Below are 136,134 nucleotides of genomic sequence, written 5' to 3' on the forward strand. Positions count from 1 at the left end.
CTGATCACAATGTTGACCACCCACTCCCACAGCATGATCATAGCCTGTGCAGGCAGCCTACCTGTGTCAGCTCTACTGTGGACGCAGAATAAGATTGAGTGAAACAGTGGCTGATGTTGTCATGGATACTGCTTTGTGAGGTCATTTCAATTGGGACATTAGACACAGAAAAAGCATGAAACAAGTATCTGTCTGTTTCTCTGACACACACACACACACACACACACACACACACACACACCCACACACACACACACGCACTACTCAAAGTGCTTTGAGTGCCCCAAAAAAGCACAATACAAATGCTATTGTAATAATTTTGATTAAGAACCAAATGCGACAATAAGATGTGTAGGCACACAGACCTCATGGGGGGTCTGTGATGCAGTAAGCTGGACCACAGCAGGAGGACACAAACGGGCGCTCTACAGTGAGTGCGGTATTGCTCAGCAGATATGAAGGATGTCGTGCAGCCATGATGTAACAGATGTAGGACTTCTATGTGTGCTGAAGTGTTTGCTCAGAGTAAAACCTCTACAAGGCCAGCGTTTCTTGTATAGGAATGAAAAAGAGGAAAATGCAATCATCCTATCCAGCCATGGTATTGGGGGAGTGGTATTCTAATCACGTCTCACTTCTCAGCTTACACTGCTTGCACTATTAATGACTTCCTTTCAAGAGATTTCATCTAACAGTTTACATGATGGTTGGTTTTCTCAACCTTAGAATCTTGTATATTTAACTCAGTAAATTATCCTTTCCTCTAAAACCCCCAAAAACGTAAGGTCACATTGTGACCAGCTTATATTGATGATGCTTCTTAATGCCATGCCATTTGTCTCCCGTGTTTGTTTTGTTTCTACCTTATAGCATGTGTATACTGAACACAATGAGTGTCACCAACACGCAACAGCTCCCTCTCTCTACCTAAAGAAAGAGTTATCCAAGAGCAGGCTAAGGGCAGTGGGAACCGTTTCTCAGCCTATACACCCTATGGGATCAATTTGTTGATCCCAAACCAGTAGCATAAATATTGGCATCGCTGAGTTCTAGAATAATCTAAGAAGAAATAGGACAGATATATACTTTTGTATATCTGTCTACATGCCTACTCAAATTTTTTATCTGTTTGTGTATGGTTTTTGTGTATTATTTTTACTTTTTTGATCAAAATCTATTCCCAAATGTATTTTGTTGTATGATGAATAATAGATGAACTGATATGAATCATAAAAAAATATTTCCTATAAAAAAAGTCTGGGCCAATTCAAATCGATCCAATATTTGTTTAAAGGACTCAGATAAAAGTGTCCAATGCAGTGAATAATCATCTTATCCTCGAACAAAACAAGAGAAGAAAAACATACAAAGAAGCTTTTCGTATTATGCAACCAAAGTATCTGTTGTGAGATTAACCTGTGGCGCTGGTAGTGCTCACAAAGGTCACACCTTATGTAACCTAATGGGTGGACGGGATCACATGGGCAGCAGCTCACTCTGCAGACACTTCAGTAGGTCCGTGTAGAATAACAGGCCCTGCTGAGGCCCTGCTGAACCATCTAATCATTTATTCATACCCAGCGTTGTTGCACCCCTCCCCCACCATGTAGGAAGTAGTATTAGCATTGTAGTATTTGCATTGTTTGGGGTGTTTTGGTACCATGGAAGCTATTGAGAAAAAAGCCATTTTCCATAGGAAATAATGGGATTCTTTAAAAGATCAAATAAAATTGTAGGTGCAACAAATGATATCCTGTGTGTGTGTCTAGTAGCACGTAGCATAACAGTTCTGCAATGGTTTGGGGTGTTTTGGTGCCATACCATGGAAGCTATTGAGCAAAAAGCGTAGTAATTTATTGATGATCCCTATTTGAAAGGCAAGCAGTCAGGAGCAAGTGTGTGTCCCTTGGTTGTCCCCCAAAACTGATTGAAAGCACGGCAGAAACCGCTGATGAACCTGAAATGAATATGCGAATATCTGTCGAATATCCAACAACAAACTAACTTCCCAACAGTTAAATTAACTAAGAGCTATTGTCATGTAACCAACCCCCGATTACCATCTGGTGGGCAGTGTTAACATAACTCATTAAATGCAATAACCTTCATCGTTCCATTTATGGACACTGAAAAACAAACTCCAGCCTCCACAAGCTTCCTCCATAAGGTCAAAAGGTATGTTGCATATTCTGTTCCAAAATATGCATCATTTTCGCAAAATGAGGCAGTTTCTGTAAGTGGTTCGGCTTTTACGCTGGTGTGTGTTAATGGCTAATGTCCCGCCTCCTACATCTCATACACTGGCTCTCTGCAACACACAACATCCAACACCCCAAACATTCATCAAGTGGACCGGGTCATCAAGAAAACTTACGTAAACATGTTTTCCATATTGATGCATTTATAAAAGTAATGATTATTCCAAGTTTAAAAAGGCTGAATATTTCATGAAAGCAGTGGCGTAGCCAGAAATATTCAAATAGGTGGGCACAGAGAAAAACGGATGGGCAAAGCCAAGTTGATTAAACATAAGATAGGCCTAGATTAGATGCACCATACAAAATGTAATCAAAGGCACGTTATATTTATGACATAAAAGTGGAATTTATTAAAGATTGCATAGTGTACAACATACACTACACTATAGAATAACACAATGCATTTTTGAGAGTGAGAAAAAAAAAAGGATTTGACTGATTCTTGAGCTCTCAGTGGAGTGCTGGCTTGCGCGCCTTTTTTGATGGTGAACGTAAACGAAGAAAGCCCTCTGATCGGACGGGCAAGACTGACAATGAAACCCTATTTCACTTGTGTCTCTCGCCCCACTGAAAGGTGCATCAGAAAATAATGGTAATGGTTATGAAATCAGTCGAACACCTACAGTTCTCTCAACATGCTGGCAGCGTTCTATATTGTTTAAGTTAGCTTAAGCAAATATATAAGACTATTTGGAAAAGTAAAATGCATTCAACTTAAAAAAGTAAAATGTGTAAATGTACCCCAGATGGCTCAACTTAACCCTACGTATGGGGCAAGTTGAGCCACAACACTACTTTCTTCTGAGAAGTCATATTTTTACAGACCTATGTCATAGATGCATTGTAATAATTTATATTGACAGGGGACATCCTCAGATAAAGCTAGATGTTTTCATTTTACTTCTTTCTTATTGTTCCTTGCCTACATTTATATTTGTTTTTAAGAAGGTTGTCTCATATCTGGCTGTAGGTGAGTCTTGAAACTAAGAACTTTAGTGTTTAGCATTGCAATTGGTTGTACTAACTTTAACCCTATTGCTGCTGTGTTGGTTTTCGCTGCTGTCGTTTTTAGTAAGAGGTCGTTGAGGCTAGTTTCAGTCACAAGGTGACAACAATAGGCTTGATTGATGGGCGGAGCTACGGCTGCCTGAACTACCATGTGCATTTAAAGGCTAGCTATTATTAGCGTCAGGACCCTGCAAACGAAGACCCGGGAAACCCAAGACTAAGGGAGTCTCTCTGTAGGAGACCCGGGAAACAAAGGCTAAGGGAGTCTCTCAGTGGGAGTCCCTCGAGGAAGACCAGGGAAGCCACCCAATTGTAGCTATGTGTCGTACTTACCTCATCGTCAGGATTTCCACTCATAGACGACGCCAGATAGATCATCTGCTCGGCGCAGGAACCCATCCAATTTGTGCCATCCACCGACCCTTGCCTACACTGACCTTGAAGTGATGGGAGGACTCTGGAACTGCCAATCAGCGGTCAAGAAGACAGACTCCATTTCGGCCTATGCGTCCCTCATGACCCTCCACTTCCTGGCCCTGACAGAGACTTGGATCACTCCAGAGAACTCTGCTACTCCTGCTGCCCTCTCCACCGTCTACTCATTCTCACACACCCCAAGACCATCAGGGCGAGGAGGAGGGACCGGACTCCTCATCTCGCCAATGTGGTCCTACCAGGTCGTTTCACTAGAACACTTGGCCAGATCTGCATTTGAACTCCACGCTGTCACTGTCATCCTTCCTATCAAGCTCTTCATTGTGGTGATCTACCGACCTCCAGGTCCCCTTTGTGACTTCTACGACGAGATGGATGGCCTTCTCAGCTGCTTTCCTGAAAATGGCGCACCACTCATTATCCTTGGCGACTTCAACATCCTGCCAGAGAAGTTGCACTCACCTAAATTAACCAACTTTTTCGCCACCTTTGACTTAACACTATCCCCTTCTCCTCCCACACACAGGGCCGGGAACCAACTTGACCTGATATTCACAAGGTCCTGTGGCACCTCTGCTCTCTCTGTTACCCCGGTCCCCGTGTCTGACCATCACTTTGTCGCTTTTTCTCTCCCCTTGAAGTCCTCTCCCCCCCTCCTCTCTAGTCCCCACATTGTCACCACCCGCCGTAACCTCAAATCTCTCTCCCTCTACGTTTGCCTCAACTGTTCTGTATTCACTACGTTCTGTCGAACGATTCTCTCAACTATCCACCGAGGAATCCTCTGACACTCTGCTATCCTCCCTCTCCTCCTCTTTGGACTCCCTCTGTCCCTTCCACTCCAGACCTGCGCGATCCTCACCCCCTCCCCCACCTCCTTGGCTGTCCGAATCTCTGCAGACTTATAGAGCAGAGTTGCGGGCAGCTGAGAGGAAATGGAAGAGATCACTGTCCTAATGATCTATCGCACTCTTTTCCTTCTCTCTGATTTCACCTCCACTGTGCCAAATCTGCCTTCTACCGCACCAAAATCAACTCCTCCGCGTCAAACCCCAGGAAACTGCCCTCCACCTCCTTCCTGCCTCACTGCTGATGACTTTGTTACCTACTTTACCCAGAAGGTAAAGGACATTAGCTCCTCTTTTATCCCTGCCTTCATCCTCCCTCCTCCCATCCCCACCTCTGTCTTTACCCAATTTATCCCTCTCACCTCTGACGGGGTCAACAGAATAATAACATCTAACCATGACACCACCTGTCCCCTTGACACTATCCCTTCCTCTCTCCTCCAGGCTGTCTCAAGCGACATCCTGCCATTTCTCACCACACTTTTCAACTCCTCCCTCACTTCAGGCATTGTTCCAACGCCTTTCAAGACTGCCAGAATAAAGCCTCTCCTCAAAAAACCGACCCTTGATACCACAGACATACAGGACTACAGACTGGTATCTCTTCTTTCATTCCTCTCTAAAACACTGGAAAAGTGCCATTGCTAACCAACCACACCTCCTATCTCTCATCTAACAACCTGCTTGACCCTCACCAGTCAGGCTTCAAGAAGGCACACTCCACTGAGACGGCTCTCCTCGCGGTGAGTCCCTCCGTGCTGCCAGAGCCTCGTCCATCTCATTGGTTCTCATTCTCCTCGACCTGCCGCAGCATTTGACACGGTGAACCACCAGATCCTCCTTGCCGCTCTCGCTGAACTTGGCATTGCTGAATCTGACAAATAATTATGAAGGAAAGATGTTGATGAAGATGTTCCACTTAATGCAATACTGTGCTTCGGCTTTCAGGTGAGCTGCAAAGCAATGGCCGAATGTCATGTTCAGCTTGTTCATAATGCTATAATCGTTATCCTACTGAGACACTGATAAACCTGAACTGACGCTTTGTAGCCAAGAACACTAACGGAAGAAATATAAATATGACAGTTAATTATGAAGGAAAAATGGTTAACGAAGCAGTTCCCCTAATGCCATTCTGTGTCTTGGCAGTCAGATTCTTGGAAACGAATGAGTCGGAATGTTGATCGCCTGATGAATTTCAGATGCTGTTCAATGTTGTGTTTCTTAAATGAGAGGTAATGACAGAATGTCATGTTCAGCTTGTTCATAATGCTCTAATCAGGATTCGAACTCTCAACGTAAGGATCACCAGTACAAGGCATTATCCTGTTGAGCAACTGACATTCCTGAACTGCATGAAGCCTCATTCACATGGTGAAAATGTCTATTGATAAGCAAACAACATCAAGAAAACTCCAAGCACACATTCACATTTCAGTATTAAGGGCTTTCTTAAACGAGCACAGATCTGAAAATTTGCACTGTTAATGGTATCCACCTAATAATAGCCGCATGGTAGTTATACAATAACAAAATGGTCATATAGGCAAAATGGGTTGAGACTGTGGACGTTTGGCTTTTCGATGAAATTGTGGGAAAAGAAATAAGCCTAATTTATGATTTTTTACAATAGCGCCACCTTTGGGTGCAGTACCACAAATTTGGGTTTATGGGTAGTGGGGGTTATTGGTAACCATACCTGAAAATTTCACGAATTTTCGATTTACGGTATAGGCTGCAGTATGATTAAAAAAAAAAAAACGTTACAGAAACAATAGGGGACCAAGCAGCCTCGCTGCTCGGACCCATCGCTGCTCGGTTCCATATATCTGGATATAGATTTTTTTTTTTAACCAATATATGGAACCTATCCCCTAAGTTCCATATATATATATATATATATATATATATATATATATATATATTTTCTTTTTTTAAGTGATATATGGAACCTAACCCCCCAGGTTCCATATATCAACATATAGAAGAAAACCAATTCTAACAATATATATGGAACCTACCTCCCAAGGTTTAATTTATCTATAAGCCCATATAAATTAATTTATTTACAAAATATAAATACATCTATATAGCATATCGATATTTGGTACCTGGGGAGTATATATTTATATGGAAAATGGTGTTGCGTAGGGGATGCTAATTTGTTGATATTTCCATATAGTTTTGTGCATGCTAGGGCTTGGCGATATACCTGCAGTAAGTGTTATACCTGTATTTCTTTGAATGAGTTAGTAATTGTGACAATATCATCATACCGGTATATTATATATTATTTTGATGCTGCCTTGCGGGGGTCTGCCCATTTCTCAGACAATCCATTTTTCCGACCTCTCAATAACCCGAACAATTTGCTCCGACATCCCATTGTTTCGACCATGTAGGCTTTTGTGGATCACTTGCATAATCTAAGATCCGAATCATCAATCTATGTCGATGTGTTTTTTTTTTAAAGCTATATATTGAATCTACAGCCCAAGGTTCCATATATCTATAGGCTATAAAGAATTTAATTCGTTTTTTCAGGCGATATATTGATATATTTTCCTCAAGCGATATATTGAACCTACCCCTCCAGGTTCCATGTATCTATATCGCACACAGGTTCAATATATCTATAGGCTATATAGATTTCTTTGTTTTCAAGCGATATATTGAACCTACCCCTGCAAGCTCCATCTATCTATATCCCCCTCCAGTTCCATATATCTATATGCTGTATCGTTTTTTTTCTTCCTTTAAGCGATATATTGACCCTACCCCTCGGGGTTCAATATATCGATAGGTTATATCAAAACAATTTCTTCAAGCAATATATTGAACCTACCCCCCCAGGTTCAGTATATTGATAGATATTTTTTTCTCAAGCAATATATTGAACCTACCCCCCCCCCCCCCCCCCCCCCCCCCGGGTTAAATATATTGGCTATATAATTGTTTGTTTTTTCAAGCAATATAGTGAACCTAACCCCCCAGGCTTAATATATCGACAGATTTTAATTTTTTTCAAGCGATATATTGAACCGACCCCCCCAGGTTCAATATATCGAAAGTCTATTCAGATTTGAATTTATTTTTTCAAGCGATTTATTGAACCTACCCCCCCCCCCCCAGTTTCAATATATCGATAGGGTATATCGATTTTTTTTTTTCTTCAAGCGATATATTGAACCTGCCCCCCCCAGGGTCAATATATCGACAGATTAAGAAAAAAATCAAGCGATATATTGAACCTGCCCCCCCAGGTTCAATATATCGATAGGGTATATTGTTTTTTTTTCCTTCAAGAGATATATTGACCTTTAATGCAAAATATCGGCAAAGAATCACCTTTAGTAAGTAACAGCCCACTATTGGCAACTACTACAGCAATTAGAATGAGAAAAAGTATTTTCATTAATTTTTGGAGAGATATCATTAAGAGATATCACCAAAGGGTTACCTGCAGTAAGTAGCATCCTACCATTGGCATGTAGCCTACTACAGCAATCAGAATAAGAAAATGATAAGGTCTATGCCAACAGTCTCGGGAGAGTAATTTGTAGAGAGTCCCTAAGACAGATAGCAGCCGGAATGTAGATTTAAGTGCTGTTCTCGCACAGATATCGATGGCAACCACTAATGTCGTTGTGATTTATGTTGATACGGTGTCCTAAACTGTCAACATACTACACCCGTAATGTAGTGACATTGTGTTGATGAATCCGATTGCGGGTTAACTGAAAACCGAATATCCGGCGAATATCTAACCTGCTTCTAACTTTTACCCGCTACAAAACGAGATAAATGTTAGTTTGTTTTTCAACATCATCTATATGGTTTTGGAAACAGACTGTAGTGATCTTACCCTGCTCTTCACCGTCTCTTAAAACAACAAAACCGTGCGCGTCTTGCAGGCAGGCAAATGTGAAAGGTCACGTTGATAGCCTATGACGTCACATACCGCCAGCTCAGATAGACGAGGCTACCAACTTTACTTCTATATTATTACTTTTAGACACTTTTTATTCTCGAATATATATATTTTTAAATGTTCATGTGTAATTTTACGAAGCATTGATAATTCAAATGGGCACTCAAAAGGGCCACTTTGTGTGAGGATACAATCTTATGATATATTGTTTCAATGTTGAATCAATACTAACAAAAGTTATTAGCACACCAAGTATGCAGAGTTATTATATAGTCTCTCCCACCCGGACTGGACTTCAGAAGTTGAAGGGATGGTGAGAGCATGCCCCCTAGTGGTAAATAATTAGAACAGCAGGGGTAACTGATCCGATTGAATAACATATCAAAGGACAGTTAGTTAGCTTGCATAAACACTGCAAAAAAACAATCAGATCCCAAAGGCCGTAAATAGATAATGCAGCTTAAAAAATATATAGATATATAAACACCACAAAGTGCATGATCTTTATTTTTGGACATGGTCTTTCTCCTTAGCTTGAAAATATTTTTTCAACAGAAACAACAAGGTGCTGGTCTGCAAATGAAGCCTCATAGTCAATGGCTGAAATAAAATGGCTTCCCCTCCTCCTCTGTAAACCTCTGTGTTTCCTAGGGTTAAGGTTAGCTCAGCCTTAAGAGCCGCCTAACAGTTAAAAGCCATCAGTGAAAGAAACCTAAGACTAGATCAGGAGAACTGACTACTTTAATGAATTAATGCCCTTACATAGGACTACTTTAATGCCATTGCATATGTTAAGTTCGTTTCCCTGGGTAAAGGGACATTAGCAACCCCTATCGCCTATTGACAATTTCTTCAGGGAGGACGTTCCTCCCTCAGCCTCCATTGACTCCCATTCATTTCCCCGAAAGTGTTGGTGGTCGGTGAATAACATGGGGTTCAATGGGAGAGAGGAGGAAAGTCTCCTCTGAGTGGGTGTGACTAGCTAAGGGATCTGGATCCCGCCTACGTTTATTCATGAAAAGGTGAAGCCCTGGTTGCGCTATGAACCAATAAGCAGGAGTCCTGGCTGTGGAGCAGCCCGGAGGGAGGGGTAATCCCCTCAAGTAGAGAAATAATGATTGTTGTTCTTTTAATTGTTTGTTACTCTGACCATTGTTTGATATTGTGGAAAGGATGTTAGTGAATGATTCAGAGCATGATGCATTTTAAATGGCATCACTTTAGGTATTGTGTCTTTATTTTTCTTAAAACGATTGTAGCTGACAATGAACATAGCCAAATTACAACCAACAGCTTCAGTCATTGAGGGCAAAAATAGGCCCAATGATAGGCCCAGATTTTTTTATTTAGTTTTACAAATCAAGAATAGGTCTGATTTGACTAATTGGCTTTCGATCCTTTCCTTCTGCCCTTGTAGTCCAAGACATGCTGCCCACCAGCTTTCAAAGTACAATGCTGCCACTGGTGGATTGGTATTCACATAATTATCCCATCCTGCCCTCTTGTAGTTCACCAAAACACCCTGAAACAACTTGAGTGTCACATACTTATGCCACAATAGGCTACTATCAGTGCAAGCAGGCCAATGGCAACCAAGCGCGCAGTCCTTCCTCCCTCACTTTAGAAACCACCAGCCGCCACTGACTCCCGGTGCACCTGAGCCCCCGCCTTGGAGTGTCTCTTGGCCTCCCTGAGGGTGAAGGCCTCCTGCTCCTCGCTCATCTCCTTCAGACGCTTCTCGTCCAGGAAGGCCACCAGGGAGTCCCTCATGTGCACCACCTCCATCCTCTGCTGCAGGATGCGCTCCTCCTCCGCCTGCTGCTCCGCCGTCTTCTCAGAGTCTGAGACACGCGCGCCATGCGCACACACCGACAAGCACACACAAAAAGACCAATGCACACGCACAATCACACACGCATACAAGCACATGCACACACACACACGATTAAGACAGGAAGATTACAGTTATTATCAACGTTATCTGTTGTACAATTACATTGCATTGGAACATATAATGTTCTAATTTAATAATAATGTTAACATTGCAGGCCCAAGTGGTCCGAATCATGTATTATTTTGTGAACAGCAGCAATCACAATAAATCTAATCAGTCTTTGAAAAGATTTTATCCATATTGCATAAGTTTCATATGCCTGCATCACAGCCGTCGCCCATAAACAATATAAATATGAATGACCTGTTTAGAACCAATCTACCCCAATTAAGCATGACATACCGCTAAGTTCCCTGTACTTCCTGAGCTCCAGTTCCAGTATGCCCTGTTGGTCTTCAAGCTCCAGCTGTCGAGACCTGCAAGAAAGCACCAAAACAGAAGGGCTTATTTACAGCTAAAGGGTTAGGGGCTAGGGTTAGCCTAGCTCTTATTTATTCAACCATCAGCATTCATATTCACACAAGAGAAACTAGCTGGATGATTATATTAGGAACCATATGCTTTTTATTTGAGATCTCCTTTAATGTGATAAGAAGTTTGATCACTGTTGTGATTTTCCAGCCCTACAGAACTAAATCTCTATTTTCAGGATACAAATGTTGCAGTGTTTACTGAAGGCGTCTCAAAGTGATGGGAAGGTGGTCTAACTTTTATTGTGGGCGGTGACCTTTAAATGGTGGCTCAATACTTGACTACCTTTGAAACATTTGTGCAGCAATCAACATTGACTCACAGGGTGCAGTGTGTGTTTGTGCGTGTGTGTGTGCGTGTTATTCATCCCCTCCAAGAGGAAACAGTGACCATGCTGTTGCCTATTTTCACCCTCAACACAGACAGTGTTGTGCTCACAGGGTGACTGCACAGTCACACACTGTTGACTTGCTGTATGTGTGTCCAGAGGGGGAACAGTTATTCATCTGGATTTATGTTGTTCATGCTTCTTAATAGTATCTCTCTTCTCATGCCTGGATTTAACGCTTTCACTTTATTATTATTTTATCTTTCTTTCGTTCTTTCCACGCCTACTTTTTATTTTGTGTTTTACCTTTTAAAAGTTTACAAACTAGTTTGTCCTTGATTATTTTATCTATATTTTCATGTAATCTATTTATCTTATGTACCCTGTTTATTAGCCATTTCACAACATCTGCTTAAAAAGATCATATGAATAAAGCTTACTATTAACATCGTCGTCATCATCATCATTATTATTGTTTGTATCATTGATATTCTACTTACGCCACCATGAGGTCGGACTCCTCAGAATCCACTGCGTTTTTCTCGTGGACCAGCTGTATCCACTGCTCGATCATCTCAGGAGAACCTGCACTTCCTTTGGAGAGGTTCAGAGGATGGTGTTAGCCATTAGCAAATATAGAGCCGTGTGTGTATGGGAATTAGTATGGTAAAGTACGGTATAAGATCAGGGTGTGCGTCGGTTAGATTGAGAAGAGAAACAGTCACACTATTGATACAAAGATTGTTACACAACAACATTGATGTTGTTATGGGCATACAACAAAAAATAACCAAAAGAGTGGCTCACGTTCGGTCCTCAAATTCATAAAAATGTTTAATTCGGTATTAATCTCCATGAAATGTATTCAGGCAAAGTTTTTCTAATCTATAGTAGATATTGTTTTCAACAATAATTTGTTGAAAAATGTCATGGGTACAACATTGTAAGGCAAGACAACATTAGCTAACTGGCGTAAAGAGACAGTAAATCCGTAAATTTGTTTTTAACAAATTAGATATCACTGGATGTGGAAGATTGAGGACAAACCTTCCTCCAGGATCATTTCAAGTAGATTCAGATTGTAATCAAAAGCTTTTTTATTCCCCCCCGTTTACTTCCCATATCTTTTTTAGTTTTTGTCCAGATGTGAGGTGGGTGTGACTTAGCCAGTCTATACATGAATTAACAGAAACCCTAAACCTCACAGGGACAATGTATTCCTGTCAGGGTTTGGGACAAAGTGAGAGGTTGTTGTGTGACTAACAGCTGCCTCACAAGCAGGATGTCAGTGGTCCTCATTCCCTGATCATGACTCCACACGCAGGACAACTCTGTGAGTTTGGTTGAGATGAGTAAGGCTTGTGTGGCTGCTCTCTCACCTGGCTCCCCTCTCAGAGCTCTTTCCAGCACCACGCCTTTTTCCTCCAGCTCTTTGAAGGTCACCTCGATCTCCTCCAGCCTCCTCTGGATGGACTGCCCAGGGTCAAAAGTCAAACCGTTAAGGCAAGGCAACTTTATTTATATAGCACTTTTCATACACGAGGCAGACTCAAAGTGCTTCACGTAGAAAAATGGTCATACAATAAAAATAAATAAAAGTTAAGTAAAAGAAAACAAATGCATAGTAAAAAAAATGCATTGTAGAGTAATATCATAAAAATAGATACGTAAGAGAAAAAAATGTTTTTAAGCTTGAGTAACCATAGGAACGGGAGTAAATGGGTATTGTTATTGGGGTAGGGTAAGAGATATAGCACAAACTTTTGTAGAGTAAAACACTTTCTGCAGCATAATATTCATATTAAGAGACAATTGGAATATGGTTGTTTACAATCTTGCAATCTTTAGCTGTGTCAATGAATTATGTTATTGCATTATTCAATTACGTTGTCAACCCCATAAGCTATAGTACAAGCCTGCTAAGGTAAAGCCCATTATTGGAATGGTATTCACATGTAGGTATTATTTGCAAAAGCATATGTAGGTATTATTTACAAAAGCAATACTACTGAATGCCCCTTATGAGCATTAAATAATTGCTGACCTGGGCATTACGGAAGCGCTGTAGTTCAGTCATCTTGGCTCTTCGCTCCAGTGTCCTCATCCTCCTCAGTTCCAACTTCTCTGCTTCAACAGGTTCAGAGGGCTGGGATGGAAAATGGAAAGGCAGTATATTTGTGTTTGTGTTCGTGCCAGTTTGAAATAGCAGTTTAAGTAGCAACTGTTAGCGCCAAATTGAACACGTTTGCTCCGATCCTAGCCTACCTTCTTGTCAGGGAATTCGATGTCGTCTCTCCCAAACATCATGTCTTCGTCATCGTCTTCATCATCGTCCTCCTCTTCATCAGCCCCATCTTCTGAAGTGCTGTGGCCATGTCTGAAAGTTGTCTCTGTGGACAAGAACAGGAAAAGATGAGAAAACGATGACCTGATGTGTGTGTGTAGTCCATTCTTTTTGGTCCATTTTAATACTGTAAATTTGCATGAATTCCATAGTCCGAAATAACATGTCACTCACATTCTACGAACTCTATTGGTTTGAGCCAATCAGAAAGGCCCTGGTATTTAGACAGCTACTGACCTACAAGACGACTAGTACACAATGTAAAGCGACTGACCTATCAGGCGACTGAAACACCACGCAAAGCTAACCTATCAGGCGACTAGGAAACAATGTAAATCTACTGACCTATCAGGCGACTAGGGCACAATGTAAATCTACTGACATATCAGGCGACTAGGACACAATGTAAATCTACTGACCTATCAGGCGACTAGGACACAATGTAAATCTACCGACCTATCAGGCGACTAGGACACAATGTAAATCTATTGACCTATCAGGCGACTAGGACACAATGTAAATCTACTGACCTATCAGGCGACTAGGACACAATGTAAATCTACCGACCTATCAGGCGACTAGGACACAATGTAAACCTACTGACATATCAGGCGAATGGTATACAACATATCATATATCAAATCTCGTATCATTATCTCATCAGTTTACCCTGTTGTGATAAACCTTAGATTGGGTTAGTCTAGTAATAAATGACAATCAACATTCCATTCTACAGCACAACTATTTCAATTAAATAATAGTGTTTTTGTGCCATTGACACATGTTTCGGTGTGACTTTTACGCCAATCTTTTGTCAAGGGTTTGTCAGCATCTCCTCCCAGTTTTCTCATCCATACTCCGTTCATATAAGTGTGTGCATGTAAGCGCGAGGCAAGAGAGGCTTTGGCCGACTGACAGTTAGCTCTTGTTAACCGCTTATGCTAAGCCCCAAAAAACGTTGCCTACTTTAACAGATAAAGGAGCTGGTTTAGAAGGGGGTTGGGGGGGGGGGTGGGCTGGCGTTACTCACCCACTCTGCCCGGGTGGGGGGTGAGGACGCCGAGCCGGGGGTCTCTGCTGAGCCGGGGCGATGAGAGGTTCCAAAAGGAGCCCGGCTCCTCGTTCCTGTGGATGCAGCGGCGGTACCCCTTCCTGCGCTGCAACGTGCTGCCGCTCCAGTAGCCCTCCTCCTCCTGCCCCGGGTCCTGGCCCTGGCCCTGGCCCTGTCCCTGCCCCGCCGGCTTGGGGGGGCTCGGGCACCCCGCCGTTGCCGCAGACGAGGAGGAGCAGCTGGAAGAGTCCGAGTCGGCGCTGAAGCTCTGGAGGTTCACCAGTTGGCACTTCTCCTCCTCCGACAGCTGCAGCTTTCGCAGCGACTGCGTAATGGGCCGGGACTCCTTCTGGCAGGGGGACCCCCGGTCCTGGTGCTCAGGGGACCCACCGGGGTCTTCGTTGTCGGCTAGGGGGGTGACCAGGTGGAGGGTTCGCGGCTTGGGGACCGGAGGCGGGGGCTGCGGGCTGGGGTGGTCCTGCTTGGAGTCGCGGGGCTTTGGGGTCGGAGGGGACATGGTGGGCATGGTGGTCTTCTCCTCCTCCTCCTCTTCCTCTTCCTCTTCAAAAGGTGCTACCATCCCGTTAGCTTGAGGGTCCCGGGGGGGCTCTGCAGGGGACTGGGGGTTTCCTATAGGTCCAGGGATGGTCTGGTGTTGATCTTCCTGAACTGGATGTGGCCGTTTGGGTCCAGAGTCTAGCGAGTCTTCGTGACCCTCGTCTGAGGGGGAGGGAACGTCTTCATCGCTAGAAGTGCTGTTCTCTTCATCTGTTGCACCGTCTCCTCCTGCACACACCTGGACCAATCCAAAACGACAAGGAAAAAACAACAACAGAGGGTAATGAGGAAAATACAATAACTGTGCTGTGTTCGTTTCTCGTCCATGCGCCGTTAGGAAGGCATTTGAGCCCATAATTCCCCCACCGGTACAAAATTGCTCTCTGTGAATGAATTGCATCCGCTCACTCGCTTTCCTCATATTTATTTGAGCTTTCCAGCGCTGACTCCACAGGGCTGCAGCAGCTGATGAGCATCATCATATCCCGCGGCAGGGCGCGCTCGTACTTATTGGCGCGTTTAATTCCGACTGTCGGCCGACGTTAAGTCATGTTAGTCTGGAGAGGCGGCGGTAATACTTTCCCTGGGGGGACCCACCTCATCAGAGGAGCCCTCGGATCCGTTCTCGGGGCCCAGGTGTACGGAGTGCAGCTCGCAGTAGAAGGTCCCTGTGTGAGCCAGACGGGAGAGGAGTGGAGTGAGGTGACACGAGGAACGCAGCCCTTTTCAACGGATATTACTTCATTATTCATCCAAACGATGTCCCAAATAATTCATGCGGATACATAAATGACACGGTGGTGTGTAATTATACCAGGAATAGTCTTCCACTGAGCACTTTAATACAACAGGTGGTACAGCTGTTAATGTTCCTCTTTTTTGGGCTTATGCATGAGGAACAATTCTGTGTTATTTTAGGTAAATGTAAAACTATTGAAAGACGAACATGACCAACGAATCCCAGAAGCAATCCCTCGAGTGGGCAGGCAATCCTTTTCACCACTTACAATGAAATGCTTGAAATGATCACAACACACCTTCCCAATCTGTGCGTGTCGAGCACAAATACAAACACCCTGAACCCCGCGATGTGTGATGGAGCAAATGGTGGCCCACCCACCTGTGGTCTGGTGGAAGGTGTAGCCGCCCAGCCTCAGCGGGTGTCCACACTTGTGGCAGGTGAAGCAGTCGCGGTGGAAGAACTTCCCCATGGCGTTGACGCGGGCCAGGAGGTACAGCCGCTGGCCACAGCTGTAGCAGTCCTCGCTGCTGCTGCCCAGTGCCGGGGCCGCGTCCGGATCGGGGACCCCCTTCACACCGGAGCCCTGGTTCCCCTCCGGGGCAACAGGGGGTGCTGCAGGCTGAGGGAGGCAAAAGAAGTTGGAAGTCAGAGAAAAACGCTTAATTTTCTTTTCTCCAGTTTAGTCATATGCGTTTTTCATCTATTTATTTTATTTATTTAAAGTTTATTTAGACATGGACACTGCACATTAAAGGATACTTCACCGGTGGAGATATGAAGGTTATGTGAAGTAAGTAATTCTATGTATTATAAATGTGCAAAGAAAATTGAAATCGGTTCATCCTAGCCTGAGAAAAGGCCTAAAGTGTCTCTCTGGCTCAAAAGTAAGAAATCCTCCAACTACCACAATGCATTGCGCTCGCTGCACCGCCCGTCTGTTTCCGTTTGGAGGGGGAAGGACCCATGGTCCTAGCGCGGGTGGTAGCGTTTTTTCAAACGCATCACTTGTATATTACTGTACAGCATAAAAACATTTGCTAATTACAGTAGCTCAGCATATCAAGTATTTCTACTCAACCTTTTCTCCCATGTTGAAATAAGTGTTTATCTTATACAGTAGGCCTACTTTAGCATAACAGCACTTGGGTTAGTAAACAAATCACAACAACCAACATGAATTTGAAGTTTTATTCATGAAAAAATATGTTGGTATGTATGTCTATTTACAAAAATAAAACGTGTAGAGTGCGTTTGCTAGAGTCAAAATAGTCACAGCTCATCTTGAGCATCTACTCTCTCCTGGTAGCCACGGTACTGCCCATCTTGTGCTGGGCAATTAGCTCTGATGGCCTGGACCAGAGATGTGAACTCGAGTCACATAACTTGGACTCGAGTCATGATTTTGATGACTTCAGACTCGACTTGACAAAATAACGCATGACTTGCGACTCGACTTAGACTTCACTGCTATTGACTTGAGACTTGACTCGGACTTTGCCTCTTTGACTTGTAATGACTCGACATGTCTTGAGTCAAAAACATTTATTGTTTTAGATATCTAACCTATTTCCCGCCTAGAGGGCTAGACACCCAAGACACATTCACTTCCATAAAGATTAAAAAAAAAACAGCCAGCGTAGACGAATCTGCACTTCAATAATATCAAAACGACATTTCGATATCGTTTATACTTTATTCAGAATAACAGTTTTAGTTTTATATCGGCTGCGTTTTGAGTTGGTCCCATTGAAGCCGTCTGGCCAGCCTCTGACGCCTTGGTCACACTACATGCGTCTGTCGACGGATGACGAGGGCGTGTCTGACGTATTAGTCTTTGTAGACCCATACTGCAGCCAATCAAATTGCTTCCCGCTACAAAGCCGATGTGTGGATATAAATACAAAAGATGTCACAAACAACAGGTGACTAAAAACAATCATCATTCCATTTCTTTAGAAAATGTTTAAAGAAATGTTATTTTTCCTTCTTCCTGCTTGTTGCAAAATGGATCCAGTAGACGCATGGAGTGTATTTGCATAACCGTGATCTGATTGGCCAACGGATCCGGCGGTGCCTGAAAAGTTAAACATTTCTCAACTTTTTGAAGACGGACGGAAGTAGTGTGAACAAGGTCTAAGGGCTCGTCCACACTACCTCCGTCCGTTGACGGATCTCATTGACTTTGCGTGGGGCGTTCGCGAAATGCATTGTGGGTCCGTCCGTCCATTTGGCTCCGTGGCCTGCGTCAAAAAGTTGAGAAATGTTCAACTTTTCAGGCAGCGTCGGATCCGTCGGCCAATCAGATCGCGGTTATGCAAATACACTCCACGCGTTTCCTGGATCCATTTTGCAATAACAAGCAGGAAAAATCCGGCCGTTATATATTCTTAAAGAAATGTGGAATAATAGGATTGTTTTTAGTCACCTGTTGTTTGTGTCCTCTTTTGTATTAATATCCACACATCTGCTTTGTAGAGGGATGCGTCTACAAAGACTAGTCCGCTATACCTCAGACACGCCCTCGGCCATCCGCCAACGGACGCATGTAGTGTGAACAAGGCGTAACACTTAAGACATCGTAACTAAATCATTGTTCAACCCTTTACCTTCGTTCAAAAAATGTAACAAATTTACACACTTGTATCTTCAATAATATATAAAAGGAATTTCGATACCATTTATGCTTTCTTCAGAATCACAGTTTAAGTTCTATAGCGGCTTCGTTTCAGTTGGTCTCATTGATATACGTTGACGTTGGAGGTGAGGACGTTCAGCAGTGTTGCCAGATTGGGCGTTTTTTACCGCTCTATTGGGCTACATTTTGAGGACGTTCAGGCAGTGTTGCCAGATTGGGTGGTTTTCCCACCCTATTGGTATAGACAGAAACAATGAACATATTAACTGTATTGATAAGAAATCACTGTACATTAGAGTGATATGTTGAAATTATGATCAATAGCCTAATAATGACATTAAGTAAAAATACATGGTGACTTGTTCAAGACTTGAAAAAGTTTGGGACTTGGACTCGACTTGGCTTTGGTGTGACTTTGACTTGGACTCGACTTGCCTTTCCCTGTCTTGACTTGGGACTTGACTCAGACTTGACTGCTAAGACTTGGGACTTACTTGGGACTTGCCAAACAGTGACTTTGTCCCATCTCTGGCCGGGACAACACAGGCAGGCGATACTGTCTAAGAAATATGTATCCAATACCCAACTTTTCAGATGAGGCGCAAAGCCTGGGTGAGAGGTTACACACATGGCCCTGCCTCGCCAGATTCAGCCAATTATTCTAGAAGAAACTGGCATTGCTGAAATTCGCTGCAGCACAGGGACTCTGTGTCAGTGTCTATAGGCGAACAGAGCAAACCGGCGCGCTCCAGCTCCTCGTCCTGGGCAACAGGCAAGGCTTGTTCAGCTGCTGCCGCGGCAGCCTCCACCTCTATTTGCGTCAATTCTTCCTGGCTGTATTCTGGCTCGTACAAATAGCCCTGAATGCCCGAATCCAACCATAGATTTTCAAAATCCACTTCCGCTGTTTAACATTGCAAATTTGTTTTCTAGCTAAGCGGTGAAGAAACATGGCGGACATTGTGTTTACATCTCGTACGCGAGCTCCCGCCCCGCCTCATTCCTTATTGCTGGGCTCGCAAATTTGCGGAACCAGTGGTTTGTAGTCCTCGGCCCTTCTAGCAGGCAAGCAAAGTTTTACTGAGATGATGTCAAATGCGTCATTTGATATCATCTCAGGAGAAAATTAGATCAGCAAAGCTGGGCCAAGGGAAGACTGGGTTAGACTGAGGGGAAAAAAACTTTTTTTTATATTACAATAGCGATTTTATAATGATAGAACGCCGGTTCTGAATCGTTGAAGTATCCCTTTAATAAACATGAAAATGTCAATGTGACAGAATTAGTAAAAATGGCTATTAACAAAATTATCTAACGTAAAAGATGATTCTCTGTCAATACTGATGGATGATGATAACGTCTGAATCTGAGCATAATTATCTTTTTTGAATTGTTGAACTGTTTGAGAGTTTGGTGAGATCCAAATCTACATACAATTTGGTGGTGACCACACAGCTAATATTATAATGACTTAAAACGTTTCCGCTAATATTAGGTAGGGTTAGGGTGTTCATATGATTTGGCTCATATTATGGATTCATATTATTCAGCGAAAATGATATTGTGTTCTATTATTTCAGCTTATATTATAAACAGTTCTTATGTTTCCGCCTCCTCTCTTACAAAGCCTGTGAGCAATTGGCCAGCACGCTGTGTCACTTTGTCCCACCGTACAATCATACCCTGAATAAGATTACTGCTACTTTATGTCACACTGTGAAAGTAAGATCATGGCCATTTCAGGTCTTTAAGACCGGAACAGAGAAGCACCGCTCTCGCTTGATACGTTTGCCATGCCAACCTTCTGCAGATTTATACAGGTCTCATCGCCCATGTTGGCCTTCTCCTGTCTCTTCTACATTAAGAGGATAAGCCATCCTCACCACACACAAGGGTCTTGATACAAACACCAGGAGCGAGACCTTAATCCTACCTCTGGTTGGCATATTGACAAGAACCCTTGATAGAGGGGTGATACCGTGTGCTGTGTAAACAGTGGGCTCACCTTGCGTCTCTGCAGCAAGTTGTGCTTCAGCTTGCTCAGGAAGTAGATGGCAGACTGCGCTTGCGACAGAGTCAGGGGCTTGGGTAGGCCCAGGACGTCTGCAGGCTCTGGTGGTCCGCAAAAGGAGAGGGATTCACACACACAAACACAATAAACACATGCGTATGCACAGACATGAGCCCTACTCACACTCCGCACGCTGCTACGTCAGTCTCCCTGCGGTGATGCACACAAAATCAATCAGTCTACTATCTGCAAAATAAGTAGCAGAATCCCGACAGTCTCTCTGTCCTGTCTAACCACACTTTCTTTTAATGTTTCTTGGACGGGATGTAACTTGTAATTTCGTGTACTTCTGACATGTGCAATGACAATAAAGTCTCTATCTTCTCATAAACCTTCTCCGTTTCATCAACCTGCATCTCTCTGGCAAGCAAGAATTAGAAATCATTGACACCAATCACCACCCATACTTACCCTTAATGTTACTACGGCAGCCTGATTCAGATGAACCAGTCAGGACCAATATAGAGCCTGCACACACACACACATCCCCCCCCCCCCCCCCCCCCCACCCCCCCACCCCCCCCCCCCCCCCCCCACCTCCCTCACACAGAGCTGCTCCCCAGCCCTCTCCCCTCAGCTCAGGTTGCAGGAGACAGCTCCCTGCTGCACATCTGTGAGCGTGTGCGACTGCACAGCATCACTGACGAGAGCCGACATGTCCCACCCACTACAGCTTACACAGTGGGCTCGCAATACTGGCCCTCCACTTTTGTAAGGACCCCTACCCACCTTATTACACAAACACATGTACACACACCCAAAGGGACTCATCAGAATACCACCTGAATAAATCAACGCAGCGCCGGCAATAAGATCCTCCTTCAAAGGCAGGAATACTATTAGCTCCCGTTGAGAGACGCGGTAGTCCCTCCCTGATCCCAGAGCAGCCTTGTTCTGCCGCTGCAGTTTGTTAGTGCACGGGAGCAGTGCAACCCTTTAGAAACTGGCTCTGAGCCAGAGACAGAGCCACTCAAAAACCCCAGTAAATTATGGGTAACTTGCTCTTAAAGTGACGGTGCGAAATTGAAATACTTCTCATCACCAAACGTGCTGAGAGTCGCAGGAGAACAGGGCCTGACCCTTTAAGAAATGTTTGATAATGTTGTGTACTTGAGATTAATTACTAATGCAAGATTTAATAGGGTTATATAAAGCACCCATCAATAAAGACAAACAAACAATTATATAGAATTTAGACAGCAATATGGCAGTTTAAACTGAAAAAAAACTATACAAAATGTCGAACAATCATTATCAATAATATGGGGTACGCAAATGATCATTTAATATTGTTTTAAAACATTTTCTTATTAAAAGAATAAGAATGCTATCATTTGAATTCTTTTTAAATTGTTATCGCGGCTGAGATCTTGTTAGGAGGGCCAGAGATCCATTTCTGAAGGCATACCTTTTTTGTTCCTTGTGAGGCCGTCGTGGAACTGGGTGAGGTACAGCACCATGGACAGCTTGTCTATCAGGCCACTGCTGGCCATGTCACTGGCGGCCATCACCGGGGAGATGCTCAGCTCCCGCTCCAGAAGATCCATGGCCAGTTGGTTGTTGTGAACCGCATTGGACTCATTCAGAGACGACATGTCACTGAGACCAGACGAGGATCACAACGGAAGAACCAAATGACAATTATTAATTACAATTTTAAAAATTATTAATTAATTCCTTATCTCCCCATTTATATCCAGGGTTCCAGCTGTGGGTTATCTCAAAATAAACAAACTAACAAATGAGGAACCAGATAAACAGATAAATGCACAGGGTCTCATCCCTTTAAAACAGTCCATCTAAAGGTTCTTACAGTAGCTGTGTTGTTTTTACAAGGAGATTATCCTAAGAGCTTCGAGCTAACTGGACTCACATGAGCTTGGGTCTGAAGCGGTGGATCAGGGCACACAGGGCTATGCCGGAGGTCCATGACTGGGTGAAGTCCTTCACTTCTACTCCGGCATAGCCCGCCGTGTTCTTCTGACACCACCTCAACAGATCCTCCACACCACCCGCCGAATCTGGGATCAGGACAGGGAGGACGTTTACACGAGGTGGATAAATCTTAAAGGTCCCATATTATACCACCAGTTGTGAGTGTGATTAGCCGTTACAAGCCGTTTTGAAACTCTACCTCTTCTGACATCACAAGTGGGCGTGTCCACCTAGATGTATGCTGGATAGATCAGTCCACCAACCTACTCAGTGGACTGTAGCAAACGTTGCTCATCTATCCAGCACAAGTCTAGATGGACACGCCCACTTTTGACAACAACAAGGGAAATAAATAAAACAAACAACAACCTTTTCGTAGGTGAGCGCCTATGTTCTCCTTGCTCGGAGGGATGTCGTTGACGTGGTACAGGTGCTGTACCTAAAAAATAACAGACACGCATCGAAACGGTGGACGGGTGAACCTCCTCAGAAGTAAAGACGGAGCTTTGATCAATGCATTGTGACAAACCTTTGTCACTACATTTGTAGTGGAATTGTAACCACACAGCAATTTGTGTCACTTCAATAAACACAAATCTGTTCACACTCTGTTCGGGGGGGGGGGGGGGGGGGGGGGGGCAGTCTGACCTGGTGCACCTGTATGGCAGACAGGTTGACGTGCCGGTACCGCGTGGTGGGGTCGATGCTGTAGGACGTGTAGTTCTTGTTGGTGTTCTCCGGGTCGGTTTGGGACAGGAGCTGGTAGACCCTCTCTCTGTGTGGGACAATGTGGGTCAGTGTGTGTCGTGAGTGGGAGTAAACCATAAAGGGGGAAGAGATATGATAAGATAGAGCTGGATAATCAAATGAAATGGTCTGCGATACGTAGACCAACGTCTTTCAAATAACGTCTAAAGTGTCTACACATTTACACATTCTGAACATTCATGATAAAGTAGGTCATTTTTGATTATGTAAACTACTAATCTTACATGTTGTACCTTTAATCATTTTAGAAATGTTTAGGATCCGAAATTGTTTATTTTTGGATTCCAGGTTCAAATGGATTGAATTGCTTTATTAATCCCAGATGGGAAGAGAGAGAGCGCTGACTCAAGTGCTGTCTCCTACCGCTCAGCCAGCACTTTAAGGGAGGGGATTCCCAGGCCCCAGCTTCTCACCATCCACGCTGTGTCAAAGGCAGCAAAGAAACCCCGGGCAATACCTGTTCCCAGGGGCCAGAAGGGCTGCACAACCAAAACACAAAGAGACCATTAGAATGTATGCCAAACATTCTGCCTATAGTTCTTTGCTTTGGAACACATGTCTGGCAGAAGTAACCGCACGCTGTACATTGAACCGGGGTGGGGCGTGTGTGATGTAGCAGGTGAACGGACGGACCCACCTCCACCAGGCTGTCCCCGACCAGGCCTATTAGCAGCTTCTTGCCGCGGCGCTCCCGCACCAGCGAGGCGTGCTCGGCGCGGTGCATGCAGGTGAAGTCGAACATGGCCACGTCGGGCCGCCCCGCGTGGTTGGTGGCGAACTCCAGGTCGGGCAGCTGGCGGTTGGTGGAGAAGTTGGCCGCCTCATAGGCGTAGCGCCACAGGGCGTCATGGTCCACGTTCTCCCGGGCCAGCAGCTGCTCGGCTTCGCTGTAGTCCTGGGGGGAGGGCGATACGGTACCATATGATACGATAGCACTTCTCAAATTCGACCTGCATCCCAGCAGCACCATTTACAAACATCACAGACAAGACAGGACATCAAAAACAGGACATCAAGACACGACCCAAAAATAAAATGTGATAAACTTTTAAGGCCCATCAGCGTGCATTTGATCTGGGATTAAGTGCCTTGTTCAGTTTGAGGATTGACTGGTGAACAAAAGAGTGTGGGGATAGGGGGGGCGAGGGATGATGACTTGATTGACAAGAACCTGTAAAACCTTTCTTTGGCCAGGGAAGAAAGCCGGAAAGAGTCAAGGGGCCCCTGGCAGGATAGCATTTAGAAAACTAGGGGTGAATAAAGTTTAAGGGTTTGCGTGTTTTACAACCAAAAGTTACTTCGTTCGCTGCCTGTGGTCTGCAGCTTACGTGTAGGATGCCCCCCTAATACTCATTGTAACATGCATCTATGTATATATATTATATATAAAAATAAGAATTCTATATAATGATATACATTAAATATATCATTAAGAGCATCAGTTAATCAGCTCCAAGCTGGAGGCTAGAGAGTAGAGAGAGAGGTCGTATAGGAGCCCAGAGTTAGTAGTAATGGCTTGGATCTCTCATCAATCAGGTTAATTTTAGTTTGTTCATTGTGTTCGTTTTATTGGTTTTGTACGTGTGTGTTACCTGCTTAATGACGCCCTTCTTCAACAGACTCTTCTTCTTGGCAGTCATCACAAAATAGTGGGTGTCGTCCTTATAGTAAACAATGTTTTCTAAATCAATACCTTTGGAGAGAGGCAGTGGGAGAGGAGACAGGGAGGAGAGAAAGGAAAATAAACGTTTCATCTTGATTAGCTTTAACACAAATTAAGTATATACAGATACAAGCAAAAATACATTAAGCAGGAAGCAGGAATCTGATTATAGGATAGGATAAAAAAAACCAAACCAATATTCTGGTAAAGCTTTATTAGGCATTATTAGCTTTTAACTGCTTACAGGGAAACTGTGGAACCTATTGTAGTTCTAGGGATTCCGTATTATTATTGTTTTTCGTTGGTGACGCCTGCAGCTCTGCTCTCAATCGCTCAGGAGTTTTCAAATTTGTCGAGAATGTAAATATTCCCGGTAAGCAGGTCTCCAATAACGTCTAGTACCACTTCACCCATGAAGTGAGAAGTTAAACCGTGCCCCTCCGCCTGATGGCAAGCACTGGCGGCGAAATGATTTCAGTGGTGGGGGGCCAACTGCGCGTGCATGTGTCGAACAGTGCGTAACACCTCATCAGCCTATGATCAATCAGTCTGTTTCCCAGGTCTAATTAATAGCCTACATGTGCACCTGTGGGCATAAAAATAATACTTTATTGAAGCATGCAATTGTGATGAAGAACAAAATAAAAAGAAAACATAAAGTGCTTGCATGATATTGAAGCCTACCGCGATCGTTTGGCAACGCAATTGCTGCCTGCTGTAGTACTCTCATTGGCTGAATCGTAGAGAACGTTTTAGACTCAAACAATATAAGGTCACGGGGAGACGAAACTCTGTTTGTTTGTATGTTTTATTTACGTGACCATATTTTTGTTACATGTAAAAAAAAAAAGAATCAGTTCCCGTGTTTTAGGAATCAGTTCTCGTCATTCACCTTCGGGATTCGTTCTTTCTGACCGAATCGTTCGCGACCGACCCATTACTGATGAACATGCATGCAAAGAAAACATTATGAGTTGTATTATATATGCAAGTATTTAGACTAGCTAAAGCTGCAGGCTTAGTATTGCTTAGTAAAAAAAAGAAAAGTGATGAAGATGGTGAGGACGAGGGGCAGTGACAATCATGCAGGAGGTAAGATTTTGGGTCTGACGGTCTGAGATGATCAGTGTGATACTTTGATGACGAGAGGGAATTCCCTGACGTAAGTGCCGTGGTGGTTCCAGCTGTGAGAATGTTTTGACCAATGAATGATTCCAGAGGTTTTGACTAGCCTACTAATCATCGGGGAAACCCCTCTTGCATTAGTGGTGCGTTCACATCGCTGGAAAATATGGGGAAAACCTTTTCGCGACGTCGGAAAGTTCGCGTGAACGACACTTCTTGACGCTGTTACGATTCTACTTCCGTTCGGCAACTCGGGCCAAATTTTGGTAACAGAGTTGCCCAGTTGGTGACGTATGGTTTATTAGTGACGCGCATGAACATGGCGGAACATGAACGTTTTACTCAATATAAAAGAATCAACCATCATATCACATACTTTACTATTGATTGAGGTTGTAACGTCTTTTGGCATGACTTTGCTCAGTTTTAAACGTTGTGTACTGGTAAACCAGATCTAGATAAGGGCAAGTGTTGCCTTCCATACAGTGGCAATACTGTATGTGCTTCTCATAAATAAAAGCAAAAGGATAATAGGTGATAGACATCAAGGAAATAAAGGCATGCAAACTTGAAACTGATACTACTAAGTTCTGTTTAGTTCTGACTAGTTTTTATCGGATAAAAAAAACCTGCTGTGTAACGTAGGATAAAGGGTAGACTATATGCACTTTATACGTTTTGAAATCTCCTATCTGAGCTGACAGCTGAAGCTGCGGTGGGTCGGAGTCTCCAACACATTTTTTAATTGAATTACCTGTAGTCCTATTCATCCCCAAATTGCAATGCGACATGCCTGCCGCCAGCTAGTCTGACCTAGATGGAATTCATTTTGCCATAAGAAATAATGCTTTACAATCAATTGTCAGTCATAGCTGTGTTTTGGGTGTAACATGCATTAAACCAACATCTCCCATCTCAACCTGGCGCAATGAACTTAACGAGTTGGTAGCCTATTTAAGGCTACGTCCTGCGGAGCAGTTAGGCTACATGGTGAAATGAATGTAGCACAAAGGACCCAGCCTCCCTCACTTTAGCTTTACCCAAATAATTTAACGTTTTGTAGCCTACAAAACTAAGGACATTTTCTTAGAAGGCTGGGCTATAGCCAGATGCTCATTTTTTGTTAATGCATGATGACAGCTCACCCACACCAGCTCTTATCAGTTCGGAAAGTTTACCCTTTTCTACGTGTGATTTAACTAGTGTTAAAATTTACTATTAAATTTTTTGTTCATCTTTTGTATGTGCTCCGAAGGTTTCTGCTAGTCTGTGGCCGAACTATTTTCTGATAAAACAACATTTTCCAGTCACAAACAGCCTTCCCGTCCACTCGTCTTCCGTTCCCTATAGTGCACTCGCTCACAAATGAGGGTAATATTCAGCAATAATAATCAATCACCCACTCTGTCACTTGTTTCACCAATACTACCCCCACTATACCACCTCCAGCAGGCAAGTAACAATATTAGGCCAAAACATTACTAAGAAACGAAATATTTCATCAATACAGGCAAAAAAAATAATTGCAGTGGAAGCTACCAATGTAATTATTATTTATTTTTTTTCCACGAAAAGTGGGGTGGCCATTGGCTTCACGGCCTCATGGGTTCTGACGCCCCCGATGGCAAGCACTTGTGAAACTGTGCTTTCACAACTGTTCCGCATGTCAAACTTATTTGACATGCAGAACATTTTTTACTGTTTGATTTTCTTTGCTGCGGTGAACATTTTGGTAACACGTCAAACATTGTCTGAATAACCAACTGTCAAAATGACACTGGATATGGTACACATGCTCTAAGGATGTGTCTGATTAGGAGTTATTCATAATTTACAAATCAATTATAATTGACTACAATGCAATATTCAATCAATCACCAATCAGATTGAGAATTACCCAGGGCCTTGAAACGATGTAGGCACATAGACACCCCCCTTAAGAAGTCGGCCAAGTGCCACAGTGAATACATTTTAAGCTCAAGCCTTAGGGTTAAGGCTCCACTGCCTTGAAACTTTACATAGCTGACATTCCCCTTGAAAAGTTTGCCAAGTTTGGTGTACATAGCTCAACAAATGACATCACAGGGTCAATTTCATTATGTGATCAGCCAAGCGCTAGACCCCACTTTGCCCACAGGGGGCGCAAATCACCCATAACCGTCATGACGTCAAACCATGGCTGGCGTTCACTTAAAAACGCCAGGGGACATTATCTTACCTCACGGCACTCACATTTGTATTGTTTACAATACAATAAAATATATTTTTTTACTGGTTGGGGGTTGATTGTGTCAGTTCTGCTCAGATTTTGTTGAGCAGAGTATATTGTTATACCATAGAATACTGGAATATACACACAGACACACACACACTAAGGCCAGTCACCTGTTTGAGTGAGCAGATCATGGAAGAACTTCTGGTTGTAGATGCGGGCCACTCCACTGATCTCTGCCACCTGGGCCTCAGCCGCAGTGTGTCTGTTGGTGAAGTTGGCTGTGATGCCGATGGCCAGCTTCCCCCTGAGCTCCTTGTGCTTGAAGCCTGCAGAGAGACCGTTATGGAAGTGATTTAACGTATGCCCCGCACAGCTCTGAAAAGGATCCCAGAAGCGTCCTATATGTCGGTGTAATGCATGTTTTAAGTGCAATATGTTAATCCCAAGTGGAATATGTAATCAATGTTCCTTACTGTGTGTGTGTGTGGGTGTGTGTGTGTGTGTGTGTGTGTGTGTGTGTGTCTGTGTGTGTGTGTGTGTGTGTGTGTGTGTGTGTGTCTGTGTGTGTGTGTGTGTGTGTGTGTGTGTGTGTGTGTGTGTGTGTGTCTGTGTCTGTGTGTGTGTGTCTCAAATACCATCAGGGAGAAAGCTCCCCCCTCCAGCAGAAATAAAGACATCAAATTCAAAGGCCAGCGTAGGATGGGGTTTAGGATGCAGTTTGGCCGTCCAACCTGACATGACAAAGCCATTTAAATAGAAGAAAAAAAACAGTTAAAACACAGTTGATATCATAGTTTCTATAAAACAAACACTTTGTGTATTTATGGTTTAAATGCAGCAGTCTTTCATGTTTCTGAATCTTTTTTCAGGTCAAATCCTGAATTTTTCTAACATGTCTAGATGGCTATGTTTGTATGAGGGTCACCTGCTAGTTTCCAAGGGAAGAAGTATCATGAGCATCACTCCATAAGCATATGTCATAAATTCTTAGCCTGTTAAGCCCTTTGAGACTGTAATGCTGATTAAGGGCTATACAAATACAATTGAATTGAATTGAAATTTAATTGAATTGAATATGCTACATGGCGGCAGAATGACGTTACTGATTTACACCTCAACGGTTTCTCGATAGCAACAATAAGCCAGTCTCATGTAAGGAGGCTAACAGGTAAGATTGTGGCACCTTTGTCCCCGGAGGGCTCCTCCAAACCCTGGAACTCCACCGCAGTCAACACCTCCACCCCCAGGACCAAAGCCACCTTCAGCAGGATGAGCTGCAGCTGGCGAATACCTGCACAGAGACACGGGATGTGGATCACATTATTATGATTAACATTATAATTATTATAACCATAAATATATATGATCATATAGATTATGATGATGATTATTATTATAATTTGAATAACTTTTATCATATACATTATTATGATACATATTATCATAGGAATAATATAATGGTTATCATATTATTCTAAATGATGATATAATGGTTATTATATTATTCTATTCAATACGATTATAGTATTAACAACAATATTGATAATATATCACGACTGGTATTGTATGTGAAAAACGTCGTAGCTCCTGGCTAGTTTCAAAAGTCTCAAGTAACTAAATATTTGACAACAGGTCTATGCACACAAGTGACTCCCAGCTCATAGTGACGCGTAATCTAGTTGCTCCTTTGTGGTAGACCACATTTGAGTCATCATCTCAAATGTGCCGAATCATTGACGATCACCTGGTAACGTGTCATGGTCACATGGTCCCATGTCACCCCACCATGTGACAGTGCCATAACAGAGAGCATGCTGAACGAGATGAGCCAGCTGTCAATCAAATACAGCGTTCCAACACACACACACACACACACACACACACACACACACACACACGCTCCCAGTTATTCCCAGTGTTTCCTCACTGATGTGGTCCAGGGTCCCGGTGCAGAATCGACCGTAGAGCTTCTTGGCTCCGAGCCCTCGGAGGTCGTAGATGGTGTAGGGCCACAGGTGCAACACGTTGTTCCTGGAGAAGGACGCCCTCTTCTCCACCACCAGCACCTGGGCCCCCAGCAGGGCCAGCTCCACGGCGGCCCTCAGCCCACATGGTCCGGCCCCCAACACCAGACACTGAGCAAGAAGAACGAGAGCATAATTCCTAACGGTAGAACTCCTACTGCTACTACTTGTAGTACTGTGTTCATAGTCACAGTGTGAACCTTTTAGTCTGGTGTTCACACTTCAAGTGTGTCAACGCACCTAGAGTGAGCGCCATATGAAAGCACGTCAGAGTGGACACCTCGCATTTCCCACACACATGCACGCACTTTCAGATCATCTGAGATTTTACCTGCAACCCACCAATTGCAAGACAACCTGTTCTGCTAGATATGCAAACACTGGTGGCCAAACGTTGTATACAAATCAATATAAAACAGAGTGAAATGTGTGTCTGTGATGTGTCTCTATATAGAGAAATTAAATCCAAAGTTGTTGCTTTAGTCATCGGTTGACCTGTTACCTTGTTTTCGGCACAGGCCTTCCTCTGCTGGTAGACCTTGTGTGACGCCCTCTTATCTATCTTCACCCACAGGGCTTTGGCCTTCCAGTAGTTCAGCCTTTCCTTCAGCTTGGAGTAAAAGACCCTGTAGTCCTTGGGATCCACTTGGAGCTGCTCGCACAGCGCCGAAAAGTGCTTCTGCACATCCCTGCAGGATTCGGCCGTGACAAAGAGGTCGAACAGAGCATGCGAGGGCTCGGTGGGCTCCGCGTTCGCCATGGAGACCCCAAGGCGTCTTCCCTTGGTTTGCTTTAGTTGCTTTGGTGGTCAGCTGTAGAAATTGAAAGAGAAAATCATAAAGGTTGGAATGATGTCGGGCAGGTCATCGGTGCCTACCCCGCTCCCCACAGTGGTTTCTGTGCATCTTTATGAGTAGCTCAAACGTGCACATACACACACAAACACACACACGATGACGTCTCATTCTCACACCAGGACTCAGCAGTCAGCAAGTCATTAGTTTGGCCAGGCGATAAACCTGGTCTGGGATGTGTTACAACATCAAAGATACACATGAAAACTAAACCCTTGTAAAAACACTCTGTTTTCCTCTCGCTGCTTATTATGGCAGCTTGCCTTGTGTGCATTTTTTTTTCTCATATCTAAAATATATATTTTTTCTACAGTACCGAAAGAGGAAGGGTGTGGTTAGGCATCAAAACACTCCCAGAGACCGGGCTCGGGGAAACCCCCCCCCCCCGCAAACACCCACACCCCTTCTTGGATGGCCAACGATCCCCCCATTCAATTATGGTCTGCTACTGCAGTGTACCGCTAGAGCACCACTCTAGCCACTCAATTCTTGCAGCCTGAGACCCATTCTCCCAGCCAAGCTCTTTGCAGTCGCGCAAGCTCTGATTTCCCTGGAACTGTTGGTAGCAGATTAAGATCGGTTTGGGAGACTTTTCCAAGTTTGGGAGACACCATCCAAGTTTCTCCAGCCAGAAAAAGTTTGTTTCTCCTGGATACAAGCTGGCAAGGATTAATCGAGATCCAAGCAACTCACCATGGCTGAACTTTGGAACAATTTGACACAGACGAGTTAGAGATAATTATTTGATGAGGCCACTGAACCAACAATCCCAGTGGTCATGTGGCTGGATTGGTCAAAGATTAAATCATTTAAACTTGGAGGCGAGTCAAGGAACACACCTTTACCCTTCCAATATAATATAATGTAATATATAATACAATAATAATATTATAATTATCCCATGTAATGATTAAGTATTGTCTACTTGTACCCACCTGGTAACAGATGTATAAATGTTCAGTTAGTACCCCCGTAATACCCTTATTTTCAAAAGTACATTCTGTGTGACAGAAATATGCTGCGTCTTTTGAGAAGTGGGCGTGGCGATTTGAAAATAATCTAGATTGCTTTAACAATGGCCCTACAGGGTAGCCTGGCTATTGTCAGACCAAGCTCAATCATAGATTGAGCTTGGTCTGGGGAGGCTGCTGTTATTTTCTTCAGCACAAGAGGCGTGATCAACGGTCCTAGTTCAAACGACTCTGTACGCAATTGGCTGCTCTCCATCACTTCCCTGTTGTCGTGATAAACCAGCCAATAGTGCGCCAGGGGGAAAAACAACTTGGTGATTGGCTCCCGCGAATACTTATCGGAAGCAGAAATAAATGTATTGCTCTTCTCCAGACCCTTCATGAAGAAAGGAAAAAAAGATAACCATCAGGCTGCACGAGAACTAAGTATTTCAAGTATTCTCTACGTGTTCAGGGCAATAAATCATTTTGACACATTCTAAAAGAAGACAACGAAATGAAAGCTCAAACTACAAAAAGCGACACACTGCCCAAGGCGTATGACCAGTGGGTTTCTCTGTGGTTTCCAAAGGGTTTACTTTAGCTCAACACTCGCCCCTCCCCTTCCTGGTGACAACATTTCCACAGCCCACCAAATGACACTGGTTCAACATTCTCAGCCCTAAACACCACACACACACACACACACACACACACACACACACACACACACACACACACACACACACACACACACACACACACACACACACAGACAATTTCTCACCTCGACAAGCAACGGCAGGTCATTCATTTTGTCATATAAAAAACGTTAAATTCAAACATCGCACCGACCGGCATATCAACACACAAGTGAGGTGATCTTAAAGAGAGCGTGTCCCTATAACACAACGAAAATATGTCAATAACACAGTATGGGGAATTATGTCTATAGAGTCCACCACAAGACTACACTTTTCTGCTCAAATGTAATATTACTCTCCTCCGCCTCCCGAAATGTCTTTACACTTTGTTGCTCAAACTTAATATTACTTTCCTCCTTGAGCCTCCCGAAATGTCTTGTGATATTGATATCCTTCAATATATCCCCTTGCCCGTGACGGCACGCCCCCCCTCCCCGTCAGACACACACTAATCCTAGTCTCTTATATAGTTAACATAAAGGCTTTGCTTGGATTGCTCTGTAAATTAAATTGAGAATATAACTGATGCATATGCATGCTATTTTAAATACGGCAGCCTTTGCCAGAGACGTGACGTGTTAGTCTTCCGCGATCTGATCGCATTTCTCGAGGCGGATTACACAGTGCCATGTCGCCAAACTATGACTGTGCGGCTGGAGAAAATGACCAGCGAAGCAGCAGCCTCCCTCCGTGAGATCCTGTCCTTAGCGGAGAAAGTTGCCTACACCACCGATGCTTGGAAAGCGTTGATTACTGAGTCGTGCGTGACCGTGACTTATTTTACCGACTGGGTTGTGTAGAGTGCGATCCTGCAGACCCGCTCAATACCAGAGAGGCACACTGCGGGAAACATGCATTTTCGTTTCCAAATATTTATTTAAAAACGAAAATATCTGTTTTATTGTGTGTATGTTCAATTAAATGATTTTATATCTTAAACAAATTCCATTGCAAAGAGGAGGCGCGCAGGATCAATATCCTAATTAAAAAGAGTTAGTCGCCCAACGCTGACACATTTTGCCGATTGTAAATTGACGTGAGGTATTGCAAACGTTCACAATCCTGCTCTGTGATATTTAATTTATCATAATTTCTATTAACTTGTGCGTGGCGCACACGCATGATGTGGTCATGCATAGTAACCGTTTTTTCCTCTCTGCTTGCTCCTCAGATGCGGCGAATTTCAATAGTGTCGGGCGTGGTTTGTTGGCCCGATGCTTTTCAGTGCGTCAACAGATCTCCGACACTTTCAAATGACGTTAAATCTTAATAAACAACATGCAATTCTTGGGATTTGTTCTGTAAATGAATGTATGCATATTAATACTTTATTTTAAACATGTTTTTATTTTTTTATGAGAGGTACTGGATCTGCCCAAATAAATACCGGAACACAGGGAGGCCAAAATTAAGAGGTGCCAGATCTTGTTCCGGCAGGATCCGGCTCTAATTAACCACTGTGTGTGACTGTAGGCTACTGCTGCCTGTCTTGGCCAGGACACTGGAAGAGATGTTTCTAAAAGATGCAAACAGCACTGGCATAGCCAAGGGGGACACCCCCCCTGAAATATAGAAATACAATAATGTAAAATATTATAAAACGTCAAATTTTATGTCGTTAAGTCAAATTAGGCCTTGAAAACTGACGTAACAGACCTTAATATAGGAAACGGGAACAACAGGATTATTTAGAAGTACTTATACTAAATGCATACTTCCCTTTCATGTATATTTCTAAAAATAAAATATTGACACAGAGTGGCTTTCATGGACAAGATGTTAGACCATTTGTAAAAGCATGTTGCAACTCTCAATTGTCACCTTTATGCAACATATAATGCTATTACGAAGGCTGATATTCACGCAAAAGACACAAACTTCTTTCGTAATGCTCAGATGTGGTTATCCCTTTCCGTAGATTTTGGGGTGGTAGTTGCTTTGCTGTATTTAGAAGTTAACTCACAGTGGAGACACAGAAAGAGGAGGAGATGAGGAAAGGAGAGTAAATGAGGAGTAGAGAGAAGACATGCAAATAAGAGGAGGGGAGTAGAGAGGACAGGAGTGGGGGAGAACAGACCAGCAGAACATTGATATGCCATGTCTAAATTGGGTCATTAACAAGATCAATGGGAAATAAAATCCATAATTTCTAGATATAACTAGGTTACAATTTATGCTTCTGAAACTTTATCATCTCCCACTGTACTTAATTCCTTGTTAAGCCACTGGCAGACACAAACCATTATTACACAGAAACACAACAAGTGTGAATAAGACTCACATTTCTGAATAGCCCGGCCATGTTGAGACAGTTACACACAGGCAGCATTTAAAATGTAATCTGATACAGGAAACAAGTTGCAAATTAAGGGAATTTGCTCACCTTATACTAGCACATCATTCATGGTAATTTGGTTTCTATCAAGTCTTGGCTCCACACTCCTCGGTGCTTCTACATTTGTCAGCTCCTTTTATTAGTTGTCTTTTCTAAGTTAGTTCCACTTTATATGGACCTTGATATCATAGCTGGGTTCCATGTACTAATAAAGATTCTGATAAGTATCTGCCTTTCAGCTGTTTATTGTTCTACCCTTGCTCTAACCTTTGCTCAGTGTCGGTGTTGAGGTGGGGCATTTTTGGGCCGTGCCCCCCCTAGCGGTCATTAATGCCCCTCCTGCCACAGGTCATGGCATGGCCAAAAGAAAATCTCTTTTAGTTATTCTTTTAATATTAAATGTGCAAACTGTAACTTAAATGAAATAAAATATATGAACGGGGAAATTGCATAATTTTGATGTCAATGCTTGGTTGCTGAGTAAACTTTCTTAGCCTTGAGACGCAAATGCACAAGCGAAAAAACCAGCTCCCTGGTTTAATGCAGAAATGCGCACCCTGAAGCGAAGCTGCAGAATCCTTCAACGCAAATGGAGCTCGACTAAACTTGAGGTCTTTCATCTTGCATGGCACAACAGTCTGCTCACCTATAAGGATGCGCTGACTACTGCCAGGAACGCCTACTTTTCCAGTATCATCAACTTGAATAGAAACAATCCCAAGTTTCTTTTTGACACGGTGAAGAGTCTGACTCAGAAACAGACTCAGACCATAGGCTCCTCCACCGTGGCAGGTGAATTAATGGATTTCTTTGAGAATAAGATTCAATCGATTAGAGAGGAAATTGAGGCTTGCCGTGCAACTTGTCCTACGCATCCTGCGGGGCAGGATGGGGTCCTGCCCAGCAGGATGGGGAACTCTGATGCAACTCTCATGGAGTTCAAGGCAATTCCTCTGGTTGAACTTGAAAGGGTAATAAAGGCATCGAAACCAACAACTTGTATGTTGGATCCTCTCCCTTCCAAGGTTCTCAAGGAACTTCTCCCCATGGTGGTGCCTGCAATCCTCTCGCTTATGAATCTCTTGCTTTCCACAGGAATTGTTCCCTCCAATTTCAAGGCTGCGGTGATAAAACCGCTACTCAAAAAGGCTGGCCTAGATCCTGAATTAGTCAGGAACTATCAGCCTATATCAAAACCTGCCCTTCCTGTCCAAGGTACAGGAAATGATCATAGCAAAGCAAATCATGGTTTGGCAACCTAACCTAAAGCAAACTGGCTGGCATGCACAAAACAGCAATGAAAACCGTAGGGAGGAAAGAATATGAGCCTATACAGAGCATCTATGAGCAGGCAGTTAGGAAAAAAGCAAAGAAAATAATTTCCATCCCCCAACACCCACTCTTCCCTGAATATGAAACCCTGCCATCAGGGAGAAGACTCTGTGTGCCGCTATGCAAATCTAACCTACCTAAATTATCATTTGTCCCAGCCTCCATTAAGCTGACGAACAATGTGCAATAGAATAATGTGCAATAAATAGGTTAGCAGTTTAGCACATAGCACTTTAGCACATAGCACTTTAGAACTAAGCAATTTAGCACATTGCACTCTATCCATAAGTTCCAGTGAAATAAACACTTGCACTTTATCACTATACTGTAGATTTCTATGTTATACAGCAAGGGGCAATTTAAGTCTATCAAGCTCCATGTTCTCGATGTTAAAATGTTGGTTTGTCTGGTTGTGTTTGTGTCTGTGGTTGTGTTTTTTTGTTCTGTTGTACTCTGTGTATGTTAAGAAAGCAATGATGCACTGTGCCCAAGACAAATTTCCCCACAGGGACAATAAAGTTGAACCTTGACCTTGAAATCGTTGATTATCTGATGAGGAACAATCTCTTCAAACCTTTCCAGTCGGGGTTCAGGAATTTCAACTCAACTGAAACTGCTGAGTTGTAAATGATACCCTTCTTGCTTTGGATACAAATACAAGCTCAATCCTTGTGCTGCTGGACCTGAGTGCTGTGTTCGACACGATCGACCACAGCACTCTTCTTCACCGTCTTGAGCACTATGTTGGTTTCGGGGGTACGGCTCTTGGCTGGCTTGAATCGTACCTCACAGATAGAACACAATTTGTGGTCCATGAGGGTTCAGAATCGAAGCACTGCAAACTACGCTTTGGCGTACCACAAGGGTCGGTCCTTGGTCCATTACTTTTTGCAATCTACATGCTTCCCTTGGGCGATGTTATCCGCAGCTTCTGAATTAGTTTCCATTGCTACGCGGGTGACACCCGGCTCTTCATTCCTGTAGATTCAGGGGACTCGGCCCAGATCCAGACAGTTGAGTCCTGTCTGGCTGCGGTGAAGAGCCGGATGTCACAGAACTTCCTAAAGCTTAACACTGGGAAGACAGAGCTGATAATTATCGGCTCAGAGCGGGACCAAAGAGAATTTGAGGATGTCTCACTGTGGTTGGATGGCTTCGCCATCCAGCACTCTTCTTCACCGTCTTGAGCACTATGTTGGTTTCGGGGGTACGGCTCTTGGCTGGCTTCGCCATCCAACCACAGAGTGCGTCTGTCAAAAATGTTGGTGTCCTGTTCGACCCTCAACTGTGCTTTGACCAACATGTTAGAAGTATAACTAGAATTGCCTTTTTCCATCTGAGAAACATTGCAAGAAACAGACCAATGTTATCTGCAGCGGATGCAGAGACACTGATTCATGCATTTGTTTCATCAAGACTGGATTATTGTAATGCACTGTTCTTGTACAGAATGCTGCAGCTAGTCTGCTGACCAGAACGAGAAGGTTTGATCACATCACACCTATTCTCACCTAGCCTCTTTGCACTGGCTAGCAATAACTTTCAGATCAGATTTTAAGGTGCTACTGCTAACCTATAAAGCCTTGCATGGATTATCTCTATCCTACCTGAAGGACCTGATCATTCCTTATAGCTGGCGTCTTTCACTGCCGAAGGTTGAAAAGATATCGGCTGGACAGAGAGTGTTTCCCTATCAAGCCCCCTTCCTATGGAATAGGCTGCCACCAGTGATCAGGGAAGCTGACTCTGAGGAGCTATTCAAAGGAAAGTTCAAAACGCACCTATACAATCTTGCATTTGGAACATAGGAGTGTGAAAACGACACAGATTCAATGTGAAGACCATTCTGTGTTTGTTTGTGCTTTTGTTTGTTTGTTTGTGAATGACTTGAATGGGCTTTCCCAAAGTTCTACTTTTCCAATGACAACTGAAAATATTAATGACCTCTGCCAAGGCAACAGATTTGTGTTTGAAATTCACGTCTAGGGAACTGTTGTTCAGATGCGTTGTAAAGAATGTTGGATTCAAGGATTCGAGTGCTTTTGGCGAACTTGACTCTCGGCAGAAGCCAAGCAAAACGGCAATACATGCATTTATTAACACCTTATGGGAAGTTCTTTGTTTTGGCAAGCAGCAGCGTCGGGGTCCGGTTCGCCCTGTTGGACGTATTTTTCCAAGAATGACCTGCGTTCCATCGTTAGACTTGTTGGCCCTGGCTCAAGATAAGACTTGTTGTCCCTGGCTCAATATTAGACTTGTTGCCCCTGGTTTAACATGACTTAGTTTTTTAACATTAGACTTGTCCCTGGTTTAACATTAGACTTGTTGTCCCTGGCTCAAGATAAGACTTGTTGTCCCTGGCTCAAGATTAGACTTGTTGTCTGGCTCATCATGAGACTTGTTGTTCCTAGCTCAATATTAGACTTGTTGCCCCTGGTTTAACATGACTTAGTGTCCCTGGTTTAACATTAGTCTTGTTGTCCCTGGCTCAAGATATGACTTGTTGTCCCCGGTTTAACATTAGACATCTTATCCCTGGCTCAAGATACAACTTGTTTGTTGTCCCTGGTAGCTTTGTGGGCGGTTCTATGGCAATGTCGCTATTTTACCGGCGCAAATAATGACTCTAACGCCCGGCGCAAATCTAAAAAGGGTTGGTCTGAACTAGCCTGATTACCCGTAGGTGTGGTTTGGGCGTAACGTGCAATAAACCAATGAGAGTGCAAGCTCCCATCCCCTTTAAGAGCCATGAGCGCATTTGAATCTGACGAGTTGATATTTTTACAGCGCGTCTGCAGTGTACGTACGATGAGACAGATGCACATGAATTTCAAACTTCAAATGGCTCAGTTTATGGCCAAATAATATGGCCTAATTCACACATGGAATAAGGTTTTCTTCCACAACTTCAGAAATACTGAGTCCTCAAATAAATTTCGGCAAAGAAAACTTATATGATATAACATATGATGTGCGGTAACTGTGGTTCTATTTAATGATATACGCAATACATTATAAACATAGTTTCTTATCAGTATTGTATGCATTATCGTTATCGACATGTGTTCCTAACATGCATGTGACCCCCCGTTAATAAACATTGCCATGGACTGTATTATGCGGTACGTGTTAAGTTTGCGTGTGTTTGAACAGATGGACGCACACACGGGCGCCCGCATTCATTAATTCTTTTACACATACACACACGCGCGCCCGCATTCATTCATTCTTTCTTTTTAACACTCACTCGCGGTAAAACAATGTTTTCTCACGATCAAATACTCATCAATCCTAAAAGTTCTGGGCATGTAGACGATGTCTGTTTCAAGAAAATATGTGTTTGCTGTATGGTGTTTGCAGATGCATTGATTTAAAACTACAACTTAGTACCGCTGTATCAGCTGTTGTTTCCCAAATACTTTACCAAGAATGTGTGGCTAGGTAGATGAGAGAAGCAAAGTGTATGCGCGACTTGTTGTCCCTGGCTCAAGATAAGAATTGTTGTCCCTGGCTCAAGATTAGACTTGTTGTCTGGCTCATCATAAGACTTGTTGTTCCTAGCTCAATATTAGACTTGTTACCCCAGGTTTAACATGACTTAGTGTCCCTGGTTTAACATAAGACTTGTTGTCCCTGGCTCAAGATATGACTTGTTGTCCCTGGTTTGACATTAGTCATCTTATCCGTGGCTCAAGATACAACTTGTTTGTTGTCCCTGGTTTAACATTAGACTTAGTATCTTGAGCCAGGGACTTCTTGTCCCTGGCTCAAGATCCAACTTGTTGTCCCTGGTTTAACATTAGACTTCTTGTCCCTGGCTCAAGATATGACTTGTTGTCCCTGTTTCGAAGATCCATTACATTAAATACAGTGTTATAGTATGACAAAATCCTAAATGTGCAATTAATAGGTCCAGGGGAGTCATAACTATCTGTACAGAAGCTATAGCCACCAGTGTACTGCCTGTGGAGATGATGTAAACATTGGCATTGTTTACGTGCGCTCAGGATGCTATTCTATAAGATTGTGCATTCTATGTACAGTATGTCTATGTGGTAGCAGAGGGCAGCATCTAGTGGCCATTCGAAGTATAGATGATGTGCGGTGAAATCCGGTGTAGTCCTTTTAACAATAGACCTTTGTGTCCCTGGCTCATCATTACACTTGTTGTCCCTGGCTCAACATTAGACTTGTTGGCCCTGGTTTAACATTTGACTTGTTGGCCCTGGTTTAACATTAGACTGGCTCAAGATTAGACTTGTTGGCCCTGGCATGACATGCAAACTCATCATTGGCTTTATGCCATGTTGGGTTAGGGTTATTGGAAAACTTGCATTATATATTTAAACCCTTTTTGAGTGTTTATTTGCATTGAAATGACTGTAAATTTAATGTGCTCTTTTGTTTCAGAAATGGAGGACATACTACACTTACTACACAATACTACACTTTCTCTTCTTCAAAAAAAAGGATAACGAAAAAGGCTACTACAAATTTAATTGCAAACGTTCCAGGAAGCCACTTCCTAAAAGCCACAAATCAGTGGGTTGCAATGCATATGTTTCATTTAAAGTAAAAAAACAATGGGAAAATGACACAGTCATCGTCCAGCATGTCTATGATGAACATATCAACCATGACCCCACTGAGCCTATTGATGCACACTCGCATTGCATTGACCCTCAGCAGACAAAGATAGCAGAACTGCTTGCCCTTGGAACTAAACCCAACATCATACTGACTGAGTGTCACAAATGGGCCAAAAGCCAAGGACACAGCAACATCCATGACGTCAATATTTTGTCACACCTCGTGACATAGAAAATGTGAGAAACACTATAACAAAAATTAAACACTTTCACTCTAATGACAGCCAAAGCGTTGATTGTTTGTTGAATGGACCTTTGCAAGAGAATGTTTTATTCTACCAGCCATACACATCATCTCTGGAGCTGATAATTATTTTACAATCCCAGAGGATGAAGTCAGCTTTGGAAAAATACGGCAAGCAACTAGTGTTTGTTGACACCACCCACTGTGTAAATCAGTACGACTTTCCTTTGCTAACACTTCTTGTAAGAGATGATCGTGGACATGGGGTTCCTGTGGCACATGACATTATTAGTAATGAACGTCAAAGCACTTTGGAAAAAGGTTTTTTTGAACTGAGGAAGCACTTTCCCTGTCCTCCAAGGTAATGTGAAAAGAGTGATTTATATGTAACTGAAAAATGTTGTGAAACTTGTTGTGGATTCTCACTTTCAGCAACACAAAGAGTTTTCAGGTTTTGTTGATGCTAGTGGCACCTACGGTATACAAAATTGGTAGTGTTTATCACTGCCTTTTCAATAAGAATATACTGTATATAGCTCCTTGGTTCTCAAACTGTGGCCCGGCCCCACTACTGGGGAACAGAGACCTGACAGGTGGGGCGCGGTAGGCATGAGGAAATGTTTTGCCTGTCTTATTAATGCCTTTCTTATTTGACAATGAACAGAATAGCCACATACAAAGAAAGAAATCATTAATAGGCCTACGTGTAGCATACTGATACAATACAATACAAAACAATTAGACTAGATTCAGGGGATTTGGAGCAAAATACAAAAGGGAATCATAGTGTGTAAATTGGGCACAGCTGGGGCTTGACAATTTCCAACTCACCAAGGTGGGGAATGACAATAAGTTTGAGAACCACTGATGGTCAAACTTCGGACGTTGCTTCAACCACATGGATTCGAAACAAACAATGTGATTGAACGGTATGAGAGTTATGTTTTGTAATTGGGTCAAACAACACATGAGTCGGTCATATTATATTCACTGCATATGTACATTATATGCATATACATTGTGTGCACAAACGTGGGTAAACCAAAAATGGAAACTTAAAACGCAAAAAAGTTTGACATGTAATTTCAGTCAATCATTTTTCCCCTTTGTTAGAAAGCCTTTTGACTTGCTAGTTTTCCCCATTTACGTAGTAAATTGCTGACAACTTACCATTGTACCCACAAGCTATCCAGTCAATGTGCAGACTTTATTGTAAAGCATTGCCAATAAACATGATAATAACCAACAGTTGTTGTTTTTCAGATTTTTCCACAAGCTCAAATGACCTCATAGAAGTACTCATGGACAAAGCGGAGGACTACTTCTCAGTCATCAAATCCTTGCAAGTTGCTCAACGCATCAAGAACACAAATAACTTGTTACACAATGGTTCTGAAAATACAGATGCTCCATGGTCAAGCACAGTGAGCCCCCCTATCCAAAATACAGAAGTTGTAGAAAATCAGTCAGAAATAGTGCATAGTAAAAGTATAGTGAGCTCAAATACGGAGAATGTCAACAAATTAATTAATATTCTGCACATTGTCAGACATAGGACATCTATTCCTGACCCTATTCAAGAAATGATATCCGCACTATACACCCATGTTGTACAGGCTGAGAAAAGACAAGGTGAAATTGAAGACCAATATCCTAAACTTGTTGACAATACACGTAAAATCAGGCCGTTATTTCCTAATCGTAAACGCAAGGCAATTGGTAACAATTTGCCTTCCACATCTGCAACCGAAGTTAAAAGCTTAGGGACAGATGGAACAAATGAGAAAGCTGTGGATTACCCACTCAAAAAGAAGAAAAGACGGATGAAAAATAAGTGATAAGTGATCACCCAGGTTCAATATATTGAAAGGCTATACTGATTTGTATTTATTTTTTCAAGCGATATATTGAACCTACCCCCTAGGGAATATTTTAAACTATTAATTGCATACTGATTTGCTATAGGCCTAATGCAAAATATCAGCAAAGAATCATTTAGTACCTAGCAGCCCACCATTGGTAATGGCAACTACTACAGGAATCAGAATGAGGAAATGTATTTTCATTGATTTTTGGTCAATATTTGAAACTATTAATTGCATCTTGTTTCATTATAATTACAGATATCAGCAAAGTGTTACATGTAGTAAGTAGCAGCCTACCTTTTACATGTAGCCTACTGCAGTATTCAGAATAAGAAAATGTATTTTAATTGTGGTGATTTCTTTCCTGAACTAATTACATGATAAGGTCTATGCCACCAGTCTCGGGGGTGTAATTTGTAGACGGTCCCTAAAACAGCCGGAATGTGGATTTGCGTGCTATTCTCGCACAGATATCGATGGCAACAGCCAATGTTCCTGTGATTTTTTGTCGATACGATCTCAACATACTACGCCCATAATGTAGTGAAATTGTGTTGATGAATCCAATTGCGGGTTAACTCAAAGCCGAATATCCGGCGAATATTTAACCTGCTGCTAACTTTTACCCTCTACAAAACGAGATAAATGTTAGTTTATATTTCAACATCAGCTATATGGTTTTGAAAACAGACTGTAGTGATCTTACCCTGCTTTTCTTAAAACAATACGATGCGCATCTTGCAGGTAGGCGAATGTGAAAGGTAACGTTGATAGCATATGACTTCACCAACCGGCAGCGCAGGTAGACAAGGCTACCAACTTGACTTCTATATTATTACTTTTAGACATATTTTAGTCTCGAATATATATATATTTTTTAAATGTTCGTGTGTAATTTTATGAAGCATTGATAATTTAAATGGGCACTCAAAAGGGCACTTTCAACATTCAGAGGCAAAGGGGCAGGTGCTCAGGCACCCAGTCTCTCCCCCCCGCACGTGCCTTGCTGACATTGCATCTTTTTACTTACATTTATTCATCTCATATTTTCAGAGTTTCTCAGGGAGCAGCAGTTGATTTCCCAAGGTATTTTGTGGTGTTTTCATGAATTCAGTTGTCTTTTATGAGGGATATGGTTGTTAAGTGTGGTCTAGCTTGGAGAATTACTATAAATTTCATTATAATGGATGTGCTTGATACTGAGTGGACCACTATGTGTGAGGATACAATCTTATGATCTATTGTTTCAATGTTGAAACACTAATAAAAGTTATTAGCACACAAGTATGCAGTTATTGTATGGTCTCTCCCATCCAGACTGGAGTTTAGAAGTTGAAGTGATGCTGAGAGCCTTCCCCCTAGTGGTAAATAATTAGAACAGCAGGGGTAACTGATCCGATTAAATAACATATCAAAGGACAGCTGAGTGACAGTTAGCTTGCAGAAACAATGCAATAAAACAACCAGATCCCAATGGCCGTAAATAGATAATGCAGCTCAAAGAAAAAATAAAATTTAAACACCACAAAGTGCATGATCTTTATTTTTATATATTTGTGAAGTGATTTTTGACAGAATGAATATTTAAGGCTTTTCATGAACATGACATGGTCTTTCTCCTTAGCTTGAAAATACTTTTTGTGCACCAGAAACAACAAAAAGCTTCTGGTCTGCAAATGAAGCCTCATAGTCAATGGCTGAAATAAAATGGCTTCCCCTTTCTCCTCTGTAAACCTTTGTGTTTCCTAGGGTTAGGGTTAGCTCAGCCGCCTAACAGTTAAAGGCCATCAGTGAAAGAAACCTAAGACTAGATCAGGGCTTCAGGACGAACTGAAGCCCTGAGAGCAGCTAGAAACATGCAATCTGAAAAAGCAAAGAAAGTGGAACCGCTACATCAATGACGATGAATATATAAAAAAGTATCTGTGAATTAAACGCTTTGTCACATCATCTGTTATATATATTTATAACATAATATATATTCTTTAAGACCAGGTCACCGCTAGAAGGACTTCTATGTAGTATAGAAAAAGAACAATAGTAGTTTTTGTGTTTAACACACCCCAGCGTTTAGAAGCACTGATTCTCGCAGTAATACATCAGATGCGATTATTTTTCATTATTTTTAGATTATTTTCCAAAACCACACAGGCTCTGACACTTCTAACATGAGGATCTCTATGGCATTCATTTTATATACAAATATCTTGGCATTTTTTCATTTCCTTATTTATTTCAATCCTACAGAATGTTGCTGTATCTCAAAGGGCCAAATCCGTGGGGATCTGGGTGTGCACACGCCACAACCTGGTTTGGGGGGGGGGGGGCGGGGGGGAACTCTCTCCATCTCACTCTCTCCCCCCCCCCCCCCCCCCCCGTGAGGACCATCTTTGGCTTTTTGTAGAAGCTTGTCATCACGTCAATGGCAAGAGGACCCCTTCCTTTCCCAAATGTGTTTATGTGATTCTGTGTGTGTGTGTGTGTGTGTGTGTGTGTGTGTGTGTGTGTGTGTGTGTGTGTGTGTGTGTGTGTGTGTGTGTGTGTGTGTGTCTCTCTCTCTCTATTTTGGTGCATCCCCCCCAGCCCCTTTACTCCCAGTGCACCTGAGCCCCCGCCTTGGAGTGTCTCTTGGCCTCCCTGAGGGTGAAGGCCTCCTGCTCCTCGCTCATCTCCTTCAGACGCTTCTCGTCCAGGAAGGCCACCAGGGAGTCCCTCATGTCCACCACCTCCATCCTCTGCTGCAGGATGCGCTCCTCCTCCGCCTGCTGCTCCACCGTCTTCTCAGAGTCTGAGACACGCCATGCGCCATGCGCACCGCACACACAAAAAGACCAATGCACACGCACGATCACACACGCACATGCACACACAATCACACACGCATACAAGCACATGCACACACACACGATTAAGACAGAAAGATTACAGTTATTATCAACGTTATCTGTTGTACCATTACATTGCATTAGAACACATAATGTTCTAATTTAATAATAATGTTAAAATTGCAGGCCCAAGTAATCTGAATCACGTGTTATTTTGTAAACAGCAGCAATCACAATAAATCCGATCAGTCTTATAAAGACTTTATCCATATTGCATAAGTTTCATATGTCAGATCCAAACAAGGGCATAAAGGACTGTATCCCAGCCTGTATCACAGCCGAAGCCAATAAACAATATAAATATGAATGACCTGTTAAGAACCAATCTACCCCAATTAAGCATGACATACCGCTAAGTTCCATGTACTTCCTGAGCTCCAGTTCCAGTATGCCCTGTTGGTCTTCAAGCTCCAGCTGTCGAGACCTGCAAGAAAGCACCAAAACAGACAGACTTATTTACAGCTAAAGGGTTAGGGGCTAGGGTTAGCCTAGCTCTTTTCCTATTCAACCATCAGTCTTCATATTCACGCAAGAGAAACTGCTAGCTGGAGGATTATATTAGGAACCGTAAGCTTTTTATATTTATATTATCTCCTTCAATGTGATAAGAAGTTTGATCACGGTTGTGATTTTCCAGCCTTACGGAAATAAATCTGTATTTTCAGGATACAAATGTGCCAGTGTTTACTGAAGGTGTCTCAAAGTGATGGGAAGGAGGTCTAACTTTTATTGTGGGCGGTGACCTTTAAATGGTGGCTCAATACTTGACTACCTTTGAAACATTTGTGCAGCAATCAACATTGACTCACAGGGTGCATTGTGTGTTTGTGCGTGTGTGCGTGTTATTCATCCCCTCCAAGAGGAAACAGTGACCATGCTGTTGCCTATTTTCACCCTCAACACAGACAGTGTTGTGCTCACAGGGTGACTGCACAGTCACACACTGTTGACTTGCTGTATGTGTGTCCAGAGGGGGAACAGTTATTCATCTGGATTTATGTTGTTCATGCTTCTTAATAGTATCTCTCTTCTCATGCCTGGATTTAACGCTTTCACTTTATTATTATTTTATCTTTCTTTCGTTCTTTTTTTCACCTCTTTTTTATTTTGTGTTTTACCTTTTAAATGTTTACTAACTAGTTTGTCCTTGACTATTTTATATATTTCCATGTCATCTATTTATTTTATGTGCCCTGTTTATTAGCCTTTTCTTAACATCTGCTTCAAATGATCATATGAATAAAGCTTACTATTATCATCGTCGTCATCATCATCATTATTATTGTTTGTATCATTGATATTCTACTTACGCCACCATGAGGTCGGACTCCTCAGAAACCACTGCGTTTTTCTCGTGGACCAGCTGTATCCACTGCTCGATCATCTCAGGAGAACCTCCACTTCCTGTGGAGAGGTTCAGAGGATGGTGTTAGCCATTTGCAAACATAGAGCCACGTGTGTGTAAGGGCATTAGTATGGTAGAGTACGGTATAAGATCAGGGTGTGCGTGGGTTAGATTGAGAAGATAAAAAGACACACTTTTGATACATTGACTATGTAACACACCAACATTTATGTTGTTATGGGCATACAACAGAAAATAACCAAAAGAGTGCCTCACGTTCGGATCTCAGAAACTGAAAAAGCTAACAAAGCTACATTCAAAAAAGTGTTGCATTTGATTTGAATCTCCATGAAATTTCTGGAGGCAAAGTTTATCTAATTTAAAGAAATGTGTAAGTGGATGAAAAAATGTCATGGGTACAAGATTGTAAGGCCGGTCAACCATAAGTTTTTGGCTACAGTTTTTTTTTTTTTTTACCAAATTAGATGTCACTTGATGTGGAAAATGACAAACCTTCCTCCACGATAATTTCATGGCGATTCAGATCAAAGATCAAATTCAGATCTCCCCCGTTTACTTCCCAAATCTTTTTTAGTTTTTGTCCAGATGTGACTGGGTGGGTGTGACTTAGCCAGTCTATACATGAATTAACAGAAACCCTAAACCTCACAGGGACAATGTATTCCTGTCAGGGTTTGGGACAAAGTGAGAGGTTGTTGGTGTGACTAACAGCTGCCTCACAAGCAGGATGTCAGTGGTCCTCGTTCCATGATCATGACTCCACACGCAGGACAACTCTGTGAGTTTGGTTGAGATGAGTAAGGCTTGTGTGGCTGCTCTCTCACCTGGCTCCCCTCTCAGAGCTCTTTCCAGCACCACGCCTTTTTCCTCCAGCTCTTTGAAGGTCACCTCGATCTCCTCCAGCCTCCTCTGGATGGACTGCCCAGGGTCAAAAGTCAAACCGTAAAGGCAAGGCAAGGCATGGCAAACTTTATTTATAAAGCACTTTTCATACACAAGGCGGACTCAAGTAATTCCCATAGAAAAATGGTCATGCAATAAAATAAAATAAAAGATAAGTAAAAGAAAACAAAGGCAAAGTAAAAAATGCATTGTAGAGTAATAAAATAAAACTAGATACGCAAGAGAAAATAAAGAGAAAGTAAAAAAAACTGTTTTTAATCTTAAGTAACCATAGGAACAGGACTTTATTGGGGGATCGAGTTAGCGGGTAGTGTTATTGAGGTAGGGTAAGCGATATTGGATAAACTTTTGCAGAGCAAAACATTATCTGCGGCATAGTATTCATATATATTAAGAGTCAATTGGAATATGGTTGTTTAAATTCTTGCAATGTTTAACTGTGTCAATGAATTATGTTATTGCATTATTCAATTACGTTATCAACCCCATAAGCTATAGTACGAGCCTGCTAAGGTAAAGCCCATTTTAGGAATGATATTCACGTATAGGTATTATTTGCAATAGTAGTAATTACAAAAGCAATAGTACTGAATGTCCCTTATGAGCATTTAATTATTGCTGACCTGGGCATTACGGAAGCGCTGTAGTTCAGTCATCTTGGCTCTTCGCTCCAGGGTCCTCATCTTCCTCAGTTCCAACTTCTCTGCTTCGACGGGGTCAGAGGGCTGGGCCGGGAAATGGAAAGGCAGTGTATTTATGTTTGTGCCAGTTTGAAATGGCAGTTGAAGTAGCAACTGTTGCTACTGTTTTTAAGCTTAAGAAACCATAGGAACCAGACTTTATTGGGGGATAGAGTTAGCGGGTAGTGTTATTGAGGTAGGGTAAGTGATATTGGACAAACTTTTGCAGAGAAAAACATTTTCTGCGGCATAGTATTCATTTACATTAAGAGACAATTGTAATATGGTTGTTTAAATTCTTCCAATGTTTAACTGCAGCTGTTGCTACTTCAACTTCAACTGCGCCAAATGTTTTCTCCAGGTCCTAGCCTACCTTCTCGTCAGGGAATTCGATGTCGTCTCTCCCAAACATCATGTCTTCTTCATCGTCTTCATCATCGTCCTCCTCTTCATCAGCCCCATCTTCTGAAGTGCTGTGGCCATGTCTGAAAGTTGTCTCTGTGGACAAGAACAGGAAAAGATGAGAAAACGATGATCTGATGTGTGTGTGTAGTCCATTATTTTTGCTCCATTTTAATACTGTAAATTCAAATCGCTTGAATTCCGTAGTCCGAAATGACATGTCACTCATATTCTATGAACTCTCTTGGTCTGAGCCAATCAGAAAGGTCCTAGTATAGTAAACAGCTACTGGCCTACAAGGCGACTAGTACACAACGTAAAGCTACTGACCAATCAGGCGACTGATACAAAACGTAAGGCTACTAACCTATCAGGCGACTAGGACACAATGTAAATCTACTGACCTATCAGGCGACTAGGACACAACATAAAGCTACTGACCTATCAGGCGACTAGGACACAACATAAAGCTACTGACCTATCAGGCGACTAGGACACAATGTAAATCTAAGGACATATCAGGCAACTATTTTCCAACGTAAAGCTATCGAGCTATCAGGTGAGTAGTACACAACATATCATACATTATATATATCAATTCTCGTATCATTATCTCATCAGTTTACCCTGTTGTGATAAACCTTAGATTGGGTTAGTCTAGTAATAAATGACAATCACCATTCCATTCTACAGCACAACTATTTCAATTAAATAATAGTGTTTTTGTGCCATTGACACATGTTTCGGTGTGACTTTTACGCCAATCTTTTGTCAAGGGTTTGTCAGCATCTCCTCCCAGTTTTCTCATCCATACTCCGTTCATATAAGTGTGTGCATGTAAGCACGAGGCAAGAGAGGCTTTGGCCGACTGACAGTTAGCTCTTGTTAACCGCTTATGCTAAGCCCCAAAAAACGTTGCCTACTTTAACAGATAAAGGAGCTGGTTTAGAAGGGGGTTGGGGGGGGGGGGGGGGGGGGGGGGGGTGGGCTGGCGTTACTCACCCACTCTGCCCGGGTGGGGGGTGAGGACGCTGAGCCGGGGGTCTCTGCTGAGCCGGGGCGACGAGAGGTTCCAGGGGGAGAACTTGGAGCGGACCCGTGTCTTGGCCTGGCCGCCCGGCTCCTCTTTCCTGCGGAAGCAGCGGCGGTTCCTCTTCTCGCGCTGCACCGTGCTGCCGCTCCAGTAGCCCTCCTCCTCCTGCCCTGGGTCCTGGCCCTGGCCCTGCCCCGCCGGCTTGGGGGGGCTCGGCCCTCCCGCCGTGGCCGCGGACGAAGAGGAGCAGCTGGAAGACCCCCCGGGTGTCTCAGAGTCCGAGTCGGCGCTGAAGCTCTGGAGGTTCACCAGTTGGCACTTCTCCTCCTCCGACAGCTGCAGCTTCCGCAGAGACTGCTTGGGCCGGGAGTCCTTCTGGCAGGGGGACCCCCGGTCCTGGTGCTCAGGGGACCCACCGGGGTCTTCGTCGTCGGCTAGGGGAGTGACCAGGTGGAGGGTTCGCGGCTTGGGGACCGGAGGCGAGGGCTGCGGGCTGGGGTGGTCCTGCTTGGAGACGCGGGGCTTTGGGGTCGGAGGGGACACGTTGGGCATGGTGGTCTCCTCCTCTTCCTCCTCCTCCTCTTCCTCTTCCTCTTCAATGGGCGCCACTATCCTGGTAGCATGACGGGGCTCTGCAGGGGACTGGGGGTTTCCTATAGGTCCAGGGATGGTCTGGTGTTGATCTTCCTGAACTGGATGTGGCCGTTTGGGTCCAGAGTTTAGCGTGTGTTCTTGATCCTCATCTGAGGGGGAGGGAACGTCTTCATCGCTAGAAGTGCTGTTCTCTTCATCCGTTGGACCGTCTCCTCCTGCACACGCCTGGACCAATCCAAAACGACAAGGAAAAAACAACAACAGAGGGTAATGAGGAAAAAACAATAACTGTGCTGCGTTCGTTTCTCTTCCATGCGCCGTTAGGAAGGCATTTGAGCCCATAATTCCCACACTGGTACAAAATTGCTCTCTGTGAATGAATTGCATCCGCTCACTCGCTTTCCTCATATTTATTTTAGCTTTCTAGCGCTGACTCCACAGGGCTGCAGCAGCTGATGAGCATCATCATATCCTGCGGCAGGGCGCCCTCGTACTTATCGGCGCGTTTAATTCCAACTGTCGGCCGACGTTAAGTCACGTTAGTCTGGAGAGGCGGCGGTAATACTTTCCCCGGGGGGACCCACCTCATCAGAGGAGCCCTCGGATCCGTTCTCGGGGCCCAGGTGTTCGGAGTGCAGCTCGCAGTAGAAGGTCCCTGTGTGAGCCAGACGGGAGAGGAGTGGAGTGAGGTGACACGAGGACCGCAGCCCTTTTCAACGGATATTACTTCATTATTCATCCAAACGATGTCCCAAATAATTCATGCGGATACATAAATGACACGGTGGTGTGTAATTATACCAAGAATAGACTTCCACTGAGCACTTTAATACCACAGGTGCTGCAGCTGTTAATGTTCCTCTTTTTTGGGCTTATGCATGAGGAACAATTCTGTGTTATTTTAGGTAAATGTAAAACTATTGAAAGACGAACATGACCAACGAGTCCCAGAAGCAATCCCTCGAGTGGGCAGGCAATCCTTTTCACCACTTACAATGAAATGTTTGAAATGATCACAACACACCTTCCCAATCTGTGCGTGTCGAGCACAAATACAAACACCCTGAACCCCGCGATGTGTGATGGATCAAATGGTGGCCCACCCACCTGTGGTCTGGTGGAAGGTGTAGCCGCCCAGCCTCAGCGGGTGTCCACACTTGTGGCAGGTGAAGCAGTCTCGGTGGAAGAACTTCCCCATGGAGTTGACGCGGGCCAGGAGGTACACCCGCTGGCCACAGCTGTAGCAGTCCTCGCTGCTGCTGCCCAGTGCCGGGGCCGCGTCCGGATCGGGGACCCCCTTCACACCGGAGCCCTGGTTCCCCTCCGGGGCAACAGGGGGTGCTGCAGGCTGAGGGAGGCAAAAGAAGTTGGAAGTCAGAGAAGAAAGGTCAATTTTATTTTGTTTAAGTCGTAAACAAAATAAAGCGTAAATGATAATTCATCAGTCAATACTGATGGATGATGGTGACGTCTGAATCTGAGCATAATTATCTTTGTTGAATTGTTGAGCTGTTTGAGAGTTTGGCAAGATCCAAATCTAAATAGAATTTGGTGGTGACGCACAGCTAACATTATAATGACTTAAAACGTTTTAGCTAATATTATGTGTTTATAAGTTTCAGCTAGGGTTAGGGTGTTCATATGATTGAGCTCATATTCTGGGTTCATATGATTCAGCAAAAATGATGTGCTCTAATATTTCAGCTTACATTATAAACAGTTCTTATCTTTACGCCTCCTCTCTTACAAAGCCTGTGAGCAATCGGCGAGTACGTTGAGTCACTTTGTCCCACCGTACAATCATACCCTGAATAAGATGCCTGCTACTTTATGCCACACTGTGAAAGTAAGATGATGGTAATTTGAGGTCTTAAAGATACGAACGGAGAAGCACTGCTCTCTGCTTGATTCGTTCGCCATGCCAACCTTCTGAAGACTTACGCAGGTTTCATCGCCCATGTTGGTCTTCTCCGGTATCTGTGAGGCCAGCTTCTCCTGTTGAAACAACCACAACTAACACTCTGATGGCAGATATAACAGTGTGACCATGACTAGATCAACCTTCTACATTAAGAGGATAAGCCATCCTTACCACACACAAGGGTCTTGATACAAACACCAGGAGCGAGACCTTAATCCTACCTCTGGTTGGCATATTGACAAGAACCCTTGATAGAGAGGTGATACCGTGTGCTGTGTAAACAGTGGGCTCACCTTGCGTCTCTGCAGCGAGTTGTGCTTCAGCTTGCTCAGGAAGTAGATGGCAGACTGCGCTCGCGACAGAGTCAGGGGCTTGGGCAGGTCCAAGACGTCTGCAGGCTCTGGTGGTCCGCAAAAGGAGAGGGATTCACACATGCACACACATGCACACACACACACACACACACACACACACACACACACACACAATAAACACATGCGTATGCACAGACATGAGCCCTACTCACACACCGCACGCTGCTACGTCAGTCTCCCTGCGGTGCTGCACACAAAATCAATCCGTCTACTATCGGTAAAATAAACCTCCATTTCATCATCCTGCATCTCTCCATCAAGCAAGAATTAGAAATCGTTGACACCACAGTCGCTGCCGATCTCGACCCATACTTACCTTTACTGCTATTACGGCAGCCTCATTCAGATAAACCAGTCAGGACCAATATAGAGCCCTGCACACACACACACACACACACACACACACCCCACCTCCCTCACACAGAGCTGCTCCCCAGCCCTCTCCCCTCAGCTCAGGTTGCAGGAGACAGCTCCCTGCTGCACATCTGTGAGCGTGTGCGACTGCACAGCATCACTGACGAGAGCCGACATGTCCCACCCATTACAGCTTACACAGTGGGCTCGCAATGCTGGACCCCCACTATCGCTAGGACCCCTACACACCTTATTACACAAACACATGTACACACACCCAAAGAGACTCATCAAAATACCTCCTGAATAAATCAACGCAGCGCCGGCAATAAGATCCTCCTTCAAAGGCAGGAATACTATTAGCTCCCGTTGAGAGAGGCGGTAGTCCCTCCCTGATCCCAGAGCAGCCTTGTTCTGCCGCTGCAGTTTGTTAGTGCACGGGAGCAGTGCAACCCTTTAGAGGCTGGCTCTGAGCCAGAGACGGAGCCACTCAAAAACCCCAGTGAATTGTGGGTAAATGTTCTTAAAGAGACGGTGCGAATTGAAATACTTATCATCACCAAACGTGCTGAGAGTCGCAGGAGAACGGGGCCTGACCCTTTAAGAAATGTTTGCTAATGTTGTGTACTTGAGATTAATTACTAATGCAAGATTTAACAGGGTTACATAAAGCACCCATCAATAAAGACAAACGAACAATTATATAGAATTTAGACAGCAATTTGGCAGTTTAACCTGAAAAGACCAGTACAAAATGTTGAAAATCATGACCAATGGTATGGGATATGCAAATTATCATTAAAAAAATATTGTAATAAAACATAATTAATAATAACAAAAGAATAATAAAATAAAAGAAATAAAAAATCAAAGAAATAAAAAATGCAAAAAATAATTGCACAAATAAAAGTAGATCATTTATTAAATTGTTATCGCCGCTGAGATCCTGTTTGGAGGGCAACAACAGCTCCATTTCTGAAGGCATACCTTTTTTGTTCTTGGCGAAGCCGTCGTGGACCTGGGTGAGGTACAGAACCATAGACAGCTTGTCTATCAGGACTCTGCTGGCCATGTCACTGGCGGCCATCACCGGGGAGATGCTCAGCTCCCGCTCCAGAAGATCCATGGCCAGTTGGTTGTTGTGAACCGCATTGGACTCATTCAGAGACGACATGTCACTGAGACCAGACGAGGATCACAACGGAAGAACCAAATGACAATTATTCAATTTCCAATTCTTTATCCCCCCCATTTATATCCAGGGTTCCAGCTGTGGGTTATCTCAAAATAAACAAACTAACAAATGAGGAACCAGATAAACAGATAAATGCACAGGGTCTCATCCCTTTAAAAGAGTCCATCTAAAGGTTCTTACGGTAGCTGTGTTGTTTCTACAAGGAGAATATCCTAAGAGCCACGCGCTAACTGGACTCACATGAGCTTGGGTCTGAAGTGGTGGATCAGGGCGCACAGGGCTAGGCCGGAGGTCCACGACTGGGTGAAGTCCTTCACTTCTACTCCGGCATAGCCCGCCGTGTTCATCTGACACCACCTCAACAGATCCTCCACACCACCCGCCGAATCTGGGATCAGGGCAGGGAGGACATTTACATGAGGTTGATGTTTGACATGAGCATGAGCTTAAGAACAGCAGTTAAAGCGGTGCATTAAAACAACGAGGGAAATAAATAAAAACAAACCGGGCGCTGACCTTGTCGTAAGTGAGCGTGTTTGTTCTTCTTGCTCGTAGGAAGGGACTTGTCGTTGACGTCGTACAGGTGCTGTACCTAAAAAAGGACAGACACGCATCGAAACGGCAGGCGGGTGAACCTCCTCATAAATAAAAACGGTGCTACGATCGATGCATGTGGCAAACATTTGTCAACAACTTGGTAGTGGAAGTGTAGCCACGCAGCAATTGTGTCACTTCAATAAACACAATTCTGGCCCTCGGGACGTTTACAGAATAATAATAATAATAATAATAATAATAATAATAATGTCCAGACACCCGAAGTGCTTACCAGCACTCAAAGCCCTTTACATGATATTACTTTCTCTAATATGCATTTTCACTGAGAGGTGTTGATGGAACGTAAACTCCTGTCCGTGGGAGTCTGTTCGGGGGGGGGGGGCAGTCTGACCTGGTGCACCTGTATGGCAGACAGGTTGACGTGCCGGTACCGCGTGGTGGGGTCAATGCTGTAGGACGTGTAGTTCTTGTTGGTGTTCTCCGGGGTGGTCTGGGAAAGGAGCTGGTAGACACTCTCTCTGTGTGGGACAATGTGGGTCAGTGTGTGTGTGTGTGTGTGTGTGTGTGTGTGTGTGTGTGTGTGTGTGTGTGTGTGTGTGTGTGTGTGTGTGTGTGTGTGTGTGTGTGTGTGTGTGTGTGTGAGTGTGTGTAAATCAAGAAAGGGGGAAGAGGTTTGAAAAGAAAGAGCTGGAGAATCAAATGAAATGGAACAGAAACAGGAAAGCTTTAGCGCACTAAGCACTATTTAAATGGGAGAAGCTTCACAGCTGTTTACTTTGAAGTCTAACAGAAACTTGGAGTTCAACATCAAACTTAATTTCTTAATTTCTCCTTTTCCAAGAGACGACTCCAGTGGTGGAAAGCAAGAGCGATGTTAACTCTCCTTTTACCTATATTTCTATAATTTATCTTTATTTTGAATGATTGACAAGAGGCCAGAATAGGCCCTCGGACAGCACCAATCTCCTCTCATGTTGGACTGAGGGCAGACTGGACGCGTCATTGGAAGGGCCCTCTTGAGGTACAATTACAAGAATGTAATGCTCACATTAGTAAATACCTCTGCAATACAATACGTAGATAACAAATAACGTCTTGAATGTCATATCTACACATTCTGACCATGCTTGATAAAGAAGTTATTTTTTTTATATTGTAAATTGCTAATCTTACATGTTGTACCTAAGAATCTTACATGTTGTACCTGTTTGGAGAGAGAGAGAGAGAGAGAGAGAGAGAGAGAGAGAGAGAGAGAGAGAGAGAGAGAGAGAGAGAGAGAGATTTTTGTCTGTAGTAGTCTGGGTGCTGATGACTCGAGTGCTGTCTCCTACCGCTCAGCCAGCACTTTGAGGTAGGGGATTCCCAGGCCCCAGCTTCTCACCATCCACGCCGTGTCAAAGGCAGCAAAGAAACCCCGGGCAATACCTGTTCCCAGGGGCCAGAAGGGCTGCACAACCAAAACACGAAGAGACTATTAAAATGTATGCCAAACCTTCTGCCTATAGTTCCCTCGACCATCAACAATAACCATTACAGTAAATGTTAATGTTGAGGAAAAGACCTGCCATTACCATTACAGTAATGGCTTATGATCTCAGGAGAAAACAACTGCAGAACATGTTATCAACAACAAGTCTTCCTAGATAATCAGACTCTAGATAATTAAAATAATAGACTATAATATGTACTATATTATTTCACATTTAATTTATTCATACAGCTTTATACAGCTATTATTGAAGCAGTTCTTTTGCATGTACAATATCGTACAATAGGATTAAGTCAAATCCAGTAAATGTTATCCGTTTAGCCCTTAATCAGTTACAGACTTTATAGGCCACTATCCGTAGGGTAAGGGACAACTCCCCTTATCATCAGGGGGAAACCTTGAGAAGGAAGGTACATGGAGGGCTCTGTCCTTCCACCTACGGTTAGCGGAGCAATAGGCGCCATCATGGGCTGACAGAAGGGTACCAAATGCTACCAAAAGGTGAACAACATGCAGGATTTTTTTACACTGTTACATTGCAATTAACCACCACCCCTGTAGCCTTAACGACTACATGACAGGATGTGCTTTGGAACACGTCTGGCAGAAGTAACCGCACGCTGTACATTGAACCGGGGTGGGGCGTGTGTGATGTAGCAGGTGAACGGACGGACCCACCTCCACCAGGCTGTCCCCGACCAGGCCCATGAGCAGCTTCTTGCCGCGGCGCTCCCGCACCAGCGAGGCGTGCTCGGCGCGGTGCATGCAGGTGAAGTCGAACATGGCCACGTCGGGCCGCCCCGCGTGGTTGGTGACGAACTCCAGGTCGGGCAGCTGGCGGTTGGTGGAGAAGTTGGCCGCCTCGTAGGCGTAGCGCCACAGGGCGTCATGGTCCACGTTCTCCCGGGCCAGCAGCTGCTCGGCGTCGCTGTAGTCCTGGGGGGAGGGCGATACGGTACCATATGATACGATAGCACTTTATTGTCAGAGCAAGTCTGAAACTTGTCTTGCGTCCCAGCAGCTCAATTTACAAACATCACAGACAAGACAAGACATCAGGATGTCTGAAACTAAATAAAAAATTCATCATCACACATTCATCATACCATTACAACACCAGACGACAACATTTAAGGCCCATCAGCGTGCATCTGGGATTAAGTGCCTTGTTCAGGTCGAGGATTGACTGGTGAACAAAAGAGTGCGGGGATAGGGGGGGCGAGGGATGATGACTTGATTGATTAGAACCTGTAAAACCTTTCTTTGGCCAGGGAAGAAGCCCACTGAGAGGGCCTAAAGACGGCCCGAAGGGGGCAAGAAAGGGGCCAGAAAGAGTCAACTTGGGGCCCCTGGCAGGATAGCGTTTAGAAAACTAGGGGCGAATAAAGTTTAAGGGTTTGCGTGTTTTACAACCAAAAGTTACTTTGTTCACTGCCTGCAGCTTACGTGTAGGATGCTCCCCCAATCCTCAATGTAACATGCATGCATGCATATATATATAAATAATAATTATATATAAATAATGATATATATTAAATATATCATTAAGAGCATCAGTTAGTTATCAGCTCCAAGCTGGAGACTAGAGAATAGACACAGAGAAGTGGGTATGAGCCCAGAGTAGCAATGGCTTGGTTCTCTCATCTGTCAGGTTAATTTTAGTTTGTTCATTGTGTTTGTTTTATTGGCTTGGTGCGTGTGTTCATTTGTGTGTGTGTTACCTGCTTAATGACCCCCTTCTTCAACAGACTCTTCTTCTTGGCAGTCATCACAAAATAGTGGGTGTCGTCCTTATAGTAAACAATGTTTTCTAAATCAATACCTTTGAAGAGAAGCAGGGGGAGAGGAGACAGGGAGAAGAGAAAATAAGGCTCTCGCAGGCAAAGGAAAAAACAGTTTAATCTTGATTATCTTTAACTTAAATTAAATGTATACAGACACAGGCAAAAATACATTAAGAGGAAGCAGGAATCGGATTATAGGACAGGAACAGATTCACACAGCCAGCAAAAACGCCAAACAAATATTCTGGTAAAGTTTTACTAGGCTTTATTGGGTTTTAACTGCTTTATTAGGTTTTACAGGGAAACTGTGAAACCTATTGTACTTCTAGGGATTCCGTAGTATTATTATTTTTCATTGGTGACGCCTGCCGATCTGCTCCCGAATCCCGGTAAGCAGTTCTCGTACCTACTACCACTTCGCCTATAAAGTGAGAAGTTAACTGTGCCCCTCCGCCTGATGGCAAACAGTCCTGAAACTGGTTTATATGCCTTATTTGACATGCAGAACTGTTTGCCTCTTTGTTTTTGTTTTTTCTACAGTGAAAATTTTGGGAAAACGTCCAACATTGTCTAAACAAGCAACTGTCCAAATGACAGCCAATTTGCTACACATGCTCGAAGGATGTGTCTGATTAGGAGTTATTCATGGATTACAAATAAATTATAATTGACTAAACTATGCAATATTCAATCAATCAAAAATCCAATTGAGAATTCCCCAGGGCCTTGAAACGATGTAGGCACATAGACACCACCCCCCTTAAGAAGTCGGCCAAATGCCACAGTGAATACATTTTAAGCTCCAGGGGGTTTAGGATTAAGGCTCCAGGGCCTTGAAACTTTACACAGCTGACATCCTCCTTGAGAAGTTTGCCAAGTTTGGCGTAGATAGCTCAACAAATTACATCACAGGGTCAATTTCATTATTAGTGAGGCTATTGCCAGACCAAGCTCAATCGTAGATTGCACGTTGGTCTGGGGAAGTCATTTTCTTCATCACAAAAGGCGTGATCAACGGGCCTAGTTCAACTGTCTCTGTACAAAATTGGCTGCTTGCCTTCGCTTCCCTGTCGTCATTGTGTTAAAACCAGCCAATAGCGCGAAAAGGGGAAAAGCCAGCTCGGTGATTGGCTCCCGCAAAAACGTATCGGAAGCAGAAAGAAATGTATTGCTCTTCTCCAGACCCTTGTGCAGGTTGAACTCAAACCGCCGATAGAATAGGGGGGCTACCCAGTCTATTTCATTATGTGATCAGCCAAGCACTAGGCACCACTTTGCCCACAGGGGGCGCAAATAACCCATATCCTTCATGAAGTCAAACCATGGTGGGTGGTCACTTAAAACGCCAGGGACACTTATCTTATCTCACAGCACACACCGGGGCATATAGGTATTCACAGTGTATCTGTGGAAAACTATTGTTATTTGAATTTGTATTTTTTACATCTATGTACAGATTTTGTTTTTCTTTTTTTTTTTACTGGTTGATGGTGGATATTGTGTCAGTTCTGGTCAGATATTGTTGATATACCATAGAATACTGGAATACACGCACAAACACACTAGGGCCCGTCACCTGTTTGAGTGAGCAGATCATGGAAGAACTTCTGGTTGTAGATGCGGGCCACTCCGCTGATCTCTGCCACCTGGGCCTCAGCCGCAGTGTGTCTGTTGGTGAAGTTGGCTGTGATGCCGATGGCCAGCTTCCCCCTGAGCTCCTTGTGCTTGAAGCCTGCAGAGAGACCGTTATGGAAGTGATTTAACATATGCCCCGCACAGCTCTGAAAAGGATCCCAGAAGGAAGCGTCCTGTATGTGAGTGTAATGCAATATGTTATTACACCATTGTATTTGATGTGGAATAGGTGACCTATGTTCCTTACTCTGTGTGTGTGTGTGTGTGTGTGTGTGTGTGTGTGTGTGTGTGTGTGTGTGTGTGTGTGTGTGTGTGTGTGTGTGTGTGTGTGTGTGTGTCTCACACACCATCAGGGAGAAAGCTCCCCCCTCCAGCAGAAATAAAGACATCAAATTCAAAGGCCAGCGTAGGATGGGGTTTAGGATGCAGTTTGGCCGTCCAACCTGACATGACAAAGCCATTTAAATAGAAGAAAGAAAACAGTTAAAACACAGTTTGTATCATAGGTTCTACAAAACAAACACTTTGTGCATCGATGGTTTAAATGTAGCAGTCATTCATGTTTCTGAAACTTTTTTCAGGTAAAATCCTGAATTTGTCTAGCAACAAGCCAACGATGGCTCTACGTCTGTATGAGGGCCACTTGCTAGTTTCGAAGAGAGGAAGCATCATGAGCATCATAAGCATATGTCATAAATACTCAATCAATTCTCAAAGGGCTGTTAAGCCCTTTGAGACTGTAGTGGTGATTAAAGATCCCGTGGCATGAGAATTTCACTTTCTGAGGATTTCTAACATTAATATGAGTTCCCCTAGCCTACCCATGCTCCCCCAGTAGCTAGAAATTTGGTTGGGTGTAAAACGAGCACTAGACATTCTGCTCCACCTTTGAAAAAACTAAGCTCAGACGCGCCGTTTTGGAATTTTCCCCGTATGCCGTCATAAGGGGAGATGCCACCTCCCCTTTCTCTGCCTTGCCAGCAAAGAGAATTTGGTCCGCCAATGAGACAATGAGCTACGACTGTGCGAGTGCCACGTGTGTGTGTGTGTGTGTGTGTGTGTGTGTGTGTGTGTGTGTGTGTAATTACCAGAGATGTGGACTCGAGTCACATGACTTGGACTCAAGTCAGACTCAAATCATGATTTTGATGACTTCAGACTCGACAACATTTATTGTTTTAGATAGCTAACATATTTCCCGCCTTGAGGGCTAGACACCCAAGACGCATTCACTTCCGTATTTGGCATTTGGCTTTCACTTCCAAAATGTAGCCCTATTGGGCAAAATGTAGCCCTATTGGGCTACATTTTGAGGACGTTCAGGCAGTGTTGCCAGATTTGGCGGTTTTTCCCACCCTATTGGGCTACTTTTAATCACGCGCCGGCTACGCTGTTCTCTTAAAGAGAATACCATTACTACCACTACCATTAGTACTACAAATTCAGCTACTATGACTACTACTTCATCTACTACTACTACTTGAGCTACTACTACTACTTCAGGTACTACTACTACTACATCAGCTACTACTACTACTACTTCAACTTCTACTACTGAAGACACAGGCGGGTGGTAAGGACAAGTTCCTTAAGGAAAGTTGTAGCAAACTGTAACTGACATCCACTCAAGCAGTCCTTTCAGACATCCATGCATAGCTCATATGCCACACTAGTCAAGGCACAGCTTTACCAACTTTAGGGTCACAGTGGTGCCTTCCGTAGTCTACTAATACAATTCAAACCCACCGTCCACTCTCACTTCTCCTCTGAGACATCATAAGATTTCGGCACATGCACATATCATAACACATTTGAAGACAGAAACAATGAACATATTAACTGTATTGATAAGAAATGACACTCTACATTAGAGTGATATGTTGAAATTATGATCAATTGCCTAATAATGACATTATTAAGTAAAAATACATGGTGACTTGTTCAGGACTTGAAAAAGTTTGGGACTTGGACTTGGACTCGACTTGGCTTTGGTGTGACTTTGACTTGGACTCGACTTGGCTTTGGTGTGACTTTGACTTGGACTCGACTTGGCTTTGGTGTGACTTTGACTTGGACTCGACTTGGCTTTGGTGTGACTTTGACTTGGACTCGACTTGGCTTTGGTGTGACTTTGACTTGGACTCGACTTGGCTTTGGTGTGACTTTGACTTGGACTCGACTTGCCTTTCCCTGTCTTGACTTGGGACTCGACTCGGACTTGACTGCTAAGACTTGGGACTTACTTGGGACTTGCCAAACAGTCACTTTGTCCCATCTCTGGTAATTACACACACTGTAACGCAAGTGTTGTACACTTCTTTGTTATTTTGATAACCATTCTGCTGTTGGTGTTATGGGGCATAACACGTTGGTTCTTTGACGTCTCTGGTATTTCCAAAACGAGACTGTAGTTGGAGTTATCTCAGCCATGGATGAGAAGGAATTGGGGGAAAGGAACTTTGGCTTTTACTCCCTGAAGTACATGAACTGCTATATGGAGGGGAAAAGGATTGTTGCCCGCGATTGTACCCCGCCGCCTGCTGCCGCGAGGCACCACCGCCACCCGCTGATGCGAGGCACCACCGCCGCGAAGCACCACCGCCCAGCAGCGGGCAGCGGGCAGCAGGCAGCAGGCAGCAGGCAGCCGGCAGCGCGCGGTTCAGTCTACTTCAGATTGATGTGGAAGTGGAAGAATCAGAGACGTCGGAGAACACTATGCAGAAATTCATAATATCGTCTGGAGGCGCACACAGCTTTTGGCCGTGATAATATATATTATATGATATCGATATCTATGTATAATGTGATATTATTTAGATATAGAGCTCCAGGCCACCCGCCGGAGCACCCGGGGTGTTCTAGAATATTTAAAGAACAAGGCCAAGGGCTGTGTGCACCTCGCCATTGCGATACATCCACTGTAAACAGAGCGCATGGTACCGTGGCCACAAGCTGGTCAGGGCCACACCCCCACCCTCCTCCTTGACCCCCTCTCTCCTCCTCATTTGCATTAAAGCTACAGACACCGAAACAGCGTGTTTGGGGAAAGCTCAATGTACGACTGGCTCGTAGTGGCTGTAACTCTGCACCAAGGCTGAATTTCAGGAATGTCTTCAAATACTGTGTTAGGGCCCCACTAATATCTATATTAAAGCATCCATAAAGTAGCATGCCATGGGACCTTTAAGGGCTATACAAATACAATTGAATTGAATTGAATATTCTACATGCCGGCAGAATGACGTTACTGATTTACACCTCAACGGTTTCTCGATAGCAACAATAAGCCAGTCTCATGTAAGGAGGCTAACAGGTAAGATTGTGGCACCTTTGTCCCCGGAGGGCTCCTCCAAACCCTGGAACTCCACCGCAGTCAACACCTCCACCCCCAGGACCAAAGCCACCTTCAGCAGGATGAGCTGCAGCTGGCGAATACCTGCACAGAGACACGGGATGTTACATCTAGTTATAAACAAATGATCATATACATTATTACGATAAAATTATAATTAGTATTATAACTATAATAATATATGTTAAGTAACAATTATTCTGAATAATTGTTTTAGTATATACTACAGGTGAGCACTCCAAAAATAAACAAGATAACACTTTTTGCCGGGACCTATGTGTTTTTATTAGCGTTATTGTTTTGTTAGCGGCACGCCCGCTACAAAATTTGTTTGAGTTTGAGATCTCAATCATGGGATATTGCCCAATATAACGAGATAGCGAACCAGTCAAATTGCGCCATCTTAGGAGGTTCAAATGTAGCATATACTAATATATACAATATCATGATGATTATGACAATAATTGAATAACATATTATCGTGGAACATTATTATGATAAATATTATCATTAGAATAATATAATTGTTATTATATTATTATAATCGTATTGATTAGAATAATATAATGGTTATTATATTATTCTAATCAATACGATTATAGTATCAACAACAATATTGATAATATAACACAACTGGTATTGTGTGTGAAAAACACCCTAGCCCATGGCTACAGTTTCAAAAGCCTCAGTAACTAAATATTTGACAACAGGTCTATGCAAACAAGTGACTCCCAGCTCATAGTGACGCGTAATCTATTTGCTTTTTTGTGGTAGACCACATTTGAGTCATCATCTACCGAATCATTGACGATCACCTGGTAACGTGTCATGGTCACATGGTCCCATGTCACCCCACCATGTGACAGTGCCATAACAGAGAGCATGCTGAACGAGATGAGCCAGCTGTCAATCAAATACAGCGTTCCAACGCACGCACGCACACACACACACACACACACACACACACACACACACACACACACACACACACACACACACACACACACACACACACACACACACACACACACACACACACACACACACACACACGCGCTCCCAGTTATTCCCGGTGTTTCCTCACTGATGTGGTCCAGGGTCCCGGTGCAGAATCGACCGTAGAGCTTCTTGGCTCCGAGCCCTCGGAGGTCGTAGATGGTGTAGGGCCACAGGTGCAACACGTTGTTCCTGGAGAAGGACGCCCTCTTCTCCACCACCAGCACCTGGGCCCCCAGCAGGGCCAGCTCCACGGCGGCCCTCAGCCCACATGGTCCGGCCCCCAGCACCAGACACTGAGCAAGAAGAACGAGAACATAATTCCTAACGGTAGAACTCCTACTGCTACTACTTGTATTACGGTGTTCATAGTCACAGTGTGATCATTTTTTTCTAGTGTGTTCACACTTCATAGAGTGTCAACGCACCAAGAGGTATCGCTTTAGCCTTTTAGAGTCAACGCCTCAGAATTTCCCACACACTAACACATTATACATTAACCTGCAACCCACCAGTTGCAGGACAACCTGTTCTGGTAGATATGCAGATACTGGTGGCCAAACGTTGTAAACAAATCAATATAAAATAGAGTGAAAATGTCCATCTCTGCTCTAAAGTCAAATGAAGTAAAGTCATCGAGCCATGTGTCTCTATATAGGGTAATGAAATCCAAAGTGGTTGCTTTAGTCATCGGTTGACCTGTTACCTTATTTTTGGCACAGGCCTTCCTCTGCTGGTAGTCGTTGTGTGACGCCCTCTTATCTATCTTCACCCACAGGGCTTTGGCCTTCCAGTAGTTCAGCCTTTCCTTCAGCTTGGAGTAAAAGACCCTGTAGTCCTTGGGATCCACTTGGAGCTGCTCGCACAGCGCCGAAAAGTGTTGCTGTACATCCCTGCAGGTTTTGGCTCCAACGAAGAGGTCGAACAGAGCATGCGAGGGGTCGGTGGGCTCCGGGTTCGCCATGGAGACCCCAAGGCGTCTTCCCTTGGTTTGCTTTAGTTGCTTTGGTGGTCAGCTATAGAAATGGAAAGAGAAAATCATAAAGGTTGGAATGATATCGGGCAGGAAGAGGGGGGAGGGAGCTTGGTGAGTAAGGATGCGATAGTGATAGAGACAGAGACAGAGTCACAGACTAGAGGAAGTCAGCTCATTTGAAGGGGACATGTGTTATGTGCTGGCATCTCTAGACTACCATGCCCAGCCCTTTAGTCTTGTTGTACAAGCCTCAATTGTAGTAGCGTAGCTTGTCTTCTGAGTCATCGGTGCCTACCCCCCTGCCCACAGTGGTTTCTCTGCATCTTTATGAGTAGCTCAAACGTGCACATACACACACAAACACACACGATGATGTCTCATTCTCACACCAGGACTCAGCAGTCAGCAATTCATTAGTTTGGCCAGGCGATAAACCTGGTCTGGGATGTGTTACAACATCAAAGATACACATGAAAACTAAAGCCTTGTAAAAACACTCTCTGTTCCCCTCTCTCTGCTTAGAATGGCAGCTTGCATTGTGTGCATTCTTTTTTTATCTCATGTTAAAAATAAAAACAAATTCTACAGTACCGAAAGAGGAAGGGCATGGTTAGGCATCAAAACACGCCCAGAGACCGGGCTTGTGGACACAACTAAATGCTAGACCAAAAGATAACAAACCAGGTGGGGCCATCAACACAGTGGGGCTAATCAAAAAGCCCCCCAGTCTGCTCCTGCAGTGTACGGCTAGAGCACCACTCTAGCCACTCAATTCTTGCAGCCTTAATCTTATTCTCTCAGCCAAGCTCTTTGCAGTCACGGAAGCTCTGATTTCCCTGGAACTGTTGGTAGCAGAGTAAGATCAGTTTGGGAGACTATTCCCCCTGACACCATCCAAGTGTCCCCAGTCGGAAAAAGTGTGTTTCTCCTGGATACAAGCTGCCAAGAATCAATCGAGACCCAAGCAACTCACCATGGCTGAACTCTAGAACATTTTGACATAGATGAGTTAGAGATAATCATCTAATGAGAACCAACGATCCCAGTTGTCATGTGGCTGGACTGGTCAAAGATTAAATCATTTGAAATTGGAGGTGAGTCAAGGAACACACCTTTAGCCTTCCAAAATAAAATAATGTAGTATTCTAATCATCCCATGTAATGATCAAGTATTGTCTACTTGTACCCATCTGGTAACAGATGCATACATTCATACATTACGTTCAGTTTGCACCCCTGTAATGCCCTTACATTCTGTGTGACAGAAATATGCTGCGTCTTTTGAGAAGTGGGCGTGGCGATTTGAAAATAATCAAGATTGTTTTAACAATGGCCCTACAGGGTACATACTCAGCTAGTCTAAAGAGACGCAGTTTCATGAAGAAAATAAAAACAGATAACCTCAAGCTGCATGAGAACGAAGTATTTCAATGATGTATTGTTCCAGAGCAATACATCATTTTGACACATTCTAAAAGGAAATGAAAATGAAAGCTCAAACTACAAAAAGCGACACATTGCCCAAGGCGTATGACGGTTTCTCTGTGGTTTCCATAGCGTTTCCTTCAGCGCAACACTCGCTCAAGGTCGATTGAGCTAAAAAGTTAGGTCAATCTTTCTACAGCCCATCAACTGACACTGGTTCACCATCCTTAGCCCTAAACACCACACACACACACACACACACATACAACCTTGTAATTAGCACCACCACAAAGCAAACAGGAGATTAGTGGTGTGTGTGTGTGTGTGTGTGTGTGTGTGTGTGTGTGTGTGTGTGTGTGTGTGTGTGTGTGTGTGTGTGTGTGTGTGTGTGTGTGTGTGTGTGTGTGTGTGTGTGTGTGTGTGTACGATGCAAGAGATATAAACTGGAGAAGGCCAGACATGTGAATTTGCCTCGGGGGGGGTCGGTACTCTCTGTGCTGTTCAGACAGGGTTGAAGAAGGAACAACAGGTAACAAAGTCAAACACTAGAGGTGCTGTACAGCCAATAGCAGAATGACTAGCATAATTGCAAAGCTGCAAAATACTGACTTTGAACACGCTTTACATACAGGAAGCATTTCACATATACATAGAGTATTGCTATGTATAGCTTTCTAAAAGATTCACACAGCAGTGGCATAGCCAGGGGGGACACCCCCCGGAAATATAGAAATACAATAATTTCAAATATTATAAACATCAAATGTTATACCTTTAGGTCAAATTAGGCCATGAAAACTGACGTGACAGACCTTAATATAGGAAACGTGAACAACAGGACTTTTTAGACACTCATACTTAATACATACTTCCCTTTCATGTATAGCCTATTTCTAAAAATAAAATATTGACATAGAGTGGCTTTCATGGACAAGATAGGGTTAGACAATTTTTAAAGCATGTTGCAACTCTTGATTGTCTCCTCTATGCAACATATAACACGATCACGAAGGCTGATGATGCTCAGATGTGGTTATCCCTTTCCGTAGATTTTGGGGTGGTAGTTGCTTTGCTGTATTCAGAAGTTAACTCACAGTGGAGACACAGAAAGAGGAGGAGATGAGGAAAGGAGAGTAAATGAGGAGTAGAGAGAAGACATGCAAATAAGAGGAGGGGAGTAGAGAGGACAGGAGTGAGGGAGAACAGACCAGCAGAACATTGATATGCCATGTCTAAATTGGGTCATTAACAAGATCAATGGGAAATAAAATCCATAATTTCTAGATATAACTAGGTTACAATTTATGCTTCTGAAACTTTATCATCTCCCACTGTACTTAATTCCTTGTTAAGCCACTGGCAGACACAAACCATTAATACACAGAAACACAACAAGTGTGGACAAGACTCACATTTCTGATTAGCCCGGTCATTTTGAGACGGCTATACACAGCCAGCATTTAAAATGTAATCTGATACAGAAACCAGTGTCAAATGAAGTGAATACCTTACCTTATACTAGCACATCGTTCATGGTATTTTGGTCATGCAAGTCTCTCTGCCAAGTCTTGGCTCCTCATAACAAAATCCACGCTGCACGTCAGAATATAAAGCAAGGGGCGTGTTTAGATCAGAAATTGCGGACAAAGAAACTGCGTGGTTTAATGGAAGAGACTTCATATGTATTTGTTTTTGCCGTACGATATTGAGCATGCTACTGTACGTTTATGAATGTTGCCAAATACCAACGATATGACATAGGCAATAGCATTTAACAAACGTTAAATGAGAATACCCCGGTGTAGGCTAAACCATGAACTTCATTGTTTACGCTGGGACCTCTTCACAGATGTTCTCGTTAGTGTTGAGGAAATGACTTATAGATAAAGACAACTATGATAAAAAATATAATAAGCATGAATTAAGCGATAAAGTAGCCAAATGAAAAGTTGTTAAATGCGACGACTATTTTCATTTGGTTTCCTTCTGGTTTCCGATAGGCTATTACATTACCATTTTGAGTCAGGCTTATAATTAGCACAAGAATAAGATCAAAACGTCTAAACATGTAATTTATTTTTATTCGACATAGATCTGTACGAACGCTATTAGCTCACCTGTGAGTGACCGGCGGGTTCACTGAAACACACACTGCTCTTCGGGGACCTTCTGGTAACGCTAACAAAAACACAGGACACGTGACGCGCAGGTAAACCACCAGGGCTGGGAAGGGAGGGGGGGTCCTGTTTAATTTAAATACACAAGAACGTGTCGTGACTCACAATATAAAACTTCTGCAATTTCAGATCCTATCTGACTTAACATTGGGTAACATTTCAACACACCTCTTATCTCTACTACCAGAATCGCATCGCGCAAAAAGCACAACGTCTGAAATAAATAGGATACTCTTTCGCAGACTTTTTGGAAGTTGCCAACTTGCATAACTTCTAACTTGGTTTAAAACGATAAGGTTATGTCCTACAAATAAAACAATGAGTGATGAATTACTGCTTACAATGAATAACCTCACCAACACATTTGTCATTAAACCAATTTATTCCAACATTGTCCTTAATATTTTGAACAATAACTGTAAGATTTAAACAAACGTATTTTACAGAAAAAATCTTTAAATTCCCATTGAATGCAGTAGAAAAGGGGGTGTATAATATATAACAGATTGTAAAAATAACTGCATAGATAATAATATTTCAGGAACTGTTTCCATTGAACACAATTAGAAAATATATATATTTTTATCTCTTCCTTCAGACTGGGACGTGCTCATTGATAAGGCCCAGGAAATAATAAATAGATAAGAGAATGGTCGATTGTCTGGGGACAACAGACAAGCCAATGAATGAATGATGGCCTGATCTACGTTCTTCCAGCACTACCTCTTACCTACACGGGTCCTACAGGAAGAACAGCCTCCTACAGGTCCTACAGCCTGGATCCCAGTGGTTGGTGACATTTTTTGCACCATATGATAAAATACATGCGCCCCATGCTAGTACAATAGTGTTATTTTGTTTGTTTCCTGAACTCAAAGAAACAGATGATGGGATGCCAGATTGTAAGTAGGATTAGACAAGCTGTTAATAAGCTTATAAATATCAGAAAAAGACAACGATGTAAAACATGTTTTGAAAGAATGTAAATGAACGGGATGAATGGTACAGAAAATGGGGCCAAATGCATTAAGCACATCTTTTCACCGGCTACACATGAATGCCTGAATACGTCTGAAAACAATACTGTTCAGAGAAAGTGTTGCTAATACGTTTCTTTTTTTCGATCAGGTACCGTGAGATGAAATCCAGGGCTACAATATAATACCAAGAAAGAAAAACACGAATGAAGGTATTTCTGAAGGAATAAATAAAAAAAAGGTGATATTTACAATGTATCAGCAATAAATTTACAATGCCTTTTTTTCTGAAAGGCCAATCATGTCCTATGCAAGTTGGAAAATGATTTCTGGCTTTCCCCCACAGGATAAATAAGAGCATTGCAATGATACATGACCATCCGCACCACAAGAAGAACCAAGAAGGGTCTGCCCCTACTAGATACACAGGGTAACAAATCAATTTGATAAGGGATTTAAAATGTACTTCTCATTCTGAATTGAAAGAGTATCCAAACACTAAGCTCATACTGAAGAGCAGTAGGGTTAGGATGGAGCACTAATTCGAGTGAGGGAAGAGGGTTAGCATCAGGAATGAGCGATACCTAGAGGGTTATGGTGAGGAAAGAGCCCCTACTACAGTGTTAGGGCAGGAAAAGGGGTAAGGTTTAGGGCAGAGGACTAACTATAGGGTCAGGGAACAGCATGTACCATCTTGTTTAAGTATGAAATCCCCTGGCTCAATTTGATGAGATAGATGTATGTTTGAGTACATTTTACTCTTTAAAGGAAATCCTAAGGTGTTAAATGCCTTGTTATTATTTGATCATTTGGAGTCATTGAATTTAGCAGAAGTGGTTTATTAAACAATGTTTGCACAATAAAAAATTTGGAAGCTCTTGTCGAAAGATACTTGTATTTTGAAGTGAGCTCATATCCGTTTGGTATAAACTTTCCGCAACATGCCATGAAAGAACATGGTGGAATAAGATTGGATAAGAATCCCCCCCTCACCTTGTCGTGCCATAGTCAGACCCCACTGTTAGTAAAGCTCAAAGTCATAAAAATACACCTTTAACTTTTAACAGTGTACAAAAGAGCAGCAATGTTCTGGTCCTCTCCCCATTACTGAGAAGAGCACCGGTGATCAGTAGTCAGTTCTTTGTGTTAGAGACAGAAGTGGAAGAGGATGGGCTTCACTTCTCCCTGTTGGATGTTACACTGGCCCAAGTCCTGGAGATCCATCCACGGTGACTGCCTGTTCAGTTGAATAAGTTGTACACAGGCCCATGTCCGCCTCATTCCAAACCTCACAGCAGGTACGACTTACCAAATTACTATCCTCAGTGGTGCACAGTCATGGATGCTTTTAGAAAAAAATATTAACCCAACCTTTACCTGAAGAACACTCCAGTTGATCCAGGTATAAAGCCCACCCACACTGATTAAATCAAAATGTGAAAATTCTATAGTTTTCACACACAAACCAAAAAAACGGTTTAGTTAATTTTCATGAAAATTGGATGCTGCTTTAGTTTTATGATCTTAATTGGAAGACAAAGTTAATATACAACTGTTTGGAGTTTCAAACATGATCCTGAAATTAAACTTTCAGCAGGACATTGATAGTTCCTCATCTCTTATGCAACCCCCCCGTCGTCTTTTAACGCACACGTCTGGAAATCTTCCCAGGCGTTTCAAAGTCAGGTGCAGGGTTTTAACCCGTCTACCAGGTAGAAATCCCAAGGTCTGAAGTACCATGAAGACGCCTTAAAAAAATCAATAATAAAGGATTCTTGGCTCCATTGTCAAAACCTACTTAATAAAGCTTGACGCGCAAGCAAACACAGTGTAATGTACGATGGGCCTCCAAATGATAATACAATAGTGAGGGGAACGCCACACAACTCATTTGGAAGTCAGAGGTGAACCTAACCATGGTCTCCCTAGAGAGAGAGAGGCAGATTGTGAAAATGGATGACGCATGGTCTCTCTCTCTCCCTGCCTCTCTCAGTTTATACATGTGTGCATGCACATACCCTTGCGCCTCTCTCTCTTTCTTTCTTTCCCCCATACACACACACACACACACAGACACACATCCAGGGTCCTCAGAGGTTCTCCCCGGGCTGGTACTGGGGCTCGGTGGAGGTGAAGTAGTCCTCCAGGAAGCCCTGCAGGTACTCGAAGGTGGGCCTCTCCTCGGGCTCCTTGCGCCAGCAGGTTCCCATCAGCTCGTGCATGGACTCAGGGCACTCGGCCGGGCACGGCATCCTGTAGCCGCGCTCCACCTGGTCCAGCACCTCGCGGTTCACCATGCCTGGGGGAGGGAGGGAGGGAGGGGGCATGAGGTCACGTGACCCATGAGCATGGCTGGCAGTGGACGCTTCTCATCATCGTCGGCTGATAGAGGCCCAGCAAGGGCTCTTTACTCTGTAATCCCTATTCAAATTCAGATTCAACTAAAAAGCAATTAAGGTGCAGTTTGAATATTAATTGCACTATATGACAATTTATATTCCCCTGCACCTTAATTACTCTTTGCACTTCTATTTAGATGTCCGACTACATTTCATTGTCACTGTACTCTGCACAATGACAATAAAGTTGAATCTGAATAGGGATTACAGAGATCAGAGGCCTCGCCGGGTCCCTGTGCAGTCTAGAACCGGTTGTTGTTAGTGCGTCTGTCAAACATAATGTTTGACAAACAATACGCTTTGTTCTTTCAAAAAGGAAATCTACTGGTCTTTTATGTGTGTGTGTAAAAACATAAAAATGGCACAGCTTTCTTACTAGTGTGTTGGTCCCCTTTCTTTCTATTCAGTAATGTCATCTTTAAAATACTCACTACTACAACAAGTACAATATGTGTTCTAGTTGGATCCTTCTTAAGCCAACATTGGTGCAAAACAATCAGCCCAGTTGTTGCTTGAGCCCTGTTTTAAAGATGAATGAAAACAAATTAAATGTGCGTTCCCACGGTGTCATTATTCCGGACGGGCCCTCCTACCTGGATAGGGAACCCGACCCTTGGTGGCCAGCTCAGTGAGCAGCACCCCGAAGGACCAGACGTCCGACTTGATGGTGAAGCGGCCGTACAGCGCCGCCTCTGGGGCAGTCCACTTGATGGGGAACTTGGCTCCTGCAAGGCAGGGGGCGGGGACACCACGGAAACAATGAAACAACTCATGAGTGAGCTGCAGTACGGAGAGACACTCTACCAAAGAGGGACGAATGCGAAAACATTACAGCCTCTTTTCCTATGAATGGCAGAATAGGATGTTTTAGCTCGTCTTCCCACCGGAGAAAAAGGAGTACAGATGCTGGCTGTGTTTTTGTTGCTTTAAACCAATAACGTGCAAGCAAAATAGCGTGAAGTGCCCAAGATTTGAACTGGTCTGCCATCAGATTCTGGATCTTTAATTTAGCATCAGATTTGTGGGAGTAGGGTTCCTCTGCACTGTGGAACTGGAGGTCCGGCCGTCGGGGTCTCACCCTGGCGGGCCGTGTACTCGTTGTCCTCGATGAGCCGCGCCAGGCCGAAGTCGGCCACCTTGCACACCAGGTTGTCCCCCACCAGAATGTTGGCCGCCCGCAGGTCTCTGTGCACGTAGTTCATCCGCTCCACGTACGCCATCCCAGACGCAATCTACAGGGACACAGTCCAAAAAACGCTTTTTATATAGATTATGGATTTTTTTTTTTATCCAACACAAAAGGCTGTGAAGGGCCAGAAAAAAAATATGTTTTTGCATTTTGGCATCCAAAAGAGACTTGGGTTGTAAACGTAATGATATCCAATACAGCCCGGCTACATTAAACAACATGATTTGCTTTGATTTTTTGGGTCTGTTATAAATATGAATCAAAACAAACATTCTGTGTGCTTAGGGCTTGACACTTCTCTATAATAATACCAGATTGAAACCTTGTGTGACTCAATCAAATGTTTTACATGTATTCAAAACATTTTGTTTTGTTTAGTGCCTACCTGTGACGCCATGTCGACGAGTTGAGGCAGACGAAGCATTTTACCCATGTCACCTTTCAGGAAGTCCAGTAAACTACCTGTTGGCAATAATATACCACTGTGTTATTGATAGTCATTGTTACCTACTGCGAGATATTCAGTTACACCGCGTTCACAACAGAGAAATAATAATATATAATAACTGACTCAGAAGTGTCTGTAGCATGCAGTAAGACTTAACAATTATCTTAGAAACCAACTGCAAGTTTCTATAACATATTCATTAAGACTTAAAAATTATTTGCAGACTTTTTAACTTTGCCTTTTTATCTTTTACGTATCTATTTTATTTTATTACTTGATTGTATGGTATGACCATGTGAAGCACTATGTGACTATCTGCCTCGTGCATGAAAAGTGCTCTATGAATAAAGTTGCCTTGCCTTGCATAGAAATCGGCGGTGCAGTTTCCTCATATATTTGGTAACACTTAAAAAAAAAACCTTCATAGCAACATCCAGTAGGTGTTCATCCACATCCACATGACAGTAATTATTCCATGGTAATGAACAGCGCGTTGCTGAACAAGGGGGACCTCTGACCTTGGCCCATGTACTCGGTGACGATGTAGATGGGCTCCTCCGACACCACGGCGTACAGCTGCACCAGCTTCTCGTGCCGCAGCTTCTTCATGACCTGCGCCTCCATCAGGAAGGCCTCGGGGGACATGGTGCCCGGCTTCAGGGTCTTGATGGCCACGCGCGTCGTGCCGTTCCACGTCCCTACGCCACCATAGGAGCTTCCGTCGTGTTAGTCAACCTCATATCCAATATCTCTTTCGCTTAGAACAAATCCTTTCAGAAGTTTGTCTCACAGCTTGTTATATCATACTATACATTTAAAGGTGTGGTCTGAAGAATTGAGTGGCATCTAGTGGGACAGACTTGGCAGAAATTGTATATACAATTTCAAAATATTAAATAATAATAATTATATATATATATATATATATATATATATATATATATATATATATATATACACACATACACACCTTTTTTAAATAGAGAATAAACCCATGAAAAATAAGAATCATGTTTTCGTAACCTTAGAATAAGCCCTTTATATCTAAACAGAGAGCAGGTCCTCTTCCATGGAGACCGCCATGTTGCCCTGCCATGTTTTTCTACAGTAGGCCAGAACGCACAACATTCCCAAAGAGGATGCGTTCAATTTTGTGAGCTGTGACCTATATTTCTAGAGGCTGAATAACTTAATATAAAGTATAAATCTATCAAGGAACCTAATCTCTTGAAACTTAGCTGCTCAATGTGGTAGACGATGATTTGTTAATTTTGGAGGTACCTTTTGGCACCTTACAGGCCAGGACAAGCCACTGCAGCTTCTCTTACGTTGTTGGAAAGGAGAGGTGTGTGTGTGTGTGTGTGGGGGGGGGGGTAACAATTGGTAACCTCATCACTAGATGCCAATATACCTTACACACTTAACCTTTAAGTGTAGATGTTCTACTGTTGTCTTTCAACCAAACGGGCAGTGCAGTGCTTCTAGTGTTTCATAGCCTGCTATACGCTTTCGGTGGTATCGGCACCTTAGTTACCCTTGATCAAGATGCTCAAACCCTATCTGCTCATTAATTACACAAATAAAAATTCACTTTAATTACTTTGAATAAAAGCCTCTGCTAAATGACTGAATGGTAAATTAAATAAATAAACCGTCAACTGTATGGACGCAATTGCAGAAATCAACCAAGGAATAGAAAACACCATCAAGTACCATTGCATGTTTATTCCCTTTCTTTGAATTAATATTATAGCATTTTGCCTCAAGTAATTTAATTGGTTGGTTGGGTTGATGGCACTAAACATGTAGAATAATGAGATTTCATTATGTGTCATATGAGCCACAAATAGAAGGTGCCATTTCTGTCCCCACACACCCCTACACATTCTCACACAGGGAACCAATACTGCCTTTTTAACCGGCTCTGAGGGAAATGAAACGACAAAGCATTTCCAAACGCGGTCATGACAACCCAAAAAGTTTCTGTGAGTCACCTTTGACACGGATATCGGTGTCGTGTTGCCCTCCTGCCTTTACTCACCCATCCAGACCTCTCCGAAGCAGCCCTGGCCCAGTTTGAGGTCCAGCCGCAGGGAGTCCCGGGGGATCTCCCAGGCGTCCTTGGCCAGCCCTTGGGTCTGGGGCTTCAGGATGGGGCACACGTCCGACAGAGAGTGGCACAGGCCGTCTGCGTGCTCTGGGCGAGGGGGAAGAGAGACATGGTTAGGGCAGTGATCAAGTTTATTTTTTTCATCCATTGGCTTGTTCATTCCGCCTTTGAAATGTCAACATATTTAGAGATGGAATTAATCATTTACCAGCGCAGCAAAGGGATTTCTTAGATTAGCTTGTGTTGTCTGATGAACAGCCAAAAGCACCCTTCAATAGTAATAGTATAATCTGACACAGAGCAACACAACTAATATTAGCATTTCAAAGGCTAATGTTGAATATTTCCTAGTTGATGAATGGATAAAAAGAAGAATCAATAATTGGTTTAAGGCAAACAAACAAATGACTTTCTCAGTACTAGAGTTCAGCCTTGAGACACCCGTTCTGAACGTAACTAAATACCTTCACAATACTCATTTTATATTCTCATACATTTTTTGTTCGTTCTTATTCTTACAAAATGTTCACCTCCTCAATTATTTTTATATGTGCTGTGATCCCCTGGACTGAATGAGGAACAGTATTTACAATTACAATTAGGGCATTTTGGCAGACGCTTTTATCCAAAGCGACTTACATCGGTTAATACACACACTGACACACCGACGGCAGAGTCAACCATGCGTGTCTTGCTCAGGGACACATCAACACTCAGCTAGGAGGAGCTGGGGATCGACCTAGCAACCTTTTGGTTACAAGACAACTGCTCTACCTCCTGAGCTAAGCCGACCCTTATTTTCGTATCCTGTCAACTCACTGCGGTAGTGGTTGACCAGTAGCTGCAGGTTGGTGAACTGCGTGCGTGATGTGATGTAGAAGCCGCCGCTGTCCAACTTCCTGATCTTGTAGTGTTTCACGTTCAACCCTTTGGTGTTGTCATAGTCGAGGACAGACAGACAGTAGGCACCTGGCAACAGAAAAAGGCGTGGTCAAATGAATTGGCATCTTAAACGGATTGTATCAACTAAAACCTTGATTTATTTTGTTTGAAAATAAAAAAAAAGTAATGATGATGAAATAAAAATGTTGATCATTACAATAAAAGTAATAATGACTGTTCTAATACTTTTATGCTTTTCAAATGTTTAACTTTTTATATATATATTTTTTGTCCTTTATGCTTGTCTTTTATGTCTTCAAGTCTCTACAAAAAGCGCTGTATGGTAAAATGCATTATTATTAAAAAACAGAACTACAATACAGTCATTCTGCCATCAGAGGGCAATCTCAGGCTGGCAATCTACAGCAGGTTAATGAATTCCTCTGTTCTCGGTCACAAGGAGGTCTGATATGGCCTACGGATGAGCAGCACGCTCAGTCCTGGCTTCCTGTTGACCTACTTCTACTCCCCGCCCCCCCTCCCCCCGCCCCCTCAGGGACTCAGTACCGTTCAGCTCCCGTACAACACAGAGCATGTGCATAGAGCTCTGCTGGTTAAGCTAACATGCAAATTATTTAACACAAACTCGTCGGCCTCTTATGCTCCTATGATCGTGTGAGCTCTACGTTAGTAATGCGCGATATAAACGATATACGATATAAACGATAAAAAAAAATGGCCTACGATAGAGATTTTAATTCTATCGCTCTATCACGATAATGCATGTTGATGTCGCAAAATACAATGTTTAATTTTTGGTTTGGTGCAATTCCTTTTCACATTGCAATTTTCGCAACAGTGCCAGAATTCGTCAACAAACCTGCATGTGTGCAAAGAACCTTAAATCATTGGACAAAAAGGTCTGGGGCGTTGTAAAGCGTTAAAGAAAAAGGGGGGGGGGGGGGAAAAGCACCGGTGAAAGTAAACAATCATGGATATCCAGCGTGATATACATTGATCTGCGGACTGGTCCAACTCCTTCTCCCTCATCCTGACTCGGAATGTGTTAAATGCATCGGCATTTTTAAGTTATGTTTTCCAGCATACTTTTTACTTGCTTTTGTCGGACCGTCAGGTGGTGGCTCAACATGGAGCAAAGAGGAGACGGAATGTCTTTGGATATCGGACCCAAGTATCCAAAAGACGTCCCGTCTCCTCTTTGCTCCATGTTGAGCAACGTCTCCGAGACCACCTCTCCGGCTGGGTCAACCTCCTTTTGATGGTTAAAAATATCACGTAAATCGACAAAAATCTTAACAATCAATGATCGATCATCAATTAATCATGCCCATCCCTAATTGTCAGTACAGTGTCTGTTCCTTATCTAGAAAGACACCCGTTTTTCCTGTTCTCTGCATCTTGGGTGGCATTTAAGAACCAAGGACTTAAACTAAGTGTAGTGCATTTTAGAATGGTTTGCACTAAAGGAAAGAAACCCAATACTAATTTTATTTATCTGCAACATTATGTTGTATGATTACAGTGTTTCACTATAAATGTTCTCGAAATGACATACTATATTTCTCTTTTTTTTAAATACATTTAGCAGTTTGGCTTTCCTTAGGGTCTATGTAACCTGTTCTGAAACGGTTATTTTGTGATTTTATATCGTGATATATATCGTTATCGCAAGAGGCTGCAATGTATATCGCAATATGGATTTTAGGCCATATCGGCCATCTCTACTCTACGTGTGTGTGTTTGTGTCTTTGTGTTTGCACGTGACACACGAGCGTAAGATGTAAACACGGCAGACAGCTGGGGGACATCCAGAGCGATTGTGGGGGTGCTTCAGCGGCAGCGGGGAAGTTTCATGTTTGAGTCAAAGTGAAACCCTCAGGGCTCCACTGCATGTCCCCAGTTCCTCAAAACGTAGAATGAGCGGACTATAAAAGTCGTGTCGTACCGTACGGACGCCATATGAACCAACTAACTCAAATGAGGAAGAATCAAATCAGATGATCATAAATAAGAATAGGTTTAAAGCAACGGCAAGATAACTCTAAGGTATCTCTAAAGACAACAGCTTACCATCTTGAGCATCAATAGCGCGTCGGTACTCAAGATGATGCATCATCAACGCAATAGTTGATTGTTTTGCCTGATTATTTTGTTTGATGACGTAGGACAGACTTGTGTTGTGTTGAACACTGAGGTCTTCGTACACTGCAGAGCACTCACCTTTGGTCGTCTCACTCTCTCGCACCAGAAATGTTCCTCTCCTGTTCTCCAAACTCAGCAGAAGCCTCTCCGACTCCCGACGCGTGATCTTACCAAAGTACCACCTGAGAGAGAGAGGGGTAGAGTGGGAGACAGAGAGATTTAGGGATGTAGAGAGACAGAGGTAGAGAGAGGTAAAGAGAGATGTAGAGAGAGAGACAGAGGTAGAGATGTAGAGAGAGAGAGATGTAGAGAGAGAGAGAGGTGTAGAGAGAGAGAGAGAGATGTAGAGAGAGAGAGAGAGATGTAGAGAGAGAGAGAGAGATATGTAGAAAGAGAGAGAGATGTAGAGAGAGTGAAAGAACACAAGTTGGCAAATGGGTCCAGGGGGGGTAAAATGAACAATGTAGGTTTGAAAGGAAAGAAGAAAGAAAGAAAGGAGGCGAACAAGTGAGTCATGGAGTCACTGGGGAACTATCTGTCCACGCTGCACTGGAGCAGTACAGTGTGTACAGATGTGGAGAGGACAGATGCTTACCTGGACTCCATGGTCAGTCTGATATGACTGGTGGAGCAGAAGAAGAAATAAAAGGAAGGAGAAACGAAGATGTTAGAAAAAGGTTAGAAAACCATGAAATGGAAGTTCACAGGCTGCATTACTCTTAAGGAGTGGAGCTCATTAAAAGGGAGCCATGGTCACACAGTATAAAGAGGCAAAGATACATTTGCGCTGAATTTAAACAGAAATTGGCAACATAAAAAGAATGCATTAGTGCACCACTTGCGTGACGAAAGGGATAGATAAGAGAGACAGAGAGAGAGAGAAAGGGGCAAGATGCATGTTTGAAAAAGGATGGGGATTTACTCTTCTGCCTGGATGGAGTCTGAAGGAGCCACATAGTTGCTGGGGATGTATCCGCTCTCTCCGGTGTTGAGCGAGCGAGCGAGCCACCAGTCCCCTTCTCTGGTGGGTAAAGGAGAACACACACACTTCAAATCGGACTCACCGGAAAGGACCCTTGGTGATGATGGTAGGGAGGGCTATACAATAAAACTATGTGCTTCATGTGTCATAAAAACTGCTTCAACAGAACAGCACCAAAAACAACAACGTTTTTGTCTTTTTCTCTCTGACTTTTGAACCATGGTCATAAAGTGATCCGATGAACGCACTTTTGAACACTAGCGAACCGTGAGTATCTTAAGGGGGATTATCCAACAGCATCGCCCACACCACCGACCCCGACTGCTGATGGCGTCCAGAGGTCAACCACAGGGTAGGCTTTGGCGAGTTCCGTGCTAGAGTGCAGGATTTAGTAGCTACGGTGTCCAAAGTGATCCATGTTAAAACACGCTACCACGTGACGTCATGCATCTCCGGTGGGGGACGGGGAAAGGGACGCGTGATGACACATGATGTGGAGTAGATCCAGTGGATTGAAGTGCATGCTATCATATTGTGACAAACGGCCAGGTTAAGTAGGACAAAAGCTCTGCCGTCAGAGTTTGAGTGAAACTCTTTTTTTGTTAAAGTGACAAAACACGCTAAATTAGTTGTGTGTTTGTATGAAAGGCTGTGGCAACATGGTATGGTTTATTGCTGAGTTATTGACAGCTCTGTATTGTCCAAGGCTTAATGTAAAGGACAGCAGCAACATGGTCTGATTTAGTGGTTGAAATTATGGATGGTAGCATCATGGCAATAGCGTGTAATGCTTGAAGCCTTATAAATAGCCTTATTACATTATGTATATATTTTTAATATTAGATGAAGAGGTGAATAACATGACATTATATTCAGATCATACCGTGAGCATTCAACAAGGCATCATCTTAAGTATTAAAGATACCTTTGGGGCTTGAAAACACTGGATCCACGCCTCACCGACTACAAAGGGAGTGTGGGAATGGGAATGAAACGGTGTGTGTGTCGATCTAACCAAAGATATGTTAGGGTGAGCAAGCGTGGGGGTCCCCAGGGTGATGTTTTGGGGGACGGGTGATGAAAACACACATGGATAAAAACAAATATGAAATGAAGTGGGCCAACACGTGCATTCACATAAAAAACACAAACCAAAACGAATCAAAAGGATGTTTCACAAACCTGCTGTTTACCTTCCTCCTATTAAAACACAGAGCAGCGTTGAGCGACGGAGGAGGAAAATAAGAGAGGAGAAGAGAGTGGAGGAGAGAGGAGGGTCAGAGATAAGAGGCGACAGCGTATCCAAATAGCAGCAGGTACAGTACGCTTGTACAGGACACGGTAAACAATAACAGAGGTTAAACACAGCACGTCCACCGCTGAAGAAAGCATCCTCACCGGGCTCAAAGCCGCTCAGCACTTACACAGGTCTTCAATTCCTGGGATTGTTTCTAAATCAAAGCCTTTCCTTGTTAACATCCGAATCCAATACATCAAAATCACCACTAAGGGTTTAATTAATATACAAAGAGGAGGGGGACAAAGAGAGAGAGAAAATGAAGAACGAAAGTGGGACGAGGATAAGGAAAAAGGCAAAGTAAAGGACAGTAACAGAGTGACCTACAGCCCTGTGTGCTTGTCGTACAATACGGTGCATCAATCAGAAACCTAACCAAAGGCTAACCAAAGGGGGGGTGGGGGGTTAGGGGGAGAATGGGAAGGGGGCACTCTTGAACGTAACCCCTTACAGACCATTAGCATGTGCTGAGTAATGTCAACAGAGTCAGTAGTAGTAGTGTGGTGGTAGAGACCGTGTGCTTGACCCAGTAATGGACCACCCCTCCCTCCCAGGTCGGGGTCTCTCACTCGGGGCCGGGGGGGGGGGGGGGGGGGGGGGGGGGGGGAGACGCACGGCTAATCCAGCCATTGTCCTCGGCCCAGACCTTCTAGGTCACCCCGCTATTAACTGCATCGGCTTGGCCCCCCCATGGATCACTGTAGCGAGCACCGCCCACCCCCCCCTGCCCCCTCAGCCATCCCATTGGTTGGTTTGCAGCCAATCATAATGGGGTTTGTATAGTCTGTATAGTTCACCCATATTTTAGCCGTGGCAGTGCAGGAGAGGAGGGGGGGGGGGGGGAGAAGGCAGAAGGCATACAGGGGGACGTGTCAGTTAGCACAAACAAAAGGTATTGTTGGGAGTTGGGGTGTGGGGGGGTCAGGAAGAGGGCTTGTGACTTGTATGTTGACACCCCTATTGGATACAGTGTTGTTGCATCCGGCCTGCCTGTGTTAGTGATTCTATATAAACATTCACCCTGCTGTATGTGTGTGTGCATGGGGGGGGGGGGGGGAGATTGGCAGGGGGCTGTTTGCATTAGCTCCAGTTGGTTTACTCGAAGCAGTACTTTCCCTTGGCAGGTTTGATCACATCCATCGTTTGGTGTCGTTTTCTTACATGTTGTTGACAATCTGCAGGCGTTCGCCCTTCCTGAAGGACAGATCTGAGGCCGTCCGGGATTCGTAGTCGTATAACGCCACAAAGGTCGTCACGCCCCCTGTTGGCAGAGATAGAGCATAGTAACGGGGTGGAAAAAACTAAATATGTCTTTTGGCGGGGAGCCTGAACTTTTACGTGCTCCCGGAAGACCGGCGGCGGGACTCGAGAGACACGACGTGGATCTGAGCGGAGTGTGTGAAGGGGGAGTCTGCTCCATTTAAAATATGGACATCCGGCAATACATCCGTCTGATAAAGATGCTGCACATTCATTCAAATATACTGCTGATCAGCGGTTGGTGTATCGCAAACAACTGATAATACAATGTTTTGATATCGCCATTCATTTTATTCTTGTGTTTGGCTGCCTCGGAAACAAACTAAAAATCAAACAAACATCTTCATGTAGGCCAAGGTCAAGGACCCGTTAAAGTAGTGTGAGGCGGAGGTAAGAGGTCAACGCTACAACCGACTGCAAGGTCATCGGGATCCTACCTGACAGCGTGCATCTGTTGTTTGGGGAGGCGGCGTTGCTGGTGTCCACGCCCCCAAACAGCGCCATCTCCGCCTTATTGGCCGACGGCTGACTGCCACGCATGGAGGTTCCATCCCCCGCCCCCGAGATCCGATTGGGCGTCACGGACTGCTGGTTGGGGTTGAGGTGGTGGCCTCCGACTCCGCCCCCCGCGGTGAGGTTGTCGTCGATGCTCCGCGTGCGCTGGCCCGCGTCCTTCGCCTTGCTCTTGGACCCCCCCATGGCCTAGGCCTGCCAGACACAACACACATGGAGATAGTGAGCCAGCAGACCTGACGATAACAAACAGTTCAGACGGTTCTCCTCGGGAGCATCACGACCCCCCGTGATGACCCGTACCTCCTGCCATTCCTTCTTGCTCATGGGCACTGTGGCTTACTCTACAGCCCCTTCACCGTGTGTAACAATCAAACCCGCGAACCCAACACAAACATGCACGACAAAACGGGATGCGTTGTCCGTTGATTAGCATCCTCAACGTGAAGGTTTATCCAAACCATTGGCTCCGGATGGTCCCTTTAGCAAAGTGTATATATATATATATATATATACTTTTTTTTGGACTGAGGTTTACTAAGTTAGTAAGTCTACTAAGTGAGCAAACAATAATTGTTATCGTGTAACATAACTCATATTCCTAATACAACAAATGCTATATTTAACTGTCGATTTAGTCAATGAAGTCAAAGGGAAAGTCCCGGAAAGCGCCACATGTGCAGTGCGGCGTGCGGCTGGGATGGGGCATGCGGTATGGGCCGGGTGGTGTCATGGAAGCAGAGCACCAGTGCCATCCGGGAGATCAGTCGTGCATTCCCAGGACACATTCCCGGGGATGGGCTGATGCCAGATGCAGTAACCAGAGATTCGGTGAAGACCTACAAGGGCCACCGCAGCGTCATGAAGACCCGCAAAGACCAACTCCCCAGGGGTGCCCCCCGGCAGCTGTCAGTCGGCTGCCCTGAACGCCTCCACCACCGGAACCGACGCGAGGCATACATGCCGAACACACCCTGCCTGCATGCATTCATATGACTGTAAAACGCACCCTTCAGACACCAAAGAGACAAGAGGTAAGAGTGCCTGCATGGGGGTGTGCATGTGGAACACACACACACACACACACACACACACACACACACACCAGGGGTAGGGCATGAGCTCATAGAAGCATCAAAATAAAACATTTTCTAAAAACATTTAATAACATTTTTACTTTGCACCCAAGTAGGCGAACAAATAAGCACGATAAAGACACCACCCTTCCTGATTTGCTAAAAAAATGCGTAAGTGATTTGAAAAGCTTGTGATGTTTGTGTGTGTGTGTGTGTGTGTGTATATGTGTGTGTGTGTGTGTGCGTGTGCGTGTGCGTGTGCGTGTGTGTGTGTGTGTTGGGGGGGGGAGGTTGACTGCAGGAGAAGTAGGCGTTGAGCGTGGAGGGCCAGTACCTGGCTTTCGCTTCATCCTGGCTAAAACGACACACTTGATATCAGCCATCGACTGCATGCAGCCACTCTTACTACCTCATCCATCTCCCGCTCTCATTTCGCTGTAAATTCTCAAGCCTCGCTGCTTACTCAGGCGTGCGTTAAGTATCTCTGGTCTCTGTAATGACAGCTTAGAAGGAGGGAAATCATTACGCTAAGCCAAGGATAATTTAGGGACTCAAGCCCATACTATCATGGTCCGGTATAGCCACAAGGGGGCTGGCTACGGAATACTGATTCACACACTGCATTTCTGTTTGTAGAGCAAGAGAAAATGAGTAACAAGGCGAAATAAGAATAAATTCTATTGGAGAGCTTTATGAATGAATAATAGAGGAGGGGAGATTGGGTGTTTGTTTAAAAGTGTGTGTTCTCCTCGGACACGCGTCAAAGTGCACTCACACTCATATGTTGCAATACTGGCAGGCAATCTTTGTAAGGCTAATCCACCAGATAGTTGGATGGTTAATTAGGAATGGTATTGTTACATGAGGGTTTACATTGTTAGTTAGCTGAATAAAAATCACTTCATATTCTGAACCAATTAATACTTTTGACGAATAGAGACATTGTCTGTTGTCACTTTACTCTTCATGCCGATCAGGGGGACAAAAAGAGCTGGTCTGAGCGCAAACAAAAACACGAGGCAGCTATAAGGAGTGATGAAGGCGTTGGGGTCGCTTCCGACTCCTTCCTACTTTCGTTTTTATAAACAAAGGCCTCCATTGTCAACGGAAAGCACGCGACAAACACAAGACTCAGTGGGAAGAGAGAACGTGGTAGCGTTAGTTAGCCTGTCCCGGACACTACGGTCCTCACAAGGCGCCACCCTACACACAAGCAAGCGCAGAGACAAACACAACCGTCATCCACTCGCACACCAAACTCTGGACGCCCAGTTTGGTGTGCCAGTGTTAATGTGCGCCGGGGTGTCGTTTCCGATTGAGCAACGGGCCGGATGAAGACGGAGGCTGATCTGGGTCCAGCTGAGCCTGCGGCGGAGCACCCCATAGGCCCGCGTTCTCTGTGGGAAGCAGCCCGCAGGAGTACCCCCCCTCTGGCACGAGGCAGGGGGCCGAGAGGGGGATGGCGGTGTGTGTTGGGAGGGGAGGGGGGCTGGGGGATGTGTTTAATTATGCACCAGATCTGGCAAGCCATTCCAAATCCCTTCCCAGGTCTCACGGGCATTGAACGGGGAGTCTTTCTTCCCAGATCCTCTGCTGCATGCTTGTGTTATTATGTATATGCTTGTGTTAATACTCGGTAACAGCCCCCTGCATGGCTGTTGCTGAGTATTTTGGATGGAATTAATACAATCTAGGCTACAGTAACACAACCAGTATTCTGCTTGTGGCAGCCAAACAGTGATCCCACTGACCCAGAAAACAGTCTCCGATGACGTTCTGCCTCGAACACTGCACCCCTCCACTCCCTCCATTTTAATGGCAGCCTTTTTGGAACAAGTTAAATCCATCGAGTTCGATTACGGTATCCTCAATACTCTGTACAGTACACTGCAGAGTCCTGAGAAGAAGAGACAGTGAAACTCTCCCAGGAGGAGGAGCGGCAGGTCAGGGCCTGCACGATGGGAAGGATGATAACTACATTGTCTTTGTCTGAGAGCTCTGTTGGGACTTGTCCCGGCAGATCTGCCCTGCTCAACGGCCCAACGGCTCTAAAGGCCTCGGGACGGGACGGGACGGGACGGGACGGGGGGGAGGAGGGATAGTGCAACCTCTCGCTAGTGAACTCTGTTAGTTTGTTTTGGTAACGCGTGGCTTTGTTGCTTGTTGGTTATTTTGAATGACACTGGACTCAATGACAGTGACTTTGTTTCCTTTACTGCATCAGGTTGTTTTTCATAGAACAGAAAGGACAAGCTGGTCCGCGATGGCTTGTTGACTGGCTGACCGGTCATACTTATTATTATATGCAACAGTACAGTATCAAATCCGACATGCGGTTGAAAGCGAGTGATGGCGTGACTAAGTCAACACACACAGACAGACAGACACGCAAGCACAATCTGGCATTGACCAGGGAACATCAGGTGCCAGACCTGCAATGTTTTGTTGTTTTTTAATGCATTTGCATAAGCACACATCGAACGCATACATTGTGCCGTGTGTGTGCGTCAGCACTCTAGAATATAAATAAACTTTTCACTTCATGCATGGTCTCGTGCCGGTTTCACAGAGTTTACTGGGAATGTTAAAAAATAAAGAATAATAATCACCTATCCAGATGGAGTGAACAACAGGCAGGCACAGACAAGACAAACAGACTGTCATGTGCGCTGCGATTCCACACTGTTGCGACTTTAAGCAGTGCTCGAATCCCCCACAGGTTCAGCGGTGGAGACAGCTGTATGTAAGGTGAGGTAGTCCACGTTTTTTCCATTGCTAAACCTGTTTTGGCGTGGCCAGATATGCCTCACAGAGGGATAGCTGCAGTCTCTGAACCTGAGGAGCGGCCTACAAAACCAGGTGTACCCTAGCTGGACTAGGCTACATTTTACACTGTGTGAGTGGCACGGATAGGGGCTGACGTTTAGCTGAGAACGCCTTTGCCTTTTTTTTTTTTTTTTTTTCTTATCTGCAAACAATAGCATTTTTGGTTAATACCTGAGGACAATGTTAATGCACCAGTGTTATGATCTAGCACCGGGTAGGAGCCGGTATGGCGCAGGGCAAAGTGTGTGCATGTGCGTGTGTTTATAGTGAACAAATGAATAAGTACGCCTGCCTGCACGTGAAGCGCCCCCTGCATTTTCTGATCGCATGTGAAACGTGACTGCCGCAGCGACAGATACGTTTCTCCATCTTTAATGCTTTCTGTGTAATTACGAGTGCGTGGGTTGGGGGGGGGGCTTGGCTTCTGCCACAGCCAATCGCAGCGTAAATCCAGCCCCTGCATGTTCTGCCCAGATTATCAACATCAGTCCCCTAATCTGGTGCACCGGGTACAAGGCTGGCATTCCATGTGGGGAGGCCGTGAGACGACTGGAGTTAGCTGAAACACATCCGCGCTGGATGGACCGGTGCCTCCCGTCTGCTCCAGTTTAGTGATTCCCGACATGCACCCAGCAGCGGCCCAGCCACCGGGGCCTGGATCACTTGCGGCATCACAGCAATCAGCAATGCGCACATTAGCTCTGCAGCCACTCACATCAGCACCGCACACACACGCAAATCAACAGAGTGCCCCTCGCACAGACCTCAGCACAGCTGCTCGAAAGAAATACAAGCGTAGGGGAAATGCGTCTACTGTTGGTCTTCCACTAAATCTCCCACACACCCCGCCGCCACAAAACCAACCGGGGCTCTAGCCGAGCGTGATGTCTCGGTTGGTTTGGAGTGTGGCACGGACAAACGCATGCACGCCTAAAACGCACACCTACACACAAGACTTTGCTTAAATTGCAGACAATTCAACGTTTGTTTGTCATTTTTGGTTCTCCTCTTTCTGAAGTGGGAAGCGGGACCTGGCTGAGGGGATTCCGTTCACATGGTTAGCCACTCTCACTAGAGTGGTTTGCGTCGGAGCTTCCACGCTTCCTCTTCCAGTTAACCTACGTGACAATCATCAACCAAGGACAGAGGGTTCAGCTCTTACGTAGCAGAGGGATATACTACTCGCACTGTGTTTGGGGCTAGATGTGAGGATGAGTAAATCAACTACTCAGGCTGTTCGCAGGGAGGGGTGTGAGGGGGAGTCACCTGCACCAATGCGTTATGTATCCAACAGTCAAGAAGATCCTCCATGTTTGGAGGAGGGGAGGTATAAACAAACTCCCTCGGTGGTAGGCCATTGCAGAGTTCAGGAGTGTGTGTGTGTGTGTGTGTGTGTGTGTGTGTGTGTGTGTGTGTGTGTGTGTGTGTGTGTGTGTGTGTGTGTGTGTGTGTGTGTTATTGGGAGGTGCTGAAGTCAATATTTACCACTACATACACACAGGCCCACCGTTACCATGGAGGCGATTCCTAGCATTCCACGCGCTGTATGCGTTCTCTACACAGACACAAATGCTTGGTTTTCTATCCAACACACTTTGAGTGAAAGTTATTTGTGATGAGGAAAACAAGAAGGGTTCAGTCTTTTGGTCATGTTTGGGGAGTCTGTCACTTCTGTAAAATATCAGCCACACACAGAGAGAAAAGGGAGAAAGACAGCGAGAGAGGAAGAGAACAGCAGGCGAGAGAGAAAGTACCTGGGGAAATTCTTTCCATCCAGACAGTTTTTGTGGGTTGTGCCATGTGAGGGTCTAGTACAGGAAAACTGTTTACTGCTTCCCCCAGCCCAGGAGCCTACAGTGTTCTGGTTCTCATAATAGGATCAAAAGCTGTGAGCCCTTATCCTGCTCAATGTGGGGTTTTGTGCCTTAAAAGCAATCTAGGTAAAAAAAATTGATTGCTAGAAACCTAGAAACCAATTCTGACGACAAGGACAGCAGCACAGAGTTGGACACATCTCAGAAGCAAGCTGTAAGCCTCTAACAACCTGGGATTCAATCTCATGAAGTGGGACTCAACCTCATGTTCACATGGGACACAACCTCATGTTCACATGGGACTCAACCTCATGTTCACATGGGACTCAACCTCATGTTCACATGGGATTAAACCTCATGTTCACAAGGGGATCTTTACCCCTTTTTCTCCAATTTACAAAACAAACCCTGGCATCCACCACGTGTTCCCTGGTCTAAACTCTAATCTAAAATCTTCTAATCTAAAAGTGACACACATCAAATTATTTAAAGCAAGATAATATCTGGGCCATTTCTGAAGAGATGATACACGCCACCGTTCCCTTAGCAACGAAGGGGAAGGGGAAAATAACTGTATGCCTGTCTAGTGATTACCGAGCCTGACATCGCCAGACCAATCGCAAATGCTTATTAGTCTGGAACCTCTCAGTTCATTTTTCAATTTCCAAAGGGTGTTATCAACGGCCACAGACCAAAATGCCTCTAGACATGATTGGATGGACCGACAACAAATCAAAAAGGTACAAATAAATCAGGGGGAGCAATCGCCGTTGTTTATGAAGATGCCTTAGCTGTCCTCTGTTCAGTCATGGTCTCAAACCCGCCCCACAGTAAATGAACGGTGGTGATGGCCCCACCCGGACCAGGTCTGCTGGAAATCTGTCTGAGCTGGAGGGCGGCCAGGAGAAGATGTCAGAGCAAATGAAACATGAGCTGGCTGAGACGTCTGGTTCCCAGGCTACCGATTAGGAGGGCCCTATCCATAATCCTCCTCTTTCGGCCCTCATCTTCTCCCCATGATTAAATTAACAACAACAATAAAAGCTTTTATCTTTTCCGGACCTTTTTTTTTTATGTTTGTAAAAGTCCCTTGGCGACTACAGGGAAAGTAAAGACTAAAGGGCTATGAGCTTGATTTTAACGTCAGGGTTTTCAATGGGTTTGGTCAGATCCATTCTAAGGGCCCGGGTCTGGCTGAGGCAGCCTTGTCTGGTGAAGGGGGGCCTTGACAATGAGAGTGGTCTGAGGGGAGCTGCAGTGGTGTCTGTGTAGGATAAGAGGATAAGGACGGTGCAGCGGTAGACACAGCGGTGCTAGATGTGTTCTGACAGAGACACTAGTGCTCTGAGGGTGCGGGAGGTTTGCTGCAAAGGAGCTTGAAGGGTGCATCCTTATAATTGGAAGTGTTAAATTTAACTATGCAATTTGTTTTTTAATGGATTTATTAGCCTTAGGTTGTAGCTATAGTAGACTACAGGGACCCCTGATGTATTTGTACTGATTTAATTCAAAATCTCTATTTGGAAGGGTGCAGCTTTGCAAATGTTATTTTTCTGTCTTTATGCACTGCAATATACTGCCCTATAGACAAGAGGGAAGAGAGTCATAGAAATCTTATTGTTTATTGTTTTTTTGTTCAACTTTTAATGTTGAATCAACCTCATTGTCGTCATTTTCTTCTGCCTCTCCCTCCATCCGTCACATGGTCTCAGACGCCAGACACTTTCCGCAGCAGGCGACAGTAAGATTACCACAATACCCCCAAAACACTGCATCATTATCAAAAACAGAGCTGAGGAAATTCTATTCACAATTGAAATACAGAATAAGAAGGAGCTTGAGAGAGAGAGAGGTTTAACATTCTCTCCCCCCCCCCCCCCCCCGACACACACACACACTTATGCTGGCTGCTGATCTCTGATGAGGAGGAGGAGGGAGGAAGGGGGGTAATGTTTAACAAAAAAAAGGACTTAAATTCTCCCCCTGGTGTCCGGGGACACGAAAGCCATTAGTGAAAAAAAACACCATCCCATTTTATCCGTTTCCCTCAATATGATTAAAGCCGCAGGCGTCCCCGAAGAGATCCAGCCTTACTTACTTACGTACTTATCCTGCCTCATGCGATAGGGGGAATTTATTTCACAGAGGAGGGGGGATACTCAATCAAAGAACGACGACAAGAACATGCTCTGAACGGGGATACCAGAGAACAACGTGTTGGACAAGGGGACAGAGGCTGGGACCAGATCGCTGGCCTATACACGCATCACAACACATGTTATCTTTTGTGGTTTCCTGGTGCGTTTGTCATCTAAAACCTGGACCAAGCCCTAGTGGGCCCAGTGTTCACTCACACACTCCGACTGGAGGGACTCTTCCCGGGTCGCCGGGTCTGATGTCAGAGAGAAAGCCGATAACAGGATGACATACACTCTCCCCGAAGACAGCGGTGGGCCGCGTGCTTCTGTTGCGTCTCGTCTTGGCCACTTCCCTTTATTTATTTTTCCATATTCCGTAATCCAGTCTGCCTCTATTAGCGTTGACGCTCTATTCTGCTGAGAAATGTTCAAAAAGGGACTAGACTAAACACAGGATTTGACATGACATATGTGCTACACACAGCCATGCGTTCCAGGTGGGAATAAATTGGTGCCTGTGATTTTTCAAGTCTACGTTTATGACTAAAATTAAATAGTGTGTGTGTGTGTGTGTGTGTGTGTGTGTGTGTGTGTGTGTGTGTGTGTGTGTGTGTGTGTGTGTGTGTGTGTGTGTCACGGTGCAGGAATGCAAGAGTGGAAGAGAGAGGGCGAGTTCCAACTCCTGTCCCTCTCTCGAGGTATGCAGCACAGGTAGAGACACTCCGTCCTCAATATGGGGAGAAACACACGCAAACCCGGAACATTCCATGGTTGTCATGGGCATGGCAACATGTAGAATTGGGGAGGGTTAACAACATATCTCAGAGATTAGTAAGACAACCTGTTCTCGGTTCATTTGAATGTAAGTGGGGGAAAACATGCCACATGGCAGTAAATGCCTCAATGGACGTTTGACGGTGCACTCATGCTTGCCTGGACATAAAAAAGTAAGTTTCAGTTGCGCTGCTTTTTCGCAAAAGTCCAGGCAAATTCTGGAGGCCGTTTATCCCAGGTACAGTCTCTGAGTGGTGCCCAGGCTGACTCTGACTGCAGAGAGCTGGGGCTGCAAAGCAATGAAAAGCCTTGTAATCTACAATACCGCACATGTGAAATACTGTTAAAATGTCGAGCGTGGAAGAAAGGACAAAACAAAGGCAAACAAGATTTTCAATAGAGCACTGTTTCGGTGCTCCCGTCGCTGTGGTCACCAAGAACACTGCTCACACTGAACTCCACTTTCCTCTGACAGCTACAATAGAGTTGAACTTCTCCATCAGTGACAAATAGTGTGGTATGTCCCCAGCAACCCCTAATAACGATAAGGGCATAAGCCAGCAGCGAAACGGCACGGTTTCAGCATCAAACGTAAAAAACATTTCCCTGTGGCAACAAGGTAACCATAAACAGGTCCCCGCAGTGGTATTTCCATAACTGATTGGAGGTAAAGCATCCCCCCTCCCCATCCCCTCAAACTCACCCCCACCCCACCATCACCACCACCTCTGTCTCAAACACAATGGGGAGGATTTGCTCCTCCAGCCCCCCCGCCCCCTAGATGAATCAACACACCCCTGATTTCAATATTCAAAACGCAGCCATCAGGAAGCTGTCTTTCAGACAACAACAGCAGCAAGGAGACTTCCCTAAGAAACCACAGGGATCTCATCAAAGGAGCTCTCCTATCTTCACCTCACCTCACTTTAGCCTCCCGGCCCCAGCCTTACCATGTCCCACCACCTTCCCCAAATCAGGGGGGAGGTGGGTGGGTAAACAGGAGGTGGCAGACAGGTGGGGAACAGGGAGGTCAGAGCCAGGGAGAAATTGTTGACATGCTGAACCCAGTGCTGCTCGCCAACTATGTCCTAGAACCTAGGTACGGCGCCAACCAAATTCACGCACGCACGCACACACACACACACACACACACACACACACACACACACACACACACACACACACACACACACACACACACACACACACACACACACACACACACACACACACACACACACACACACGTTGTCCTCTCTACAGCTACATAACTTCCATATCAAAATTCCTCAGTGCCTTAAGAATGTTTATCCTACTTGGAAAAAAATGGGTCTCTGCAAAGTTAAAAATAGATTTCGGAAAAGAGGAGCTCACGACATTGAATAACAATGCCTGGGATGTACAATCCGAAAGGCTTTTACACTCAATGTTTTACTACATCACAGTCAAGAGGGCCCGGAGAAAGGATGTGAGGCTGCAAGGTTCCTCCTGCAGGCACTTTGCTCACCACCAACGCCACATGTAGGAAATGTCCCATAAATATTGTTTCAGTCACATGTCCCCCTTACACGGCAAGAGCAGGGCAGCCGGGGGCAGCCTGCTGCTGGGCTCTCTGCGAACACAGGACCCATGCCAGGATACTCTCGTGTTCTCCCCCTTCGCCACGGAGCAGAGCAAAGGAAGGAAGGAAGGACTTGAGGTGGAACGAGTGGGTTTAGATTGAGCAGGAGCCCATGCCAGTCATGTTCTCCTCTTCCCCTCAGCCCCGTCAGCCTATGCATCATCCTCATCATCATCAAGATCATCTTCAGCCTCTTCACCATCCTCTTCATCATCATCCCGGGTCCGTGCCGGGCTTCCACAGCTGCGTCCACACACAAAGACACACAGACACACAGACAAGGCTTCTTTGGCTTTTTCTCTTAAAGCCAGAGAAGAAGCCTTTCCTGTCAACAGCCTATCCCAGCTCCCATGTCCCTGTGTGTTGTGTAGTGGATCTGTGCGTGCATCTCCCCTTGTGTTGTGCAGTGGATCTGTGCGTGCATCTCCCCTTGTGTTGTGTAGTGGATCTGGGTGTGCATGTCCCCTTGTGTTGTGTAGTGGTTCTGTAAGTGCATCTCTCCTTGTGTTGTGTAGTGGTTCTGTGCGAACGTCTCCCATTGTGTTGTGTAATGGTCCTGTGCGTGCATGTCCCCTTGTGTTGTGTAGTGGTTCTGTGCATGGATGTCTGTCCCCATGTGTTGTGTAGTGGTTCTGTGCGTCCATGTCCCCCTGTGTTCTGTAGTGGTCCTGTGGTTGCATTTTCCCATGTGTTGTGTAGCAGTTCTGTGCGTGAGGGTGAGGATGGCGGGTGCGGGTGAGGATGGCGGTGGTGGTGGTGGTGGTGGGGGGTGGTATCTCTACACAATGCCAACAGTGGAGGGATTCAGGGGAAGATGCGGTCCTCTTGCCCCGTTCCCACAGCGCACTGACAGGAAGTGGACTTGGGGGGGATGCAGGGAAGATGACAAGCCCTCCTCTGTTCCTCTTTATCAAAACCACTCAGACGCTCCATTCAAAAAGGGCCAAAGCAGCCTCTCTCTCGTGGAGAACTGAAAGGGTAGATTGAGGAAAGTCGCAGTTGCCCGGGTTCATTATTATTCAACTGCTAAGCCTTTAATAGGAGAAACAGACAGCTTTGGGGCTTTCTCTGAACGCAATGGCACAATCGCTGATTGATGGGTAAATTGACCAGAGATGTTACAATATGTTTTACACCTTAGGCTCAAGAATCACTTGCCCGCCCAACAGAAATGACAAGAGGAATGTATGACGTCTAAACCATACCACCCCCTGCGGCGATGGAGAGAGGGCAAAGGATAGGAAGGAGCGAGTGAGACATGGTGGGGGGGGTTTAACAGGTGGCAGTGGCATTCCATTACTCAAAAGCAAATGCTCTTGTTAAGGAATGGCCACCATTCTGCACCCAAAACTGGGCCAGTGCGACAGAGGTTTGGTATCTGCCACATGAAATATTCAATGGCTGCATCAGCAGGAGGTCGTAGCAAATCCTATAATCGTATAACCCCCCCCCCATCCCATCCCATCCCAAACACACACACACGCACCCACAATGCACTCTGATCATAAAATATCTCTCTTGACTCTCTCTCTCACTCTCTCTCTGTCTGTCTGAAGTAAATTATACATCTCGCTGCCAAATTGAGGAGTGCCTGATGCCTGGCTTAAAAACAAGTGTTTTGTTTGTTAAGCACTCTGTAGCCATGAGGGAGCATTACGTTGATTCCTCAAAGCGAGTGGACCCGGCTCCATTAGTCAGTTCTGAAGATGCTGACGGCTCATTTACAGTTCCCCTCCCACCGTACAGCTGGTCTGCGGCCCCTCTATGAGTTGACCGTCTTGGACCCCCGGTCATCAGCTGTGATATCACTTGCAGTTTCACCTCGGGAGCGTTGGAGAAGAACAAGTTAAACGGGGACACTCTGTGTGCAAATGATATCAGAGAACTGCTCGCTCCTCCTCTCATGGACGATGTTCACTCCACCATTCATTCTGCTCTGAGCGGGCGAACGAGCGAAGAAAACAAACGGACCTACACAACAACACATTAGATAAACTAAAGACTAAAGACTAAATACTATCAGGATAGTATCTCTCGGACGCCTGATAATAAGTAGCCTGGTCTGAATGCAAGCCCTGAATGGGCCCCTTCTCTCTCCGGTTGGAAGCACAAAGACGATGTTGAAAAAGGAAACAAACTTGCCTTTAAAAACAAAAAGAGGGCCGGATAGGCGACGGGCCCCAGGAAACAAGCGGCTCATTGACGCCAAGAGCCCACGTATCACCCTGAGAGACAGTCAGACAGACAGACCTCGCAGGCAGACAGGCAGAACCCTCCAGCGTAAGTGAGAACAAAAGCGCTCCCGTCCATAGGGCCATGTTGCCAATCAACAGGAATGTCAGCACGGCCCCCAGGAGCCACTTCCAGGGCCCCTCTGCACCACCCTGCACCAGCCACGGCAAGCCCCCCCCCACCACTAGTCCATGAAGCCTGACGTCTGGACATTAGACAGCATCACAATGGACCCACCTAGTAACACTTTGACACAACACGTTCTCCCTGGCTGATTGGCTCTCTGGTGGAGACTACAGCTGGTGAGCCATTGGGGCACACTCTCCAGTTAAACCCGCCATGACATGTCTACTGTATAGTTGACAGGGTGGGATATGGTCTGACGCCAAACATTGGCCGTCTTTGTTAAGAATAATCTAAAAATAGGGGTGCTTTGAACATGAGGATAATTCTTGTTAACATTTTTTAGATCAAAGTCATGCTTGACCTGGACTGCTTACAACTGGCACATACTTGCTTGGCCCAATATGGACATTTATTTTAGCAAATAAAATACAGTTGTACTCCACTACTGCCAAACATCATAATTCTCCCAGGAGCATGACCAAAACACAAAACAAGGCCATACTATTAGCTGTAGGGGATTATTTGCACACTGGAATGCTGCAGTGATGAAATCGCATTAAGGAATTTATGAATGGACATTTAGAAACAACTTAAAATCTATTCTTATTTGACATTTCTGAGCTTGAACGGCATCAACAGATTGAGAGAGAGAGAGTGTGTGTGTGTGTGTGTGTGTGTGTGTGTGTGTGTGTGTGTGTGTGTGTGTGTGTGTGTGTGTGTGTGTGTGTGGTATTTACCGAACTTTTCGACAACAGGGAAGTTACAAGAAGAAGTAAGATACAATCGAGAATCGAAAATGATTTCAAGTCTTCGAAAATCTATGCTGTAAGACGTCATTGTCTGTTACTACGCGGTTAGGGTTAACACATTTTGCTTGGTAGTCAAATTGGAGACTTGAGTGGGAAACTAATCCTGTGCATATGACACAGCCCATGTTTTGGGGAGAGGCAGGGCATTTTCCATAAGACAAGCTCATTGATCTTTCCCACACCCTCTTGATTGCTTCATTCTCGTATTAGAAACTATCATAATAAAATACGCCTACATGACTACAGGTGTAGACATTGTCCGACGAGAGAATTAGAGGCTACAAAACCAGATCGCTTAAAACATGCACAGAGTTGACACAAGTATCGCGCAGGCCTTTACGTTATCTATTCCCAGACAGCAGCGTATCGGCAATTGCGAGCGGAGCTTGCCCCAAACGCGAACATTGTGCGCAGCCAAAATCGAGAGTCCTGTTATGATGGGGGAAAAAAGCTTCGCTACAATACAACTATACACCGTTAAGTTACATTCTGTGGTGTACCAACACTATTCAAATAATTATTATGAAATAAATATAGTGCATTTTAATTAGCCACGAGCTCCTTAACATATAGAATATCAGGATTTAAAAGGCGTTCCTAAGAAAATAACTCGTCACTTACCGAAGGTTATCGGGAGACGCTACGGAATTGTTTTTCCAATGGCCAGCCGCCGGAAGACTTGACGTCAAACCATGAGGGGAACTGTTTCGAGGAGAGCAAAATCAAAACGTTTGGGGCTTTCAGACTGCGATTGATTGTCGATGCTTACACAGCAGCAGCGAGTCGATGCCAGAGCGGTAGTGGTGGCGAGATATCCCATTCAGGGCTAGGGGCGGGCTAGTGAGGTGAGGGATCCCGTTCAGGGCTAGGGGCGGGCTAGTGAGGTGAGGGATCCCATTCAGGGCTAGGGGCGGGCTAGTGAGGTGAGGGATCCCGTTCAGGGCTAGGGGCGGGCTAGTGATGCGAGAGATCCCATCCAGGGCTAGGGGCTGGCTGGTGAGGAGAGAGATCCCATTCATGGCTAAGGGCGGGCTAGTGGGGTGAGGGATCCCATCCAGGTCTAGGGACTGGCAGTGGCTGGTGACGAGAGAAATCCCATTCAAGACTTGGGCTAGGCTAGTGAGGTGAAGGATCACATTCAGGACTGGGGTCGGGCTATTGAGGCGAGGGGTCCCATCCAAGGCTAGGGTCTGGCTGGTGAGGCGAGGGATCCCATTCTGAACTAGGGGCTTCTTGACGTCATGACGGTGAAGGCTGTCAAAGCGCAACAGCTGTAAGAACTGCCCCAAACACTTATCTCAAGTGTTTAAACACAACGTTAGGCTACTTCATAACTGGTCAAAATTCTCTTCGATAACGACAATATATACTCTTGGTTTCATTCAAACAGACCGGTAGGCATATAAAAGTTGGTCCAATTGCGAACAGGGAAATATCCAGGACCCAAACACTGGTGGTAAATAAAGTGGGTGGGGGCACGGGATGAGGAAGCGGGAGGGCTACTGAGCTCTGATAGGTTGACATTTATTTGCTCCAGATTTATCTATAAAAGGTCCAATACTCTGGGAACAACTGGCAGACTCCATGTCAATTCAATATGAAATGAATTTGCAATTACTGAATACATGTCCAATTATTAGAAATGAATTAGAACCTACTTGACCATACTTAAATGCTAATAGGCCAACAATTGTTAGTTAATTTCTAAATTAGATGTAGAAAAGTATATACATAAAGAAAATATTTGATAATTAAACACTTATTGACCTATAACGTCATATCTGACTGAATGATTCACTTGGGCTACTAGTTTAATGTATTAGAATATTTTTTAATTATCCAGGATAAATGTAACATGTTTTTTTGTTATTATGCTTTCATTTGGGTATCAATGGCGATTCTCTTTTATTGAACACATTGCTGCCCCCTATTGGTTGATAAGAAAATCAAGCAAACGCTTTCTTACGGGCCTTATAAGATAAATCACAGGACAACAGGAATGTTTAAAAAACCGAAAATATATTCAAATTGCAAACCCAGCAGTGTTGTACAAGGTAGGAAAACACAGACAGAAAAACGTTCAAAACGTTAATACGGATAGTGTATTGTACCAAAATCCAGTCTTAATTCAGGTTGGAAGAGAAGTTTTATCTTTAAAAGACAGAAAATATAAACAGTTAGAGAAAAAAAAGTACTTTAATATAAATATCATACTCAACATCAACTAAAACACTTTGTTGTAAGTTATGAGCTGGACTATGCTTATAATCAGTTTTAATTACATATATTTATTTAAGACCACATATATTATGTGTGTTATCCTTAGAGATGAATACACAAATAATGAGTATACAAAGGAGTGTTATAATATTGTAACCTATATCCAACTTAAAATATGCATTAGTGAACTTAGTGAACACACAAAATGACAAAACAAGAGCTGAAAGGTTCCAGCAGTGAAGAACTTGGCAACTCACTCCTGTCATTATCATCACATACACCCTCTCTGCCTGACCCCAAGTGCTGTGTGGCTCCAACCAATGGAAAGTATTTTATATGGTCTGTCCTTAAGATGCTTTCTGTTGTCTATAACCCCCCCCCCTCTAGCCCACAATCATCGCTACCCTTTGTTCATTGGTTCATTGATCCGTCTTCCCAACTGCAGCCCACTCTCCTACTCTCTTCCCGTATTTTCTCCTCCGTCTCTTTGCTCCTTAAAACCAAATAGAGCTAGCATGTTTGCGCGGGGCTTCGAACACAGCAGAGTACAATACAACACAGGCACTGCGATGTGGGGGCTTGGGTTTGTTCAATGATGCAGGTCGCGGTGCGATGAGACGCACGCAATCATTGATGAGGTATTTTTTCTGAATGCAGGCAGCAATACATTTGATGGGTAAGGGGGGGTTGGACTACTGCGGCAATAGCAGCCCAATGCAGTTGCTTGCTCACAGCCTCAGTCCCTCTCCTCATTCATCCCTGCCCCGCTCAGGGACCTCACTCCCTCCCCTCAGTCATCCCTGCCCCACTCAGAGCCTCGTCTCTCTCCTCCCCCTCTCCTCCCTGCCCCCCTCAGAGCCTCAGTCCCTCTCCTCCCTGCCCCACTCAGAGCCTCAGTCCCTCTCCTCCCTGCCCCTCTCAGAGACCTCAGTCCCTCTACCCCCCTTAGAGCCTCAGTCCCTCTCCTTTCTGCCCCCTCAGAGCCTCAGTCCCTCTCCTTCCTTCCCCCTCAGAGACCTCGGTCCCCCTACCCCCATCAGAGCCTCAGTCCCTCTCCTCCCTGCCCCCCTCAGAGCCTCAGTCCCTCTCCTCCCTGCCCCCCTCAGAGCCTCAGTCCCTCTCCTCCCTGCCCCCCTCAGAGACCTCCGTCCCCCTGCCCCCCTCAGAGACCTCAGTCCCCCTGCCCCCCTCAGAGACCTCAGTCCCCCTGCCCCCCTCAGAGACCTCAGTCCCCCTGCCCCCCTCAGAGACCTCAGTCCCCCTGCCCTCCTCAGAGACCTCCGTCCCCCTGCCCCGCTCAGAGCCTGCCCGGGCGCTCGGCGGCGCCCCTGGGGAAGAGGCTGTCCAGGGACAGGTCGCTGCTGCCCATGCCGGCCATGCGGCTCCGCAGCAGGAAGTGCGTCCGGCGCTGCAGCAGCCGCTGCTGCTCCTGCTTCAGCTCCACGTAGGAGCGGGAGAAGGTGTGGAAGATGGAGGTGACGGGGAAGGCCATGAGCAGGATGCCGCTCAGGATGCTGCTGAGCGCCACCACCTGGCCGGGGATGGAGCGCGGCACCATGTCCCCGTAGCCCACCGTGGTCATGGTGATGACGGCCCACCAGTAGGTGGCCGGGATGCTGCTGAACTCCCGCGCCGAGGCCATCTCGTTCTCGATCAGGTAGAGCAGCGGGGAGAAGAGGGCGATGGCCACGCACAGGAAGAGCAGCAGCAGGCCGAACTCACGCGTGCAGCGCCGCGCCGTGAGCCCCAGCGTCTGCAGGCCCAGGGAGTGGCGGGCCAGGCGCATGACGTACAGGATGCGGAGGGCCCGCAGCACGCGCAGAACCAGGCCCACCTTGTCCAGGTAGCTGCTGCCCGAGCCGGGCCGCTTCTCCCAGGTGGAGGTGCTGTCCACCACCAGGGTGATGTAGTAGGGCAGGATGGCCATCACGTCGATGAGGTTCAGCGGCCGCCGCAGGAAGGCCAGCTTGCTCCGGTCCTGGATGAAGCGCAGGGTGAACTCCAGGGAGAACCACGCCACGCACACCGTCTCCACGATGAAGATGTTGTAGCACATCTGGGAACACGTTCCCTACGGAAGGAGGAAGAACACAAACGGGGGAGATTCAAAAGACCTCTCTGATGCTATGTGCGGAACATTTACTTTTGCCACCAGAGGGCGCCATTACAATATAAATAGCAACAAACAGGAGAAACCCATATCACACAACCACCAAATAGAAAATACCCTGATAATTAACACACACACACACACACACACACACAGACACACACACACACAGGCGCTAAACCATGGGAGATGCTACAATCACCTGAGTAGCAATGTTAATTAAAGTGTCATCTTCTTTTCATCAGACTCAGTCAGGCGTTGTGTGAGAATGAATACACAGTGAGAGCTCCTAACACAACCTAATTGCCCATCATGGAATCTCAGCTTAACTATTGGAAGCTGAATCAACATAATGAGGAGTAAAGATGGAGGTCCGCCCCCCCCCCATGCACAAACCCACACACACCCTACGCACGGCATACACACAAACGCCCTCATGCACAGACACACACACATCAGGTTTTTTTTAAGAAATTCTGTGTGAGCCCTGAATTATTCATTTGTGTTTTATTTTATTTTGCATGGCTAAAGGGGACAGGAAACTTTGTTAGACTTAATTACAAGCATCTGATCTGCTTAAGAACAAAGCCAATTAAATATTATTTTAGAAAGTAATTATAGCTCGCCCTTACTTTTCCTTTATAAATCAACTTTCAAGATTTCCAATGTTCATGTCCGATGAGGTGACACAAGGCAGGCGTTTAAAGTCATTGAAATGACATTACACAACCAGATGGCTCCTTCTCACTGGGCTTATTTGGATGTTGTGCTCTGAGATGGTGGACCTAATGATGCTGAGCTGAGCCTGTCTCCTGTCTGAGCAGAGATGAGTTCACAGGAGTTCTGCTAGCTATTTTCTAGACCCCCCACGTAGTCAGGAATTATTAGGGGTTTATCATCAATCTTATTAAATATAATAAAAATACTATTTAAAAACCTACAAAAGGGGCCTTGAAATTGGACGCTGATGTTAGGAACATCCCTGTTGTTCTAATACAACATGGGATTGTCACGCTCCCGAGCCTCAATTCTAACTAGCATAATAATTCATCAATAAACCTAATGACCATTTATCGTGGAAACATCTTGTACATTGTCACCATGTTCATCATATAAACGATGACCTGATTACATGCTGATCAATCCGAGCGCTCCGACATGTAACAGTCATTTGGCAGGCTCTGCATCGCAATCGAAAATAACAATGTACCAAAGAGGCTGCAAATAATCCAAGCAGAATTAGAAATGGATCAGCTCCAATAGCCCGCGGTGTCTGTACTCACCGCCTCCTCCTCCTCCCGCATGGCGGGCATGGTGCTGATGGACAGGTTGACGGCGGTGATGGTGACGAACAGCACCGACAGGCAGGCGAAGATCTTCCCCGGCAGGCCCGAGTGGGGCCTCTCCACCATGTCCCGCAGCTTCCCCATGAAGCGGCTCGTCCGCGTGTCCCCCTCCCCGCCCCCGCCGGACCCCCCGGCCCGGCCTCCGCCGCCGCCGCCGCCGCCGCCGCCGCCGCTCTCAGTCTCCATCATGTCCTCCATCAGGTCCTCGTCCTCCGCCCTCTCCAGCTCCTCGCACTCCTCCACCCGCTGCAGGAGGCGCCGGCGGCAGCACCACTCCATGCTCTCCTCCGGGAGCCCCCAGTAGAGGAGCTCCTCGCGGAAGGAGAGCGCGCACATCTCCCGCAGCGAGCGCAGCTTGCCGGCGCGCAGGAAGGTGAGGATGGTGCGGAAGGCGCAGGGGCTGCGGTCGAAGAAGAACTCGTTGCGCGCCACGTCGTAGTCGTCGCACACGCCCATGATCTCGTCGAAGCTGTGGCACAGGTGCAGCCGGCCCAGGCGGGACAGCGGGAAGTCCTCCAGGGTGCTCCAGGGCAGCTGGTAGCGCAGGCCGCCCACGTTGACCACGGCGTAGGGCCGGCGGCGTGCGCTGGCGGCCGTCGGCGGGGCGGCGTCCTTCCCCCAGCAACCGCCGGCCGGCTCCGGGGCCAGCTGGGCCCGCTTGTAGAAGGCCCCCTTGAGGGCCTCGGTCTCCTGGGGCGGCGGGAGGTTGAGCGAGGTGTCGGAGTCACAGCTCAGGGCGCTGTAGTCGTAGTCGGAGCCGTCGCCCGCCAGGAGGGCCATGTTGGCTGCCCTCCTCCTCCTTTGCCTCTTCCTCCTCCTCCTCCTCCTCCTCTCCCTCCTATCCCGGGACGCCACTCACATCCCCCGCGCAGAGCTGTATACCGGCGCGGCCTAGCCTGGGGCAGCCTACAGTAGGACCAGAGAGGAGAAACACATCCCCACGTCTTGAATTATATTTAGATCATACATTAGCAGGTAATATACCAAAAGATACACCTTCATATATACCTTCCACTGAATAATCGTGTCATTTTGTTGTGAGGCAAGTTATAGCAAATTTAGATTTGTGATTTAAAATGGTTAAAATGGGATTTTAAAAACATGATGTCACAAACAGATCGCACACAGTTCCCTAACAATTATTGACATTACATTTCATTTTGACAACGTATTCATATGTATGGACCGTTTTAAGTGACAGCTGTAGCTTCCATTTGAGGCAGGTTACATGAACATGGGCGCTTATATATACCACACACTGGAAGAATAATGATGTGCACTTAGATGGTGGATGCAGGAACATCTGTTTTCCACACAAGACAAAGGAAGGGAAACAATATTCATTGTTATGGATTATATGGCCAGGTCCCTTATGGCTCTCAATGCTTTGCTATTCAGCTTATTTATTTTAGAGCAAACTAAAATACATTTTAACCATTGTTTTGGTCTTTGTATATATCATTATATTCCTAAAAGCTATTACCGAGCAGAAGCCAACACTAATAATACATAAAGTCTATCTAATCTATCCAGATACATCCCTTTCAAACATAAACATCATAATCATCAACTATGTTTATGGCTTGAAATTGTTAATGAATGTGTAATATCATTCAGATATTAAAAAAAAATCGATTGGGAACCGTATGAATTGAAGTCATGTAAACACTTATGTTTCTTTATGTCTCCCTGTTATTCATTTTCCTTCTAGTTTCCTTTGTGCTGTTTGTGTAATTAGAATTCATTTTGACAAGTGTTCCTTTTCAAACTGTTGGCTGTTTCCAACAACATTTAAATAATACAGCATCATTTCTCAGATGTATAAAAATGACTTATTTGCCTCGGTAACACCATAGCAACCAAATACCACCACACACAAGAAGACAGGGATAGAGGGAGAGAGAGAGAGAGAGAGAGAGAGAGAGAGAGAGAGAGAGAGAGAGAGAGAGAGAGAGAAAGAGAGAGAGAGCGAGAGAGAGAGAGAGAGAGAGAGAGAGAGAGAGAGAATAACAATGTAAATGTGTCAAGAAGGAATAGAACAACAAAGTGTTGTGTGGGCCACGTTGGCCTCTGTCCAAACTAATTAAATCAATTACAGTGATTTAGGGGGTGGAATTAATGTCAGCGCATTCTGCATGAATCCCTGTGAATTCTGTGTTCGGGAAGGCGTTCTTGGCTTCTAAGAAAGGGATTTAAGTGCGTCACTGAAGGATTATTAGGCACCTGCACTGTCACTCTGTGTGAGTGGCTGATTACAGCCAAGCCTCACTTTCCCACCCATCAAATTAGAGGAAAGCAACCCCAAGCTGTTCTGTTTGACAGTCGGCCTGCTTTTCATGCGTTCAGTATAGGCAGCAGGAGGTGTATTTTCTTTTCATGTTTGGTCAAAGCACATTGCCTCCATTTTGCCCCTGGTAAAGGGAACACGTATAGACAAGTTATGGAAACCAAGGGGATAACATTAAGTCAGCTCTAGATTTTCCATGTTTAAAGCCATTATATATCAATTCTTTAATCAATACATTAATTATGTATTTCCTATAAGTGAAAAACAGTTGCTGTCTCGCAAAGGTCTTTGGGCATGTTTTATTTGATATTAATGTAAGAAAAAACATTATAATCAATCCAATCCATCAAATATTACTTTCCGTTCACGTCACCACTCAGAACCTAGACGTGACTTCCAAAACACTGTGCTTAGAACTGCAAACTGAAAAAACGAAAAATGATTTATTACAATCGATTATTTCCAGGGCCATTCTGAAATATCTTGCCTCTGTGCTGCTACAGAAATCCATAAATTCTCAGATGTTTTTCCCTTGCTTGTGGCTAAGGCTATCGATACGCCTACAACACCCTGCCAGGGTGGACGAGCAGGCCTACCCTCCGTGCCCTCCATCGCTCTCTAACTCCATTAGAAACACATGATGGGAACGCTCCGAGCCATCCGTTTACCCAAACTTCCAAGTCTGAGCTGCTTTTTCTTCTTCCATCTGACCCAGACACTGGGGCACTATGTTTTTCTTATTTTCTTTCTCCCTCACAGGCAGGAAGGCGGGGTGGGATGGTTGGGCTGATGGGGGGGGGGGGTTCCTGGTTCCAAAGAATGGAAGACAAAGCTAGCGATGTAGCTAACAAACCCTGGAGCAGTCTCTCTCTCTCTCTCTCTCTCTCTCTCTCTCTTTCTCTCCGTGAACCTCGGCTCCCTCCCATTGTGCTCTGCCGATCGCTGCGTGACTCACTGGGCTGTGATTCCAGTGTTGCTTGACTGCATGTCTAATGCATGTCCCACGCCGTCCTCCATTGAGAGGCTGAGCCAGTCGAGGAGAGCCACCGCCAACCACAGCCGCTGCTAGAATCACCCAGCTCCACCGGCGTCTGGTCTGAGAGACGGCCGGCTGCCTTCCAGAGATTGCAGCTATGGGGTTCTGTTAAGGACCCAGCGGGGGACGGTGGCTGGGGTGGATGATCACTGCTTGAGCACGATGACGACACCACGTTGTGCTTCAAGAAGAGACCAGTGGAATTCAAAGGAGGAGGTTTGACAGTTTCAGAAAGTTAGAAACTTTGAAGCCGCCGTTCTTTGGCCATTGCAAGAACACACACACACACACACACACACACACACACACACACACACACACACACACACACACACACACACACAAACACACACACACACACACACACGCCATATACAGATACACAGGCCATTGATATATACACACACACACACACAATGTGTTGAATAATAGTGCCTTTTGATTGTCCTTGGATTTCAGCGGCCTTGGAGCCTACTGGTCCCATAGGAACAGCTTCATTCATCTGAGAACGGCTATAGTGTTCACAACCTCTATTGTGACGTTATGATCCACCAGCTCTCTTACAGCTCCACACGAGAGCAAATGCTAATTCACAAAGCCTGAGTGTAGATTTTTTTGCACATGCTCAAATTTCAAAATCCACAATAATGTCTGTTTTCTCAATACAAATATTATATCACCGTCATCATCTTCTTCTTCTTCATCACATCATCATTCTCTTCCTCATCATTATCAACACCGCCATTATCATCAAAATCCTCATCCTCATCACTATTGTCATCATCATCATCATCATCATCATCATCATCATCATCCTCATTTCAACCTTATTTTGTTTGCTGATTATCTTTTACTTATATATTCAAACATAAAAGTACACCTCAATTCTTTGAGGGCGTCCGCCACACTTAAAAAGCATCCATACTTCTGAAGACCAAGCCTTAGTATTTATGAGGCTTAGGGTGAGGTTGGCATACCCTATCCCTCGTTCTTTATGAGGGTTAGCTAATCCCAAGACTTTATGACCGTTCGCTTGACCGAAGAAGGGCTTTCTAACTAGGGCTCTCACGACTCCCTAAAGGGGCTCACTTCCTCTTCTCTCTAATGGGAGGATAAGAGGCTCTGGATAGAATAAATTGACTTGTAACCACAAGTCCCACTGACCCCAGACTCTCAATTTCTCTCTGGTCTTTTTCACCCCCACTCAATGAGCAAAGCTTCCTGGCATCATGTCTTCAGCATGCGGTAATCTTGTCTGATTAAGATGTTTTTTTTCCAGCCGTCTGTTAGGAGCAGTTTAAGGCACATGAAGGTTATCTTCCTGTTGCCTGTGGGGGGTTGGAGATAAACACAGAGGATCTTCCACTGCTAAATAATGGTTCCCCAACCCCGCTCTGGGCTCCTTCGTGATGTTCCAACTGTTCATCAGCCTCTTGCTCTTCCGGAGGTTGTTAAAACAGACTTTAGCCAGCAGCGGGTGGTTGATCGTTCTGTATTGTGGTAATCAATATTCCAAAAAGCTAAATGACAGTTGTTTTGGGGGACTTTTTGGGATTTTGGGAAATCCCAAAGAAGAGCTTAATGAACATTGAGCTTAATGAACATAGACACACACAAGCACAAATAGACAAAATAACACAGACAGACAGAAAAATACACACACACACACACACACACACACACACACACACACATACACTTATATTATCATATACAGTTTGCGCTATGACCCTGCAAAAGAAAGTACATTTTAACTTGGTTACAAGCGTCCTTGCTCTTCCATTCATCATCCATCCATCCGTCTCCTATCCTCAATCCATCAATCAACCATCCATCACTCATCCATCCATCATCCCTCCATCCATTAACCATCCATCCATTCATCCAGCACACCTCTCTTCCTCCCTTAATCAATCCATTATCCATCCATCTATCATCCATCCATCATCAATCCATCTATCATCCATCCATGCATCATCAATCCATCTATTTACCACTAAATATAGAGGTGACATATAACGTTAACCTGCCATCACTAGGCATGTGTTATTCATTGTTTTCCGATCACATTTAAATACCCATCGACTTGAAACCACTCCAACATTTCCACATCGCCTTTTTCCTTATAGGGTATATCTCATAATGAGCAAATAGGACTGTTATAGATCGTTTTCAACCCAGTCTATTCCCCCTGCTCTGTTTGCCCTTTTACCTTAGGCTCTTCATCCCCAGACAGTGACTGAAACAACAACGACGACCCCCACCCGCCATCCGTCCGTCGGTGCACAACTGGCCCATAGGATATACCTCCACACTCCTCCAGCCACACTCTCTGCACAAGCTAGGCGTGACTAACATTACCTCCTCGGGCACCTTAAGGCAGAACAGCAGCTTCCTCACCTTTTGACGCAGCACATGGCATATGTCTGCTTCTGTGCACCCACCACAGGCTGACCTACTGCTCATGCGTCGGTGAGGATGGATGCCTGTAACAAGGGCCGCAACAATAGAATGAAAGCTTTATAAGATGTGGACAATGCTCTTCAGAACTTCTAGCGATTTGTGCCTTGTTTAAATCAACTTGATTCAACTTCATTTCGGCCTATAAATGGATGCTGTCCTACTCATTTTTGTTTTGAAGTACTCAGCTAAACTTGATTACATAAAGATGACGTAACTTGATGGTGTTCTGCTTTTGTACTTGATAGCCTTCCATTCCACCGTCCCTCCATTACAGCCTCCCGCCGCAGCAGAGCCAACCAACCAGATCAGCCCCAGAGGTATGTCAACAATTTGTTTTTCCGCTGAAACCCATGGCATTGTCCCTGTGGACCAGAAGGGATTGTGTGTGCTCTCCATTTCTCTCGGGTTCCAGTCAGGTGGGTCGGCTGTCACTGTCACTCCCCTGGACCCGTCGCTGAAAGCAGCACTCTCTCACCACCAAACCACACTGAGGATCCATGTGAGAACAGGGTTGTGTGTGGTGTGTGTGTGTGTGTGTGTGTGTGTGTGTGTGTGTGTGTGTGTGTGTGTGTGTGTGTGTGTTGGGGGCAGAACAGACCTAAGGATCGGTATCATGGGTTTAAAGTGTGTAGGGAAAAAAAACACAAGTTATAACTGGATCATAAAGTCGTGCACATCATCGACTAAAGTGAAAGTTTGAGTTTATTGAGGCCTGTCACAGACAGAGTAAACATCATTTGTTTGGTTAAGTTGGGCTTAATGTGTTTGCTGTGGCATTCTGCTTCCCGGATTTATGATAGCAGTGTTTGTTGTGCATATTAAACACTCTGGTAGTATGCATCTTTCGTTTTACCAATTCAATACTCAAGTGTTTGAAAAAAATGAAAAGATCATCCAGAGAGAACATAAACAGGAAATGAAGGATAATCACTGTCCAATTCAGATGTAAACAACGGTTTTGTAAACAACAAAAGGTTTTGAAACATTTCCAAACTACTATTACTGGTTATTTTCAAAACAAATCCATAAACCAGTTTAATTTACTCTTGCAGTCATGCCATACGATATTGCCTCAGAAACCCTTTGTTTCTTATGCTCTGGAGTGTCTGCAGTAAAAACCTGTTCTCCTCCATTTTCAATAAATGTCAGGATACCACCTTTGTCTTTCTGCCCCCATTAAGTTAACAACACTGCCACTAAGGATGGGAGGCCAATAAGTCAATTATAATCACGATGCTGTGAAGGAAGGAGACAAGCTGATCTATGAAACATAACGAATAACTCATCAAAGAGGCTTGCAGAGATGCTTGCATAGAGGCTTGCATGCAGAGACGCTTGCAAAAAGACAGCATGGAATAAAATCCTTGTATCATGGGATTTATTCATTGTATTATCCCCATGGTTGATTCATAAACATAATTTTAGACCGATGCATTATGTATGGCCCGCTTACCCAATCTTGAATGTTACATTCCATCTTGTTCATTAATGACCTCTAATCACCAACTCAGGATCATGTGGGGATTTACAGTACATTAACTCTGCGAGGCTGTCTTTAACGACACAGCTAAAACAATAAGTCAAATGACCAGCCATTTGTTGATGGTGGAAAAATGGCACTCCGAATTTGCCAAAATGTTATCATTCCAGCATCTGTTGAATATTGTTTATATATTAATTGATAAACGACATCTGCTCTCTTTAAATGTACCCAACCGTTAAATAAAAGCAGATTCATGCAAAAAAAAAAAATGCAATTGAGGATTAGCAGATTCATTTAACAAAAATTAAGCATTTGGGTGCAATAACAAGGATTTGGTGATCTCAAATTCATCTTCACACTGCACACAATAATAATATTTGTTTGAACTTTAGTCACATACCATGCGAGATATGCTGCGGTTCCACGTGTCACACAATCACAGCGGAATCACTATCACAACCCTATGGTGATCTAAATGACAGGCGATCAAGTGGAATACTCACTGTGCACCTCGGGTCCCTGTTGCGGAAGATCTCTGCAGGAAAGCGTAGTTAGTTGGAAAATACGGATGGCTCTGAGATGCGAACAAAAGGGGAACACATATGAACCGTTTCTCCTGCTATCGCTGCCTCAGTCGAGTTTGTAGATGTGTTCGGGGAGCTTATTTGATGATCACATGCGTTCAACAGGCTGCCGTCTCTCCTCCGCCCCTTTTCTTTCCTTTCCAATCTCTCTCTCTCTCTCTCTCTCTCTCTCTCTCTCTCTCTCTCTCTCTCTCTCTCTCTCTCTCTCCCCCCCCCACCCCTTCACATCAGCACAGCTCCAATGTCTGACATCAGAAGTTGCTTTGGGGAGAAATCTATGCGAGGATTCCATGGTAACCACCACCTAGCACATGGTAGTGGCCCTCTTCAGATGGACGTAATCCTAATTTTGTGTAGTTCTTTACTGTAATGATAATAATGTTCATAATTATATAGCTGAACAGTGGTCTTAAGTGTCTACGTCACTATAATCGTCCTCAAAACATCAGAATTGAAGTTAAAAAAAAATGAAAACAGACAGATGTGTAAAGAAATATAACACATCAGTGCAATTCAGACATAGAGGTCAGTAACCCTAAACTGGATACCTTTAAACTAAAAACTTGAATAGGCCTGGATGTCAAGTCACAATACATAATTTACCTTAGTATAACGTTTTAATCTCACAGACCTAATCCCTTCCTATTCGACCTATTGATCTATGGGAATGAAAGCTGGCCAGGAGGAGGGAGAACGCACTGGACAAGGGCTGCAGGAGGCCAGAGGAATGCTATGTTTCACTTGTTTGCTGAGCTGAACAAAGGGTTAAGACAATTAAATCCTGAGAGCACACGCCAGTCCCCATATGTGGTAAAGACGTTGTTTACAACCAACCTTCATGCCTTACTATTGAAGTTACCAACGTTTCAGAAATAGCACTGGTGCCCCCTCACCCATTATTCATTTCCCCGCGGTATTATCGTACATGTTGTGGGAGCCGTTGGAATGAAATGTTCACCAATATCCAGGACTAGCACTCGACCAGCAGTATTGACGGCATAACGGGATACATTTTTGTTTACAGGAATACAGTTGTTTTTTTACTTAAAATTTGTAAAAACCGTTTCTTTAGAAATACCATGGGGTGGGTTAGTATAGGTTTTGTGAATGGATTATAGTAATAGATAATTTATGGTGAGGATGGAATAGCATGTTCATGCAGAGAGTTGCAAATCTTGAAGGGCCACTTGTTGATTCTTAAAATGAACATCATTAAGGAAATCTAGATATGTTGGCAGATGAATCTACTTGATTAATTAATAGGCCATACCCCTATTATTTATACATTCATAATATCATATGAATATTAAGTAGTAGTAGCAGCAGTTAAACCAAAATATCTTTAATATCATATATATAGAAGCAGCAGATTAAACAAAGCGATTTGATCAGGTCAGTAATGGAAATGCGGTAAGTGATATTGATTCAAACTGATTAGTTCCTAATTGGTTTCTCCGCTTGAACTAATAGGTATTTCCTCATGCTAAGTTGTTCTGAAAATGCAAGCTCTTAGGGGGTAATCCACATTATACCATTTCACATTGGATAAACCATGGTGTGGTTGTGGTTCTATGTACCACAGTAAGCTACTTTCCGTCCTATAAAGTGTAACAGACACGGTTCTTAGATTGAATCCCATCAAATGGAATCTTATGTTTTATTGATCTGGCAGAGACCATATATTCATTGTCATTCATGCTCAAGCTGACATGAAAAGGACATACAAACCAGGAGAAAGAAAAAATAACTACTTTTCATTTAATGTATTATTTTTCCTACCATCCAAATCACGATCAAAGTGATTGTGGTTATTCTTGTGCTTTCTTTTGAGCTATTTGTATTCATAACTTGATGCATTTTCCAAACCAATTCATAACGGATGCATTTATGGCAGCAATTAACATTGGTAAATGCTAACCACATCAAGGGGTCTCATAATTGTGACAAATATTACAATGCCTCCTACCCAGCCATTCAGTGATTTAGTGTAGGCAGCACACAAGAGATCAAACAAACACATTTTCTCATCAGCAACCTATGGAGGTAAAGTAGCACTGATCTGGCAGGAAGAGGCATTCCCGTTGTCAGGGGCAGCCGAGTGTTAAATATAGCTGTCTCATAAAAGGTACAGAGGCAACCAGCTAGAATAATCTAATTGAAAGGATGTAATACATTTATTCAGCTCCTGTCATTGTATGATAATAGCCAAATGGCAAATGTTGTGTCGAATGCAATTCCACGTGACCCCTCTACAGTCAAGCCCAAAGGTGATGGGAAGACTCAAGCAGTGGACTGGAGCTGTAGTGACTGGTTCAGATTCCAATTTAAATTGAAGTTGAGCTGTTGAATTACAGCATGCCTGCCTCAACAGCTGCTTGCTTGGGAGGGATAACTTGTTAATTCTTGTGTTTGACAAATTCCGAAGGATGTGTGGTTGCCAAGGCCATTGGCAGGAGGAAATAAACAGACATTACCTTCAACTTCTTCTTCAAATATGGTTGGATCCCACACAGTAGCGCTTGAGTTTATGATGAAATTATTCAGGAGGAAACACTATCAAAAATATCTCTGGGCACTACCGCTGAGTGAAGGAGAGGGAGGGAGAGAAAGAGAGGGAGGGAGAGAAAGAGAGAGACAGAGAGAGACACAGAGAGACACAGAGAGGAAGGGACAGGGAGAGATAGAGATACAGAGACAAAGAGAAGGACAGAGAGAGAGAGAGAGAGAGAGAGAGACAGAGACAGAGAAAGACAGAGATAAAGAGACAGAGAAACAGACACAGAGAGAGAGATAGAGACACAGAGAGAGAGAGACAGCATAAGACACAGTGAGAGAGATAGAGCTAGAGAGAGAGAGGCAGCGAGAGATAGAGAGAGAGAGACAGCGACAGAGAGAAAGAGAGAGAGACAGAGAAAGAGACTGAGACAGAGCGAGAGAGAGACAGCAAGAGAGATAGAGACAGAGAGATAGAGAGACAGCGACAGAGAGAAAGAGAGAGAGACAGCGGGAGAGACAGAGACAGAAACAGAGAGAGAGAGAGAGACAGCGAGAGAGATGGAGACAGAGAGATATGGAGCATGATGAACGACAGTGAGGGACTGCGTAGGAAGAGGCTTTGACCCCAACCTATTTTTGACAGCTGAAAGGTCAAGGAACACAGTGTATGTTCAGACATCCCTTGTTCACATATTATAAGTAGCTTCTTACACCATTATACTGACTATGTGGAAGACTCCCCATTCTATATAAAAATGTTATGTTTTGTAATGTGGGATCCTAATGGAATGCAGATTGAGTTGGACTTCCATTTGTCCTTGACTGCATTCTTCCTTCATATGCAGGATTTTTCCCGGCAGTACGATTAGCATGGCATGTTGTTGAATATGACAACTCTGGATGATGACTTGATGATTTTGGTGTGTTTGCAGAAGTAGCTCAGGGACAACTTTTGGCAGGATTTGAGCTCCATCTGTGGTGTGAAACATCCTGACAAACTACCCTTTCGAAGTAGCTCTGTGCTACATAACAATAAACAGTATCCTGTTGATCTAAAGAGCTCTCTGGGAATGCATGGTTTTGTCAACTACCAATGTTAGTGCTGTATTGTATTTTAAATACAATGGGCAATAAACTCAAAAAAAATAGTTTATTGCCCATTGTATAGTTTATTGCCAAAAATAAAAATCCCAAGAATCTCTTCATGCTGGGTAATTCCAATGCTAATTCAATTATATTCTATGTCAATAATAGAGGAGTACAAAGTATAAATTCAAAAATAGAAGATTGAATATTACTTTTTCTACCAGCCCTTTACTGAGAGGGGAAGCATCAGGCATTGAGCGGTCATTGGACCGTCATTGGATGGTCATTAAATGAAAAAGCTTAAAGTGCTTGACGTTTCACACTTCAACACGAAAAAACAAGTTAAATGAAATTAGTAGATAAGTATCAAGATTAAGAATGTGTACTAACATACATCTGTTTGACCACTTTGGGTAAACCTAAAATGTCCTTCTCTTCAGGTGCAATTAGTATTGTTCACTTACTTTCGTTCTTCTCTGTTTTGTTGGTGGTTGGACATCTGTGTAATGTGTTTGTGTGTGCGTGTGTGCGTGTGTGTGTGTGTGTTTATGTGTGGGTGTAAGAGTCTCACGGCCTATCTGTCTTTATTTATCAGGTTGCTCTTGGCAGGTTAAATTGCTTCTTGGTTATTTTCTCCTGGTTTCCTTTTAGGTTCATTTCCTCCATGTCTTTGTCAGAGAGAGGAAGGGGCGAGGCTGTCTGTGTGTGGATAAGGACAGTGGCGGCCACTCTATCCATGCTGCACATGACAGATCAATAGGACCTCCCTCCCATTACATGCCACCCAAAGCTCACAAAGGAGAAGACAACACACAGACTCATGTATGCATATGTCTGATGTCCAACATGAATGGGTTTAATCTGCACACACAGTAATGTTTGAAATGATTGGTTAGTTTTGTGTAAGTGTTTACTTCTTTTTATCAATGCATGGTTTATTTCAATTTTATTGCTAAATATAATTACAATGACTTCAGCAGGATATGCAAAGGTATATACCAAAACCCAAACCATCACAACGTGTCTAAACTACTGTATAATGGTGTCTTCTTCTATCCTTTAACCGAATGGTTGTAATGTGACCATTTGTGGAGCCTTCATCACGGATCAATGTTTTTCTCACAAACACGCACATAAACACACACACACACACACACACACACGAATGCGAATAAATCTTCATTAAAATGACAATAAAGATCATTGTCTTCCTAACATTAGTTAAAGGGGCTGTAGGTACGATTGAAGAGCTATCAATTTGAGGGCAATTTAGTTGAAATGCCAGGGCCATCTGTCAGATCCTTATTTGGTCTGTCTAATTCCCTCAGTTCCTTATTTGGGCTGTCTAATGTCAAAATCCAGTTCCCTTGCTTTTTTCTGTTCTCTGTCTCTTCACAACTATAACATCTTACCTGGAGGACCTTTAAAGGTTGTAGAGGTATATTATATGTTCATGATGCATTGAATAGAAAGCTTGTATGGTTTGTGCGGTGAGGAGAGGTCACACCAGACGATACACTGTATGAAGATACACTTTGAAAGAGAAAGAAATAATTGGCATGAAGTAAAGGATACCATGTCTTCTGTGGTAGAGATTTCACACGTCCCTGTTCCAGCGGTTGAAATGGCACACAGCCATTCAAAAACAAGCACAGGGTTTTAATCAGGGAGAGGTTGCAGCAAGTGTGAGGTGATGTTTTCATGTTCATCATCGCTATGCTATTATTTTCGTGTTGCTGCGAGGAAGTGGCTCATCTACTCCTTGATGCCTCCTCTTTAGTGACTGCATGTTCCGGTTTGACCCCACTGACCTCTTATCTCCCTCCTGCTATTATTAGAGTGTGCATGCGGTGCACTGTAGGAATAAAACCATTTTCCAATTGCTATACTGCTCTGCTACTGTGATAGGTTTTAGTTTCTATATCTGCCAATCTGCCCTTTAGTGCTGCGAGCCATATGGTCTGGGGATTGATAGCTTTACGCTATACCCTAAACCTGCTGCTATACCCTATACTGCTGCTCATGACTGCAAAAAATCTAATTCCTTGCCGAGGACATTGTTAAGGGTTAGGGTTTGGACTGATTGATATGAAAGTCAAGACAATTGAGACTTCTTCTTCTTAAAGAGAGCATAATGGGTGGCTCACATGAAGTGTATAAAGGTCATTGACAAATTGGAAAGTGAGTTTATTTCGGATGAGTTCTGTTTTAGTATTCAGCGACAACATTGTTAGAGCATGTCATGGCTCACAAAATGTGGTCTGAGTGAGGAGGATGAAGGGGTGTTTTTTGTTTCTTCACGGTGGTATCTCAGTCAATGGCTGTAACAGTGAATTTTTTTCTGAATACCATACGAAATGGGAATCAAATAAAGATACATTTTAACAAAATGTTGTAGTCAAGTGTACAAATATAATTCAAGCCCCTCCATCCATCTGACTCATGCAAGGCCATCATATTTAGAAATGAATCATAATTTTAAAATGACTTACAATGTTTCCTTTAAAAGAATGTCGATGCATGTTGATAGTGTGACGAACCATCTGCCCTTCGTGGGAAATACCAACTGGTCTGCCATGTTGGCCTCAAGCCCAGGAGAACTGGAGGGTACGAACGCCATGAACTCAACGTATCCTAACGTTTTGTATAACCAAACAAATAGACCGATAACACATTTCTATTGCTTGAACAATGCAATGTTTCATAGTCCATAATATTAATGTCCCTTTTCTAATATACATAACGCATAATGTTTTAACTAAATCATTATTTAAGGTTGAATTCCAAATTGTGAGAGCAATTTTGATTGTGACAAATACATACCTATTTAAAGATTTGGGGACTTTGAAGAAGCTATTTATATATTTTGTTGAAAGTTTGTAATCAGTTACTATGGATACCATATTGTTGCGCGACAGTGTAAGAAAGATTAAGGTGGTACACGTATGATGTGGTCCAGACAGTCCATATATCTCCATTGGGTGGATCACAACTTTGGTTTACTGTAAGAAGAGTTTAATTCAAAAATGTTTTTTTATATATAGGCTACATTCTTCAATGTTAAGGCAATTGCAGTTCATTGCAGTTAGACAGAGGGCTTAATAAACATATCGCCATTGGTCACTGTTAAAACTCTAGTTGAATGACTTTTCATTAACAGACACATTCATTAGACTCCTAGAGAGTCTAGTTCTCCCTTCTGGGTGTTTGAGGGTTAGTGTTATAAAGAAAAGAATAATAATAAAAGAAAATGACTCGATGACACACTTTTGTGTGTGAAAATAAATGGACGGCTGGCCTCAAAGACAATATGAGTAATTAAAAACAGAAACATTATTTACATATTCTCAAACAAACTCTTCTCTGTGGTGCACACACTCACACACATGCATGCACACAAATGCACGCACGCAAAAACCCAGATGCTAAACAATGTTAGCTGCTACAATGCACTGACAACTTAAACAAACACACACGCACACACACACATACACAAGGAGCGTAGGTAAGGTATGTTGGAGCACGCTGACCATAATGTCTTTGATTATCACAGGGCAAAATAACAGCTCCCTACCTGACCGTGCACGGCTCATTAAGGCGCTGCCTCGTTCTGCATAATGTGCAATGAAGTTGACCGACTACGCCTTTACGATTTATGTCGTTTCTTTTTGCGGTGATGTTAATGCTGTGGCAATTATTTTCTGTGTTTATCAGAAGGCAGTATCGGAAATAAATGGTCATACACCTTACTACCATAGTTGTTCTGCTCAGAGCCATCGTTGCAGTTATATGGCACAGGCCCAACCCACGTATCGTTAGGCGAAAGATGCTGACACGTTAGCCAAAGGAGACCAACTCATTAACACAACTACTATTTTCAAAAGATTTTCTGTATCACCTCAAGCTCTGTGCATCACAAAGGGTCTTTAAGGCCCAACTGTGTGGCCTAGGCTAAAAGAACCAGGGGTACGAATAGAAACTCAGATAAAATAACCATTTCATAAATGTCTGAAGGAAGCATTTGAGAGGTAATTATAATAGCAGATGGGAATGACTGTGGCTTCCGACGTCTGTCCGGACGGGGCCATTGGCTGTTGTGAAGGTGTGGTTTGTACCTTGGCATGATGACAGACACATGCCATCAGAGACACATGCCTCTGACACATGGAGATCCCGCCTACAGACACATGTACATGTGAAAAAAAATGAATCCAGAGGGATTCATATAAAATGGAATATAAAAGACGACACATTTAAAACAATTATACTAAGAATTGTACATTATTATTGCATGCTTCTAATTTTCCGTTTCCATTAATACCAATTATGTATTTGGAATATAGTTAGATTATCAATCATATCACATTGATTGGTGTTTGACTTCACTGCATCATCACTCATCAAGGGAAATGCTGTGTTATTTCCAAGAAAATTGTTGGATGTTACATAACCATCATGAATTGTTTCTTTCTATCATCATATGAAATATCTCCAAGCAACACAGGCCTGTAATAACCCAGTCAGATTAATTTATTTGGCGCAAATTAAGTCATTGGATTGTCTACCTACCTGCTGGGCTACCTGTGTGCACTCTGCCCGTGCATTCATTGGGCATGACCGCAGTCTTCCACCAGGCTCGTCAGACCCAGAGCGTATATCTCTGTGAAGACCCAGAGCTATCAGCGAGATTTAGCTCTTGGCAGACATATTGCTAAACCAGCAAACTAGTCACATGTTTTAGGGGAGTCGCTTGCAGGGATATGTGTGATTTTGTTTTCTTATTAGTGGTTTTGACTCAAGCTAGCCCATCCATACTAGCTGTAACGGATGTTACAGGTGACATGTGAAATAACTAATGAACCCATTATTGTTATTGAAATCTTTTTATGATTATCTGATGAATTCATGATGACTTTAAGGCATACTATTGATGGCACTGACATTGGTTGATTAAGAAATCAATGTAGCCTATGAATTATTTCCCATACCAACACTATAATTTAGATTCTGCTCATGTGAGAGAGTGTGTGTGTGTGTGTGTGTGTGTGTGTGTGTGTGTGTGTGTGTGTGTGTGTGTGTGTGTGTGTGTGTGTGTGTGTGTGTGTGTGTGTGTGTGCATATGAGTGTGAAATTCAAGAAGGCAACTAGTCTTTCTAATGGGACAGACTGGATGAACTTAAGGCCCTAACCCTGCAGCTGCTGCCACTGCCCTGATCACCACCACGACAAGGTGACAGAGCTGCCCAGGTCCATGCCAGCATGGACCACACATGCACATAAAAACAAAGGCAGGCACAGAGAACCTGTATTGGGTAACCATTCAAGATATTCGATTTTTTTCCACACCATCAATTACTATACATATTATTGTTCTTAGTATCATTAGTATTATTATAAACAATCATTAAGATATGTCATCAAAATGATTGTTTTTTAATAATACTATACTAATAATGATAAGAACAATAATATGCCATACATTTCCCTTTTAAATATCAAATTAGTTCTCAGTCGCAGTTATCATTCCATTGTCAACAGTTGACCAGTTGCAGTAGGCTGCCTTGTGTATTAGAGTCGAGCTTATGTCCCGACGCCATATGCTATGTTATGGAACTACTGAGTGTCCAAGTAGTGGGCGGAAGCTATAGATACAGAGGGAACTTGTTATTCTATCTGATTTAATGAGCGACTGATGCACTTCAAAGCTCTTGCCCTATCACCTCTGATAAAATATGGAGTCCTTATAAATAGTGCTAAGAAACAGCCATTTTCCTGGTCGAACCAATGTGGATCAGTAGACTACCAGTGCTCAATGTAGCAATAAACGCCTACATATAGCTTATAATGTTATATAATTCAGGCCTAATACAATGTAATATATCGTAATTTGGGTACTCGTAGACCCCATATGAAGCATGGGTCCCTTGAATTAAATGCGTCTGTACCAGAGATGGAAATTAACTTTTTTGCCCACCAGCCACTGTGGCAGGTAGATTTAAAAATCTACCAGCCACTCAACTTTTTTACCAGCCACTTTTTATACGCTATATATTTTTTTAATATGTGCGTACATTTTAAACAATATAATAGTAACACTAAATAAGAAAAGTGTTTTTCATACACATAATTTTTTCCATCAGAAGTGATTTTTACTGTAAATAGGCGCTACCAAGGAACTGAGTTGAGAATGTTACACTCTTACCGCATATGATAAACACTACACAGGTATCTGCCATGTTAAGTCATGTTTATTTCAAAGGTGTTACGATGACAAGTTTGGGGATAATTCATCTATACAAAGTATTTTCAATAAAAAACAAATTGACATATTAACAATAAAACAACATGCATGGCTACACCATCATAAGTCAAAAGGAACATTTGTTTTTTCAGTGCACTTGGCTTTTAATTTCTTCAATTCATCCAGATGTATAATGAAATCTGGCCCTATAATGCAACAGATGTATCCTCTCGGTATAGGAAGACTCATACTCTGCCTATGCATTCGAAATAAAACATTTGAAAACAGACCATGAAGAAACAAGAACAAGAAACAATGACTTAATAAGTGCAAGACACATTGAAAAACGTCGCAGCCCTGCTATTGCGCATTCACAGACTGGTTTTTGTCAAAGGAATACCCGGTCAATGATTTAATATGGACACAAACGACTAAACATTGGATCTTTGCATGGATTTATATGCACGTTACGGGGTGAATTGATAAGCTCCTGTAAGGGCTACGATGGCACAGATGACAGCTGATTTGGAACGGAACAACAGCAAAGTAAGGAACCTCGACTTTTTTACTGTTCAATAATTAATGTTGTTTTTGAACGAGTATTGGAATACTCGCTCGGAATATCCAACGAGTATTCGAAGCCTGTAAAATGCTATTCGGGACAGCCCTACGTCTTAGCACACACACTTGACATCTGTTTGACCAGACTGACAGCAAGCAGCTGTTTGCCAAACAAGTGAGCAGAGCTCTAAGGTTACCCAACATGCTAGTTTTTCGACAGCAACAAACTATTGCATCAGGCCTAATAGAAAATAAAAAAATAACTTACGTGCAGTGCCATTTGAAGTCTTGAAATGGCCTTCCCTTTTAGGCAAGTGCATTTCGAACTAACTTCTATCAAGCGGGGCTGTTTTGAGGCTAACGAGCGTCCTCATCGCTGTCGTGGTTTCGGGCGCTGATTTTCCCTTGGCAATTTTCAAAACGTGAAGTGACTTTTTGAGGACTCGTGGTCCTCCACGGCTTCCAATTTTAGGTTTTGTGTCCCACTCACAAATTATCGGACCTGTGGCCATCCAAAGCATGTTTACGACAGAGAGCACAGAACATTGTCTGGCTGGTCCCGTCAAACACCAGCCAGTCACGATGTTGCCCACTGTCCGATGTTCGCCATCTCTCATTAAAACAACGCTTATTTTTGGGGATGACAGCAGTACTATTATCCGCCACCTGTACCTGGCCTACACTCTCCTCAGCTGTTCTCTTTCCTCCGGTGAGGAATCGCAACATTGCTTTCTCTAGTAGTTTTTTCTTTATATGTCAATAATTAGCCTAGCATACTATACCGAATGTTGATACCGGCATATTATCTCTATGGTTACCAGTTTATTATCCCGGAAGTTGACAGTCGCAGTTCAGCAAAAGAGGCGTAGAAGAAGAAGGGGGCCGGATGTTGACAGTAATGGTTGTGGAACTGTGCAGCGCCGTATGACGAATGTATTAAATATGCAAATTTGATCGGACCTGACTGGAAAGTATTACCCGACACAGTGGCGGGTGAAGTGACACAAATCACCCGCTACCATACAAATCCACCCGCAAATGGCGTGTGGCGGGTGTTAATTTCCATCCCTGGTATGTACCATAGAAGAGACTTCCCCGTCTATGTTTTTCGGGCTGCATAAAATAAAGGACATTAGCTTGACTACTTAATGTTGTTTATTTTATCTTTTTCGATTATAAGTGGATTTACATCCATAAGTTCCTGGTACATCTTAAGTTAACATGGCAATTAAATGCTTTTACATTCGGGGAATCTGGTACAAGTGGGCGAAAATATCTCCTCGTTCGCCCTGTTCGTCGAGCACCGGTTTATGTCGCCTCCTACAGTATAACTAAACCGGTGGTTGCAATTGGACGTATACCCGCTTTGAACGCTAGTTGTCGCTATAGTATAATGAATGAAAAAGACATGCCACACAGCAGCAGTAGTCTCTGCTTTCAATGAGCGGTCAAAGGCAAACAAAAAGTTCCCTTCCCAGAATGGGTAATGCGTCTCAGATGGATTTTCTTGGATTTTATTTTACCCAAGAGACAGATACAAATAGCACACCAACAAAATCCAAAATATTATACAAAGCAAGCAACCCTACCCAGATATATACTTCACTGCTAGTATTCATTTAGAAATGTTGTTTTTAATATGTTGCTTTATGTTCAGTATTGATATGTGTGGAGGTGTGTGTGTATGCGTATGTGTATGCATGTCTGTATGTCCGTCAGTCTGTGTCTGTCTGCCTGCCTGCCTGTCCATCTGTCTGTCTGACTGTCTCTGTCTGTATGCTTGTTTGTCTGTCTGCCAGTCGGTCAGTTTGGCAGGCAGACAGTTTGCCTGCCTGTCTGTATGTGAGTGTGTATGTGTTTGTTATGAGACATGTCCAAATGTCTCTGTGCTTTCCCTACATTTACTACTGACTAATATTCTCCAGAAATGTCTCTGTTAAGGAACCTCGACTCAAGTTAGACACGTGTGACACTTGAACGTGTGAACATCCCCTCACTGTTTCTGAATACTGATACCTTTTCTTAGGCCTATCATTTAAGTGGCATTTTACTCTTACAGTTCAGTGTTGTTGAACTGACACGCGGATGATATTTCAGCAAGATGCCATATTGACAGCATCACGAGGCCGGCCCTCTGAAGCGTCTCCGCGATGAGAAATATCAAAGTGATGAACAGAATGAAATACCAAGCATGTTAAAAGATCACTCAGTTCCTTCTTCTTCCGATCGCGAGCAAGAAATCCCTATACAGTCTATGAACTCATTACGCCACTTAGTGCCTTGCTAAAGGGCACGTGAGTCACCGTGGCATATATCCGTAGGAGTCGGGGGTGAAAGTCGCTCAGCAAGAGAAGCCCACGTGCTGCACTCCCCCCCACCCCCTGCGGTGATGTCATTGCCAGAGACTTCCTGAACACAGGGTTCATTCACAGAGCCCTCATCTAGCACCAGCTCCCAAACACTCAGTCTCTATGGCAACAGGGCCACAAGGCATGCATGTGGGCCTTTCTGTTATTTGTTTGAACGAGGGATGGAGTTGTCATGTGTGAGTAGTGTGTGCACATGTTCACAGTGTGTGTCTGTGTGTGTGTGTCTTTGTGTGTGTGTGTGTGTGTGTGTGTGTGTGGGTGGGTGGGGGGGGTATGTGGGTGTGTGTATGTGTGTCTGTGTGTGTGTGCATGCGTTCATGAAAGTATATGTGCGATTCCCGTACGTAGCTTGTAAATTTGTGTGTGTCTGAATCCAGCCCATAGTAACTGCAAGCAAATCAAAGCCCCAGTGAAGAGTTAAACATATGTTATAGATGTATCAGTTATGGCCCTTTTCCATTGGCAATTTTGGCTTCATCAAACCATGCCACGCCAATTCACGTTTTCATTCCCAGTTTAATTGTGCCAGAGATAGACCATCTCCAGAGTGTGCCCGACCAGCCTCTAAGCAGGCTGCAGTGATGTGAGCCTTGCTTGCTGGTCTGAGCGAGAAGTTTCTGTCAAATTCTAGGACTATAGACCTATAAAAATACAATAACTGTACTCTTGTGACTGAGACGCATCAACGCCTCGATTTCTTATTACTAGTTCATTCCTAAAACTAAAATCAAGGACATCATGTGGCACTTGGGAAAATATGTGTTAAACATTGTCAAATGTGTAAACAAGACCAATCTTTTACAGTAGGCTGTCATATGAAAGTGTATGTTCACTCAAGACAAAGACATACATTCAAGTGGATAGTTTGGTTGTGATGGCGTTGCAAATCCCAGCCATGCTGGGCTGCCATGAGTCAAACCATGTCAAGCCAGATTCCAGTATAGTACAATTAAAAAACACAATTGGTTGCAATCCTCAACCTCACCACTAGATGCCACTTAATCCCGCATACCGCACCTTTAAAGAACAGGTGACCCTTTAATGTTGTAAATAATCTCTAACATCAAATGTACATATTATTTTTTTCTGTTTGTCTATTTCTATATTAGATATGGTTGGAATATGTCTGGTCTTTGAGAGTTATTAGCTTTAATACTCGATGTAGGTTAAGCGTGTAAATTTGTGTGTCTCATCTAATGATTTTGGTTAAATAAACTTAATCTAAGCCAAACTCATGTTTTATTGGATGTTAACAAACAAAGTTGGTGATGATTTAAAGAACTCGGTTGATTGAAGTAAAAACATAACAAACAACACAAGAGAATCGTCTATGGTTATTATTTATTGCTACTTTAAGGATATAAAAATAAGATGAAACAAATTGTTTTAAACATACAGTTTGATACATTCATAATAGAACAAATTATAAAAAAAAATGATGAGGGAAAATCATGTTGTCCATTGATGGAACAAACTTTTTGTAACAATGATAGTAACATATTCAAAAAGCAAAATAATTAAACACTATTGGCAGTAGAAATATGCCTATAATAATTCCCTTTGTAAAAACAATCATCCACTCTCGATTTTTGCAAATTAAAATAAAAATTGAATATTTCCTCATAGTAACGCAAAGTAATAATTACAGTGCAATATACTATAAGTGTTCTTTGTAGTAAAACGTGTAAATCAATCACAAACTTTGTGTATACTTGAAAACTAATGGATTGATAAAAGAAAGAATGTAACTCATGAAGAACATAAAAAAGAGGGAAAATGTATTTTACATTCCTTCTTTAACCTTTGAATTAATTAATTCTTGGACAAACAGGATATACTTTGCATCTTATATTTACAGAAACAAATATAAAGTTTACATTCAGAAACTCTTTGTACATGGAGAGAATGGCTCATTAGAGAAAACATTTATATAACTGTTTTTATCAAATCTCACTCCTGCAAAATACCCATATGATATCCAATATTAAACATTACACAACCATTTTCTGGCCAATGGTTGCCTTTAAAACAAATAGCTTTAATTGCACTTCATTGGTCATATTTTAAGTCGGATTAATGGCACTTAAAAGATAAAGGCACTCTTTGCAACCACTATTTTAAACTATATTTGTATGAAATAAAACTTTGTTAAGACAAAATAAAAAATATTTGACATAATAATTTAATACAAAAATAGACATAATAATAATGTATTTTCTGTATTATTTTCTAAAAATGGGGGCTTACCTTGAAAATGCAAGGCACTGAAGGCACACTAGTGCATAACACATGAAGTGACAGGACAAGTCTGTTGATGTCTTTGAATACAATGGCTGCCTTTATAAATGCTCTCAGACTTCTGCAAGCACTGTACAAAACATCTTACATAAAAAAGGCACTGGATATATTCTCTGTGAATTGAAATACAAACACAGATATAACTACAATACAATTATGAGAAATACAAAAAGAAAAGGTATTTAAGAGAAAGACAAGCAACCAGATTTCAAATCTGTGTTTGCCTGCTGCATTTGGCATCCCCAATAATTTGGAATATTGGACTTGGAAAATACTTTACACTATAAAGCCTTTAACGTATGGCTTTTAATAAGCTGCTGCACATATGATCATTTTCATAATTTTAATCAATCATTTAAGCCACAGATTTAAAGGCACTATTCACATCAAAGAAATGTTTACAAGTTTTGGCAAAACAGTGCATTTTAGGAGGTGCCAAATATTGTTTTTTATTTTAGTTAAGTCACTAAAATAATAAGGTAGTGTGTTTTTCTCTCCACATACTTCATACACAACTGAACCTAAAATGAGATGATTAAAGTACATACAATCTGCTGTTGTACATCTGTAGACATTTTGACTTTTGAGTATATATTCGAAGTAAAAGTAGCTCCAATAGTCCAAAGGTATTAACAGTTTTGCAGCATGTGAATGTATTTTAGTTATCGACCCTCTCTTTATTCATCTTGTATAATAAAAAGATGTTTCACTTTAAGAAACATTGATTTCAGCACATTATTTTGATTGTTTTCCACATTTAAGTAAAGACTTTACAGTCATGAAATACGAAAAGATGACTCTAATATAATGGCTGTAAACGGACATCTCTATGGATAAAGAGGATGAGGAGTTGCGGGGTAGGGCTATAGCTTTGACGAAGTTGACATGATGTCGTGTCCTGCAGGTTTTTCCTCTATATCTGCCCTCTGGCCTGGACAGCAGTCAGATCCTTCCTTATGATTTCGTTGACTGTAGAGAGAGACAGAGAGAAAAGACAAGAAAAGAGGATGTTAGAAAGTAAGAGGACAAGGCATAGCGTACAAAGCCAAGCGCACTTTAGCTCATGTTGCAATAAGATAATAAAAAATATAACAATGTGAAAGTAAATGAGAACAAGAGTGAAGCTTATTAACAGGAAAACACATGAAAGATGTCCATGTGTCCCATGACAGTTTTTCTTGTGTTGTCAAGAGAAAGATAATAATCTCTATCCGTTTCCTGTTTTGCACACATAGGCTTTAGGTGTCTCTCTTCATGCGGTGAAGTAAAGGTGAGCGAGTTGAACAGGAAATGTTCACTCTTTAAATCTTAAAAGAAGAAAAATAGAGCCAGTTGCCACGAGAGAGAATTGAGTCTCAAGGTTTCACATTTACAAAGGTTAGCTAGGTAAGTAAGGTAACCCTAACCCTAGGTCAGTTAGCAACCCCTAACCTTAACCAAAACCCTGACCCTGTAAAAAAACAAGGATAACTTTTCCCAAACAAAACATAGTAGCTCATCCATCTGCAAAAACAATAAAATAAAATAATATCCCAAAGAATTCTAACACCATGAACAAAGTGGCTGCCTTCTCCTGTCAACAGGCGAGATGTAGATTCTGGATGCTTGTGCTTTGATCACGGTCAAATACCGACAGCTGTGAGGAATGCACCATATGTTGTCCTACCAGAAAGGCCACATCCAACACAACAGCATAGTATATGCTGAGCAGAGCACCACAGAGTGTTGTTCTCTGCTCTTCATCAGTCCCCCGCGGAGCCAGTGTTTGTGAGCGAGCATTAAAACATACACGCTAACACCCAAACACACGTGCATGCTAACTATCTCTGTAGCACAGTGTGGCTGCATAGTCGTTGCTACTATGGAGTATTATACTACTGGGTCATTAGGGCTGGTGAGTCATCAAAATAATAACGGCTTCAAAGGGGCTCACAAGACATTCCGACTGCAGCTTGGGCCTGGAACACAGAGCCACTGAGCATAACTGCTTAGAAGTTGTCTTGGTAACCTTGACCAAAAAAACAAACCTTTTTTTTGGCAGCCCGATTGCATTTAAGAATGAAACGCGGCTGAAACGATTGAAACTCATAAATAAACCATTTAATTATTACATGTAATGTTTTAAGCTCGAGAAAATATGATGCCTGAGCCGACCCAAACGTGGCCATAAATCAGCTGCATGATGTGAAGCCGTGTTGTTTCTTTTGTTCCGTTTTGCTTTATTTAGAAAGTGATGCTCGCTTCCTCTTATTCTACTTCCTCTTCCCTCTTAACCTTTTTACACTTGAGTTACATTCAATCTAGTTTTGTGATTTGGAGCAGACAATAACCCAGTTTCAACTTCCCCAAAGCATGCTGTCATTGAACATCTGCAGCCGCTGTGAGAGGAAAGCCAGTACAGTAACCCCCACACTGAGCCCTATGGATAGCCAGGGCTGCGTCTCTGAAACCAAACGGGAGCGTGGAGGCCCTGCAGACGTATAGTAACCAACGCGGCTGGGCTCCTGTTTGTTTAAGTCTGCGGTGGAATTCCCTTTGACACCTCACGCCTCGAAGCCCCTTTCATCTCGCCCAGTGGTGCCTCAGGGTGTTTTCCTGAGCATAAAAAAACAGGCATAGAGAGAGAGAGAGGGGGAGAGAGAGAGAGAGAGGGAGAGAGAGAGGGAGAGAGAGAGAGAGAGAGAGAGAGAGAGACAGCGAGAGAGAGAGAGAGAGGGAGAGAGAGAGAGAGAGAGAGAGAGAGAGACAGCGAGAGAGAGAGAGAGAGGGAGAGAGAGAGAGAGAGAGAGACAGCGAGAGGGAGCGAGAGAAACAGCAAGAGAGAGAGAGAGAGCGAGAGAGACAGCCAGAGAGAGAGAGACAGCCAGAGAGAGAGAGACAGCCAGAGAGAGAGAAAGAGAGAGAGAGCCAGAGAGAGAGAGAGAGGGGGGGGATGCGAGTGAGGGAGAGCCACAGGCGGTCAAATACACACAAGAAGGGCTTTGCTGAGCCTAATGAAGGGTTGGCACGGGGAACGGCCGGGCCGAGGCTGGCGTGAGGAACACTCAGGGACTCCTGCGCCTGTACAATAGGTGAGTGTCTGTCTGGACTGTTTACCGACTGGTTCACCGGCGTAGGAGTACAGAGGGGATCCCTATGCTGCCCCCAAACGAGACTCAAGAGAGAGACGGGCACGCCACCGCCACCGCCAAACGAAGAGTGACAAAGAGTGGGTCAGTGGTGTGCCGAGGGAGCAGAAACCCATCTGTACGTGCAGTACAAACACACACACACACACGCACACACACACACACACACACACACGCACACAAACACGCACACGCACACCTAGCAGCCAGCTCATGAATACTGTACATACTGCAGTATGTTTAACTTTAAAGCTACACTCTTTCACTGGATTGTTCCACCACGCCATCACTTTGGGTTAAAAGGGTTTGAAATGATTATGTTATGAGAATAAATGCATCCACCCACGGATGGGTGCAAAAATGTTACAACAGGTTGGTTTATTAATACTGCCATCGAGTTGACGTGAGTGCGACTCAACCGCTGGGATGATATCGTTTTTTGTTGTAAAAATGTATTTCAATGAAATGGACGGTAGTATTATACTACTGGGTCATAGGGCCGATGAGTCATCATAATAATAACGGCTTCAAAGGGGCTCACAGGACATTCCGACTGCAGCTTGGGGCTGGAACACAGAGCCACTGAGCATGGCTGCTTAGAAGTTGTCTTGGTAACCTTGAGAGGAAGGCCAGCCAACCTTGAGGGAGTGGATAAAGGATGATCCAGTTGGACCAACAGCTAACTCCTCCTCCAACACAAGTAGACAAACAAAACAAACACACTATTAAGTCTAAGGAGGTGGAGGGAAGCTGAAACCATGGCATGTATCGTTGGTCCTTCCTCTCCAATGGGGTGGAAGTGAAGTGAAACTAATGCTTGTCCGCCATGCTCTCTCCGTGTGCTTTATCTCTCCACCTGTTGGAACATTTTTCACCCGCTCCACTGCCTCTGGGCGTTATTCCACCACCACCAACAACATCACCACCACCACCCTCGCCTCCCCCCCCCCCCCCCCCCCCCCCAGCGTGGCCCTGGGAGGCCGTGCAGGCCGGGCCCCATGGCTCTCCCTCCGCTCTCTCCCTCTCCTTCCTGCTAAACAGGCAGCGGACGGCAGCCAGTGGGCCACAGCCTCAGCCTTGCTTGGCCTTCAGAGGGAAACCAACACAATGGTCTTTGTGATTCCTCAGCCAGCCGCGTGAACGTTGACAGAAAACATGTTCGGAAAAAGCACAGATGACTTACTGAGGTATTTAACCGATTCAGAACAACGCACGGGAGATATTTGGCAGCCCCGACGGACCCGGGAGAATTTGATCAGAATGGAAACGTTAATTTGCAGTATTTGCTTAAACTTGGCACTTTTGCAGTCGTGGGAAAAATGAGATGGAGGTGGTAACAAGCCCACGTGTGGGGGAGGGATCAGTGTTTGTGAAGTTGTTTCTGACTTAAAAGTAAAGGGCACGTCATGAAGCCAATGAACGACTTAGATACGTGACGGACAACCCCCCCAAGGGAAATGACGCCGGTATGCTTTCCCTCATTTCTATAAACGAGTGAAAGGAAGAGGAACTCTCATTTTCTGCATAATATCATGTGTGCTTTCCGCTAAATACGCAGTACATTAAGGGGCCGCCCCTCATTTGTTTTTTGAGGCTGAAAGTGTTTCAGTATCAGTCAGCAACGGCATGGTATATGGTATTAATTTAATGATGAATAGGTGTGTGTTTTCTAAATGTCAACATAGATCTGCTCGACGTTTAAATCCTTATGAAGTTAAAAGACTTCCAAGCTACTTCTGGCGGAAAACTTTAGGCCTGCTTCGCCTACCGGCTAACAGCTGACACGGTTCACTTAAGCGCATGTACACTGATAGGCCCTCGATTTAAGATCTATCCAACCACACACACAGACAATCTCTCTCTGCGGAGTTAAGTGTACTGAGCTGGATTTTCCCCACCCCCACCACCACCCCAGCCTACACCTGCTTCGGTTCTGCTCTTTATTGTATGCAACCTGCACAATGGGTTGAAATATCAGATGTATCCCATGGGGGTGGGGGGTTGTATTCCCTGTGGTCAAATGTTGTACCTGACATCTGTATGTCATGCTTTAAGTCCCACCGCACCCTCAAAGAGAGGAACCACACCGCTAAACCAAGGCGTCTTTACCGTTTCATGCAAAGCTGCTGGGTTTAAAACGGGGAACGGAGGAGAACAGCCACATCAGGCAGCAACCAGGAGGGGATAATGTGGCCTGGCCATCACCCTGTGATCAGTGCGTCTCCCCCTGACCCGACATGCCTGAACCGAGCCCTGCCCGTTCCGAAAACAACCCTCTGTGAATTCACCCAGCTCCAAAACCCTGTTGCTGTTTACTGTGTAGGGAAGCCCTGCATCTACCAGATCCAAAAAACACAAATTCCATTGCTGGCCTCTTTTCTTCGTTTCATTTTTTCCACTGGCCCCCTCCTCTCCAACACCCCCACCCCCACCACCACCACACACCACCCTTCCCTTTTCCTGCGGACCGCCCGCTCCACCCTCCTCCCCACTATCTTACAGGGATCAGGCTGGGTTTTTCTGGAGGGGCGCAGCTGCAAATGGGAATTTCTAGTGCCAGATTGGCAAAATCCCATGGTCGGAAAAAAAAGCTAATCCTCTGTTGGGTTCCCCCGCAGAACTGGGTGGCGCGGGGCCAAAGGGAGCCCCGGCCAACTACAACAAACACAGAGGCTTTCCCCAGCTCTCCCAGGCAGCCCCGTTCCACTGTGTGACAATGGTTGCCATGGAAGTTGTTTTTCAGTTAATAACAGTGTCAACACATCCAGGCCATCAGGAGAACTGACACCTCGTTTCTTTTCTTTTTGTCGTTCTCTTGTTTTTCGCGTGTCTACTTTCACATTATATTTCAAGAGAAAGCCGAGGCAAAAAAAAAAAAGAGACAGGGGCTGTGTGTTTTGACAATGTTCTAAAACGTCCCCCAGCCCCTCCTCCCAGCCCCCTCATTTTTGAGACAAGCCAACATGTACGGAGGTGGGGGGTTCACCCGTGAACTGACAAATGATGGGGAAAAATCTGCGACTCATCAATTGTAAAAACTCACCGATGTGGCTGTTGCGGACGAGAGACTCGATTGACTCTCAGAAGGGGCCATTAGGGCGTAACAAGGTGTAGTTGGGAGGACCTTTGCAAAACAAGGAAAAGATTCAACCTCCTGACTGCGGCTGAACGTGGCCTGACATTAGTTCTATCAAGAGGGCAACGGGGTTGACAAGCACAAGTATAAACATGCGACTCACGAACCTCCTCGGCAAACATTGTTTTAAAGATGTAAGATTGGGTGTTCATTTTCTTTATTCTTTTTTCCGAGGGACACTATTGGCCACACAGAGGATACGCGGTGAAGCGAAATTGTAAATATCCTTCAATTGTTCTCGGGGAAATGTTTCATCTTTCCTCGACAGTTCTTCGTCCCCTAATTGCCTTTGACATCGCTATCGCAACATATAGCTTCCCTACAATGACGGACGGCGGCCATAATCAATCCTGGACACTTGGACGGAAAACAAGGGCAGGAAAAAAAAAGAAAACCTCCACCTACTCTCACTTAACCTCATCAGTAGCACACGCACGCACGACGACGACGACGACACCATCAGAGAGTCACACGCCACCATGCACACAAAGTAGAGAGGCCCAGACTTACACTCACCGTCATCGAGGTAGGCCTGGTCCAGGTTCTCCTCCTTCACCGCCACCCTCCTCTGGCGGCCGTCCCCCAGTTGTGGAGCCCCCTCCCGGGGCCCCTCCTGGCCCGCCTGCTCGGGGCCAGGGGCCCCGGGGCTAGTGGGGGATCGGACCTTCTGCGGGGGGGCCTTCTGCGTGTACTGGGGCTGGGGCTGGATCACCGTGGTGTAGTGCTGCGGCTGGCCGGCCGCCGGCCCCCCCTGGGTGTGGGGGGACGTGTTGGGCGTGGACTGGGGGGAGTATCCGTCCTCGCTGTAGGTGGTGGGCTGCTGGCTGCTGCTGTTGTCCGCCTGAGGGGCGGCGGGGGGGACAGCGGTGAGAGGGGGGTCCCCTGCCCCTCGGAGTAAAAGGTGGTGGTGTGCGGGGGGGCCGTTGGGGGAGAACTGGATGATGGACGGGTGCTGGCCTGCCGCCAGGTGGGGACCCCCCAGGGGCTGGGAGGGAGAGCCGGCGTGGACCAGCACGGAGCGGTGCGGGTCGGGCATCTGCTGGTAAAGGCTGGGGCTGCTCAGGCCGGCGGCGGTGATGATGGCGTGGCTCTGCAGCTGCTGCTGCTGCTGCTGGTAGCGGGGGTCCTGGGAGGCCCGCCCCCCCTCCTGGCAGGAGGCCAGGCCGGAGACCAGGCCGCTGTCCGGGTGCAGGATGGCCCGGGCGTTGTGGTAGTAGGAGTGAGGGGACAGGCCCAGCATCTGGGGCACGGCGAAGCCCATGTGAGCCGCCTCGTACTCGTCCTGGGGCTCCGTCTTGATGGAGGGCACTGTGGTAGAAGGGGGGGGGGGGGCACAGTGGTCATTGGATGGACAGAGAACACAGCCACAGGGCGGACCCTTTGCAAGCAGGGCCGCAGATTGGGCTTCATCGTGGGACAGATGCAGCCATCGTTCGTAACACTGTTTACTGTCTGCCACGTCTACGTCCTCGGGTAGTATAGAGTATATAGAGTGAAACTAGTAACACACATTGACCGGGGACAACGTGCCCTGGTACAGACAAAGAGCAGACTCTAAATGTGTGTTTATCGTGTTGCGCTTGTTTGCTACAGGTAGTGATTCAATGTGGTCTCCATTGAACCGTTACCTGACAACGGGGTGAAGGTGAAATGCTGCGGCTGGCTCCGCTTCCTCTTGCCATTGATGACGTAGAAGTGGACCTTGACCGAGTGGCAGACGGAGAGTTCCCGGTAGGAAGGCACCTCCACAAACAGCAGGTTCTACGGCACAGGGGATCCATGATGAGTGGGCTTATGGTCCCCTCATTTTAGGATCAGACTGTAACTGTGCTGTGGGGTTAGTGAGAAGCGTTTTTTACGTCAGACACACAGGGACACGGCGGTGCTCCACTTACTGGCTGACTCTTGTCTTTGTCTACAGTCGCCTCCATCTCCCATATCTGCTGGCCGTCTGTTGGACGGTGAACACAGGGGACAAGGAAGGTCAGCACAGAGTACGAATGATTATTTGAATATGAAATTAATAAAGAGAGAAAGCATTTTTTTTTCACTACACTCTATATTGGACCTTAACTCACAATTGAAAATTGTAGAAAAAGCGCTCTTAGCGGCCATTGAATTCATGTCTTGTTCATCCTGTTCAGAAGACGCGTTTCCGTGTGTTGGCAGCGTGAGGGTTGTGGGCGCAGCCACAGGCAACTCTTTGTTAGATTAAAGCTAGATGAGATCTCCCCGGCTAGCCCTTTCCTCTTACACCATGAAGTGCACTGCTTCACATGCATTGAACATTTGCATGTTGCATGTGGACCCACGGCCACAGAGTCTATGGGTATCATGCTCTTAATACCAGTAGAGTACAGCACTTTGGTGATTGGTTGGATGGATGGGTTAGCGGGGAGATGACTGAATAGAAGAGTTGATGTCTAGATATGTTACCAGGCTGTGGCCAACCAAACAGTTTTCAGTATTGAGATGTTGACATCAAGTGCAACTGCAATATTTGCAAAGTAAACATTTAGGATTTGAAACAACTGCTTTCTGCTGAAGGGATAGCAGATAGGAGATGATGTAAACAGATAGGTTAGCCTTTATTCAGTTTCAGTTTCACTTCCCAACAGTTTAGTTCTGCTTTATAGCAATGTAGCGCTCTACCACCTACAGAGTGCTACATTTAGAGAAGAGTGTTCAGGCTAGGGGTCAAAATATAGGTCTATTATGTATGAACTGCCTATGTAATATGAAATCAATCTGAAAAACTAAGATTGTGTTTTGTAAGCATATCTGTTGGGCTGCATACAATACATATGCAAAACAGGGTAACTTTAGTTCATCCTGATTTCTTATGAATGTTTTCCTCACTTATCTTTCAATATAGCTATATAAATATAAGAAATGCTTGTAAATTCCAAAATGCCTTTGACATACAGCAGGACTGAAAGTGCACAGAGATAGCTGTGAAGCCCTTACTCCAACATGGCTGAGAGTGCACAGTCTGATAAAGTGAGTGGGAATCACTCTGTCCGACATGGCTGAGAGTGCACAGTCTGATAAAGTGAGTGGGAAGCACTCTGTCCAACATGGCTGAGAGTGTTAAAGGTAGGTGGGAAACTATGCACAACCAATTGAAAAACACTGAAATGAGTCAGCAAGCAAACGAAGGGGATTCCGAAAAATCCCTCCTTCATCTTATTTCTACTTTTATGATCAATTTGCTCAGTTTTCCCAAAACAGAAGTTGATGACCAATGCTTTCTTGGCGCCCCTGTTTGTTGTGCATTTGGTTGCAACTCGACTCCATGGGATACCCTCTGGAGATGGTTGTGAGGGGACTAGGTGGAGTATGTGTGTGTGTGTGTCTGTGTGTGTGTGTGTGTGTGTGTGTGTGTGTGTGTGTGTGTAGTGGGGGGACAGGGGGGAGGGGGGTGATGTTGGAGCCAGCCGTTAGGGGCTGTTGGGAGCTGTGGAGGCTGTGCTTGGCTGAGGGTAAACCTTCCCCTGAACACGGAGCCAGGGGAGCCCCAGCCATGCGCAGCTGTCTCCCATTCAAAGGGCTTTCACAGCTGCCCTGGTCCAGAGCGCATGTGTCATACAGGGACTCTCCAAAACAATAGCAATCCCACAGTAATTTTTTCTCTACCGGTGTTTAATTGTCTGTGTTAATCTGCTCTGCGTTGTGGTGCGATGGCAGGGAACCCAGGAAAAACGTGAGGGTGGGGGTGGGGGGGGGGGGCGACATTGTAGTCTCAGTAGCGCTCCGAGAGCCAGCGATGTTTACGAGCCAAGTGCTATTCTCTCTGACAGCCCTGGAGCCGGTGAGTCATGACACCATATGCTTTTAGGAGGTCTCATCGCGTGGCCGCTGCTCACCAATATAAAGTTTGGTTTATAGCAACCGAAGGCGAATCACTAAGGGAAGGATTTCCCGAAGTTGGGGGAATAACACTGTGCTAAAGACATGCAGCGTTAAAGGGGTTAGGGGATCCCTATGCTACTGCTCACCTTGGGTTTTCTCCATGAAGATAACCCTGGAGTCGGAGCTGAAGTTCTGCCCCGTCAGGATCATCTGCTGGCCCCCCAGGACGGAGCAGCCGTCCATATCCTGCTTCTCCACCAGAGGGAGCTCATGGGCCGAGCGCTGGGCTGAACCCGAAAAGGAGGGAGACACAGTAGAAGAAGAAATAAGAGACAGTCTATGGCCCTGCCATCATATATGGAACCAGGTTGTGCAACTTTTAGCTTTGTAGGTTGTTATCGGCATTATTTTGAAGACTGTGACACACACATTATTACCAGAATATTACATCACCATGATTATATGTAGGTTATAAGTTGTTTTGTTTTTTTTAATCAACAAGATGCATCACACGGAACAATTCATC

At 44.3% G+C, this 136,134-nt stretch overlaps 5 protein-coding genes across 8 annotated transcripts in view; all 5 read right to left on the bottom strand.

Moving 5' to 3' along the window:
• Positions 1-10,100: 10,100 nt before the first annotated feature.
• LOC307079839 (F-actin-monooxygenase mical1-like) lies at positions 10,101-31,064 on the bottom strand (the record flags this gene model as incomplete). The annotated part of the gene is made up of 23 exons (XM_079742347.1): positions 10,101-10,321; positions 10,717-10,790; positions 11,674-11,767; positions 12,553-12,646; positions 13,218-13,319; positions 13,439-13,563; positions 14,548-15,364; positions 15,724-15,794; positions 16,247-16,487; positions 20,320-20,358; positions 20,509-20,615; positions 21,983-22,173; positions 22,448-22,595; positions 22,879-22,948; positions 23,158-23,284; positions 23,641-23,756; positions 23,915-24,172; positions 24,870-24,970; positions 28,451-28,606; positions 28,916-29,011; positions 29,464-29,571; positions 30,208-30,415; positions 30,807-31,064. 23 exons carry the CDS (start codon positions 31,062-31,064, stop codon positions 10,101-10,103), a joined length of 3,822 nt encoding a protein of 1,273 aa, XP_079598473.1.
• A 13,642-nt stretch (positions 31,065-44,706) lies between these two features.
• Positions 44,707-69,317, bottom strand: LOC307079244 (F-actin-monooxygenase mical1-like). Its single transcript, XM_079741444.1, has 25 exons — positions 69,217-69,317; positions 68,612-68,692; positions 65,405-65,714; positions 64,787-64,994; positions 63,679-63,786; positions 60,698-60,793; positions 60,292-60,447; positions 58,653-58,753; positions 57,610-57,867; positions 56,774-56,889; positions 55,834-55,960; positions 55,401-55,476; positions 55,125-55,272; positions 54,677-54,867; positions 53,255-53,361; positions 52,982-53,035; positions 52,148-52,388; positions 51,625-51,695; positions 50,416-51,265; positions 49,385-49,509; positions 48,955-49,056; positions 48,253-48,346; positions 47,373-47,466; positions 46,413-46,486; positions 44,707-45,965 (listed from the first exon to the last, which is right to left on the bottom strand). Exons 3-25 carry the CDS (start codon positions 65,660-65,662, stop codon positions 45,766-45,768), a joined length of 3,855 nt encoding a protein of 1,284 aa, XP_079597570.1. The 5' UTR covers positions 65,663-65,714; positions 68,612-68,692; positions 69,217-69,317; the 3' UTR covers positions 44,707-45,765.
• A 322-nt stretch (positions 69,318-69,639) lies between these two features.
• On the bottom strand, positions 69,640-97,731 carry src (v-src avian sarcoma (Schmidt-Ruppin A-2) viral oncogene homolog). The gene is made up of 12 exons (XM_079741572.1): positions 97,534-97,731; positions 83,421-83,691; positions 82,885-82,984; positions 80,367-80,465; positions 79,523-79,626; positions 77,219-77,368; positions 76,331-76,486; positions 74,808-74,987; positions 74,227-74,303; positions 73,731-73,884; positions 73,246-73,377; positions 69,640-72,552 (listed from the first exon to the last, which is right to left on the bottom strand). The coding sequence occupies exons 2-12, from the start codon at positions 83,680-83,682 to the stop codon at positions 72,344-72,346; spliced, it is 1,623 nt and encodes a 540-aa protein (XP_079597698.1). The 5' UTR covers positions 83,683-83,691; positions 97,534-97,731; the 3' UTR covers positions 69,640-72,343.
• A 2,698-nt stretch (positions 97,732-100,429) lies between these two features.
• kcng1 (potassium voltage-gated channel, subfamily G, member 1) lies at positions 100,430-110,487 on the bottom strand (the record flags this gene model as incomplete). 2 transcript variants are annotated; one of them, XM_079741027.1, is made up of 3 exons in its annotated part: positions 110,361-110,487; positions 102,526-103,494; positions 100,430-101,203 (listed from the first exon to the last, which is right to left on the bottom strand). In XM_079741027.1, the coding sequence occupies exons 2-3, from the start codon at positions 103,366-103,368 to the stop codon at positions 100,430-100,432; spliced, it is 1,617 nt and encodes a 538-aa protein (XP_079597153.1). In that variant the 5' UTR covers positions 103,369-103,494; positions 110,361-110,487. The 2 variants fall into 2 exon arrangements, with proteins under 2 accessions (XP_079597153.1, XP_079597154.1); XM_079741028.1 differs by lacking the exon at positions 110,361-110,487 and adding an exon at positions 105,831-105,966.
• Positions 110,488-124,546: 14,059 nt separating this feature from the next.
• Positions 124,547-136,134, bottom strand: part of nfatc2a (nuclear factor of activated T cells 2a) — a 19,811-nt gene continuing 8,223 nt past the window's right edge. For 2 of the 3 annotated variants that reach the window (XM_079742190.1, XM_079742188.1), the window contains exons 6-10: positions 135,755-135,895; positions 133,652-133,707; positions 133,385-133,517; positions 132,267-133,064; positions 124,547-126,461 (exon numbers count right to left, since the gene is read on the bottom strand). In XM_079742190.1, the coding sequence (XP_079598316.1) occupies positions 126,406-126,461; positions 132,267-133,064; positions 133,385-133,517; positions 133,652-133,707; positions 135,755-135,895 (1,184 nt within the window). In that variant the 3' untranslated portion in view covers positions 124,547-126,405. The remainder of the gene's footprint in view (positions 126,462-132,266; positions 133,065-133,384; positions 133,518-133,651; positions 133,708-135,754; positions 135,896-136,134) is intronic. The other variant, XM_079742189.1, reaches the window with a different exon arrangement.

This window comes from Pollachius pollachius, assembly GCF_949987615.1.
Source record: "Pollachius pollachius genome assembly, chromosome: 8".
In the NCBI taxonomy this organism is placed as follows: Eukaryota; Metazoa; Chordata; class Actinopteri; order Gadiformes; family Gadidae; genus Pollachius; species Pollachius pollachius.

Coding starts and splice junctions, on each gene's coding strand:
- src (XM_079741572.1), bottom strand. CDS start 83,682: ATGGGGGGGTCCAAGAGCAAGGCGAAGGACGCGGGCCAGCGCACGCGG. Junction 76,487..77,218: donor ACTGGTCAACCACTACCGCA/GTGAGTTGACAG, acceptor CCCCTCGCCCAG/AGCACGCAGACGGCCTGTGC. Junction 72,553..73,245: donor GGGTCGGGTTCCCTATCCAG/GTAGGAGGGCCC, acceptor TCCCTCCCCCAG/GCATGGTGAACCGCGAGGTG.
- LOC307079244 (XM_079741444.1), bottom strand. CDS start 65,662: ATGGCGAACCCGGAGCCCACCGACCCCTCGCATGCTCTGTTCGACCTC. Junction 49,510..50,415: donor CCCCCACCCGGGCAGAGTGG/GTGAGTAACGCC, acceptor TCTTGTCCACAG/AGACAACTTTCAGACATGGC. Junction 49,057..49,384: donor TCGAATTCCCTGACGAGAAG/GTAGGCTAGGAC, acceptor TTCCCGGCCCAG/CCCTCTGACCCCGTCGAAGC.